The sequence below is a fragment of the Melospiza melodia genome, assembly GCF_035770615.1.
Source record: "Melospiza melodia melodia isolate bMelMel2 chromosome 3 unlocalized genomic scaffold, bMelMel2.pri SUPER_3_unloc_3, whole genome shotgun sequence".
Lineage (NCBI taxonomy): Eukaryota > Metazoa > Chordata > Aves > Passeriformes > Passerellidae > Melospiza > Melospiza melodia.
In genome coordinates this window covers 1-109,028 of record NW_026948493.1, presented here as the reverse complement: position 1 = coordinate 109,028, position 109,028 = coordinate 1, and the positions used below count along the sequence as shown (strand labels likewise).

Genomic DNA, 109,028 nt, shown 5'->3' with positions numbered 1-109,028 from the left:
TGGTGAAAATCTTGGGAAAAAATCAGGAAAAATCTGGGAAAAATAATAAAAAAAAACCCCTTAAAAATAATTAAAAAATCAGGAGAAATTAAAAAAAAAATCCCTTAAAAATAAAAAAAAAATCAGGAAAAATCAGGGAAAAAATCAGGAAAAGTCAGGGAAAAATTTAAAAAAATCTCTTAAAAATAATTAAAAAATCAGGAGAAATTTTAAAAAAATCCTTTAAAAATAAAAAAAAAATCGGGAAAAATCCGGGAAATATCCAGGAAAAAGCCTTAAAAAAAACGGGAAAAAACCTGAAAAAATCCGGGAAAAATAAATTTAAAAATCCCCAAAAATAAAAAAAAAAATCCGGGAAAAGAATGAGGAAAAATCCGAGAAAAAAATTTTAAAAGTGTCATTAAAAAAAAAAGAAAAAAAATCCGGGAAAATAAAAAATAAATAAATGGCCCTAAATAAAAAAATCCTGGAAAAATCCCCCTAAAAAATCTCCCAAAATATCGTGGAAAAAAAAAATCCCCCCAAAATCCTAAAAAAAACCTGGGAAAATCCCCAAAAATCCTGAAAAAAATCCCCAAAAAATAAAAAAAAATCCCCCAAAGAATCCCCAAAAAATCCCCCCAAAACCCCCAAAAAATCTCCAAAAATCCCAAAAAAATCCCCAAATAATCCCCCCAAAATGTCCAAAAATCCCCAAAAAATCCCCAAAAAATCCCCAAAAATCCTGGAAAAAATTCCAAAAAGTCCCACAAAAAATCCCCAAAAAATTAAAAAAAATCCCCAAAAATCCCCAAAAATCCTGGAAAAAAATCCCCAAAAATCCCAAAAAAATCCCAAAAAAATCCTGGAAAAAATCCCAAAAAATCCCCCCAAAATCCCCCAATATTCCCAAAAAATGTCCAAAAATCCCCAAAATAATCCCCAAAAATCCCCAAAAAGTCCCCCCAAAAATCCTGGAAAAAAAACCCAAAAATCCCCAAAAAGTCCCAAAAATCCCCAAAAATCCTGGAAAAAATCCCAAAAAAATCTCCAAAAGGTCCCCAAAAATCCCTAAAAAATCCCAAAAAATCCCCCCAAAAAATCTCAAAAAATATCCAAAAAATCTCCATAAAAATCCCAAAGTAATAAAAAAAATCCCCAAAAATCCCCAAAAAATCCTGGAAAAATCCTGGAAAAAAATCCCCAAAAATCAAAAAAAATCCCCCCAAAATCCTGGAAAAAATCCCAAAAAATATCCAAAAAATCTCCAAAAAGTCCCCCAAAAATCCCCAAAAAATCTCCAAAAAATCCCCCCCAGAAAAAAAAAATCCCCCCAAATCCCCAAAAAATCCTGGGAAAAAAATCCCCAAAAATCCCCCAAAAATCCCCAAAAAATCCCCCAAAAATCCCCCAATATCCCCAAAAAAATCTCCAAAAATCCCAAAAATCCCCCAAAATCCCCCAAAAGTCCCCAAAAATCCCTAAAAAATCCCCCAAAAATCCCCCCAAAAATCTTCAGAAAATCCCCCAAAAAATCCCAAAAAAATTCCCCAAAAATCCCGAAAAATCAAAAAAAATCCCCAAAAAATCCCCCCAAAATCCCCAAAAAATCAAAAAAAAATCTCCAAAAATTGCCCAAAAATCCTGGAAAAAATGCCCCAAAAATCCCCCAAAAAATCCTGGAAAAAATCCCCAAAAATCCACAAAAAATCCCAAAAAACATCCCAAAAAAATCCCCAAAAAATCCCCCAAAAAATCTCAAAAAAATCCCCCAAAAAATCTCCAAAGAAATGCCCCAAAATCCCCCAAAAAATATCCAAAAAAATCCCCAAAAAATAAAAAAAATCCCCAAAAAATCTCCAAAAAATCCCCAAAAATCCCCAAAAAAATCCCCCAAAAAAATCTCCAAAAAATCCCCAAAAAATCCTGGAAAAAATCCCCAAAAATCCCCCAAAAAATCCCAAAAAATATCCAAAAAATCTCCAAAAAGTCCCCCAAAAATCCCCCAAAAATCTCCAAAATTCCCAAAAAATCCCAAAAGAATAAAAAACATCCCCAAAAATCCCAAAAAAATCCTGGGGAAAAAAAATCTGCAAAAAATGCCCCAAAAAATCCCCCAAAAATCCCAAAAAATCCCCCAAAAAATCCCCAAAAAATCCTGGAAAAAATCCCCAAAAATCCACAAAAAATCCCAAAAAACATCCCAAAAAATCCACAAAAAATCCCCCAAAAAATCCCCAAAAAAATCCCCCAAAAAATCTCCAAAAAAATCCCCCAAAATCCCCCAAAAATATCCAAAAAATCTCCAAAAAAATCCCCAAAAAATAAAAAAAATCCCCAAAAAATGCCCCAAAAAATCCCCCAAAAATCCCAAAAATCCCCAAAAAAATCCCCAAAAATCCCCAAAAATCCCCCAAAAATCCCGGAACAGAATTTTTAAAAATCCAGGAAAAATCCATTATTAATTGATTATTAGGGTGCTAATTTTAATCGATTAAAATAATTCTATCTAAATTCTAATAAATTTATTGAAATAGATCATATTATATGAAATTAATTACTATATTATTTTTATAACATCTTAAATTCATCATTTTGTGCTTTGAAATATATTTAAATTAATAAATTATTATTTTTTAATTAATTAAATGCATTAATGATGTATTTAATATATTAGATTCGCTGCTGCCATGTTGATGTATATTAAGTTTATGTAATGATTAATTATTATTTATTCTAATTATAAATAATTATTATTTATTATTCTTATTAATATAAGATTATTAATAGACATTAATTTTATTAATATAATTTTAATAAATTTGATTCATTACTTCCATATTGATGTATATTAAGTTTATGTAATGATTAATTATTTATTCTAATTATAAGGGATTATTATTTATTATTCTTGTTAATATAAGATTATTAATAGCTATTAATTTTATTAATAGAATTTTAATATATTAGATTCATTACTACCATATTGATGTATATTAGGTTCATGTAATAATTAATTATTATTTATTCGAATTATAAATAATTCTGATTTATTATCCTTATTATTAGATATTAATTTTATTAATATAATTTTAATATATTTAATTAATTATTAGTATATTTAATATATTCGATTCATTACTACCATTTTTATGTATATTAAGATAATCTAATAATTAATCATTATTTATTCTAAATATAAATAATTATTATTTATTATTCTTAGTAATATCAGATTATTAATAGATATTAACTTTATTAATATAATTTTAATATATTTAATTAATTATTAGTATAATTAATATATTCGATTCATTACTACCATATTTATGTATATTAAGATAATCTAATAATTAATCAGTATTTATTATAATTAAATATCATTATTATTTACAGATATTTATTTTATTAATTTGATTAATATGTAATTATTTATTAATAATTATTATTTATTATTGTCATTAATATAAGATTATTAATATATATTAATTTTATTAATATAATTTTAATATATTCCATTCATTACTACCATTTTTATGTATATTAAGATAATCTAATAATTAATCAGTATTTATTATAATTAAATATCATTATTATTTATGAATATTAATTTCATTAATTCTATTAAGATATCATTATTAATTAATATATTAATTATTAATGGATTTCATATATTAGATTCATTATTTCTGTATTTATTTTTCATAAAAGTAATTCATTAATTTATTTTTAATTATTCATTTTTAACGTCTTTAATTCTAATGTAATTAATTAATTAATCTTTATTATCACATTTCTCTGTAATTTATTAATTTCGTTCTTATTCCACATGTATTTAATGTACGAATGAATTAATTAATTAATACCAAAAGTATTTGAACTCCATCAATTCATTCTTCAATTACTCAGCAGCCATTATGTAATTGTTCCTTCGTTAATTACATAACCTTCATTAATTATTCATCAATCCTTCCCTCCACGATTGCCCGGCCTGTCCTTGGCAATTTCCTGCCCTAATTACGGAACCTTCATTAGTGCTTCATTAATGAATTAGTTCTTGATTTGCTATTATTTTTCATTCTCAATTATTAATTAGTAATTAGCAATTAGGAATTAATTTTTCCCGGCCTCTTCATGGGAATTTCCTGCCCTAATTATGGAACCTTAATTTGTGCTTCATTAATGAATTATTTATTTATTTGGTATTATTTTTATTCTCAATTATTAATTAGTAATTATTAATTAGGAATTAATGACTCCCAGCAGGATTGCCCGGCCTGTCCTTGGGAATTTCCTGCCCTAATTACGGAACCTTCATTAGTGCTTCATTAATGAATTATTTATTTATTTGCTATTATTTTTAATTCTCAATTATTAATTAGTAATTAGCAATTAGGAATTAATTTTTCCCGGCCTCTCCATGGGAATTTCCTGCCCTAATTACGGAACCTTCATTAGTGCTTCATTAATGAATTAGTTATTGATTTGCTATTATTTTTCATTCTCAATTATTAATTAGTAATTAGAAATTAATGATTCCCAGCAGGATTTCCCGGCCTGTCCTTGGGAATTTCCTGCCCTAATTACGGAACCTTAATTAGTGCTTCATTAATGAATTATTTCTTGATTTGCTATTATTTTTCATTCTCAATTATTAATTAGTAATTAGAAATTAATGATTCCCAGCAGGATTTCCCGGCCTCTCCATGGGAATTTCCTGCCCTAATTACAGAACCTTAATTAGTGCTTCATTAATGAATTAGTTATTTATTTGCTATTATTTTTAATTCTCAATTATTAATTAGTAATTAGAAATTAATGATTCCCCGCAGGATTTCCTGGCCTCTGCATGGGAATTTCCCTTCTCTAATTAGAGAACCCTAATTAATGCTTCATTAATGCAAGAATTAATTATTATTTACTATGTATTAATTATTTTTTATTTTTATTAATTGTTAATTATTAATTATTAATCAGTAATTATTAATCATTAATTAATTATTCCCAGCAGGATTTCCTTCTCTAATTACATGACCTTAACTAATGCTTAATTAATGCAGGAATGAATTATTTCTCTATTTATTAATTATTAATAATTAATATTATTTATTTATTTATTTATTATTTAGTTTTTATTAACTGGTAATTATTAATTATTAATTATTAATTATTATCCAGGAATTATTAATCATTAATTAATTATTCCCAGCAGGATTTCCCGGCCTCTCCATGGGAATTTTCCTTCCCTAATTGCAAAACCTTAATTAATGCATCATTAATGCTTGAATTAATGATTATTTACTCTTTCCTATTTACTCATTACTATTTATTGTGTACTATTTCTTAATTATTAATTATTAATTATAATATATTATCATTTATTATTGTTATTATTGTTATTATTGTTATTATTATTGCTATTATTATTATTATTATTATTATTATTATTATTATTATTATTATTATTATTATTATTATTATTATTATTATTATTTATTCCCAGCAGGATTTCCCGATTGCATCACCTTTATTAATGCTTCATTAATGCTTGAATTAATGATTATTTACTCTTTGCTATTTATTATTCACTATTTATTACTTATTAATGATCAATTATTAATTATTTGTTAATTGTTGTTAATTATTACTTATTAGTTATTAATTAATGATTAATAAGTAATAATTATTAATTGCTATTTGTTATTTATTTTTTATTATTTATCATTTATTATTTCTTACCAACTAATAATTACGAATTATTAATTATTAATTAATTGTTAATTATTAATTATTAGTTAATTATTAATTAATCATTATTATTAATTATTACTTCTTCAATATTAATTAATAATTAATAAGTATTAATTATGAATTGCTGTTTTTATTTATTTTTTATTATTTATTAATTATTATTGTTTATCAACTACTAATTACTGATTATTAATTAGTAATTATTAAATATCAATTAATTATTATTACTTATTAATTATTAATTATTAATTACTAATTATTAGTTGTCAATTATTAATTATTAATGAATCCCCGCAGGATTTCCCGGCCTCTCCATGGGAATTTTCTCCCTCTGGGTTTTGCTCCTGATGCTGCAGCCGGGTGAGAAATTCCACAAAATTCCCCAAAAATTCCCCCAAAAATTCCCCCAAAATTCCCCCCAAAATCTCCCCAAATTCCCGCAAAAATCTCCCAAAATTCCCTCAAAATTCCCACCAAAAATTCCCCCAGAAATAAAAAAAAATCCCCAAAAATTCCCCCAAAAACTCTCGAAATTTCCCCAAAAATTCCCCCAAAATTCCCCCAAAAATCCCCCAAATTCCCTCAAAATTCCCATCAAAAATTCCCCCAGAAATAAAAAAAAATCCCCCAAAACTTCTCAAAAAACTCCCGAAATTCCCCCAAAAATTCCCCTCGAAATTCCCCCAAAAACTCTCAAAATTCCCCCAAAAATTTCCCCAAAAAACTCCCAAAATTCCCACTAAAAATTCCCCCAGAAATAAAAAAAAAATCCCCCAAAATTTCCCCAAAAATTCCCCCCAAAAATCTCCCAAAATTCCCTCAAAATTCCCACCAAAAATTCCCCCAGAAATAAAAAAAAAATCCCAAAAAATTCCCCCAAAAACTCCCGAAATTCCCCCAAAAATCTCCCAAAATTCCCCCAAAAATCCCCAAAAATATCCCCAAAAATCTCCCACATTTCCCCCAGAAGTAAAAAAAAAATCCCCAAAATTTCCCCAGAAACTCCCGAAATTCCCATCAAATCGCCCCCAAAATCGCCCCCAAAAATTCCCCAAATTTCCCCAAAAAATTCCAAAAAAATTCGAAAAAATTTCCTCAGGAAAAAAAAAAAAGTTGTCACCAAAAATTTCCCTTAAATTGCCCCAAAATGACCCCAAAAATCTCACGAATTTCCCCCCAAAATTCAAACAAAATTCAAACAAAATTCCAAAAAAATGGTCCCCCAAATATCCCCCAAAATTCCCCCAAAAATCTCCCAAATTTCCCCCCAAAATTCCCCCCAAAATTCCCAAAAAATTCCCCCGAGAAATCAAAAGAAATTTCACCAAAATTTTCCCCAAATTACCCCAAAAAATCCCAAAATTCTCCCCAAAATTGCCCCCAAAATTACCCCGAAATTCCCAAAAAAATTCCCCCAGAAATAAAAAAAAATCCCCAAAAATTTCCCCAAAAACTCCCCCAAAATTTCCCCAAAAATCTCCCAAAATTCCCCCAAAAATTCCCCAAAATTTCCCCAAAAACTCCCAAAATTCCCATCAAATCACCCCCAAAAATCGCCCCCAAAATTCCCCAAATTTCCCCCAAAAATCTCCCAAATTCCCTCAAAATTCCCACCAAAATTTCCCTCAGAAATAAAAAAAAATCCCCAAAAATTTCCCCCAAAAACTCCCGAAATTCCCCCAAAAATCTCCCAAAATTCCCTCAAAAATTCCCCAAAAACTTCCCCTCCAAATTCCCCCCAAAATCCCCCAAAATTCCCCCAAAAATCTCCCAAAATTCCCTCAAAATTCCCACCACAATTTCCCCCAGAAATAAAAAAAAGTCCCCAAAAATTTCCCCAAAAACTCCCAAAATTCCCATCAATTCACCCCCAAAAATTTCCCCCAAAAACTCCCGAAATTCCCCCAAAAATCTCCCAAAATTCCCCCAAAAATCCCCCAAATTCCCTCAAAATTCCCACCAAAAATTCCCCCAGAAATAAAAAAAAAATCCCCAAAAATTTCCCCCAAAAACTCCCGAAATTCCCCCAAAAATCTCCCAAAATTCCCCCAAAAATCTCCCAAAATTCCCTCTAAATTCCCACCAAAATTTCCCCCAGAAATAAAAAAAAGTCCCCAAAAATTTCCCCCCAAAACTCCCAAAATTCCCTCAAAAATCTCCCAAAATTCCCCCAAAAATCTCCCAAAATTCCCTCAAAATTCCCACCAAAAATTCCCCCAGAAATAAAAAAAAAATTCCCCAAAAATTTCCCCAAAAACTCCCAAAATTCCCATCAAATCACCCCCAAAAATCGCCCCCAAAATTCCCGAAATTCCCCCAAAAATCTCCCAAAATTCCCCCAAAAATCCCCCAAATTCCCTCAAAATTCCCACCAAAAATTCCCCCAGAAAGAAAAAAAAAAATCCCCAAAAATTTCCCCCAAAAACTCCCGAAATTCCCCCAAAAATCTCCCAAAATTCCCTCAAAAATTCCCCAAAAACTTCCCCTCCAAATTCCCCCCAAAATCCCTCAAAATTCCCCCAAAAATCTCCCAAAATTCCCTCAAAATTCCCACCAAAAATTCCCCCAGAAATAAAAAAAAGTCCCCAAAAATTTCCCCCAAAAATCTCCCAAAATTCCCCCAAAAATCTCCCAAAATTCCCCCAAAAATCTCCCAAAATTCCCTCAAAATTCCCACCAAAAAATCCCCAGGAAATAAAAAAAAAAATTCCCCAAAAATTTCCCCAAAAACTCCCAAAATTCCCATCAAATCACCCCCAAAAATCGCCCCCAAAATTCCCCAAATTTCCCCCAAAAATCTCCCAAAATTCCCCCAAAAATCTCCCAAAATTCCCACCAAAAATTCCCCCAGAAAGAAAAAAAAAATCCCCAAAAATTTCCCCAAAAAACTCCCGAAATTTCCCCAAAAAACTCCCGAAATTTCCCCAAAAATCTCCCAAAATTCCCTCAAAAATTCCCCAAAAACTTCCCCTCCAAATTCCCCCCAAAATCGCCCAAAATTCCCCCAAAAATCTCCCAAAATTCCCCCAAAAATCTCCCAAAATTCCCTCAAAATTCCCACCAAAAATTCCCCCAGAAATAAAAAAAGTCCCCAAAAATTTCCCCCAAAAATCTCCCAAAATTCCCCCAAAAATCTCCCAAAATTCCCTCAAAAATTCCCCAAAAACTTCCCCTCCAAATTCCCCCCAAAATCCCCCAAAATTCCCCCAAAAAACTCCCAAAATTCCCTCAAAATTCCCACCGAAAATTCCCCCAGAAATAAAAAAAAAAATCCCCAAAAATTTCCCCAAAAATTCCCTTCCAAATTCTTCCAAAAATCTCCCAAAATTCCCTCAAAATTCCCACCAAAAATTCCACCAGAAATTAAAAAAAAATCCCCCAAAAATTCCCCCAAAAATTCCCCCAAAAATCTCCCAAAATTCTGGGGTATTTCTGGAATAACTCTGGGATAATTCTGGAATAATTCCTGAATAATTCTGGGATATTTCTGGAATATTTCTGGAATAATTCTGGAATGTTTCTGGAATAATTCCTGAATAATTCTGGGATATTTCTGGAATAATTCTGGGATAATTCTGGAATGTTTCTGGAATAATTTCTGAATAATTCTGGGATATTTCTGGAATAATTCTGGGGTAATTCTGGGATAATTCCTGAATAATTCTGGGATAATTCCTGAATAATTCTGGAATATTTCTGGAATAATTCTGGAATGTTTCTGGGATAATTCTGGAATAATTCCTGAATAATTGTGGGATATTTCTGGAACATTTCTGGGATAATTCTGGGGTAATTCTGGAATAACTCCTGAATAATTCTGGGATAATTCCTGAATATTTCTGGAATATTTCTGGAATAATTCTGGGATAATTCCTGAATATTTCTGGAGTATTTCTGGAATAATTCTGGGATAATTCCTGAATAATTCTGGGATAATTCCTGAATAATTCTGGGATATTTCTGGAATAATTCTGGGTTAATTCTGTGATAATTCCTGAATAATTCTGGGATAATTCCTGAATAATTCTGGGATATTTCTGGAATAATTCTGGAATGTTTCTGGGATAATTCTGGAATCATTCCTGAATAATTGTGGGATATTTCTGGAACATTTCTGGGATAATTCTGGGGTAATTCTGGAATAATTCCTGAATAATTCTGGGATAATTCCTGAATATTTCTGGAGTATTTCTGGAATAATTCTGGGATAACTCCTGAATAATTCTGGGATATTTCTGGGATATTTCTGGAATAATTCCTGAATAATTCTGGGATAATTCCTGAATAATTCTGGGATAATTCCTGAATAATTCTGGGATATTTCTGGAATATTTCTGGAGTATTTCTGGAATAATTCTGGGATAATTCCTGAATAATTCTGGGATATTTCTGGAATATTTCTGGGATATTTCTGGAATATTCCTGGACGGTTTCTGGAACATTCCGGGCCGCGCAGGGCGGTGCCAGCGGCGCAGCCACGCCGAGGACCGGCTCTTCAAGCGCCTCTTCTCGGGCTACAACCGCTGGTCCCGGCCCGTCCCCAACACCTCCGACGTCGTCATCGTGCGCTTCGGCCTCTCCATCGCCCAGCTCATCGACGTGGTGAGGCAGGGCGGAAATTCCCGCGGTTCTGGGGCTGGAATTCCTTGGGATCTGGGGCTGGAATTCCTTGGGATCTGGGGCTGAAATTCCTGGGATTCCGCACTGGAATTTCTGGGGATCTAGGGTTGGAATTTCCGGGATTCCAGTGCGAAAATTTCTGGGATTCTGTGGTCAAAATTCCCGGGATTCTGTGGTGGGAGTTCCTGGGGTTCTGCAGCCGTGATTGCCATCCCTGCACCCACATCCCATATCCCTGGATCCCTTTATTCCTCTATCCCATATCCCACATCCCACATCCCACATCCCATATCCCACATCCCATATCCCACATCCCACATCCCATATCCCACATCCCACATCCCTTATCCCACATCCCACATCCCATATCCCTGGATCCCTTTATTCCTCTGTCCCACATCCCACATCCCACATCCCTTATCCCACATCCCACATCCCACATCCCACATCCCTTATCCCACATCCCACATCCCACATCCCATATCCCACATCCCACATCCCATATCCCACATCCCATATCCCACATCCCACATCCCACATCCCACATCCCACATCCCACATCCCACATCCCACATCCCATATCCCACATCCCACATCCCATATCCCACATCCCACATCCCACATCCCACATCCCACATCCCACATCCCACATCCCACATCCCACATCCCATATCCCACATCCCACATCCCACATTCCACATCCCACATCCCATATCCCACATCCCATATCCCATATCCCACATCCCACATCCCACATCCCACATCCCACATCCCATATCCCATATCCCACATCCCACATCCCATATCTCACATCCCACATCCCACATCCCACATCCCACATCCCACATCCCACATCCCATATCCCACATCCCACATCCCATATCCCACATCCCACATCCCAAATCCCAAATCTGATTCTCCGCCACCCTCCAGCGGCCACAAATCCCAAAATCTCATCCCAAGGAGCCGATCCTGATGGGGGCCGGGAGTTTTGCGATTTCCCGGAACTTTGGGAATTTTGGGATCCCCTGGAATTTTGGGATTCTCTGTAATTCTGGGAACTGTGGGATCCTCGGGAATTTTTGGATCCTCTGGGATTTTCGGATCCCCTGGGATTTTGGGAATTTTGGGATCCCCGGGAAATTTTGGGGCCGTCCCTGAATCCCTCGGGATCTGGCGGCTCATCCCTCGTTCCCACCGCAGGATGAGAAGAACCAGATGATGACCACCAACGTGTGGCTGAAACAGGTGCGGGAACGGGATTGGGGATTTGGGGTTTGGGATTTGGGGTTTGGGATTTGGGATTTGGGGTTTGGAATTGGAGTTTGGGATTTGGGATTTGGGATTTGGGATTGGGATTTGCAGAGCCAGATGATGACCACCAACGTGTGGCTGAAACAGGTGCGGGAACGGGATTGGGGATTGGGATTTGGGATTTGGGGTTTGGGATTTGGGATTTGGGGTTTGGGATTGGAGTTTGGGATTTGGGATTTGGGATTTGGGATTTGGGATTTGCAGAGCCAGATGATGACCACCAACGTGTGGCTGAAACAGGTGCGGGAATGGGATTGGGGATTTGGGGTTTGGGATTTGGGATTTGGGATTTGGGATTTGGGATTGGAGTTTGGGTTTTGGGATTTGGGGTTTGGGATTTGGAATTTGGGATTGGGGATTTGGGGTTTGGGATTTGGGATTTGGGGTTTGGAGATCCAGATGATGACCACCAACGTGTGGCTGAAACAGGTGCGGGAACGGGATTGGGGATTTGGGGTTTGGGATTTGGGGTTTGGGATTTGGGATTTGGGATTTGGGATTGGAGTTTGGGATTTGGGATTTGGGATTTGGGATTTGGGATTGGAATTTGGGATTTGGGATTTGGGATTTGCAGAGCCAGATGATGACCTCCAACGTGTGGCTGAAGCAGGTGCGGGAACGGGATTGGGGATTTGGGGATTGGGGATTTGGGATTGGCGATTTGGGATTTGGGATTTGGAGTTTGGGATTTGGGATTTGGGATTTGGGATTGGGGATTTGGGGTTTGGGATTTGGAGAAGCAGATGATGACCACCAACGTGTGGCTGAAACAGGTGCGGGAACGGGATTGGGGATTTGGGATTTGGGATTTGGGATTTGGGATTTGGGATTTGGGGTTTGGGATTTGGGATTTGGGATTTGGAATTTGGAATTTGGGATTGGGGATTTGGGATTTGGGATTTGGGATTGGAGTTTGGGATTTGGGTTTTGGGATTTGGGATTTGGGGTTTGGGGTTTGGGATTTGGGATTTGGGATTGGAGTTTGGGATTTGGAGAACCAGATGATGACCACCAACGTGTGGCTGAAACAGGTGCGGGAACGGGATTGGGGATTTGGGGTTTGGGATTGGGGATTTGGGATTTGGGATTTGGGATTTGGGATTGGAGTTTGGGATTTGGGATTTGGGATTTGGGATTGGAGTTTGGGATTTGCAGAGCCAGATGATGACCACCAACGTGTGGCTGAAACAGGTGCGGGAACGGGATTGGGGATTTGGGGTTTGGGATTGGGGATTTGGGATTTGGGATTTGGGATTTGGGATTGGAGTTTGGGATTTGGGATTTGGGATTTGGGATTTGGGATTGGGATTTGGAGAAGCAGATGATGACCACCAACGTGTGGCTGAAACAGGTGCGGGATTGGGGATTGGGATTTGGGATTTGGGATTTGGGATTTGGGATTGGGGATTGGGGATTGGGATTTGGGATTTGGGATTTGGGGTTTGGGATTTGGTATTGGGGATTTGGAGAAGCAGATGATGACCACCAACGTGTGGCTGAAACAGGTGCGGGAACGGGATTTGGGATTTGGGATTGGGGATTTGGGATTTGGGATTTGGGATTGGGGATTGGAGATTTGGGATTTGGGGTTTGGGGATTTGGGATTTGGGATTTGGGATTTGGGATTTGGGATTCGGGGTTTGGGATTTGGGGTTTGGGATTTGGAGAAGCAGATGATGACCACCAACGTGTGGCTGAAACAGGTGTGGGAACGGGATTGGGGATTTGGGATTGGGGATTTGGGATTTGGGATTTGGGATTGGGGATTGGGGATTTGGGATTTGGGATTTGGGGTTTGGGGATTTGGGATTTGGGGTTTGGATTTGGGGTTTGGGATTTGGGATTGGGATTTGCAGAGCCAGATGATGACCACCAACGTGTGGCTGACGCAGGTACAGGAACAGGATTGGGCATTTGGGGTTTGGGATTTGGGGTTTGGGATTTGGGATTTGGGATTTGGGATTTGGGGTTTGGGATTGGAGTTTGGGATTTGGGATTTGGGATTTGGGATTGGGATTTGCAGAGCCAGATGATGACCACCAACGTGTGGCTGACGCAGGTACAGGAACAGGATTGGGCATTTGGGGTTTGGGATTTGGGGTTTGGGATTTGGGATTTGGGATTTGGGATTTGGGGTTTGGGATTGGAGTTTGGGATTTGGGATTTGGGATTTGGGATTGGGATTTGCAGAGCCAGATGATGACCACCAACGTGTGGCTGAAACAGGTGCGGGAACAGGATTTGGGATTTGGGATTGGGGATTTGGGATTTGGGATTTGGGATTGGGGATTTGGGATTTGGGATTTGGGATTTGGGATTGGGGATTTGGGATTGGGATTTGGGATTTGGGATTTGGGATTCGGGATTTGGCATTGGGATTGGGATTTGGGATTTGGGATTTGGGATTGCAGTTTGGGATTTGGGATTTGGGATTTGGGATTTGCAGAGCCAGATGATGACCTCCAACGTGTGGCTGAAGCAGGTGTGGGAACGGGATTGGGGATTTGGGGTTTGGGATTTGGGATTGGAATTTGGGATTTGGGATTGGGATTTGGGATTTGGGGTTTGGGATTTGGGATTGGAGTTTGGGATTGGGGATTTGGGATTGGGGATTTGGGATTGGAGTTTGGGATTTGGGATTTGGGATTTGGGATTTGCAGAGCCAGATGATGACCACCAACGTGTGGCTGAAACAGGTGCGGGAATGGGATTTGGGATTTGGGATTTGGGATTTGGGATTTGGGATTGGGGATTTGGGATTGGGGATTTGGGATTGGAGTTTGGGATTTGGGATTTGGGATTTGGGATTTGGGGTTTGGGGTTTGGGGTTTGGGATTTGGGATTGGAGTTTGGGATTTGGGATTTGGGATTTGGGATTTGGGATTTGGGATTTGGGGTTTGGGATTGGAGTTTGGGATTTGGGATTTGGGATTTGGGATTTGGGATTTGGGGTTTGGGATTTGGGATTTGGGATTGGAGTTTGGGATTTGGGATTTGGGATTTGGGATTTGGGATTTGGAGTTTGGGGTTTGGGATTTGGGATTTGGGATTTGGGATTTGGAGTTTGGGATTTGGGATTTGGGATTTGGGATTGGAGTTTGGGATTTGGGATTTGGGATTTGGGATTTGGGATTTGAGTTTGGGATTTGGGATTTGGGATTTGGGGTTTGGGATTTGGAGAGCCAGATGATGACCACCAACGTGTGGCTGAAACAGGTGCGGGAACAGGATTGGGGATTTGGGATTTGGGATTTGGGATTTGGGATTTGGGGTTTGGGGTTTGGGATTTGGGATTTGGGGATTGGAGTTTGGGATTTGGGATTTGGGATTTGGGATTTGGAGAACCAGATGATGACCACCAACGTGTGGCTGAAGCAGGTGCGGGAACGGGATTGGGGATTTGGGGTTTGGGATTTGGGATTTGGGATTTGGGGTTTGGGGTTTGGGATTTGGGGTTTGGGATTGGAGTTTGGGATTTGGGTTTTGGGATTTGGGATTTGGAGAACCAGATGATGACCACCAACGTGTGGCTGAAGCAGGTGCGGGAACGGGATTGGGGATTTGGGGTTTGGGATTGGGGATTTGGGATTTGGGGTTTGGGATTTGAGGAATGGGATTGGGGATTGGGGATTTGAGGATTTGGGATTTGGGATTTGGGATTTGGGATTTGGGGATTTGGGATTTGGGGTTTGGATTTGGGGTTTGGGATTTGGATTTGGGATTGGGATTTGCAGAGCCAGATGATGACCACCAACGTGTGGCTGAAGCAGGTACAGGAACAGGATTGGGGATTTGGGATTGGGCATTTGGGATTTGGAGTTTGGGATTTGGGATTGGAGTTTGGGATTTGGGATTTGGGGTTTGGGATTTGGAATTTGGGGTTTGGAGATCCAGATGATGACCACCAACGTGTGGCTGAAACAGGTGCGGGAACAGGACTGGGGATTTGGGGTTTGGGATTTGGGATTTGGGATTTGGGGTTTGGGATTTGGGATTTGGGATTCGGGATTGGAGTTTGGGATTTGGGATTTGGGATTTGGGATTTGGGGTTTGGGATTTGGGATTGGGGATTTGGGGTTTGGGATTTGGGATTTGGGATTGGGATTTGCAGAGCCAGATGATGACCTCCAACGTGTGGCTGAAGCAGGTACAGGAACAGGATTGGGGATTTGGGGTTTGGGATTTGGGATTTGGGATTTGGGATTGGGGATTTGAGATTTGGGATTGGAGTTTGGGATTTGGGATTTGGGATTTGGGATTGGGGATTTGGAGAAGCAGATGATGACCACCAACGTGTGGCTGACATAGGTGCGGAAATGGGATTGGGATTTGGGATTTGGGATTTGGGATTGGCATTTAGGGTTTTGGAAGGGATTTGGGAATGGGATTTGGGATTGGGAGTGGGATTGGGATTTGGAAGTGGGATTTGGGAATAGGATTTGGGATTTGGGATATGGAGTGGAATTTGGGAATGGGATTTGGGATGGGATTTGGGAATGGGATCTGGAGAACCAGATGATGACCACCAGTGTCTGGCTGGAGCAGGAAGGAGGTGCTCCCAAACCGGATTTGGGATTTAGGATTGGGATTGGGATTGGGATTTAGGATTGGGATTTTGGGGTAGGAGTAGGAATAGGATTTGGGATTGGGATTTGGGAATGGGATTTGGGATTTGGGATTTGGGATTTGGGATTGGGAATGGGATTGGGATTTGGAAGTGGGATTTGGGAATACGATTTGGGATTTGGGGTGGGATTTGGGATTGGGATTTGGGAATGCCCATTCCCAGGGTGTTTTGGGGCCGTCCCCGTGGATGTGCCCCACGTGCCCGCGTGTCCCACAGGAGTGGAGCGATTACAAGCTGCGCTGGGACCCGGCCGAGTACGACAACGTCACCTCCATCCGCGTGCCCTCCGAGATGATCTGGATCCCCGACCTCGTCCTCTACAACAAGTGAGGGACGGGCCCGGCACTCCTGGGGAGCTCCTGGGAATTCCCAAAACGCCGTCCCTGCCCGTTATCCCACCCCGTCCCACCTCATCCCATTGTCCCATTATCCCGTTGTCCCATCCCACCTTCATCTCTTCTCCAACCAAGGATCATCCCAAGGTCCATCCCAACCCCATTCCTGACCGTTCCACCATGGCCCAGGCCCACCTGATCTCCTGTCCCATCCCATTGTCCCATTGTCCCATTGTCCCATTATCCCATTATCCCATTATCCCATCCCGTCCCACCTCATCCCATCCCACCTCATCCCATTGTCCCATTATCCCGTTGTCCCATTATCCTGTTATCCCATCCCACCTTCATCCCTTCTCCAGCCAAGGCCCATCCCAAGGTCCATCCCAAAGCCCATCCCAACCCCATTCCTGACCATTCCGCCATGACCCAGGCCCGCCTGATCTCCTGTCCCATCCCATTGTCCCATCCCACCTTCATCTCTTCTCCAGCCAAGGCCCATCCCAAGGCCCATCCCAAGCCCATTCCTGACCATCCCAACCCCATCCCAAAGTCCATCCCAACCCCATTCCTGACCATTCCTGACCATCCCAACTCCGTTCCTGACCATCCCAAGTCCATTCCTGACCGTTCCTGGCCATCTCAATCCCATCCCATTATCCCATCCCACCTTCATCTCTTCTCCAACCAAGGCTCATCCCAAGGTCCATCCCAAGGCCCATCCCAAGGTCCATCCCGAGGTCCATCCCAAGCCCATTCCTGACCATTCCTGACCATCTCAGTCCCATTATCCCATTATCCCATCCCACCTTCAGCTCTTCTCCAACCAAGGCCCATCCCAAGGTCCATCCCAAGGACCATTCCTGACCATCTCAACCCCATTCCTGACCGTTCCTGGCCATCTCAATCCCATCCCATTGTCCCATCCCATTATCCCATCCCACCTTCATCTCTTCTCCAACCAAGGTCCATCCCAAGGCCCATCCCAAGGTCCATCCCAAGAACCATTCCTGGCCATCCCAAGTCCATCCCGTGTTTTCCAGCGCCGACGGCGAGTTCGCGGTGACCCCACATGACCAAGGCCCACCTGATCTCCCACAGCATCTCCATTGCATTGATGCCATCCCACCTTCAACTCTTCTCCAACCAAGGCCCATCCCAAGGTCCATCATCCCAAGGTCCATCCCAAGGTCCATCCCAAGCCCATTCTGACCATCCCAATCCCACCCCGTGTTTTCCAGCGCCGACGGCGAGTTCGCGGTGACGCACATGACCAAGGCCCACCTGATCTCCTGTCCCATCCCATTGTCCCATCGCACCTTCATCCCTTCTCCAACCAAGGTCCATCCCAAGGCCCATCCCAACCCCATCCCAAGGACCATTCCAACCCCATCCCTGACCATTCCACCATGACCCAGGCCCACCTGATCTCCTGTCCCATCCCATTGTCCCATCCCACCTTCATCTCTTCTCCAACCAAGGCCCATCCCAAGGTCCATCCCAACCCCATCCCAAGGTCCATCCCAAGGACCATCCCAAGGTCCATCCCAAGGTCCATCCCAAGGACCATCCCAAGGTCCATCCCAAGGTCCATCCCAAGGTCCATCCCAAGGTCCATCCCAAGCCCATTCCTGACCATCTCAATCCCATCCCATCGTCCTATTATCCCATTCCACCTTCAACTCTTCTCCAACCAAGGCCCATCCCTGACCACCCCAAGGTCCATCCCGATGTCCATCCCAAGGACCATTCCTGACCATCCCAAGTCCATCCCGTGTTTTCCAGCGCCGACGGCGAGTTCGCGGTGACGCACATGACCAAGGCCCACCTTGATTCTCCTGCCCCACCCCATCCCATCTTCATCTCTTCTCCAACCAAGGTCCATCCCAAGGCCCATCCCAACCCCATCCCAAGGACCATCCCAACCCCATCCCTGACCATTCCACCATGACCCAGGCCCACCTGATCTCCTGTCCCATCCCATTGTCCCATCCCATTGTCCCATCCCACCTTCAACTCTTCTCCAACCAAGGCCCATCCCAAGGTCCATCCCAAGGTCCATCCTAAGGCCCATCCTAAGGTCCATCCCAAGGTCCATCCCAAGGTCCATCCCAAGCCCATTCCTGGCCATCTCAACCCCATTCCTGACCGTTCCTGGCCATCTCAATCCCATCCCATCATCCCATTATCCCATCCCACCTTCATCTCTTCTCCAACCAAGGCCCATCCCTGACCACCCCAAGGACCACCCCAAGGCCCATCCCAAGGACCATCCCAACCCCATTCCTGACCATTCCTGACCATCCCAACCCCGTTCCTGACCATCCCAAGTCCATTCCTGACCATCCCAAGCCCATTCCCGACCGTTCCTGACCATCCCAAGTCCATTCCTGACCGTTCCTGGCCATCTCAATCCCATCCCATCGTCCCATTGTCCCATCCCACCTTCATCTCTTCTCCAACCAAGGCCCATCCCAAGGTCCATCCCAAGCCCATTCCTGACCATCCCAACCCCATCCCAAGGTCCATCCCACGCCCATTCCTGACCGTTCCTGACCATCCCAACCCCGTTCTTGACCATCCCAATCCCGTTCCTGACCGTTCCTGGCCATCTCAATCCCATCCCATCATCCCATTATCCCATCCCACCTTCATCTCTTCTCCAGCCAAGGTCCATCCCAACCCCATTCCTGACCATTGATGACCATCCCAACGTCCATCCCAACCCCATTCCTGACCATCCCACCATGACCCAGGCCCACCTGATCTCCTGTCCCATCCCATTGTCCCATTGTCCCATCATCCCATTATCCCATCCCACCTTCATCCCTTCTCCAACCAAGGCCCATCCCAAGGCCCATCCCAAGGCCCATCCCAAGGCCCATCCCAACCCCATTCTGACCATCCCAAGGTCCATCCCGAGGTCCATCCCAAGTCCACCCCATGTTTTCCAGCGCCGACGGCGAGTTCGCGGTGACGCACATGACCAAGGCCCACCTGATCTCCTGCCCCACCCCATCCCATCTTCATCCCTTGTCCAACCAAGGCTCATCCCAAGGCCCATCCCAAGGCCCATCCCAACCCCATCCCAACGCCCATCCCAACCCCATCCCTGACCATTCCACCATGACCCAGGCCCACCTGATCTCCTGTCCCATCCCATTGTCCCATCCCATTGTCCCATCCCACCTTCATCTCTTCTCCAACCAAGGCCCATCCCAAGGCCCATCCCAAGGTCCATCTCAAGGCCCATCCCAAGGTCTGTCCCAACCCCATTCCTGACCATCCCAAGCCCATTCCTGACCATTCCAACCCCGTTCCTGATCGTTCCTGGCCATCTCAATCCCATCCCATCATCCCATTATCCCATCCCACCTTCATCCCTTCTCCAACCAAGGCCCATCCCAAGGTCCATCCCAAGGTCCATCCCAAGGTCCATCCCAACCCCATTCCTGACCATCCCAATCCCACCCCGTGTTTTCCAGTGCCGACGGCGAGTTCGCGGTGGCGCACATGACCAAGGCCCACCTGATCTCCTGCCCCACCCCATCCCATCTTCATCCCTTCTCCAACCAAGGCTCATCCCAAGGTCCATCCCAAGGACCATCCCAACCCCATTCCTGACCATCCCACCATGACCCAGGCCCACCTGATCTCCTGTCCCATCCCATTGTCCCATCCCACCTTCAACTCTTCTCCAACCAAGGCCCATCCCAAGGTCCATCCCAAGGTCCATCCCAAGGTCCATCCCAACCTCATCCCAAGGACCATCCCAAGCTCCATCCCAAGGCCCATCCCAAGGTCCATCCCAACCCCATTCCTGACCATCCCAATCCCACCCCGTGTTTTCCAGCGCCGACGGCGAGTTCGCGGTGACGCACATGACCAAGGCCCACCTGTCGTGGGACGGCACGGTGACCTGGGTGCCGCCGGCCATCTACAAGAGCTCCTGCAGCATCGACGTCACCTTCTTCCCCTTCGACCAGCAGAGCTGCAAGATGAAGTTCGGCTCGTGGACCTACGACAAGGCCAAGATCGACCTGGAGAACATGGACCACCAGGTGGACCTCAAGGACTACTGGGAGAGCGGCGAGTGGGCCATCATCAACGCCGTGGGCACCTACAACTCCAAGAAGTACGACTGCTGCACGGAGATCTACCCCGACATCACCTTCTACTTCGTCATCCGCCGCCTGCCGCTCTTCTACACCATCAACCTCATCATCCCGTGCCTGCTCATCTCCTGCCTCACCGTGCTGGTCTTCTACCTGCCCTCGGACTGCGGCGAGAAGATCACGCTGTGCATCTCCGTGCTGCTGTCCCTCACCGTCTTCCTGCTGCTCATCACCGAGATCATCCCGTCCACCTCGCTGGTCATCCCGCTCATCGGCGAGTACCTGCTCTTCACCATGATCTTCGTCACGCTCTCCATCATCATCACCGTCTTCGTGCTCAACGTGCACCACCGCTCGCCCGGCACGCACGCCATGCCCGCCTGGGTGCGCAGCTTCTTCCTGGGCGCCGTGCCCCGCTGGCTCTCCATGAAGAGGCCGCCGCAGGACGGCGCGCGCGGGCGGCGGCAGCAACAACATGGCCGCCCCGGCGGGGCGCGGCTGAGCACGTCGCGCTGCTGGCTGGAGACCGACGTCGACGACAAGTGGGAGGAGGAAGAGGAGGAAGAGGAAGAAGAAGAAGAAGAAGAGGAGAAGACCTACCCAAGCCACCCCAGGGCAGAGCCCAAGGAAACCAAATTCTGCTGCGGGAAGAAAGCGGCGGCGCCGGGCTCCGAGGGGAAGGACCACGAGGAGGACCACGAGGAGGAGGAGGAGGAGGGGAAGGAGGAAGGCTCGGGGCGGGCGCCGGCGCTGTCGCCCGGGATGGTGAAGGCCCTGGAGGGGGTGCAGTACATCGCCGACCACCTGCGGGCCGAGGACGCCGACTCCTCCGTGAGTGCCGGGGGACGCCAGGAGGGGTGGAGGTCCCGAAATTTGGGAAGTTCCGGGAGACGCCGAGGGGATGGAGACCCCCAAGGTTGGGAAGTTCTGGGATGTGCGGGTGGGGCTGGAGACCCCGAAATTGGGAAGGGAAGTTCTGAGATCCGTGGATGGGGTTGGAGGTCCCAAAACTGGAATGGGAAGATCTGGCATCCATGGTTGGTTCCTGAGATCCCAAAAATTGGGAAGTTCTGGGATGTGCGGATGGGGATGGAGACCCCAAAATTGGGAACCACAGATGGGGCTGGAGATGCCAAAATTGGGAAGGGAAGTTCTGAGATCCGTGGATGGGGATGGAGATCCCAAAGTTGGGAAGGGAAGATCTGAGATCCATGGATGGAGCTGGAGATCCCAAAATTGGGAACCGTGGATGGGGCTGGAGATCCCAAAATTGGGAAGGGAAGTTCTGAGATCCGTGGACGGGGCTGGAGATCCCAAAATTGGGAAGGGCAGATCTGAGATCCATGGATGGGGCTGGAGGTCCCAAAACTGGAATGGGAAGTTCTGGGATCCATGGTTGGTTCCTGAGATCCCAAAAATTGGGAAGTTCTGGGATGTGCGGATGGGGCTGAAGATCCCAGAATTGGGAAGTTCTGGGGTCTGTGGTTGGTTCTTGAGATTCCAAAATCAGGATCCACAGATGGGGCTGGAGATCTCAAAATTGGGACCCAAAGATGGGGCTGGAGGTCCCAAAAATGGAACGGGAAGTTCTGGGATCCATGGATGGGGCTGGAGATCCCAAAATGGGGAGCCACAGATGGGGCTGGAGGTCCCAAAATTGGAATGGGAAGTTCTGGGAGCTGTGGTTGGTTCCTGAGATCCCAAAATTGGGAAGTTCTGGAATTTGTGGAAGGGGCTGGAGGTCCCAAAATTGGGAACCACGGATGGGGCTGGAGATCCCAAAATTGGAGTGGGAAGATCTGGGATCCATGGATGGGGTTGGAGGTCCCAAAACTGGAATGGGAAGATCTGGCATCCATGGTTGGTTCCTGAGATCCCAAAATTTGGGAAGTTCTGGGATGTGCGGATGGGGATGGAGACCCCAAAATTGGGAACCACAGATGGGGCTGGAGATGCCAAAATTGAGAAGGGAAGTTCTGAGATCCATGGATGGGGCTGGAGATGCCAAAATTGGGAAGGGAAGATCTGGGATCCATGGATGGGGCTGGAGATCCCAGAATTGGGAAGGGCAGATCTGGGATCCGTGGATGGGGTTGGAGGTCCCAAAACTGGAATGGGAAGGTCTGGGATCCATGGTTGGTTCTTGAGATCCCAAAATTTGGAGGGGAAGTTCTGCGATGTGTGGATGGGGGTGGAGGTCCCGAAATTTGGGAAGTTCTGGGAGACGCCGAGGGGATGGAGGCCCCCAAGGTTGGGAAGTTCTGGGATGTGCGGGTGGGGCTGGAGACCCCGAAATTGGGAACCGTGGATGCAGCTGGAGACCCCAAAATTGGGAAGGGAAGTTCTGAGATCCGTGGATGGGGATGGAGATCCCAGAATTGAGAAGGGAAGTTCTGAGGTCCGTGGATGGGGCTGGAGATCCCAAAATTGCGAAGGGCAGATCTGAGATCCGTGGATGGGGTTGGAGGTCCCAAAACTGGAATGGGAAGTTCTGGGATCCATGGTTGGTTCTTGAGATCCCAAAAGTTGGGAAGTTCTGGGGTCTGCAGATGGGGCTGGAGGTCCCAGAATTGGGAAGTTCTGGGATCCATGGATGGGGCTGGAGGTCCCAAAATGGGGAACGGCAGATCTGGGACCCACAGATGGGGCTGGAGATCCCAAAATTGGAGTGGGAAGTTCTGGGATCTGTGGATGGGGCTGGAGATGCCAAAATGGAACGGAAGTTCTGGGATCCATGGATGGAGCTGGAGATCCCAAAACCTTGGGAGGAGAAGTTCTGGGATGTGTGGGTGGAGCTGGAGATCTCAAAAACGGAACCCATGGATGGGGCTGGAGATCCCAGAATTGGGAGGAGCAGATGTGGGACCTGAACGTGGAGCTGCAGGTCTCAAAAGCTGAATGGGAAGTTCTGGGATCCATGGTTGCCTCCTGAGATCCCAAAATTGGGAAGTTCTGGGGTCCCCGGATGGGGCTGGAGATCCAAAAAATTGGAATGGGAGGTTCCGGGACCCGTGGTGGTTGGTTCTGGAGATCCCAAAAATGAGGAGGACAATTCCAGGATCCGTGGCTGCTTCCCAAGCACCCAAACCCAGGGAGAAGATCCACGGTCCATCTCCCACCCTTGGTCCCATTCCCACTCTTCCCAAAGTGGGTTTGGAGAACCCCAGGTCCAAGATGGACACCTCCATGTCCCACCTCAGAAAATTCCAGAATTTTCCATGGATTGTGGAGTCCCCTCACCACGAGGAGACTCCCAGGAAGCTCTGGGTGCTCTCCTGACCTCTCCCACCCCATTCCCGCTCTTCCCAAAGTGGGTTTGGAGAACCCCAGGTCCAAGATGGACACCTCCATGTCCCACCTCAGAAAATTCCAGAATTTCCCATGGATTGTGGAGTCCCCTCATCCTGAGGAGATTCCCAGAAGTTCTGGGTGCTCTCCTGACCTCTCCCATTTCCAATCTTCCCAAAGTGGGTTTGGAGAACCCCAGGTCCAAGATGGACACCTCCGTGTCCCACCTCAGAAAATTCCAGAATTTTCCATGAACTGTGGAGTCCCCTCACCACGAGGAGATTCCCAGGAAGTTCAGGGCGGTCTCCAGACCCCCGTGAGATCCCCGGGATGGAATTCCAGAAGGTTCCACCACCGTTCTCCCCCCTCCCCGGCAGGTGAAGGAGGACTGGAAGTACGTGGCCATGGTGATCGACCGCATCTTCCTGTGGATGTTCATCATGGTCTGCCTGCTGGGCACCGCGGGGCTCTTCCTGCCGCCCTACCTGGCCGGCATGATCTAGGGTGGTGGGAAGGGTGGTGGGAATGGTGGGAAGGGTGGTGGGAATGGTGGGAATGGTGGGAATGGTGGTGGGAATGGTGGGAAGGGTGGTGGGAATGGTGGTGGGAATGGTGGGAATGGGGGGATTATGGTGGGAATGGTGGGAATGGTGGGAATGGTGGTGGGGATGGTGGGAATGGTGGGAATGGTGGTGGGAATGGTGGGAATGGTGGTGGGAATGGTGGGAATGGTGGTGGGAATGGTGGTGGGAATGGGGGTGGGAATGGTGGGAATGGTGGTGGGAATGGTGGGAATGGTGGTGGGAATATGGTGGGAATGGTGGTGGGAATGGTGGGAATGGTGGTGGGAATATGGTGGGAATGGTGGTGGGAATGGTGGTGGGAATGGTGGGAATATGGTGGTGGGAATGGTGGGAATGGTGGTGGGAATGGTGGTGGGAATGGTGGGAATGGTGGGAATGGTGGGAATGGTGGTGGGAATGGTGGTGGGAATGGTGGGAATGGTGGGAATATGGTGCTGGGAATGGTGGGAATATGGTGGCAATGGTGGTGGGAACGGTGGTGGGAATGGTGGGAATGGTGCTGGAAACGGTGGTGGGAATGGTGGGAATATGGTGGGAATGGTGGTGGGAATATGGTGAGAATGGTGCTGGGAATGGTGGTGGCAATGGTGGTGGGAATGGCGGAGGGAATGGTGGGAATGGTGGTGGGAATGGTGGTGGGAACGGTGGTGGGAATGGTGCTGGGAACGGTTGGAATGTAGTGGGAATGGTGATGGGAATAGTGGAAATATGGTGGGAATGGTGGGAATGGTGGGAATGCCGGTGGGAATGGTGGTGGGAACGGTGGTGGTCATGTGTGGGACCTCAGCACCTCAGGACTGATGTGCCGAGTCACCCAGACCACCCTCGGGGGGCTCGGAGCTCCCGGGACGTTGCCAGCAGTGTCTGGTGGCTGGACTTTGATCCTGCAGGAGACGACACCTGTGTGAGGATGGGAGGATCTCACTGGGTGGATGGTGGAGGGATGGGTTAATCAGAGTGTGACACACAGGGTTGGGGATTTCTGTACAGGGGGGGCTGGAGAAGCAAGATGGAGGAATCGGGGCGTGTCCTGTCCTTCTTCTTCTTCTTCTTCTTCTTCTTGGCCTCCATCTCCTGTGGTGGTGGTGGCACTTTGGGATTGGTTATTGCTAAAAGTGCACGGGTCAATGAGGGTGAAAGGCACCGGGGGAAATTGATAAATATTGGACACGTAATTTTGGGTATAAAGATCGGTGACCGCCCCGGGGGCTCTCAGTGTGCTCATGGCTGGCTGCTGGGCAGACTCTGTCGGGCCGGGGGAAAATCTTGTAGATAAACAATTAATAAACACCGAGAGCGAGAAAAGATCTGAAGCCTCTTCTCGTCCTTCGGAGCGCGGGCTGTCCAAGGCCACCCCGGGCCTTTCCAGGTCACCCAAACAGCCGAGAAACCGACAGGAATGGTGGTGGGAATATGGTGGTGGGAATGGTGGTGGGAATGGTGCTGGGAATATGGTGGGAATGGTGGTGGGAATGGTGGGAATATGATGGTGGGAATATGGTGGGAATGGTGGTGGAAATATGGTGGGAATGGTGCTGCGAATGGTGGGAACGGTGGTGGGAATGATGCTGGGAACCGTTGGAGTGTGGTGGGAATGGTGGTGGGAGTGGTGGGAACGGTGGTGGAAATGGTGGTGGGAGTGGTGGGAATGGTGGGAATGCTGGTGGGAATGGTGGTGGGAATGGTGGTGGTCATGTGTGGGACCTCAGCACCTCAGCCCTGATGTGCCGAGTCACCCAGACCACCCTCGGGGGGCTCGGAGCTCCCGGGACGTTGCCAGCAGTGTCTGGTGGCTGGACTTTGATCCTGCAGGAGACGACACCTGTGTGAGGATGGGAGGATCTCACTGGGTGGATGGTGGAGGGATGGGTTAATCAGAGTGTGACACACAGGGTTGGGGATTTCTGTACAGGGGGGGCTGGAGAAGCGAGATGGAGGAATTGGGGCGTGTCCTGTCCTCCTTCTTCTTCTTCTTCTTCTTCTTCTTGGCCTCCATCTCCTGCGGTGGTGGTGGCACTTTGGGATTGGTTATTGCTAAAGGTGCACGGGTCAATGAGGGTGAAAGGCATTGGGGGAAATTGATAAATATTGGACACGTAATTTTGGGTATAAAGATCGGTGACCGCCCCGGGGGCTCTCAGTGTGCTCATGGCTGGCTGCTGGGCAGACTCTGTCGGGCCGGGGGAAAATCTTGTAGATAAACAATTAATAAACACCGAGAGCGAGAAAAGATCTGAAGCCTCTTCTCGTCCTTTGGAGCGCGGGCTGTCCAAGGCCACCCCGGGCCTTTCCAGGCCACCCAAACAGCCGAGAAACCGACAGGAATGGTGGTGGGAATATGGTGGGGGGAATGGTGGTGGGAATGGTGGTGGGAATGGTGGGAATATGGTGGGAATGGTGGTGGGAATGGTGGGAACGGTGGTGGGAATGGTGGGAATGGTGGGAACGGTGGTGGGAATGGTGGGAATATGGTGGGAATGGTGGTGGGAATATGGTGGGAATATGGTGGCAGTGGTGGGAATGGTGGGAATGGGGATGAGAATGGTGATGGGAACGGTGGTGGGAATGGTGGTGGGAATGGTGGTGGGAATATGGTGGTGGGAATGGTGGGAATGGTGGTGGGAATGGTGGTGGGAATATGGTGGGAATGGTGGGAATATGGTGGGAATGGTGGTGGGAATGGTGCGAATGGTGGTGGGAATATGGTGGGAATGGTGGTGGAAATGGTGGTAATATGGTGGGAATTGTTATAGGAATGGTGGGAATGGGGTGGGAATATGGTGGAAATGGTGGGAATGGTGGGAATGGTGGTGGGAATGGTGGGAATGGTAGGAATATGGTGGGAATGGTGGTGGGAATGGTGGAGGGGATGGTGGGAATGGTGGGAATGGTGCTGGAAGTGGTGGGAATGGTGGTGGGAATGGTGGTGGGAATGGTGCTGGGAATGGTGGGAATGGTGGGATTATGGTGGGAATGGCGGTGGGAATGGTGGTGGGAATGGTGGTGGAAATATGGTGGGAATATGGTGGGAATGGTGGGAATGGTGGGAATGTTGGGAATGGTGGTGGGAATGGTGGGGGGAATGGTGCTGGGAACGGTGCTGGGAATTGTGGTGGGAATGGTGGTGGGAACGGTGGTGGGAACGGTGGTGGTCACGTGTGGGATCTCAGCACCTCAGCCCTGATGTGCCGAGTCACCCAGACCACCCTCGGGGGGCTCGGAGCTCCCGGGACGTTGCCAGCAGTGTCTGGTGGCTGGACTTTGATCCTGCAGGAGAGGACACCTGTGTGAGGATGGGAGGATCTCACTGGGTGGATGGTGGAGGGATGGGTTAATCAGAGTGTGACACACAGGGTTGGGGATTTCTGTACAGGGGGGGCTGGAGAAGCGAGATGGAGGAATTGGGGCGTGTCCTGTCCTCCTCCTTCTTCTTCTTCTTCTTGGCCTCCATCTCCTGTGGTGGTGGTGGCACTTTGGGATTGGTTATTGCTAAAAGTGCACGGGTCAATGAGGGTGAAAGGCATTGGGGGAAATTGATAAATATTGGATACGTAATTTTGGGTATAAAGATCGGTGACCGCCCCGGGGGCTCTCAGTGTGCCCATGGCTGGCTGCTGTGCTGACTCTGTTGGGCCGGGGGAAAATCTTGTAGATAAACAATGAATAAACACCGAGAGCGAGGAAAGATCTGAAGCCTCTTCTCGTCCTTTGGAGCGCGGGCTGTCCAAGGCCACCCCGGGCCTTTCCAGGACACCCAAACAGCCGAGAAACCGACAGAAATGGTGGTGGGAATATGGTGGTGGGAATGGTGGGAATGGTGGTGGGAATGGTGGTGGGAATGGTGGTGGGAATGGTGGTGGGAATGGTGGGAATATGGTGGGAATGGTGGGAATGGTGCTGGAAAGGGTGGTGGGAATGGTGGGAATATGGTGGGAATGGTGGCAATGGTGGTGGGAATGGTGGTGGGAATGGTGGAGGGAATGGTGGGAATATGGTGGGAATGGTGGTGGGAATGGTGGTGGGAATGGTGGTGGGAATGGTGGTGGGAATGGTGGTGGGAAGGGTGGTGGGAACAGTGGTGGGAATGGTGGGAATGGTGGGAATGGTGGTGGGAATGGTGGTGAGAATGGTTGAGAATATGGTGGGAATGGTGGTGGGAACGGTGGTGGGAATGGTGGTGGGAATGGTGGTGGTCATGTGTGGGACCTCAGCACCTCAGTCCTGATGTGCCGAGTCACCCAGACCACCCTCGGGGGGCTCGGAGCTCCCGGGACGTTGCCAGCAGTGTCTGGTGGCTGGACTTTGATCCTGCAGGAGACGACACCTGTGTGAGGATGGGAGGATCTCACTGGGTGGATGGTGGAGGGATGGGTTAATCAGAGTGTGACACACAGGGTTGGGGATTTCTGTACAGGGGGGGCTGGAGAAGCGAGATGGAGGAATCGGGGCGTGTCCTGTCCTCCTTCTTCTTCTTCTTCTTCTTGGCCTCCATCTCCTGTGGTGGTGGTGGCACTTTGGGATTGGTTATTGCTAAAAGTGCACGGGTCAATGAGGGTGAAAGGCACTGGGGGAAATTGATAAATATTGTACACGTAATTTTGGGTATAAAGATCGGTGACCGCCCCGGGGGCTCTCAGTGTGCTCATGGCTGGCTGCTGTGCAGACTCTGTCGGGCCGGGGGAAAATCTTGTAGATAAACAATGAATAAACACCGAGAGCGAGAAAAGATCTGAAGCCTCTTCTCGTCCTTTGCAGCGCGGGCTGTCCAAGGCCACCCCGGGCCTTTCCAGGCCACCCAAACAGCCGAGAAACCGACAGGAATGGTGGTGGGAATATGGTGGTGGGAATGGTGGGAATGGTGGTGGGAATGGTGGGAATGGGGTGGGAATGGTGGTGGGAATGGTGGGAATGCTGGTGGGAATGGTGGTGGGAATGGTGGTGGGAATGGTGGTGGGAATGGTGGTGGGAATGGTGGGAATGGTGGTGGGAATGGTTGTGGGAATGGTGGGAATGGTGGTGGGAATATGGTGGTGGGAATGGTGGTGGGAATGGTGGTGGGAATGGTGGTGGGGATGGTGGGAATGGTGCTGGGAATGGTGCTGGGAATGGTGGGAATGGTGGGAATGGTGGTGGGAATGGTGCTCAGAATATGGTGGGAATGGTGGTGGGAATATGGTGGTAGAAATATGGTGGGAATGGTGGTGGGAATGGTGGTGGGAATGGTGCGAATGGTGGCAGAAATATTGTGGGAATGGTGGGAATATGGTGGTGGGAATGGTGGGAATGGTGGTGGGAACGGTGGTGGGAATGGTGGGAATGGTGGGAATGGTGGGAATATGGTGCTGGGAATGGTGGGAATATGGTGGCAATGGTGGTGGGAACGGTGGTGGGAATGGTGGGAATGGTGCTGGAAACGGTGGTGGGAATGGTGGGAATATGGTGGGAATGGTGGTGGGAATATGGTGAGAATGGTGCTGGGAATGGTGGTGGCAATGGTGGTGGGAATGGCGGAGGGAATGGTGGGAATGGTGGTGGGAATGGTGGTGGGAACGGTGGTGGGAATGGTGCTGGGAACGGTTGGAATGTGGTGGGAATGGTGATGGGAATAGTGGAAATATGGTGGGAATGGTGGGAATGGTGGGAATGGTGGTGGGAATGGTGGTGGGAATATGGTGGGAATGGTGGTGGGAATGGTGGTGGGAATGGTGGGAATGGGGGGAACGGTGGGAATGGTGGTGGGAATGGTGGGAATGGTGGGAATAGTGAGAATGGTGGTGGGAATGGTGGGAATGGTGGGAACGGTGGTGGGAATGGTGGTGGGAACGGTGGTGGTCATGTGTGGGATCTCAGCACCTCAGCCCTGATGTGCCGAGTCACCGGGACCACCCTCGGGGGGCTCGGAGCTCCCGGGACGTTGCCAGCAGTGTCTGGTGGCTGGACTTTGATCCTGCAGGAGACGACACCTGTGTGAGGATGGGAGGATCTCACTGGGTGGATGGTGGAGGGATGGGTTAATCAGAGTGTGACACACAGGGTTGGGGATTTCTGTACAGGGGGGGCTGGAGAAGCAAGATGGAGGAATTGGGGCGTGTCCTGTCCTTCTTCTTCTTCTTCTTCTTCTTCTTGGCCTCCATCTCCTGCGGTGATGGTGGCACTTTGGGATTGGTTATTGCTAAAAGTGCACGGGTCAATGAGGGTGAAAGGCATTGGGGGAAATTGATAAATATTGGACACGTAATTTTGGGTATAAAGATCGGTGACCGCCCCGGGGGCTCTCAGTGTGCTCATGGCTGGCTGCTGTGCAGACTCTGTCGGGCCGAGGGAAAATCTTTTAGATAAACAATTAATAAACACCGAGAGCGAGGAAAGATCTGAAGCCTCTTCTCGTCCTTTGGAGCGCGCGCTGTCCAAGGCCACCCCGGGCCTTTCCAGGCCACCCAAACAGCCGAGAAACCGACAGGAATGGTGGTGGGAATATGGTGGTGGGAATGGTGGTGGGAATGGTGGGAATGGTGGTGGGAATGGTGGTGGGAATGGCGGTGGGAATGGTGGTGGGAATATGGTGGGCATGGTGGGAACGGTGGTGAGAATGGTGGGAATGGTGGTGGCAATGGTGGGAATAGTGGTGGGAATGGTGGTGGGAATGGTGGGAATGGTGGTGGGAATGGTGGTGGGAATGGTGGGAATGGCGGTGGGAATGGTGCTGGAAAGGGTGGTGGGAATGGTGGGAATGGTGGTGGGAATGGTGGTGGGAATGGTGGGAATGGTGGGAATATGGTGGGAATGGTGGGAATGGTGGTGAGAATGGTGGTGGGAATGGTGGTGGGAATGGTGGAGGGAATGGTGGGAATATGGTGGGAATGGTGGTGGGAATGGTGGGAATGGTGGTGGGAATGGTGGTGGGAATATGGTGGGAATGGTGGGAATGGTGGTGGGAATGGTGGGAATGGTGGTGGGAACGGTGGTGGTCATGTGTGGGACCTCAGCACCTCAGCCCTGATGTGCCGAGTCACCCGGACCACCCTCGGGGGGCTCGGAGCTCCCGGGACGTTGCCAGCAGTGTCTGGTGGCTGGACTTTGATCCTGCAGGAGACGACACCTGTGTGAGGATGGGAGGATCTCACTGGGTGGATGGTGCAGGGATGGGTTAATCAGAGTGTGACACACAGGGTCGGGGATTTCTGTACAGGGGGGGCTGGAGAAGCGACATGGAGGAATTGGGGCGTGTCCTGTCCTCCTCCTTCTTCTTCTTCTTCTTCTTGGCCTCCATCTCCTGCGGTGGTGGTGGCACTTTGGGATTGGTTATTGCTAAAAGTGCACGGGTCAATGAGGGTGAAAGGCATTGGGGGAAATTGATAAATATTGTACACGTAATTTTGGGTATAAAGATCGGTGACCGCCCCGGGGGCTCTCAGTGTGCTCATGGCTGGCTGCTGGGCAGACTCTGTCGGGCCGGGGGAAAATCTTGTAGATAAACAATCAATAAACACCGAGAGCGAGAAAAGATCTGAAGCCTCTCCTCGTCCTTTGCAGCGCGGGCTGTCCAAGGCCACCCCGGGCCTTCCCAGGCCATAAAACAGCCGAGAAACCGACAGGAATGGTGGTGGGAATATGGTGGGGGCAATGGTGGTGGGAATGGTGGTGGGAATGGTGGGAATGGTGGTGGAAATATGGTGGGAATGGTGGGAATGGTGGTGGGAATGGTGGTGGGAATGGTGGGAACGGTGGTGGGAATGGTGGGAATGGTGGGAATGGTGGTGGGAATGGTGGGAATGGTGGTGGGAGTGGTGGTGGGAATGGGGGTGGGAATGGTGGGAATATGGTGGTGGGAATGGTGGGAATGGTGGTGGGAACGGTGGTGGGAATGGTGGGAATGGTGGGAATGGTGGGAATATGGTGCTGGGAATGGTGGGAATATGGTGGCAATGGTGGTGGGAACGGTGGTGGCAATGGTGGTGGGAATGGTGGTGGGAATGGTGGGAATGGTGCTGGAAACGGTGGTGGGAATGGTGGGAATATGGTGGGAATGGTGGTGGGAATGGTGGTGGCAATGGTGGTGGGAATGGCGGAGGGAATGGTGGGAATGGTGGTGGGAATGGTGCTGGGAATGGTGCTGGGAACGGTTGGAATGTGGTGGGAATGGTGATGGGAATAGTGGAAATATGGTGGGAATGGTGGGAATGCTGGTGGGAATGGTGGTGGGAACGGTGGTGGTCATGTGTGGGACCTCAGCACCTCAGCCCTGATGTGCCGAGTCACCCAGACCACCCTCGGGGGGCTCGGAGCTCCCGGGACGTTGCCAGCAGTGTCTGGTGGCTGGACTTTGATCCTGCACGGGAGACGACACCTGTGTGAGGATGGGAGGATCTCACTGGGTGGATGGTGGAGGGATGGGTTAATCAGAGTGTGACACACAGGGTCGGGGATTTCTGTACAGGGGGGGCTGGAGAAGCGAGATGGAGGAATCGGGGCGTGTCCTGTCCTCCTCCTTCTTCTTCTTCTTCTTCTTCTTGGCCTCCATCTCCTGCGGTGGGGGTGGCACTTTGGGATTGGTTATTGCTAAAAGTGCACGGGTCAATGAGGGTGAAAGGCATTGGGGGAAATTGATAAATATTGTACACGTAATTTTGGGTATAAAGATCGGTGACCGCCCCGGGGGCTCTCAGTGTGCTCATGGCTGGCTGCTGGGCAGACTCTGTCGGGCCGGGGGAAAATCTTTTAGATAAACAATTAATAAACACCGAGAGCGAGAAAAGATCTGAAGCCTCTTCTCGTCCTTTGGAGCGCGGGGCTGTCCAAGGCCACCCCGGGCCTTCCCAGGCCACCCAAACAGCCGAGAAACCGACAGGAATGGTGGTGGGAATATGGTGGGGGGAATGGTGGGAATGGTGGTGGGAGTGGTGGGAATGGTGGGAACGGTGGGAATGGTTGTGGGAATGGTGGGAATGGTGGGAATGGTGGTGGGAATGGTGGTGGGAATGGTGGGAATGGTGGTGGGAATGGTGGGAATGGTGGGAATGCTGGTGGGAATGGTGGTGGGAACGGTGGTGGTCACGTGTGGGACCTCAGCACCTCAGCCCTGATGTGCCGAGTCACCCAGACCACCCTTGGGGGGCTCGGAGCTCCCGGGACGTTGCCAGCAGTGTCTGGTGGCTGGACTTTGATCCTGCAGGAGACGACACCTGTGTGAGGATGGGAGGATCTCACTGGGTGGATGGTGGAGGGATGGGTTAATCAGAGTGTGACACACAGGGTTGGGGATTTCTGTACAGGGGGGGCTGGAGAAGCGACATGGAGGAATTGGGGCGTGTCCTGTCCTCCTTCTTCTTCTTCTTCTTCTTCTTCTTGGCCTCCATCTCCTGCGGTGGTGGTGGCACTTTGGGATTGGTTATTGCTAAAAGTGCACGGGTCAATGAGGGTGAAAGGCATTGGGGGAAATTGATAAATATTGTACACGTAATTTTGGGTATAAAGATCGGTGACCGCCCCGGGGGCTCTCAGTGTGCTCATGGCTGGCTGCTGGGCAGACTCTGTCGGGCCGGGGGAAAATCTTGTAGATAAACAATTAATAAACACCGAGAGCGAGAAAAGATCTGAAGCCTCTTCTCGTCCTTCAGAGCGCCGGCTGTCCAAGGCCACCCCGGGCCTTCCCAGGCCACCCAAACAGCCGAGAAACCGACAGTTCTTGGCGTCTGCCCCATGGGCGCCTCCTCTCCACATAAAAACCCCAAAAAACTTCCATCTTTTCCAAATAAAAACCCCAAAACCATCAATTTTCTCAAGGGGAAACCCAAAAATCCTCATTTTTTTCTCCAAGGAAAACCCCAAAACCTCCCTTTTTTCCAAGGAATCTCCCTTTTTTCCCAAGGAAAACTACCCCAAAAAAACCTCATGTCTTCCAAATAAAACCTCAAAACATTTTTTTTCCAAGGAAAACCCCAAAAACCTCATTTTTTTCCCCAACTAAAAACCCAACCACTTCAAAGTTTTTCACATAATCCCTCAAAACCTCCCTTTTTCCCCAAAAATTTCTCATTTTTCCAAGGGAAACCCCAAAAATCCTCATTTTTTTTTTCCATGGAAAAACCCCCAAACCTCCCTTTTTTCCAAGGAATCTCCCCTTTTTTCCAAGGACATCCCCAAAAAAAATCTCATGTCTTCCAAATAAAACCTCAAAACATTTTTTTTCCAAGGAAAACTCCCAAAACCTCATTTTTTTCCCCAACTAAAAACCCAACCACTTCAAAGTTTTTCACATAATGCCTCAAAACCTCCCCTTTTCCCCAAAAAATTTCTCATTTTTCCAAGGGAAACCCCAAAAAACCTCATTTTTTTTTTCCAAGGAAAACCCCAAAACCTCCCTTTTTTTCCAAGGAATCTCCTTTTTTTCCCAAGGAAAACCCCCCCCAAAAAAACCTCATGTCTTCCAAATAAAACCTCAAAACATTTTTTTTCCAAGGAAAACCCCGAAAACTTCCATTTTTTCCCCAAATAAAAACCCAACAACTTCAATTTTTTCCACATAATTCCCCAAAACCTCCCTTTTTTTCCCCAAAACTTCTCATTTTTCCAAGCAAAACCCCAAAAACTTTCATTTTTCCAGTCAAAACCCCACCAAACCCTCCAATATCTCCGAGGAGAACCCCACCAGACCCTTCCATCCTTCAAAGAGCGACGCTCGGCAAGACACGAGGATGAGGAGGAGCGGGAAGAAGAGCAGAAAAACGAATAAACCACGGCATCGAGAATCGGCATTTCCCTCCCGTTTCTGGAACTTTCCATCCCGATTTCCGCCTCTTCAGGTCCGCGGTCGCCGTTCAGAACCCCCCAAAACTTCCATTTTTTCCATGGAAAAACCCTAAAACCTCCCTTTTTTCAAAGAACCTCATTTTCTTTTCCAAGTAAAACCGCAAAAACCTCCATTTTCTCAAGGAGAAACTCCAAAACCTCCCTTTTTTTTTCCAAGGAAAACCCCAAAAACTTTCATTTTTCCATTCAAAACCCCCACCAAACCCTCCAATTTCTCCAAATCAAACCCCATCAGACACCTCCAGTCTTCCAAATCGCGACGCTTGGCAAGACACGAGGATGAGGAGGAGCTCGAAGAAGAGCAGAAAAACGAATAAACCACAGCAAAAATCCGCATTTCCCTCCCGTTTCCGGAACTTTCCATCCCATCGGTCACTCGAGGTGGGGTCGGGTGCGGAGCCGGGCCTGGTCCACGGCGTCCAGGAGGTTCTTGGTGTCATCTGCCCCATCGGCGCCTCCTCTCCACACAAAAACCCCAAAAATCTTCCATCTTTTCCAAATAAAAACACCAAAACCATCAATTTTCTCAAGGGGAAACTCCAAAAAACCTCATTTTTTTTTTCCAAGGAAAACCCCAAAACCTCCCTTTCTTCCAAGGACATCCCCAAAACCCCTCATGTTCTCCAAGGAAAAGATCCAAAACCTCCCCTTTTTTCCAAGGGAAACCCCAAAACATTTTTTCCAAGGAAAGCCCCATAAACGCCATTTTTTCCAAACAAAAACCCAAACTTCGATTTTTTTCCAAATAAAACCCCAAAACTTCCATTTCTCCAAATCAAACCCCATCAGACACCTCCAGTCTTCCAAATCGTGACGCTCGGCAAGACACGAAGAGGGCGAGGAATGGCGGGAAGAAGGAGAAGAAGAGCAGAAAAACGAATAAACCACGGCAAAAATCCGCATTTCCCTCCCGTTTCCGGAACTTTCCATCCCCTCGGTCACTCGGGGTGGGCTCGGGCGCGGAGCCGGGCCTGGTCCACGGCGTCCAGGAGGTTCTTGGCGTCCACGGTCGCCGTTCAGAACCCCCCAAAACTTCCATTTTTTCCATGGAAAAACCCCCAAACCTCCCTTTTTCCAAGGAATCTCCTTTTTTTCCCAAGGAAAACCTCCCCCAAAAAAGCTCACGTCTTCCAAATAAAACCTCAAAACATTTTTTTTCCAAGGAAAACCACAAGAACCTCATTTTTTTTCCCCAAATAAAAACCAAACAACCTCAATTTTTTCCACGTAATCCCCCAAAACTTCCCTTTTTTTCCCAAAAAACTTGTCATTTTTCCAAGGGAAACCCCAACAACTTTCATTTTTCCATTCAAAACCCCAAACCCTCCAATTTCTCCGAGGAGAACCCCACCAGACCCTTCCGTCCTTCAAAGAGCGACGCTCGGCAAGACACGAAGAGGGCAAGGAATGGCGGGAAGAAGAAGAAGAAGAGCAGAGAAACGAATAAACCACGGCAAAAATCCGCATTTCCCTCCCGTTTCCGGAACTTTCCATCCCCTCGGTCACTCGGGGTGGGGTCGGGCGCGGAGCCGGGCCTGGTCCACGGCGTCCAGGAGGTTCTTGGCGTCGACGGCGAGGGCGTGGGCGGCGGCGAGCATCTGCCGGCGGCACTCGGCGCCCAGCGAGGAGCCGCGGTTCTGCTGCGCCAGCCGCAGCTTCGCGATCAGCGCCGCCAGCTCCTTGTTCAGCCCCCGCTGCGTCCCCTCGATCTGCCACAGGAAAGGGTCCGGAACGTTCCGGGGTTTTCGCGGGAAAATCCCAGAAATTTCTCCCCAAGAAATTTCCGGAATTTCCCCGTAAATCTCCGGCGTTTTTCCGGAAAATTCTGGAATTTTCCCGGATTTTTTTCCCAGGGAATTACTTAATTTTCCTCATAAAATTCCATATTTTCCCCAGAAAATTTTCCCGGAAAATTGCAGGATTTTCCCAGCCAATTTTTACAAAAAGTTATGGATTTTCCCCACAGAAAATTCAATTTTTTTTACAGAAAATCCCAGGGTTTTTCCATAACTTTTCCAGAAAATTCCAGTGTTTTTTTTTTTCCCCACAAAATTCTGGGATTTTCCCAGGAAGTTAAAAAAATTTTCCAAAAAAATCCAGAATTTTCCCAGGAAAATTGCAGGTTTTTTTTTTTTTTAATTACAGATTTTCCCCCAGAAAATTCAAGATTTATTTTGAGGAAATTCTGGAATTTTTCCAGAAAATTCTGGAATCTTCCCAGAAATTTTTTCCCAGTGAATTACTGAAATTTTCCTCACAAAATTCCATGATTTTTCCAGAAAATTTTCCCGGAGCATTACAGGATTTTCCCAGCCAATTTTTACAAAAAGTTATGGGTTTTCCCCCCAGAAAATTCAAGATTTAGTTTTTTATTCCCCACAAAATTCTGGGATTTTCCCAGGAAGTTTAAAAATTTTTCCAAAAAAAATCCAGAATTTTTCACGGAAATTTCAGAATTTTCCCAGGAAAGTTTCAGAATTTAAAAAAAAAAAAATTGCAGATTTTTCCCCAGAAAATTCAAGATTTTTTTTTTTTAATGAAATGCCGGAATTTTTCCAGAAAAATTCTGGAATTTTCCCAGGAAAACCTTGGGGGTTTTCCCTGGAAAATTCTGGATTTTTTTCTCCCCAGAAATTTCCAGATTTTTTCCCAGGAAATTCTGGATTTTTTTTCAGGAAATCCCAGGATTTTTCTATAAATTTTCCGGAAAATTCCATCATTTCCCCAGAAAATTCCAGCATTTTTTTTTTCCCCACAAAAGTCTGGGATTTTCCCAGGAAGTTAAAAAAATTTTCCAAAAAAGTCCAGAATTTTCCACGGAAATTTCAGAATTTTCCCAGGAAAATTGCAGATTTTTTTTTTTAATTACAGATTTTCCCCCAGAAAATTCAAGATTTATTTTGAGGAAATTCTGGAATTTTTCCAGAAAATTATGGAATTTTCCCAGAATTTTTTTCCAAGAAATTACCGAATTCTCTCACAAAATTCCATGATTTTTCCAGAAAATTTTCCCAGAGAATTACAGGATTTTCCCAGCCAATTTTTACAAAAAGTTATGGATTTCCCCCCCAGAAAATTCAAGATTTATTTTGAGGAAATTCTGGAATTTTTCCAGAAAATTATGGAATCTTCCCAGAAATTTTTTTCCCAGGGAATTACCGAATTCTCTCACAAAATTCCATAATTTTTCCCAGAGAATTACAGAATTTTCCCAGCCAATTTTTCCCAAAAAGTTATGGGTTTTCCCCTCTAGAAAAGTCAAGATTATTTTTTCAGGAAATCCCGGTATTTTTCCGTAACTTTTCTGGAAAATTCCATCATTTCCCCAGAAAATTCCAGCATTTTGCCACAAAATTCTGGGATTTTTTCCAGGAAATTCCAGAATTTTTCCAGGAATTTCCGTCATTTTCTGAGAAAAATCTGGAATTTTTCTAGGAAATTTTAGAGTTTTTCCAGAAATTTTGAGAATTTTCCCAGAAAATGTCATATTTTTATCCAGAAATAGCCAGATTTTCCCCAGGAAATTCCAGATTTTTTTCCCAGAAAATTCCATAATTTTTTCCAGAAAATTCCGTAACTTCCCCAGGAAATCCCAGATTTTTTTTCCCAGAGAATTCCCGGATTTTTGGGAATGTCCCCCACCCGTTCCCGGCGTCGCGGTGTCCGTACCTCGGCGCGGGACGAGGGCGGCAGCTCGGGCAGGACGGCGTCCACGCTGCCGATCAACTTCCGCAGGGACAGCCCGATGTTCTGCGGGGCGGAGAACGTCGGGATGGAGACCACCACGATGGGATGGGTCCCACCAGGGATGGGTCCCACCAGGATGGGATGGATGGAGCCCACCAGGGATGGGTCCCACCAGGGATGGGTCCCACCAGGGATGGAGCCCACCAGGATGGGATGGAGCCCACCAGGGATGGGTCCCACCAGGATGGGTCCTACCAGGATGGGATGGATGGAGTCCACCAGGGATGGGATGGATGGGATGGGTCCCACCAGGATGGGATGGAGCCCACCATGGATGGAGCCCACCAGGGATGGGATGGATGGGATGGATGGGTCCCACCAGGATGGGATGGACGGGTCCCACCAGGGATGGATCCCACCAAGATGGATCCCAGGGGTGGAACCAGGAGTGGGAGAGTCTCCAACCATGGAGAACTTGGGCAAGGGCTGGAGGGGCAGGAGGCAGGGAATGGCTTCCGGTGGGAAAGGGGAGCTTGGGATGGTGGGATCTTGGGAAGGGATTCCTGGCTGGGCTGGGATTCCCAGAGAATCCCTGGCAGTGTCCCAGGGTGGGTTTGGAGCACCCTGGGATGGTGGGAAGTGTCCCTGGGATGGGATTGAAGGTCCAGGGATCCCATCCCAAACCATCCCGGGATTCTGGGATCAAGGACACTCAGGATCCACTCTGAGGGATTTTTATGGAATTCAGGGATGGAAAAGGGAAGGGAGACCCTTCCTGGAGTCCTGAATTCCCAGAGAATTCCCAGAGAATCCCTGGCAGTGTCCCAGGGGTGGATTTGGATCACCCTGGGATGGTGGGAATTGGGATTGAAGGTCCATGGATCCCATGCCAAACCATTCCGGGATTTTCTGGGATCAAGGACAGTGAGGATCCACTCTGAGGGATTTTTATGGAATTGAGGGATGGAAAAAGGGACGGGAAACCCTTCCTGGAGTCCCCAATTCCCAGAGAATTCCCAGAGAATCCCTGGGAGCAGCCAGGGGTGGATTTGGAGCACCCTGGGACGGTGGGAATTGGGATTGAAGGTCCAGGGATCCCATCCCAAACCATTCCGGGATTCTGGGACAGTGAGGATCCATCCTGAGGGATTTTTATGGGATTTGGGGATGGGAAAGGGAAGGGAGACCCTTCCTGGAGTCCTGAATTCCCAGAGAATTCCCAGAGAATCCCTGGCAGTGTCCCGGGGTGGGTTTGGAGCACCCTGGGATGGTGGGAAGTGTCCCTGGGATGGGATTGAAGGTCCATGGATCCCATCCCAAACCATCCCGGGATTTTCTGGGATCAAGGACACTCAGGATCCATCCCGAGGGATTTTTATGGAATTCGGGGTTGGGGCTTGGAGCAAGCTGGGATTCCGGGAATCGGGGCCCACCTTGACGGCCAGGACGTGTCCGTCGGGCGGCGCGCGGGCGACGTCGTCCTTGAGCTGCAGCACGGCGCGCACCAGCTCCGTCACGCCGCCGTACACCGCGTCCCCCGAGCGGTCCAGCCGCGCCGTCGGCTGCGGGGAGAAAAAAACCGGGATAACGGGAACGCCGGGATAACGGGAATGTTGGGGTAACGGGGATAACGGGGTCAGGAATTCCAGAGTAACGGGGATAACGGGATCGGGAATTCCGTCACGCCGCTGCACACCACGTCCCCCGAGCGGTCCAGGCGCGCCATCGGCTGGGGGGAGGAAAAAACCGGGAGAAACCGGGGTAGCGGGAACGCCGGGATAACGGGAATGTTGGGGTAACAACAGGGTCAGGAATTCCGGGATAACGGGGATAACAGGGATAATGGGTTCAGGAATTCTGGGATAACAGGATCAGAAATTCCAGGATAACAGGGATAACAGGATCAGGAATTCCAGGATAACGGGGATAACGGGGATAATGGGTTCAGGAATTCTGGGATAACAGGATCAGAAATTCCAGGATAACAGGGATAACGGGATTGGGAATTCCAGGATAACAGGGATAACAGGATCGGGAATTCCAGGATAACGGGGATAACGGGGATAACGGGGATAATGGGGTCAGGAATTCCGGGATAACGGGGATAACAGGATCGGGAATTCCAGGGTAACGGGGATAACGGGGTCAGGAATTCCAGGGTAACGGGGATAACGGGATCAGGAATTCCATGACACCACCGTACACCGCGTCCCCCGAGCGGTCCAGGCGCGCCGTCGGCTGGGGGTGGGAAAAAAACCGGGATAACGGGAACGCCGGGATAATGGGGATAGCGGGAATGTCGGGGTGACAACGGGGTCAGGAATTCCAGGAAAACGGGGATAACGGGATTGGGAATTCCAGGATAACAGGGATAACAGGGATAATGGGTTCAGGAATTCTGGGATAACAGGATCAGGAATTCCAGGATAACAGGGATAACGGGATCGGGAATTCTGGGATAATGAGGATAACAGGGATCGGGAATCCCAGGATAACAGGGATAACGGGGATAATGGGGATAACGGGGTCAAGAATTCCGGGATATCGGGGATAACGGGGTCAGGAATTCCAGGGTAACGGGGATAACGGGATCGGGAATTCCGTGACGCCGCCGCACGCCGCGTCCCCCGAGCGGTCCAGGCGCGCCATCGGCTGGGGGCGGGAAAAACCGGGAGAAACCGGGGTAGCGGGAACGCCGGGATAACGGGGGTAAAGGGAATGTCGGGGTGACAATGGGGTCAGGAATTCTGGGATAACGGGGATAACAGGGATAATGGGTTCAGGAATTCTGGGATAACAGGATCAGAAATTCCAGGATAACAGGGATAACGGGATCAGGAATTCCAGGATAACAGGGATAACAGGATCAGGAATTCCAGGATAACGGGGATAACGGGGATAACGGGGATAACGGGGTCAGGAATTCCGGGATAACGGGGATAACGGGATCAGGAATTCCAGGATAACGGGGATAACAGGATCAGGAATTCCAGGATAACGGGGATAACGGGGATAACGGGGATAACGGGGTCAGGAATTCCGGGATAACGGGGATAACGGGATCAGGAATTCCAGGATAACGGGGATAACAGGATCAGGAATTCCAGGATAACGGGGATAACGGGGATAACGGGGATAACGGGGTCAGGAATTCCGGGATAACGGGGATAACAGGATCGGGAATTCCAGGGTAACGGGGATAACGGGGTCAGGAATTCCAGGATAACGGGGATAACGGGATCAGGAATTCCGTGACACCGCCGTGCACCGCGTCCCCCGAGCGGTCCAGGCGCGCCGTCGGCTGGGAGCGGGAAAAACCGGGATAACGGGAACGCCGGGATAATGGGGATAGCGGGAATGTCGGGGTAACAACGGGGTCAGGAATTCCGGGATAACAGGGATAACGGGATCGGGAATTCCAGGATAACGAGGATAACAGGGATAATGAGTTCAGGAATTCTGGGATAACAGGATCAGGAATTCCAGGATAACAGGGATAACGGGATCGGGAATTCTGGGATAATGAGGATAACAGGGATCGGGAATCCCAGGATAACAGGGATAACGGGGATAATGGGGATAACGGGGTCAAGAATTCCGGGATATCGGGGATAACGGGGTCAGGAATTCCGTGACGCCGCCGTACACCGCGTCCCCCGAGCGGTCCAGCCGCGCCGTCGGCTGGGGGGAGGAAAAAAACCGGGATAACGGGAATGCCGGGATAACGGGGATAAAGGGAATGTCGGGGTAACAACGGGGTCAGGGATTCCAGGATAACGGGGATAACGGGATTGGGAATTCCAGGATAACAGGGATAACAGGGATAATGGGTTCAGGAATTCTGGGATAACAGGATCAGGAATTCCAGGATAACAGGGATAACGGGATTGGGAATTCCAGGATAACAGGATCGGGAATCCCAGGATAACGGGGATAACGGGGATAACGGGGTCAGGAATTCCGGGATAACGGGGATAACAGGATCGGGAATTCCAGGGTAACGGGGATAACGGGGTCAGGAATTCTGGGATATCGGGGATAACGGGATCAGGAATTCCGTGACACCGCCGCACACCGCGTCCCCCGAGCGGTCCAGCCGCGCCGTCGGCTGGGGGAGAAAAAAACCGGGATAACGGGAACGCCGGGATAATGGGGATAAAGGGAATGTCGGGGTAACAACGGGGTCAGGAATTCCAGGATAACGGGGATAACGGGATTGGGAATTCCAGGATAACAGGGATAACAGGGATAATGAGTTCAGGAATTCTGGGATAACAGGATCAGGAATTCCAGGATAACAGGGATAACGGGATTGGGAATTCCAGGATAACAGGGATAACGGGGATAACGGGGTCAGGAATTCCAGGATAACAGGGATAACGGGATCAGGAATTCTGGGATAACGAGGATAACAGGGATCAGGAATTCCAGGATAACAGGATCAGGAGTCCCAGGATAATGGGGATAACGGGATCAGGAATCCCAGGATAACGGGGATGACGAGATCAGGAATTCCGGGATAACGGGATCAGGAATTCCAGGATAACGGGGATAACAGGGATAATGGGTTCAGGAATTCTGGGATAAGGGGATCAGGAATTCCAGGATAACAGGGATAACAGGATCGGGAATCCCAGGATAACAGGGATGACGGGGTCGGGAACCCCGGGAAAAATGGGATAACAGGATCGGGATAACAGGGATAACAGGGATGACGGGATCGGGAATTCTGGGATAACGAGGATAACGGGATCAGGAATTCCAGGATAACAGGATTGGGAATCCCAGGATAACAGGGATAACAGGATCGGGAATTCCAGGATAACAGGGATAACGGGAATAACGGGGTCAGGAATTCCAGGATAACAGGGATAACGGGATTGGGAATCCCGGGATAACGGGGTAAATGGGATCAGGAATTCCACAGTAACAGGGATAACGGGATCAGGAATCCCGGGAAAAACGGGAAAAATCCACATCTGTCCACAGGGTTTATGGTGGTGCCATCCCTGGGAAAGTTCGGGATGGGGATCGGAGGAACCTGGAATTCCGAGCCCATGGGATGGGGTGGGGTTGGAGGTCCATGGACCCCATCCCAAACCATCCCGGGATTCTGGGATCAAGGACACTCAGGATCCATCCCGAGGGATTTTTATGGAATTCGGGGATGGGAAAGGGAAGGGAGACCCTTCCTGGAGTCCCGAATTCCCAGGGAATTTCCTGGATCCCAAAATTCCTTCTCGAGGAGGAGTCGGGATGGGGATGGATCCAACCCAGAGGGATTTGGGAAAAGGGCCTGGAATGGCAGCACAGGGAGTGGCTCCCACCATGGCCAGAGGGTCGGGGATTTGGGGAATTTGGGAATTTTGGGATTTTGGGATCTTGGGAAGGGATTCCCGGATCCAGAAAATCCCTGGGAGTGTCCAAGGAAAAGTTGGATCACCCTGGGATGACGGGAGGTGATTCCCTGGAATGATCCTGAAGGTCCCTTCCCACCCAAACCATCCTGGGAATTTTTTTTGGGATTTCCCGGTGGGATCCCAATCCCAGCCCTGATCCCGATCCCGATCCGTGCCGGGTCTTACCTGAGCCCCGAGTCTCGGAGGCTTCTGGGGCGGCCCCGTGAATTGCGCTGGGAAAAAGGAGGGAAAATCATTCCGGAAAATTCCGGGGAAAAAAACGCGGGAATGCCACGAAAGCCCGGGATCCCAATCCCAAAACTTTCCAGCTTTGGGGAAAAATGGGAATTTTGCTCGTTGGGGAAAACATTCCCGGGGAAAATTCCGGGTGGGAATCGGGAGCAACTCACTGTAATCCGTCTCCTTCTCCGGGAGGAGCTGAAAGGGGGAAAAATCGGGAATTAGAAACACCAAAATTTGGGGAAAAGGGAGGAAACGCCCCAAAAATAGGGAAAAGGGAGGAAACACCACAAAATTTGGGATGGAGGGAGGAAACACCACAAAATTTGGGATGGAGGGAGGAAACGCCCAAAAATTTGGGAAAATGGGGGGAATTTCCACAAAATTTGGGATGGAGGAAAGAGGAGCCCCAAAATTTGGGATGGAGTGAGGAAATGCCCCAAAATTTGGGGTGGAGGGTGGAAATGCCCCAAAATTTGGGAAAAAGGGAGGAAATTCCATAAAATTTGGGATGGAGGGAGGAGGAGCCCCAAAATTTGGGAAAAAGGGAGGAAACACCCCAAAATTTGGGAAAAAGGGAGGAAATGCCACAGAATTTGGGATGGAGGGTGGAAATGCCCCAAAAGTTGGGAAAAAGGGGGAGAAAATGCCCCAAAATTTGGGACGGAGGGAGGAGGAGCCCCAAAATTCTGGATGCAGGGAGGAAACACCCCAAATTTTTGGATGCAGGGAGGAGGAGCCACAAAATTTGGGAAAAAGGGAGGAAATTCCACAAAATTTGGGATGGAGGGAGGAGGAGCCCCAAAATTTGGGATGGAGGGAGGAAACACCCCAAAATTTGGGATGGAGGGAGGAAATGTCCCAAAATTTGGGATGGAGGGTGGAAATGCCCCAAAATTTGGGATGGAGGGTGGAAATGCCCCAAAATTTGGGATGGAGGAAGGAAATGCCCAAAAATTTGGGAAAAAGGGAGGAAATGTCCCATAATTTGGGAAAAAGGGAGGAAATTCCAAAAAATTTGGGATGGAGGGTGGAAATGGCCCAAAATTTGGGATAGAAGGAAGAAATGCCCCAAAATTTGGGATAATGGGAGGAAATTCCTGCTGGAATGTTGGGAAGGATCCTGGGATCCGATTTTCTTGGGGTTTCCCATTTTCCGGATAATTTTTTCCCAAATAAATGAACAAATCAATGAACGTTGATTGGGAAGGGATATTTCAGATATTCCCAAAAAAATCCCCCCAAAAATTCGGGATTTTCCAGGGATTTTCCAGGGATTACTCACGGGGGGAACGTTGTTGTTCAGGAACACCTTGGGATCCTGGAAAAAATGGGAAAAAGGTGGTGTGAGGTGGGGGGAAAATCGGGAAAAATGTGGGAAAATTGGGAAAAATTGGGGAAAATTGGGGAAAATTGGGGAAAAATTGTGGAAAAGAGGGAAAACGGGGAGGAAATGGGCGAAGGGGGGAAAATCTCTTATTCGAAATATTAAAAATAATGATAATAAAGTGGAACTGGAAACGCTTTGAAGTGGCCCAAAATTCCAAATGTTTCTTTGGATTGTGGAGCCCCTGGATCCCGAAATTCCTTCTCGAGGGGGAGTCGGGGTGGGGATGGATCCAATGGCAGGCTGGGAGAGCTGGGAATGTGCAGCTGGATCAGGGCAGGATCCAGGGAATCCTTGGGGCCTTTTCCAGAGGGAAATTTGGGATTCCAGAGCTGGAATTTGGGATTTGGGATGAAGGCTGGAGGGGCAGGAGGCAGGGAATGGCTTCCAGTGGGAAAGGGGAGCTGGGGATGGTGGGATCTTGGGAAGGGATTCCTGGCTGGGCTGGAATTCCCAGAGAATCCCTGGCAGTGTCCCAGGGTGGGTTTGGAGCACCCTGGGATGGTGGGAAGTGTCCCTGGGATGGGATTGAAGGTCCAGGGATCCCATCCCAAACCATCCCGGGATTCTGGGATCAAGGACACTCAGGATCCATCCCGAGGGATTTTTATGGAATTCAGGGATGGGAAAGGGAAGGGAGACCCTCCCTGGAGTCCTGAATTCCCAGGGAATTTCCTGGATCTCGAAATTCCCTCTCGAGGAGGAGTCGGGATGGGGCTGGATCCAGTGCCAGGCTGGGAATGGAGGGGATTCCCTGGGAAAGGGGAGATTGGGGTGGGATTTGGGAAGGAAAGCTCAGGATCCATCCCAAAGGCTCGGAATCCATCCAAGTCCCAATCCCAAGGATTCAGGACCATTCCCAAGGTTCCAAACCCATCCCAAACCCAATCCCAAGCTCAGCAACCACCCCAAAGGCTCAGGATCCATTCCCAACCCAATCCCATGCTGAGGATCCATCCCAGACCAAATCCCAGGCTCAGGATTGATCCCAAAGGATGAGGACCCATCCCAAACCCAATCCAAACCCAATCCCAGGCTCAGACTCCATCCCAAACCCAATCCCAGAGCTCAGGATCCAACCTAAACACAATCTCAAGCTCAGGATCCACCCCAAAGGCTCAGGATCCATCCCAAACCAAATCCCCGGTTCAGGACCCATCCCAAACCCAATCCAAACCCAATCCCAGGCTCAGAGTCCATCCCAATCCCAATCCCAAAGGTTCAGGATCCATTCCCAAGGTTCCAAACCCATCCCAAACCCAATCCCAGAGCTCAGGATCCATCCCAAAGCCAATCCAAACCCAATCCCAAAGGTTCAGGACCCATCCCAAAGGCTGAGGATCCATCCCAATCCTAATTCCAGAGTTCAGGATCCATCCCTAAGGCTCAGGATCCATCCCAAACCAAATCCAAACCTAATCCCAGGCTCAGAGTCCATCCCAAAGACTTGGGATCCATCCCAAACCCAATCCCAAAGGCTCAGGATCCATCCCAAGGCTCAGGATCCATCCCAAAGCCAATCCCAAAGGTTCAGGATCCATCCCAAAGGCTCAGGATCCACCCCAATCCTAATTCCAGAGTTCAGAATCCATCCCAAAGGCACAGGATCCATCCCAATCCTAATTTCAGAGCTCAGGATCCACCCCAAAGGATCAGGATCCATCCCAGCACCAATCCCAGAGCTCAGGATCCACCCCAAACACAATCTCAAACTCAGGATCCATCCCAAAGCCAATCCCAAAGGTTCAGGATCCATTCCAGACCCAATCCCAGGGCTCAGAGTCCATCCCAAAGGCTGAGGCTCCATCCCCATCCTAATTCCAGAGCTCAGGATCCACCCCAAAGACTCGGGATCCATCCCAAACCAAATCCCAGGCTCAGGGTCCATCCCCAAGGCTCGGGACCCATCCCAAACCCAATCCCAGGGATCAGGAACATCCCCAAGGCTCAGGATCCAGCCCAGACCCAATCCCAATCCCAAAGGTTCAGGGTTCATTCCAAACCCAATCCCAGGGATCAGGAACATCCCCAGAGCTCAGGATCCATCCCAACCCCAATCCCAACCCCAACCCCAATCCCAATCCTGACCCCAATCCCAATCCCAATCCCAACCCAGATCCCAATCCTAATCCCAGTCCCAATCCCAATCCCAATCCCAATCCCAATCTCAGGGATCAGGAACATCCCCAGGGCTCGGGATCCATCCCAAACCCAATCCAATCCCAATCCCAGGCTCAGAGTCCATCCCAAACCCAATCCCAAAGCTTCAGGACCATTCCCAAGGTTCCAAACCCATCCCAAAGCCAATCCCAGAGCTCAGGATCCACCCCAAATGCAATGTCACACTCGGGATCCACCCCAAAGGCTCAGGACCCATCCCAAACCCAATCCCTGGTTCCGGACCCATCCCAAACGCAATCCAAACCCGATCCCAGGCTCAGAGTCCATCGCAATCCCCATCCCAGGCTCTGGATCCATCCCAAACCCAATCCCAAAGGTTCAGGACCATTCCCAAAGGTTCCAAACCCATCCCAAACCCAATCCCAGGCTCAAGATCCATCCCAAGGACTCGGGATTCATCCCAATCCCAATCCCAAAGGTTCAGGACCCATCCCAAACCCAATCCCAGGGATCAGGAACATCCCCAAGGCTCAGGATCCATCCCAATCCCAATCCCAACCCAGATCCCAGTCCCAATCCCAATCCCAATCCCAATCCCGATCCCAATCCCAATCCCAATCCCAATCCCAATCCCGATCCCAATCCCAATCCCGATCCCAATCCCAATCCCAATCCCAATCCCAATCCCGATCCCAATCTCAGGGATCAGGAACATCCCCAAGGCTCGGGATCCATCCCAATCCCAATCCCAGAGCTCAGGATCCATCCCAAAGGTTCAGGATCCATCCCAATCCCAATCCCAGGGATCAGGAACATCCCCAGACCTCAGGATCCATCCCAACCCCAATCCCAATCCCAATCCCAATCCCGATCCCAATCCCAACCCCAATCCCAATCCCAACCCCAACCCCAACCCCAACCCCAATCCCAATCCCAATGATCCCCATCCCAATCCCAATCCCAGTCCCGATCCCAACCCCAATCCGATCCCAATCCCAATCCGATCCCAATCCCAACCCCATCCCAATCCCGATCCCGATCCCAGTCCCAATCCCAGGCAGGAATTCCCGTCTGGGCTGGAGTTCCCAGAGGGTCCCCGGGCTGGTGGGATTGGGACGGGATGGGATTGAAGGTCCACGGATCCCACCCCAAACCACGCCGGGATCCTCCAGGAACCGTGAGCCACCGGGACGGGAACCGTGGTGAGATCCCATCCCACGAGGGGCCAATTCCCAATGGATTTTTGGGAGTTTTGGGGAAATTTCAGGAATTTTTGGGAATTTTTGGGAATTTTTTTTGGGGTGTCTGACCAGGCTCTGGACCTCCTGCTGGAGCCACCGCTGGTCCTCCAGCATCTCCTTTGAGGTCCCTCCCCACCCAACCCATCCTGGAATGGTCCAGGAACCCTGGAGGAACCATGGTGAGATCCCATCCCAGGAGGGGCAATTCCCGATGGATTTTGGGGAATTTTTGGGAAATTTTGGGGAAATTTTTTTTTGGGATGTCTGACCAGGCTCTGGACCTCCTGCTGGAGCCACCGCTGGTCCTCCAGCATCTCCTTTGAGGTCCCTCCCCACCCAATTGTTCAGGAACCCCCAAGGAACTGTGAACCACCGGGATTGGAACCATGGTGAGATCCCATCCCAGGAGGGCCAATTCCCAATGGATTTTCTGGGATTTTTGGTAATTTTGGGGAATTTTTGGGAATTTTTGGGGTGTCTGAGCAGGCTCTGCACCTCCTGCTGGAGCCACCGGTGATCCTTGAGGTCTCTTCCCACCCAACCCATCCTGGGATTCTCCAGGAACCCTGGAGGAACCGCGAACCATCGGGATGGGAACCATGGTGAGATCCCATCCCAGGAGGGCCAATTCCCAATGGATTTTTGGGAATTTTTGGGAATTTTGGGGAATTTTTGGGAATTTTTGGGAATTTTTGGGAATTTTTGGGAATTTGGGGGAATTTTTGGGGAATTTTTTTTTTGGGGTGTCTGAGCAGGCTCTGGACCTCCTGCTGGAGCCACCGCTGGTCCTTGATGTCCCTCCCCACCCAACCCATCCTGGGATTCTCCAGGAACCCTGGAGGAACCATGACGTGATCCCATCCCAGGAGGGGCCATTCCCAATGGATTTTTTGGGATTTTTTTGGGGAATTTTTTGGGAATTTTTTTTGGGGTGTCTGAGCAGGCTCTGCACCTCCTGCTGGAGCCACCGCTGGTCCTCCAGCATCTCCTTTGAGGTCTCTCCCCACCCAATTGTTCAGGAACCCTGGAGGAACCGCGAACCACCGGGATTGGAACCATGGTGAGATCCCATCCCAGGAGGGGCAATTTCCGATGGATTTTTTGGGATTTTTGGTAATTTTGGTAATTTTTGGGAATTTTTGGGATGTCTGAGCAGGCTCTGCACCTCCTGCTGGAGCCACCGGTGATCCTTGAGGTCCCTCCCCACCCAACCCATCCTGGGATTCTCCAGGAACCCTGGAGGAACCATGGCGAGATCCCATCCCAGGAGGGGCCAATTCCCGATGGATTTTTTTGAAATTTTGGGAATTTTGGGGAAATTTTTTTGGGAATTTTTTTTTTGGGGTGTCTGACCAGGCTCTGGACCTGCTGCTGGAGCCACCGCTGGTCCTCCAGCATCTCCTTTGAGGTCCCTCCCCAAACAATTGTTCAGGAACCCCCAAGGAACCGTGAACCACCGGGATTGGAACCATGGTGAGATCCCATCCCACGAGGGGCCAAATCCCAATGGATTTTGGGAATTTTTGGGAATTTTGGGGAATTTTTGGGAATTTTTGGGAATTTTTGGGAATTTGGGGGAATTTTGGGGAATTTTTGGGATGTCTGACCAGGCTCTGGACCTCCTGCTGGAGCCACCGCTGGTCCTCCAGCATCTCCTTTGAGGTCCCTCCCCACCCAATTGTTCAGGAACCCTGGAGGAACCGCGAACCATCGGGATTGGAACCATGGTGAGATTCCATCCCAGGAGGGCCAATTCCCAATGGATTTTTGGGAATTTTTGGGAATTTTGGGGAATTTTTGGGAATTTTTGGGAATTTGGGGGAATTTTTGGGATGTCTGACCAGGCTCTGGACCTCCTGCTGGAGCCACCGCTGGTCCTCCAGCATCTCCTTTGAGGTCCCTCCCCACCCAATTGTTCAGGAACCCTGGAGGAACCGCGAACCATCGGGATGGGAACCATGGTGAGATCCCATCCCAGGAGGGGCCAATTCCCGATGGATTTTTGGGAATTTTGGGGAACTTTTGGGGAATTTTTGGGAATTTTTGGGATGTCTGAGCAGGCTCTGGACCTCCTGCTGGAGCCACTGGTGATCCTTGAGGTCCCTCCCCACCCAACCCATCCTGGGATTCTCCAGGAACCCTGGAGGAACCATGGTGAGATCCCATCCCAGGAGGGGCCAATTCCCGATGGATTTTGGGAATTTTTGGGGAATTTTTGGGAATTTTTGGGAATTTTTGGGAATTTGGGGGAATTTTTGGGAATTTTTGGGATGTCTGACCAGGCTCTGGACCTCCTGCTGGAGCCACCGCTGGTCCTTGATGTCCCTCCCCACCCAACCCACCCTGGGATTCTCCAGGAACCCTGGAGGAACCATGGTGAGATCCCATCCCAGGAGGGGCCAATTCCCTATGGATTTTGGGAATTTTTTGGGAATTTTTGGGAATTTTGGGAATTTTTTGGGAATTTTTGGGAATTTTTGGGAATTTGGGGGAATTTTTGGGAATTTTTGGGATGTCTGAGCAGGCTCTGGACCTCCTGCTGGAGCCACCGGTGATCCTTGAGGTCCCTCCCCACCCAACCCATCCTGGGATTCTCCAGGAACCCTGGAGGAACCATGGTGAGATCCCATCCCACGAGGGGCAATTCCCGATGGAGTTTGGGGAATTTTTGGGAATTTTTGGGGAATTTTGGGGATTTTTTGGGAATTTTTGGGAAATTTTTTTTGGGGTGTCTGAGCAGGCTCTGGACCTCCTGCTGGAGCCACCGCTGGTCCTCCAGCATCTCCTTTGAGGTCCCTCCCCACCCAATTGTTCAGGAACCCCCAAGGAACTGTGAACCACCGGGATTGGAACCATGGTGAGATCCCATCCCAGGAGGGGCCAATTCCCAATGGATTTTTGGGAATTTTTGGGAATTTTGGGGAATTTTTGGGAATTTTTGGTAATTTTTGGGGTGTCTGAGCAGGCTCTGCACCTCCTGCTGGAGCCACCGGTGATCCTTGAGGTCTCTTCCCACCCAACCCATCCTGGGACTCTCCAGGAACCCTGGAGGAACCATGAACTGTCCAGATTGGAACCATGGTGAGATCCCATCCCCTGAGGGCCAATTCCCGATGAATTTTTGGGAGTTTTGGGAAACTTTTGGGAAATTTTTGGGGAATTTTTTTTTGGGGTGTCTGACCAGGCTCTGCACCTCCTGCTGGAGCCACCGCTGGTCCTCCAGCATCTCCTTTGAGGTCCCTCCCCACCCAATTGTTCAGGAACCCTGGAGGAACCGCGAACCATCGGGATGGGAACCATGGTGAGATCCCATCCCAGGAGGGGCCAATTCCCAATGGATTTTTTGGGGAATTTTGGGGAAATTTTTTGGGATTTTTTTTTGGGGTGTCTGAGCAGGCTCGGGACCTCCTGCTGGAGCCACCGGTGATCCTTGAGGTCCCTCCCCACCCAACCCACCCTGGGATTCTCCAGGAACCCTGGAGGAACCATGGTGAGATCCCATCCCAGGAGGGGCCATTCCCAATGGATTTTTTGGGAACTTTTTGGGAATTTTTGGGAAATTTTTGGGAATTTTTTTTTGGGGTGTCTGAGCAGGCTCTGGACCTCCTGCTGGAGCCACCGCTGGTCCTCCAGCATCTCCTTGGAGGTCCCTCCCGACCCAATTGTTCAGGAACCCTGGAGGAAGCGCGAACCATCGGGATGGGAACCATGGTGAGATCCCATCCCAGCAGGGGCCAATTCTCGATGGATTTTTGGGAATTTTGGGGAACTTTTGGGGAATTTTTTTTTTGGGGTGTCTGAGCAGGCTCTGGACCTCCTGCTGGAGCCACCGCTGGTCCTTGATGTCCCTCCCCACCCAACCCATCCTGGGACTCTCCAGGAACCCTGGAGGAACCGCAAACCACCGGGATTGGAACCATGGTGAGATCCCATCCCAGGAGGGGCCAATTCTCAATGAATTTTTGGGAATTTTGGGGAACTTTTGGGGAAATTTTTTTTTGGGGGTGTCTGACCAGGCTCTGGACCTCCTGCTGGAGCCACCGCTGGTCCTCCAGCATCTCCCTCTGCTGCCTCTCCATGGCCTGCTCCACGCGCAGCCGCTCCAGCTCCAGCAGCTGCTGCGCCTCCTCCCGGCTCGAGGGCCGCTGGAAATCCTCCTCCTGCCAAAATCGGCGATTTTGGGGTTTCCGGGGGGAAAAAAAAAATAAAAAATTGGGATGGGAATGGTGGGGAATGGTGGGCGGGTAATTAGGGGTAATGAAGGGAATGATTGAGTTAATTAATTAAGGGTTGAGGGATTGATTGATTGATTTGCAGCGAGGGGATCCCAGTGTGGTCGTGGAGAGGGGGGAGGGGAAGGGGGAGAGGTTGTGGGGGAAAAAAGGGGAGAAATGGGAAAAATGGGAAAAAGGGGGAAAAAAGGGGGGAAAATGGGAAAAAGGGGAAAATGGGGAAAAAGGGGAAAAGGGGAGAAAATTGGGAAAAAGGGGGGAAAAAGGGGGGAAAAGGGGGGAAAAAGGGGGGAAAAGAGGAAAAGGGGGAAAATGGGAAAAAGGAGAAAAAGGGGAAATGGGGAAAAATAGAAAAGGGGGGAAATGGGGAAAAGAGGGGAAAATTGGGAAAAAGGGGGAAAAAAGGGGGAAAAGAGGGAAAAGGGGGGAAAGGAGAAAAAAGGGGGGAAAAGGGGGAAAATGGGAAAAATGGGGAAAAGGGGAAATGGGGAAAAGAGGGGAAAATTGGGAAAAAGGGGGGAAAAAGGGGGGGGAAAAGGGGGAAATGGGGAAAAAGGGGGAAAAAGGGGGGAAAAGGGGGAAAAAAGGGGGAAAAGGGAAAAGGGGGGAAAATTGGGAAAAAGGGGGGAAAAAGGGGGGAAATGGGAAAAGGGGGAAAAAGGGGGGAAAAAGGGGGAAAAAGGGGGAAAAAGGGGGAAAAGGGAAAAGGGGGGAAATGGGGAAAAGGAGAAAAAAGGGGGAAAATGGGAAAAAGGGGAAATGGGGGAAAATTGGGAAAAAGGGGAAAAAAAGGGGGAAAAGGGGAAAATGGGAAAAAGGGGAAATGGGGAAAAGAGGGAAAAGGGGAAAAAAGGGGAAAAAGGGGAAAAAGGGGAAATGGGGAAATGGGGAAAGGGGGGGGAAATTGGGAAAAAGGGGGAAAGGGGGAAATGGGGAAAAGAGGGGAAAATTGAGAAAAATTGGGAAAAAGGGGGAAAAAGGGGGAAAAGGGGGGGGAAAAGGGGGAAAATGGGAAAAAGGGGGAAAAGGGGAAATGGGGAAAAGGGGGAAAATTGGGAAAAAGGGGGGAAAAGGGAGGAAAAGGGGAAAAGGGGAAAAGGGGGAAATGGGGAAAAAAGGGGGAAAAAGGGGGGAAATGGGGAAAAGGGGGAAAAGGAGAAAAAAGGGGAATAAGGGAAAAAAGGGGGAGATAAAAGGAGAAAAATGGGGAAAAAAGGGGAAAATGGGAAAAAGGGGGAAAATGGGGAAAAGGGAAAAAAATAGAAAATGGGAAAACGGGAAGAAAAGGGAGAATAAGGAGAAAAATGGGAAAAGGGGAGAAAAGGGGAAATAAGGGGGAAAAAGGGGGAAAAGGGGAAATAAGGGATAAAGGAGGAAAAATGGGGGAAATGGGGAAAAAAGGGAGGAAAAGGGGAAAAGGGGGAAAGGGAAAAGGAGAAAAAAGGAGAAACAGGAAAAAAAGAATCAAAAATGGGAGAATACAGAGAAAAATGGGAAAAGGGGAAAAAGGTGGAAAAGGAGAAAAGTACAAGGGGGAAATGGGGGGAAAGGGGGAAAGAGGGGGGAAGGGGAAAAGAGGAAAAATTGGGAAAAATGGGAAAAGGAGAATAAAGGGGAAATGGGGATAAAGAGAGATAAAAAGGGAAAAGATGAGAAAAGATGAAAAAATGGGAAAGGGAAAAGGGAAAAGGAGAAAAAAGGGGGGAAATGGGATAAAGTGGGAAATGGTGAGAAAAGGGAGAAAAACGGGAAAAGGGGAAAAGGAGAACAGCAAGAAAAATGGGGAAAGGGGAAAAGGCGGAAAAGGAGGAAAAATGGGGGAAAATGAAAAAGGGGAAAAAATGGGGAAAGGAGGAAAAATGGGGGAAAATGAAAAAGGGGAAAAAATGGGGAAAGGAGGAAAAATGGGGGAAAATGAAAAAGGGGAAAAAATGGGGAAAGGAGGAAAAATGGGGGAAAATGAAAAAGGGGAAAAATGGGAAAAGGAGGAAAAATGGGGGAAAATGAAAAAGGGGAAAAATTGGGGAAAAGAAGGAAAAATGGGGGAAAATGAAAAAGGGGAAAAATGGGAAAAGGAGGAAAAATGGGGGAAAATGAAAAAGGGGAAAAATGGGAAAAGGAGGAAAAATGGGGGAAAATGAAAAAGGGGGAAAATTGGGGAAAAGAAGGAAAAATGGGGGAAAATGAAAAAGGGGAAAAGGGGGATAAAGGAGGAAAAATGGGGGAAAATGAAAAAGGGGAAAAATGGGAAAGGGGCGAAAGGGAAAAAGGAGAAAAAAGGGGAAATGGGGACAAAGGGAAAGGAACAAGGGGAAAAAAGATAAAAGGGGGGAAAATTTGGGCTAAAGAAGGAAAAAGGAGGAGAAAAAGAGGAAAGGGAGAAGGGTGGGGAAAAAAGGAGGAAAAAGGAGGAGAAAATGGGAAAAAGGGGAGGAAGGGGAAAAATGGGGAAAAGGAAAATTGGGAAGAAAGGAGAAAAAAAGGAGGAAAGCGGGAAAAAGAGGTTAAAGAGGGAATAGGGTGGGAAATGGGGGAAAATGGGGAAATGGGGACAAAATGGGGGAAAGGGGGAAAAATAAGGGGAAAAGGAGGGAAAAATAGGGGAAAAATGGGGGGAAACGAGGGAAAAGGAGGGGAGAAAAATTGGGAAAAACAGGGGAAAAATGAGGGAAAATGGGAAAAAAGAAGGAAATTCCAACAAGGAGAGGCAAGCACGGCACTCCCAGCACAGCAGCTCCGAGCGTCCCAACTCCCGGCAGAAATTCTGGGATCGCAACCAGCTGGAAAAATCCCCCTCGGGAATTCCGGATTTTTAGGATTGGGAAGGCATCCGGATCCCAAATCCCAACGGGAAGCAGATCCCAAAAACTGAATTGTTTTTGATGACTGGGAAGGTTTGAGGATCCCAAATCCCAACGGGAAGCAGATCCCAAAAATGGGATGGATTTCAAGGATTGGGAAGGTTTCGGGATCCCAAATCCCAAAAATGGGATGGATTTTTAGGATTGGGAAGGTTTTGGGATCCCAAATCCCAAAAATGAGATGGATTTTGAGGATTGGGAAGGCATCCAGATCCCAAATCCCAACAGGAAGCAAATCCCAAAAACTGAATTGTTTTTGATGATTGGGAAGGTTTCAGGATCCCAAATCCCAATGGGAAGCAAATCCCAAAAATGGGATGGATTTCGAGGATTGGGAAGGCATCCGGATCCCAAATCCCAAAAATGGGATGGATTTTTAGGATTGGGAATTCCTCCAGATCCCAAATCCCAACGGGAAGCAGATCCCAAAAACTGAATTGTTTTTGATAATTGGGAAGGTTTCAGGATCCCAAATCCCAATGGGAAGAAGATCCTAACAATGGGATGGATTTCAAGGATTGGGAAGGTTTCGGGATCCCAAATCCCAAAAATGGGATGGATTTTTAGGATTGGGAAGGTTTCAGGATCCCAAATCCCAACAATGGGATGGATTTCAAGGATTGGGAAGGTTTCGGGATCCCAAATCCCAAAAATGGGATGGATTTTTAGGATTGGGAAGGCATCCAGATCCCAAATCCCAATGGGAAGCAAATCCCAAAAACTGAATTGTTTTTGATAATTGGGAAGGTTTCGGGATCCCAAATCCCAATGGGAAGCAGATCCCAAAAATGGGATGGATTTTTAGGATTGGGAATTCCTCCAGATCCCAAATCCCAACAGGAAGCCAATCCCAAAAATTGAATTGTTTTTGATGATTGGGAAGGTTTCAGGATCCCAAATCCCAACGGGAAGAAGATCTCAACAATGGGATGGATTTCGAGGATTGGGAGGCATCCAGATCCCAAATCCCAAAAATGGGATGGATTTTTAGGATTGGGAAGGCATCCGGATCCCAAATCCCAACAATGGGATGGATTTTTAGGATTGGGAAGGCATCCAGATCCCAAATCCCAACGGGAAGCAAATCCCAAAAATTGAATTGTTTTTGATGATTGGGAAGGTTTCAAGATCCCAAATCCCAATGGGAAGCAGATCCCAAAAATGGGATGGATTTTTAGGATTGGGAATTCCTCCAGATCCCAAATCCCAACGGGAAGCAAATCCCAAAGATGGGATGGATTTCGAGGATTGGGAAGGTTTCGGGATCCCAAATCCCAAAAATGGGATGGATTTTTAGGATTGGGAAGGCATCCAGATCCCAAATCCCAAAAATGGGATGGATTTTTAGGATTGGGAAGGCATCCAGATCCCAAATCCCAATGGGAAGCAGATCCCAAAAATTGAATTGTTTTTGATGACTGGGAAGGTTTCAGGATCCCAAATCCCAACGGGAAGCAGATCCCAAAAATGGGATGGATTTTTAGGATTGGGAAGGCACCCAGATCCCAAATCCCAAAAATGAGATGGATTTTTAGGATTGGGAAGGCATCCAGATCCCAAATCCCAATGGGAAGCAGATCCCAAAAATGGGATGGATTTCGAGGATTGGGAAGGCATCCGGATCCCAAATCCCAAAAATGAGATGGATTTTTAGGATTGGGAAGGCATCCAGATCCCAAATCCCAATGGGAAGCAGATCCCAAAAATGGGATGGATTTCGAGGATTGGGAAGGCATCCAGATCCCAAATCCCAACGGGAAGCAAATCCCAAAAATTGAATTGTTTTTGATGATTGGGAAGGTTTCAGGATCCCAAATCCCAACGGGAAGCAGATCCCAAAAATGGGATGGATTTTGAGGATTGGGAAGGCACCCAGATCCCAAATCCCAAAAATGGGATGGATTTTTAGGATTGGGAAGGCATCCGGATCCCAAATCCCAAAAATGGGAGGGATTTTTAGGATTGGGAATTCCTCCAGATCCCAAATCCCAACGGGAAGCAGATCCCAAAAATTGAATTGTTTTTGATGATTGGGAAGGTTTCAGGATCCCAAATCCCAACGGGAAGCAGATCCCAAAAATGGGATGGATTTCAAGGATTGGGAAGGCATCCGGATCCCAAATCCCAAAAATGAGATGGATTTTGAGGATTGGGAAGGTTTCAGGATCCCAAATCCCAAAAATGGGATGGATTTTTAGGATTGGGAAGGCATCCAGATCCCAAATCCCAACGGGAAGCAGATCCCAAAAACTGAATTGTTTTTGATGACTGGGAAGGTTTCAGGATCCCCACCAGGGAACGATCTCTGAGGGGTTTTTGAGGCTCAGGAATTCCTCCAGCTCCCGAATGCCACCAGGACAATTTTGGAAGGATTTTTGAGGATCGGGAATTCCTCTGGATGCCAAATCCCAGTTGGAAGCAGCAGATCCCAAAAATGGAAGGATTTTTTGAGGATCGGGAATTCCTCCAGATCCCAAATCCCAGTGGGAAGAGGATCCCAAAAATGGAAGAATATTTTAGGATCGGGAATTCCTCCAGATCCCAAATCCCAGTGGGAAGAGGATCCCAAAAATGGAAGGATATTTTAGGAGCGGGAATTCCTCCACATGGCAAATCGCAGCGGGAAGCGGGTCCCAATGGATCCCAAAAAATGGGAAAATTTTTGAAGACTGGGAATTCCTCCGGACACCAAATCCCACCGGGACGATCTCCGAGCGATTTTGGAGGCCTGAGAATTCCTCTGCATGCAGAATCCCCAACGGGGAATGATCTCCGAGTGATTTTGGAGGCTCGGGGATTCCTCCACATGCCGGGGGACGATCCCTGAGCGATTTTGGAGGCTCGGGAATTCCTCGGCATGGAGGATCCCACCGGGGGACGATCCCTGAGTGATTTTGGAGGCTCAGGAATTGCTCCGCATGCAGAATCCCACCAGGGAATGATCTCTGAGGGATTTTTGAGGCCCGGGAATTGCTCTGCATGGAGGATCCCACCGGGGGACGATCCCTGAGTGATTTTGGAGGCTCAGGAATTGCTCCGCATGCAGAATCCCACTGGGTGGGGGACAATCTCCGAGCAATTTTCGAGGTTTGGGAATTGCTCTGCATGGAGGATCCCACCAGGGAATGATCTCCGAGCAATTTTCGAGGCTCGGGAATTGCTCGGTATGGAGGATCCCACCGGGGGACGATCTCCGAGTGGTTTTCGAGGCTCAAGAATTCCTCCGCATGCCGGGGGACGGTCTCCGAGTGATTTTGGAGGCTTGGGAATTGCTCCTCCAGCCACCAAATCCCACCGGGAGAATTTGCGAAGGATTTTGGAGGCTCGGGAATTGCTTGGCATGGAGGATCCCACCAGGAGACAATCTCTGAGTGATTTTGGAGGCTCGGGAATTGCTCTGCATGGAGGATCCCCAATGGGGAACGATCTCCGAGTGATTTTCGAGGCTCGGGAATTGCTCCTCCAGCCACCAAATCCCACCGGGAGAATTTGCGAAGGATTTTCGAGGCTTGGGAATTGCTCTGCATGCGGGATCCCACCAGGAGACAATCTCTGAGTGATTTTCGAGGCTCGGGAATTGCTCTGCATGGAGGATCCCCAATGGGGGACGATCTCCGAGTGATTTTGGAGGCTTGGGAATTGCTCCTCCAGCCACCAAATCCCACCGGGAGAATTTGTGAAGGATTTTCGAGGCTCAGGAATTGCTTGGCATGCCAGGGGACGATCCCTGAACGATTTTGGAGGCTCGGGAATTGCTCTGCATGCAGGATCCCAATCCCGGGAGACGATCTCTGAGTGATTTTCGAGGTTTGGGAATTGCTCTGCATGCAGGATCCCCACCGGGGGACGATCCCTGAGGGATTTTGGAGGCTCGGGAATTGCTCCACATGAAGGATCCCCAATGTGGGACGATCTCCGAGCGATTTTGGAGGCTGGGGAATTGCTCTGCATGCAGAACCCCACCGGGGAACGATCTCTGAGGGATTTTTGAGGCCCGGGAATTCCTTGGCATGGAGGATCCCCAAGGGGAGGACGATCTCTGAGTGATTTTCGAGGCTGGGGAATTCCTCTGCATGCAGAATCCCACTGGGGAATGATCTCTGAGCGATTTTCGAGGCCCGGGAATTGCTCTGCATGCAGGATCCCACCGGGGGACGATCTCTGAGGGATTTTCGAGGCTCGGGAATTGCTCCTCCAGCCACCAAATCCCACCGGGAGAATTTGTGAAGGATTTTGGAGGCCCGGGGATTCCTCCGCATGCAGGATCCCCACCGGGGAATGATCTCTGAGGGATTTTGGAGGCTCGGGAATTGCTCCGCATGCCAGGGGACGATCTCCGAGTGGTTTTCAAGGCTCGGGAATTGCTCTGCATGGAGGATCCCCAATGGGGGGACAATCTCCGAGCGATTTTGGAGGATCGGGAATTCCTCCGCATGCAGAATCCCCACTGGGGGATGATCTCTGAGTGATTTTGGAGGCTCGGGAATTGCTCGGCATGCAGGATCCCACTGGGGAATGATCTCCGAGCGATTTTGGAGGCTCAGGAATTCCTCCTCCAGCCACCAAATCCCACCGGGAGAATTTGTGAAGGATTTTCGAGGCTCGGGAATTGCTTGGCATGCCAGGGGACGATCCCTGAACGATTTTGGAGGCTCGGGAATTGCTCTGCATGCAGGATCCCAATCCCGGGAGACGATCTCTGAGTGATTTTCGAGGTTTGGGAATTGCTCTGCATGGAGGATCCCACCGGGGAACGATCTCTGAGGGATTTTGGAGGCTCAGGAATTGCTCCACATGAAGGATCCCCAATGTGGGACGATCTCCGAGCGATTTTGGAGGCTCAGGAATTGCTCTGCATGCAGAATTCCCACCGGGGAATGATCTCTGAGGGATTTTTAAGGCTCGGGAATTGCTCGGCATGGAAGATCCCAACAGGGGGACGATCTCTGAGGGATTTTCGAGGCTGGGGAATTCCTCTGCATGCAGAATCCCACCAGGGAATGATCTCTGAGTGATTTTCGAGGCCCGGGAATTGCTCTGCATGGAGGATCCCCAATGGGGGACGATCTCCGAGCGATTTTCGAGGCTCGGGAATTGCTCTGCATGGAGGATCCCCAATGGGGGACGATCTCTGAGGGATTTTCGAGGCTCGGGAATTGCTCCTCCAGCCACCAAATCCCACCAGGAGAATTTGTGAAGGATTTTGGAGGCCCGGGGATTCCTCCGCATGCAGGATCCCCACCGGGGAATGATCTCTGAGCGATTTTGGAGGATCGGGAATTGCTCCGCATGCCGGGGGACGATCTCTGAGTGATTTTTGAGGCTCAGGAATTGCTCTGCATGCACAATCCCCACCGGGGGACGATCTCTGAGGGATTTTGGAGGCCCGGGAATTCCTCTGCATGCCGGGGAATGATCTCTGAGCGGTTTTCAAGGCTCGGGAATTGCTCTGCATGCAGAATCCCCACCGGGGAATGATCTCTGAGGGATTTTGGAGGCTCAGGAATTCCTCTGCATGCAGGATCCCCACCGGGGAACGATCTCTGAGCGATTTTGGAGGCTCAGGAATTGCTCTGCATGCACAATTCCCACCGGGGGACAATCTCCGAGCGATTTTCGAGGATCGGGAATTGCTCTGCATGCAGGATCCCCACCGGGGAACGATCTCTGAGTGATTTTGGAGGCTCAGGAATTCCTCGGCATGCAGAATCCCATCGAGGAACGATCTCCGAGCGGTTTTGGAGGCCCAGGGATTCGTCCGCATGCAGGATCCCCACCGGGGAATGATCTCTGAGCGATTTTGGAGGATCGGGAATTGCTCCGCATGCCGGGGGACGATCTCTGAGTGATTTTTGAGGCTCAGGAATTGCTCGGGATGGAGGATCCCACCGGGGGACGATCTCCGAGCGGTTTTGGAGGCTCGGGAATCGCTCCCGGATCCCGGTGTCCGTTGGGTGCCGCCGCGGTTGCCACGCGTGCGCTTACCCTGACGCTGTGCCGCTGGAAGGCGCCGTGGCGGGCGGGGGGCGGCGTGCGCCGGGACAGCAGCGCCGCGCTCGGCACCTCGGCGGGGCTGGCCAGGGACGGAGAGCTGGCACACAGACCCTCGGGGAGCTGGCACGGCACGGAGCGGCCAGGGACGGGAACAACGGCAACGGGAATGGCGGGTTAGCGCGGACGGACGCACGGACGGACAGGCGGATGGACACATGGAGGGACACATGGATGGACAAATGGATGGAGACACGGATGGACACATGGATGGATGTGTGGATGGACACATGGATGGACACGCGGATGGACACATGGATGGACACACGGATGGACACATGGATGGACACACGGATGGATGTGTGGATGGACACGCGGAGGGACATGCGGAGGCACATGCGGAGGGACACGTGGATGGACACATGGATGGACACACGGATGGATGCAAGCATGCACACGTGGATGGAGACATGGATGGATGTGTGAATGGACACATGGATGGACACACGGATGGACACATGGATGGACACACGGATGGATACATGGATGGACACACGGATGGATGCACGGATGGACACGTGGATGGACACAAGGATGGACACACGGATGGACACACGGATGGACGCACGGATGGACACGTGGATGGACACATGGATGGACACACGGATGGACACACGGATGGACACGTGGATGGACACACGGATGGACACATGGATGGACACACGGATGGACACGTGGATGGACACACGGATGGATGCACGGATGGATTCATGGATGGACACACGGATGGACACACAGACGGATGCGCGGACGGACACATGGATGGACGTGTGGATGGACGTGTGGATGGACACGCAGAGGGACACGCAGAGGGACACGTGGATGGACACACGGATGGACACATGGATGGATGTGCAGATGGACACACGGATGGACACACGGATGGACACATGGATGGACACACGGATGGACACACGGATGGGCACGCGGATGGACACATGGATGGACACACGGATGGACACACGGATGGACACGTGGATGGACACACAGATGGACGCACGGATGGATTCATGGATGGACACACGGATGGACACATGGATGGACACGTGGATGGACACACAGATGGACGCACGGATGGATTCATGGATGGACACACGGATGGACACACAGACGGATGCGCGGACGGACACATGGATGGATGTGTGGATGGACGTGTGGATGGACACGCAGAGGGACATGCGGAGGGACACGTGGATGGACACACGGATGGACACATGGATGGATGTGCAGATGGACACGCAGATGGACACATGGATGGACACACGGATGGATGCAAGCATGCACACGTGGATGGAGGCATGGATGGACACAGGGATGGACACAACGATGGATGTGTGGATGGACACACGGATGGACATGCAGATGGACATGCAGATGGACACATGGATGGACAAATGGATGGAGACATGGATGGACACATGGATGGATGTGTGGATGGACACACGGGTGGACACACGGATGGATGCAAGCATGCACACGTGGATGGAGACATGGATGGATGTGTGGATGGACACAACGATGGATGGATGGATGGACACATGGATGGACACATGGATGGACACACGGATGGATGCAAGCATGCACACATGGATGGATACATGGATGGACACATGGATGGACACATGGATGGACACAGGGATGGACACATGGACGGACACACGGATGGACACATGGATGGATACATGGATGGACATGTGGATGGGTATGTGGGTGGACACGCAGATGGACGCACGGATGGACGCACGGATGGATGCAAGCATGCACACGTGGATGGATACATGGATGGACACAGGGATGGACACACGGATGGACACGTGGGTGGACACGCGGATGGACACACGGATGGATGCAAGCATGCACACGTGGATGGAGGCATGGATGGACACACGGATGAAACATGGATGGACACATGGATGGACACATGGATGGACACGTGGACGGACAGACACACGGATGGACACATGGATGGACACATGTGTGGACACACGGATGGACACATGGATGGACACACGGACGGACGGACACACGGATGGACACACGGATGGACACATGGATGGACACACGGACGGACGGACACACGGATGGACACACGGATGGACACACGGATGGAAACGTGGATGGACACACGGATGGATACATGGATGGATACACGGATGGACACACGGATGGACACACGGATGGAACATGGATGGACATGTGGATGGGTATGTGGGTGGACACATGGATGGACACACGGATGGATGCAAGCATGCACACGTGGATGGAGGCACGGATGGACACACGGACAGACACACGGATGGAACATGGATGGATGTGTGGATGGACATGCAGATGGACACACGGACGGATGTGTGAATGGACACACGGATGGACACACGGATGGACACGTGGATGGACACACGGATGGATACATGGATGGACACGTGGATGGACACACGGATGGACATGCAGATGGACACACGGATGGACACACGGATGGACACATGGATGGACATGCAGATGGACATGCAGATGGACACACGGATGGACACACGGATGGACACGTGGGTGGACACACGGACGGACACGTGGACAGAGCAGGAGTGCAAGAAGAGCGGGAACGGCACCGGGAGCCGAGCCTGGGGTGGGGATGGGGCTGGAAGTGGCCTTGGGACATTCTGGGACATTCTGGGAAATTTTGGGAAATTTTGGGAAATTTTGGGACATTTTGGGATATTTTGGAATGCTTTGGGAATTTTTGAAATATTCTGGGATATTTGGGAATATTCTGGGGTATTTTTGGATATTCTGGGATATTTTGGAATGTTTGGGGGTATTTTGGGATAATCTGGGATACTTTGGGGTATTCTGGGATATTGTGGAATGTTTTGGAATATTTTGGGATAATCTGGAATATTTTGGGGTATTTTGGGATAGTTTGGAATGTTTTGGAATATTTCAGGGTATTTTGGGATAATCTAGGATATTTTTGGATATTCTGGGTTATTTTGGAATGTTCTGGAATATTTTGGAATATTTTGGGTATTCTGGGGTATTCTGGGACTGTTTTGGAATATTTTGGGATATTTTGGGGTATTCTGGAATATTTTGGGGTATTTTTGGGTATTCTGGGATATTTTGGAATGTTTTGGAATATTTGGGGGTATTTTGGAATATTCTGGGATATTTTGGGATATTTGGGGGTATTTTGGAATATTTTGGAATATTTTGGGGTATTTTGGGATATTCTGTGTTATTTTGGGTATTCTGGGATATTTTGGAATTTTTTGAAATATTTTGGAGTACTTTGGAATATTTTGGGGTATTTTTGGATATTCTGGAATATTCTGGAATATTTTGGAATATTTTGGGAATTTTTGGAATATTTGGGGGTATTTTGGGATATTTTTGGACATTCTGGGGTATTTTGGAATGTTTTGGAATATTTTGAAATATTCTGGGATATTTTGCGATATTTGGGAATTTTCTGGGGTATTTTTGGATATTCTGGGATATTTTGGAATATTTTGGGGTATTTTGGAATATTTTGGGGTATTTTGGGATATTCTGGGATATTTGGGAATGTTTTGGAATATTTTGGGATATTTTGGGGTATTTTGGAATATTCTGGGATATTTTTGGGTATTCTGGGATATTTTGGAATGTTTTGGAATGTTTTGGGGTATTTTGGATTATTCTGGGGTATTTTGGAATATTTTGGGGTATTCCGGAATATTTTGGGGTATTTTGGGATATTCTGGGATATTTTGGGATATTTTGGGGTATTTTGGGATATTCTGGGATATTTTTGTGTATTCTGGGATATTTTGGGATGTTTTGGAATATTCTGGGGTATTTTTGGATATTCTGGGATATTTTGGGATATTTGGGAATATTCTGGGATATTTTTGGATATTCTGGGACATTTTGGGATATTTTGGGGTATTCTGGGATATTTTGGGGTATTTTGGGATATTCTGGGGTGTTTTGGAATGCTTTGGGAATTTCTGAAATATTCTGGGATATTTTGGGATATTTGGGAATATTCTGGGGTATTCTGGGATATTTTGGGATATTTTGGGGTATTCTGGGATATTTTGGGGTATTTCGGGATATTCTGGGGTATTTTGGGATATTCTGGGGTATTTTGGGATGTTCTGGGTTGTTTTGGAATATTTTGGGATATTTTGGGGTATTTTTGGATATTCTGGGATATTTTGGAATATTTTGGAATATTTTGGGGGTATTTTTTGGTATTCTGGGATATTTTGGGGTATTTTGGAATATTTTGGGGTATTTTTGGATATTCTGGGACATTTTGGGATATTTTGGGGTATTCTGGGATATTTTGGGATATTTTGGGATATTTTTGGGTATTCTGGGATATTGTGGAATGTTTTGGAATATTCTGGGGTATTTTGGATTATTTTGGGTTATTTTGGGATATTGTGGGATATTTTTGGGTATTCTGGGATATTTCGGGATATTTGGGAATATTCTGGGGTATTCTGGGATATTCTGGGATATTTTGGGATATTTTGGAATATTTTGGGGTATTTTGGAATATTTTGGAATATTTTGGGGTATTTTGGGATATTCTGGGGTATTTTTGGGTATTCTGGGATATTTTGGAATATTTTGGGGTATTTTGGGATATTCTGGGGTATTTTGGGAATACTTTGGGGTATTTGGGGATATTTAGGAATATTTTGGGGTATTCTGGAGTATTCTGGGGTATTTTTGGATATTCTGGGATATTTTGGAATATTTTGGGAATACTTTGGGATATTCTGGAATATTCTGGGGTATTCTGGAATATTCTGGGGTATTTTTGGATATTCTGGGATATTTTGGAATGTTTTGGAATATTTTGGGATATTTTGGGATATTTTTTGGTATTCTGGGATATTTTGGGATATTCTGGGATATTTTTGGATATTCTGGGATATTTTGGAATATTTTGGGGTATTTTGGGATATTCTGGGATATTTTTGGGTATTCTGGGATATTTTGGAATGTTTTGGAATATTTTGGGGTATTTTGGGATATTCTGGGATATTTTTGGGTATTCTGGGATATTCTGGAATATTTGGGGATATTCTGGGGTATTTTTGGATATTCTGGGATATTTTGGAATATTTTGGGGTATTTTGGAATATGTTGGGGTCTTTTGAGACATTCTGGGATATTTTTGGATATTCTGGGATTTTTTGGAATATTTTGGGATATTCTGGGATATTTTGGGATATTCTGGGGTATTTCGGGATATTCTGGGATATTTTTGGGCACTCTGGGATATTTTGGCCTATCGTGAGTAACCCCACCATGCAGAACCCACCGAGCCCCGGACGCTGTGGATTATTCCCCAGAATTCCCGGCTGGATCCAAATCCCGTCGGATTTTGGGGGGCTTGGGATCGTTCACCCCCCAAATTCCCCACGACCTTCCCCCAACCTCGACCCCTCCAAACCCCCGGAACCCCCAGGATTTCCCCCAAATCCCCGAATTCCTCACCTGGAACTGCAGCCTGGGCGCCAGGAGATTATTCTGGGGCGGCGCCTTGTGCGCGGGCCTGCTGGGCTGTGGGAACGGGGGGGATAAAAAAATGGGAATTGTTCTGGATTCCATCCGGGAAATCCCGAATTTCCGCATCTCCCGGCCCCGATCCCGACCTTGGGCGGCGGCTCCGGGAACGGCGGCTCCAGGATCCGGGGCGGGCGGTGGCGGCCGCTGCGCTCCTGCTCCTGGGCCAGCTCCTTCTCCATCAGGTAAATGTCGCTGCGGGGAGGGGACGCCCAGGTGAAAATCGCGGGAATTTCTGGACTCGGGGAACCCTCGGAGGGTTTGGGTTCTTTTTCCGTGGAAAATTCCCCAATCCCCGCGCTTTTCACAGATTTTTCCTCCTCATTCCCAACCCTCCATGGATCCTCCAGAATTACGGCTCTAAATCCAAAATCTTCCATGAAAAAATTCCCAAATCCAAAGTTTTTCCTGGATTTTTCCCCCACATTCCCACCAATCCATCCCTCCATGGATCCTCCAGAATTCCCTTTGGAATTGGAGGGTTTCAATTCTGAGGAACGGCTCTGAATCCAAAATTTTCCGTGAAAATTCCCAATCCTGCACTTTTCCCAGATTTTTCCTCCTCATTCCCAACCCTCCATGGATCCTCCAGAATTACGGCTCTAAATCCAAAATCTTCCATGAAAAAATTCCCAAATCCAAAGTTTTTCCCAAATTTTTCATCCACATTCCCAACCCTCCATCCCTCCATGGATCCTCCAGAATTCCCTTTGGGGTTGGAGGGTTTCAATTCTGAGGAACGGCTCTGAATCCAAAATTTTCCGTGAAAATTCCCAATCCTGCACTTTTCCCAGATTTTTCCTCCTCATTCCCAACCCTCCATGGATCCTCCAGAATTACGGCTCTAAATCCAAAATTTTCCATGAAAAATTTCCCAATTCCAAAGTTTTTCCTGGATTTTTCCCCCACATTCCCACCAATCCATCCCTCCATGGATCCTCCAGAATTCCCTTTGGGGTTGGTGGGTTTCAATTCTGAGGAACGGCTCTGAACCCAAAATTTTCCATGAAAATTCCCAAATCCAAAGTTTTTCCCAGATTTTTCCCCCTCAAAATTCCCACCTCTCCATCCCACTCCAGAATTCCCGGCCTCGGGGAACCCTTGGAGGGTTTGGGTTCCTTTCCCGTGAAAATTCCCCAATCCCCGCGCTTTTCACAGATTTTTCCTCCTCATTCCCAACCCTCCATGGATCCTCCAGAATTACGGCTCTAAATCCAAAGTCTTCCATGAAAAAATTCCCAAATCCAAAGTTTTTCCCAAATTTTTCATCCACATTCCCAACCCTCCATCTCTCCATGGATCCTCCAGAACTCCCTTTGGAGTTGGAGGGTTTCAATTCTGAGGAACGGCTCTGAACCCAAAATTTTCCATAAAAAAATTCCCAAATCCAAAGTTTTTCCCAGATTTTTCCCCCTCAACATTCCCACCTCTCCACCCCACTCACTCCAGAACTCCCAGCCTTGGAAACCCCTTGAAGGGTTTGGATGCCCAAGAAAGGCTCTGAACCCAAACTTTTCCAATAAAATTCCCAATTCCAAAGTTTTTCCCAGTTTTTTTCCTCCACCATTCCCACCTCACCATCCCACTCCAGAATCCCCAGCCTTGGAGACCCTTCGGAGACCCAGGAAATCTTCTGAACCCAAAAGTTTCCACAAAAACTCACAATCCCAAATTTTCACCCACCATTCCCAACCCTCCATCCCTCCATGGATCCTCCAGAATTCCCTTTGGGGTTGGAGCGTTTCAGTTCTGAGGAACGGCTCTAAACCCAAAATTTTCCATGAAAAAATTCCCAAATCCAAAGTTTTTCCCAAATTTTTCATCCTCATTCCCAACCCTCCATCCCTCCATGGATCCTCCAGAATTCCCTTTGGGGTTGGAGGGTTTCAGTTCTGAGGAACGGCTCTAAACCCAAAATTTTCCATGAAAAAATTCCCAATTCCAAAGTTTTTCCCAAATTTTTCATCCACATTCCCACCTCTCCATCCCCCTCCAGAATCCCCAGCCTTGGAGACCCTTCGGAGGGTTTGCGTTCCCAGGAAAGGCTCTGAACCCAAAAGTTTCCACAAAAACTCACAATCCCAAATTTTCACCCACCATTCCCAACCCTCCATCCCTCCATGGATCCTCCAGAATTCCCTTTGGAGTTGGAGGGTTTCAATTCTGGGGAACGGCTCTGAACCCAAAATTTTCCATGAAAAAATTCCCAATTCCAACGTTTTTCCCAGATTTTTCCTCCACATTCCCACCTCTCCATCCCACTCCAGAATCCCCAGCCTTGGAGACCCCTTGGAGGGTTTGGATGCCCAAGAAAGGCTCTGAACCCAAACTTTTCCATGAAAATTCCCAATTCCAAAGTTTTTCCCAGTTTTTTTCCTCCACCATTCCCACCTCACCACCCCACTCCAGAATCCCCAGCCTTGGAGACCCTTCGGAGGGTTTGCGTTCCCAGGAAAGGCTCTGAACCCAAAAGTTTCCACAAAAACTCACAATCCCAAATTTTCACCCACCATTCCCAACCCTCCATCCCTCCATGGATCCTCCAGAATTCCCTTTGGGGTTGGAGGGTTTCAATTCTGAGGAACGGCTCTGAACCCAAAATTTTCCATGAAAAAATTCCCAATTCCAACGTTTTTCCCAGATTTTTCCTCCACATTCCCACCTCTCCATCCCACTCCAGAATCCCCACCCTTGGAGACCCTTTGGAGCTGGAACATTTCGCTTCCCAAGAAAGGCTCCGAAACCCCAAAACTTTTCCACAAAACCTCTCGACTTGAAGTTTTTCCCAAATTTTTCATCCACATTCCCACCTCTCCATCCCACTCCAGAACTCCCACCCTTGGAGACCCTTTGGAGCCGGAACGTTTCGCCTCCCGGGAAAGCCTCCGATACCCAAAACTTTTCCACCAAACCCCTCAATTTGAAGTTCCTCCCCCTTTTTTTTTCCCCTCCACCAACATTCCCACCCCTTTCCCACGCTTCCCCCACCATCGCGGGCCCCACCTGAGGCTGCAGACGAGCTCCTGGAAGCGCGGCCGCTCGGCGGGGTCGTAGTCCCAGCAGCGCGTCAGCAGCGTGTAGAGCACGGGCGGGCACGGCTCGGGCTTGGGCAGGCGGTCGCCCCGCTCCAGCACGGCGATCACGTCCTTGTTCTCCAGCCAGAAGAACGGCTGCTTGCCGAAGCTCAGCATCTCCCACACGCACACGGCTGCGGGGAACGGCAGCGCCGGGAATGCGCCGGAATGCCCGGGAATATACCACGCTCCCCCGCGGGGCGTGGTTTATCGGGGGTTCGGCATGGATGGAGGTTGGGGGTTTGTTAAACAATACCAAAATTTTCCCCAAAATCGCTGGATTTTGAGGAGAACCTAAGGATGGGGAGCTGGTGGTGGTTTGGTGGAAATTGGGGTTTTTTAAGCAATCCCAAGTTTGACGGAAATTGGGGTTTTTTAAGCAATCCCAAAATTTCACCAAAATCCCTGGATTTGGAGGGAGAACCTAGAGATGGTGAGCTGGTGGTGGTTTGATGGAAATTGGGGTTTTTTAAGCAATCCCAAAATCCCTGGATTTTGAGGAGAACCTAAGGATGGGGATCCAGTGGTGGGTTGATGGAAATTGGGGTTTTCAAATCAATCCCCAAATTTCCCTAAAATCCCTGGATTTGGAGGGAGAACCTAGAGATGGTGAGCTGGTGGTGGTTTGATGGAAATTGGGGTTTTTTAAGCAATCCCAAGTTTGACGGAAATTGGGGTTTTTTAAACAATCCCGAAATTTCCCCAAAATCCCTGGATTTTGAGGAGAATCTAAGGATGGGGATCCGGTGGTGGTTTGATGGAAATTGGGATTTTTTAAGCAATCCCAACTTTGATGGAATTTAGGGATTTTTAAAGCAATACCAAAATTTCCCCAAAATCCCTGGATTTGGAGGAGAACCTAGAGATGGTGAGCTGGTGGTGGTTTGATGGAAATTGGGGTTTTCAAATCAATCCCAAAATTTCCCTAAAATCCCTGGATTTGGAGGGAGAACCTAAGGATGTGGATCCGGTGGTGGCTTGATGGAAATTGGGGTTTTTAAAGCAATCCCAAAATTTCCCCGAAATCCCTGGATTTTGAGGAGAACCTAAGGATGTGGATCCGGTGGTGGTTTGATGGAAATTGGGGTTTTTCAAGCAATCCCAAAATTTCCCCAAAATCCCTGGATTTCGAGGGAGAACCTAAGGATGGGGATCTGGTGGTGGTTTGATGGAAATTGGGGTTTTTTAAGCAATCCCAAAATCCCTGGATTTTGAGGAGAACCTAAGGATGGGGATCTGCTGGTGGTTTGACAGAAATTGGGGTTTTTCAAGCAATCCCAAAATCCCAGGATTTTGAGGAGGCACCTAAGGATGGGGATCTGGTGGTGGTTTGATGGAAATTGGGGTTTTTTAAGCAATCCCAAAATTTCCACAAAATCCCTGGATTTCGAGGTAGAACCTAAGGATGGGGATCCGGTGGTGCTTTGATGGAAATTGGGGTTTTTTAGCCAATCCCAAAATTTTCCCAAAATCCCTGGATTTTGAGGGAGAACCCAAGGATGGGGATCCAGTGGTGGGTTGATGGAAATTGGGGTTTTTTAAACAATCCCAAAATTTCCCCAAAATCCCTGGATTTGGAGGGAGAACCTAGAGATGGTGAGCTGGTGGTGGTTTGATGGAAATTGGGGTTTTTTAAGCAATCCCAGAATTTCCCCAAAATCCCTGGATTTTGAGTACAACCTAAGGATGTGGATCTGGTGGTGGTTTGGTGGAAATGGGGGTTTTCAAGCAATCCCAAAATTTCCCTAAAATCCCTGGATTTTGAGGAGAACGTAAGGATGGGGATCCGGTGGTGGTTTGATGGAAATTGGGGTTTTTTAAGCAATACCAAAATTTCCACAAAATCCCTGGATTTTGAGGAGGAACCTAAGGATGGGGATCCGGTGGTGGTTTGATGGAAATTGGGATTTTTTAAGCAATCCCAACTTTGATGGAATTTAGGGATTTTTTAAGCAATCCCAAAATTTCCCCAAAATCCCTGGATTTGGAGGGAGAACCTAGAGATGGTGAGCTGGTGGTGGTTTGATGGAAATTGGGGTTTTTTAAGCAATCCCAAAATTTCCCCAAAATCCCTGGATTTTGAGGGAGAACTTAAGGATGGGGATCCGGAGGTAGTTTGACGGAAATTGGGGTTCTCAAATCAATCCCAAAATTTCCCCAAAATCCCTGGATTTTGAGGAGGCACCTAAGGATGGGGATCTGGTGGTGGTTTGATGGAAATTGGGGTTTTTTAAGCAATCCCAAAATTTCCCCAAAATCCCTGGATTTTGAGGAGAACGTAAGGATGGGGATCCGGTGGCGGTTTGATGGAAATTGGGGTTTTTCAAGCAATCCCAAAATTTCCCCAAAATCCCTGGATTTTGAGGAGAACCTAAGGATGTGGATCCGGTGGTGGCTTGATGGAAATTGGGGTTTTTTAAGCAATCCCAAAATTTCCCCAAAATCCCTGGATTTTGAGGGAGAACCTAAGAATGGTGAGCTGGTGGTGGTTTGATGGAAATTGGGGTTTTTTAGGCAATCCCAAAATTTCCCCAAAATCCCTGGATTTTGAGGAGGCACCTAAGGATGGGGAGCTGGTGGTGGTTTGATGGAAATTGGGGTTTTTTAAGCAATCCCAAGTTTGACGGAAATTGGGGTTTTTAAGCAATCCCAAAATCCCTGGATTTTGAGGGAGAACCTGAGGACGGGGATCTGGTGGTGGTTTGATGGAAATTGGGGTTTTTTAACCAATCCCAAAATTTCCCCAAAATCCCTGGATTTCGAGGGAGAACCCAAGGATGGGGATCCGGTGGCGGTTTGATGGAAATTGGGGTTTTTTAAACAATCCCAAAATTTCCCCAAAATCCCTGGATTTTGAGGAGAACCTAAGGATGGGGATCTGATGGTGTTTTGATGGAAATTGGGGTTTTTTAAGCAATCCCAAAATTTTCCCAAAATCCCTGGATTTTGAGGAGAACCTAAGGATGGGGATCCGGTGTTGGTTTGATGGAAATTGGGGTTTTTTAAACAATCCCAAAATCCCTGGATTTTGAGGAGAACATAAGGATGGGGATCTGGTGGTGTTTTGATGGAAATTGGGGTTTTTTAAGCAATCCCAAAATTTTCCCAAAATCCCTGGATTTTGAGGAGAACCTAAGGATGGGGATCCGGTGTTGGTTTGATGGAAATTGGGGTTTTTTAAGCAATCCCAAAATCCCTGGATTTTGAGGAGAACATAAGGATGGGGGTCTGGTGGTGTTTTGATGGAAATTGGGGTTTTTTAAGCAATCCCAAAATTTTCCCAAAATCCCTGGATTTTGATGGAGAACCTAACGATGGGGATCTGGTGGTGGTTTGATGGAAATTGGGGTTTTTTAAGCAATCCCAAAATCCCTGAATTTCGAGGAGGAACCTAAGGATGGGGATCCAGTGGTGGTTTGATGGAAATTGGGGTTTTTTTAAGCAATCCCAAAATTTCCCCAAAATACCTGGATTTTCAGGAGAACCTAGAGATGGTGAGCTGGTGGTGGTTTGATGGAAATTGGGGTTTTTTAAGTAATCCCAAAATCGCTGGATTTTGAGGAGAACATAAGGATGGGGATCTGGTGGTGGTTTGATGGAAATTGGGGTTTTTTAAGCAATCCCAAGTTTGACGGAAATTGGGGTTTTTTAAGCAATCCCAAAATTTCCCCAAAATCCCTGGATTTTGAGGGAGAACCCAAGGATGGGGATCTGGTGGTGGTTTGATGAAAATTGGGGTTTTTTAAGCAATCCCAAAATCCCTGGATTTTGAGGAGGAACCTAAGGATGGGGATCTGGTGGTGGTTTGATGGAAATTGGGGTTTTTTTAAGCAATCCCAAAATTTCCCTAAAATCCCTGGATTTGGAGGGAGAACCTAGAGATGGTGAGCTGGTGGTGGTTTGATGGAAATTGGGGTTTTTTAAGCAATCCCAAAATTTCCCTAAAATCCCTGGATTTTGAGGAGAACTTAAGGATGGGGATCCGGAGGTGGTTTGACGGAAATTGGGGTTCTCAAATCAATCCCAAAATTTCCCCAAAATCCCTGGATTTTGAGGAGGAACATAAGGATGGGGATCTGGTGGTGGTTTGATGGAAATTGGGGTTTTTTAAGCAATCCCAAGTTTGACGGAAATTGGGGGTTTTTAAGCAATCCCAAAATTTCCCCAAAATCCCTGGATTTTGAGGAGGCACCTAAGGATGGGGATCTGGTGGTGCTTTGATGGAAATTGGGGTTTTTTAAGCAATCCCAAAATCCCTGGATTTTGAGGAGGAACCTGAGGATGGGGATCCGGTGGTGGTTTGATGGAAATTGGGGTTTTTTTAAGCAATCCCAAAATTTCCCCAAAATCCCTGGATTTTGAGGAGGCACCTAAGGATGGGTGAATGGAAGCTCTTCCCTAGGATGGGTTCTCCCAAGGGGAAAAATTTGGGATAATTCGGAGCTGGAAAAAAAGTTTTGGAATTCCGGAGTGGGATTTGGGCCTGTGTGTGCCGTGGGAAAGGGATCGGTCCTGGGATTTCTCTTCCGTTGCATGGGAATCAAGGGAATCCCAGAATCCCAGACCTCGGTGATGAATCCCAGAATCCCCCAATTCTGAACCCCCGGATCCCCAAATTCTGAATCCCAGGATCCCCCAATTCTGAATCCCGGGATCCCCCAGTTCTGAACCCAGGATCCCCCAATTCTGAATCCCAGGATCCCCCAGTTCTGAACCCCAGAATCCCCCAATTCTGAATTCCGGGATCCCAAAATTCTGAATCCCAGAATCCCCAAATTCTGAACCCCATAAGCCCAAATTATGAACCCCAGAATCCCCCAATTCTGAATCCCAAAATCCACCAATTCTGAACCCAGAATCCCCCAATTCTGAATCCCGGGATCCCCCAGTTCTGAACCCCAGAATCCCCCAATTCTGAATCCCGGGATCCCCAAATTCTGAATCCCGGGATCCCCAAATTCTGAATCCCAGAATCCTGAATTCTGAATCACGGGATCCCCCAATTCTGAATCCCAGAATCCCCCAATTCTGAACACCAGAATCCCCAAATTCTGAATCCCAGAATCCCCCAATTCTGAACCCCAGGATTCCACAACTCTGAATCCCGGAATCTCCCAATTCTGAATCCCAGAATCCCCCAATTCTGAACCCCAGGATCCCCAAACTCTGAACCCCAGGATCCCCCAGTTCTGAACCCCAGAATCCCCCAATTCTGAATCCCGGGATCCCAAAATCTGAATCCCAGAATCCCCCAATTCTGAACCCCAGGATCCCAAATTCTGAACCCCAGGATTCCCCAATTCTGAACCCCGGATCCCAAATTCTGAACCCCAGGATCCCCAATTCTGAACCCCATAATCCCAAATTCTGAATCCCAGAATCCCCCAATTCTGAACCCCAGGATCCCCCAATTCTGAATCCTGGGATCCCACGATTCTGAACCCCAGAATCCCCCAATTCTGAATCCCAGGATCCCCCAATTCTGAACCCCAGGATCCCAAATTCTGAACCCCAGGATCACCCAATTCTGAACTCCAGGATCCCCCAATTCTGAATCCCAGAATCCCCCAACTCTGAATCCCAGAATCCCCCAAATCTGAACCCCAGAATCCCCCAAATCTGAACCCCAAGATCCCCCAATTCTGAATCCTTGAATCCCCCAATTCTGAACCCCAGGATCCCCCAATTCTGAATCCCAGAATCCCCCAATTCTGAACCCCAGAATCTCCCAATTCTGAATCCCAGAGTCCCCCAATTCTGAACCCCAGAATCCCCCAATTCTGAATCCTGGGATCCCACGATTCTGAACCCCAGAATTCCCCAATTCTGAATCCCAGAATTCTGAATCCCAGAATCCCCCAATTCTGAACCCCAGGATCCCCCAATTCTGAACCCCAGGATCCCCCAATTCTGAACCTCGGAATTCCACAATTCTGAATCCCGGAATTCTGAATCCCAGGATCCCACCCCAAACCCCAATACCCCCCGATTCTGAATCCCGATATCCCGCTATCCCGTTCCCGCCGCTCACCGAACATCCAGACGTCGCTGGCCGTGGTGAAGCGCCGGAAGTTGATGGACTCCGGCGCCATCCACTTGATGGGGAGGCGGGAGATGGAGGCTGGAAGGAGCCGGGAATGATCCCGATCCCACATTTCCCCCGTCCCCGGCCATCCCCAGGGATCCCCGGGATCCCAGGTCCCGCGGGGCGGGTCCCACCTTTGTAGTACTCCTCATCCTCGATGTAGCGCGAGAGGCCGAAGTCGCCGAGCTTGACGCACTCCGGGGAGGCCACCAGGATGTTCCGCACGGCGATGTCCCTGCGGTTCGGGATTTGGGATTTGGGATTTGGGATCGCTGGGATTTGGGATTATGAGAATTGGGATAAGGGATTTGGGATAAGGGATTTGGGATATGGGATAATGGTTTTTGGGATATGGGATAATGGGATAATGGAGGAGCCACCAGGATGTTCCGCACGGCGATGTCCCTGCGGTTCGGGATTTGGGATTTCGGATCCATGGGATATGGGATATGGGATTTGGGATATGGGGTCCATGGTTTTTGGGATATGGGATATGGGATCCATGGGATAATGGGATAATGGAAGAGCCACCAGGATGTTCCGCACGGCGATGTCCCTGAGATTCGGGATTTGGGATCCATTGGGATCCATTGGGATCCATGGGATTTGGGATCCATTGGGATTTGGGATTATGAGAATTGGGATATGGGATAATGGTTTTTGGGATATGGGATAATGGGATAATGGAGGAGCCACCAGGATGTTCCGCACGGCGATGTCCCTGCGGTTCGGGATTTGGGATTTCGGATTTGGGATCCATTGGGATATGGGATCCATGGGATTTGGGATATGGGATAATGGTTTTTGGGATATGGGATAATGGGATAATGGGATAATGGAAGAGCCACCAGGATGTTCCACGCGGCGATGTCCCTGAGATTCGGGATTTGGGATTTGGGATCCATTGGGATTTGGGATTATGAGAATTGGGATATGGGATTTGGGATATGGGATAATGGTTTTTGGGATATGGGATAATGGGATAATGGAAGAGCCACCAGGATGTTCTGCACGGCGATGTCCCTGCGGTTCGGGATTTGGGATTTGGGATTTGGGATTTGGGATCCATTGGGATTTGGGATTATGAGAATTGGGATAAGGGATTTGGGATGTGGGATAATGGTTTTTGGGATATGGGATAATGGGATAATGGAGGAGCCACCAGAATGTTCCGCACGGCGATGTCCCTGCGGTTCGGGATTTGGCATCCATGGGATTTGGGACCCGTGGGATTTGGGATCCATTGGGATTTGGGATTATGAGAATTGGGATATGGGATTTGGGTTGTGGAGAGGAGAGGCCACCAGGATGTTCCGGACAGCGATGTCCCTGCGATTCGGGATTTGGGATCCGTGGGATTTGGGATCCATGGGAAAATGGGATATCGGATATGGGATATGAGTTGTGGGATATGGGACGTGGGATATTGGGATTTGGGATCCATGGGAAAATGGCATAATGGGATTTGGGATATGAGTTGTGGGATGTGGGATATGGGATTTGGGATTTGGGATCCATGGGAAAATGGGATAATGGGATTTGGGATCTGGGATCCATGTGATAATGGGATATCGGATATGGGATAGGGGATAATGGGATATGGGATATTGGGATTTGGGATCCATGGGATAATGGGATAATGGGATAATGAGATATGGGATATGGGATATGGGATAATGGGATTTGGGATCCATGGGATAATGGGATATCGGATATGGGATAGGGGATAATGGGATATGGGATATTGGGATTTGGGATCCATGGGATAATGGGATAATGGGATAATGGGATAATGGGATAATGGGATTTGGGATATGAGTTGTGGGATACGGGATATTGGGATATTGGGATTTGGGATCCATGGGAAAATGGGATAATGTGATAATGACATATGGGATATGGGATATGGGATATTGGGATTTGGGATCCATCGGATAATGGGATAATGGGATTTGGGATATGAGTTGTGGGATATGGGATATTGGGATATTGGGATTTGGGAGCAATGGGAAAATGGGATTTGGGATATGAGTTGTGGGATATGGGATAATGGGATCTGGGATCCATGGGATAATGGGATATCGGATATGGGATAATGGGATAATGGAATATAGGATTTGGGATCTGGGATCCATGGGATAATGGGATAATGGGATATGGGACATGGGATATTGGGATTTGGGATCCATGGGAAAATGGGATAATGGGATTTGGGATATGAGTTGTGGGATATGGGATATTGGGATTTGGGATCCATGGGATAATGGGATATCGGATATGGGATAGGGGATAATGGGATATGGGATTTGGGATCTGGGATCCATGGGATAATGGGATAAGGGGATGTGGGATCCACGGGATATGGGATTATGGGATATGGGATACAGGATATGGGATTTGGGAGCCATGGAATAAGGGAATGAGGGGATTTGGGATGTGGGATAATGGAATATCCAATGGGACGCTGGAGCAATGGGATAACGGCATGTGGGGTATCAGGGCAATGGGATAAGGAGATAAGGAGATAAGGGGATAAGGAGATAAGGAGATAAGGGGATAAGGAGATAAGGGGATATGGGGTATGGGGTATGGGGTATGGGAGAATGGGATATGGGATGTGGAATTTGGGATAATGGAATTTGGGATATGTTTTGTTGGACGGGATAATGGGATATGGGATATTTGGATAATGGGATATTTGGGTAATGGGATAATGGGATATTGGGATAATTAGATAATGGGATGGGATGGGATGGGATGGATGGGATGGGATGGGATGGGATGGGATGGGATGGGATGGGATGGGATGGGATGGGATGGGATGGGGTGGGATGGGATGGGATGGGATGGGATGGGATGGGATGGGATGGGATGGGATGGGATGGGATGGGATGGGGTGGGATGGGATGGGGTGGGATGGGATGGGATGGGCTGGGATGGGATGGGATGGGGTGGGATGGGGTGGGATGATGGGATGGGATGGGGTGGGATGGGATGGGATGGGGTGGGATGGGATGGGATGGGGTGGGATGGGATGGGATGGGATGGGGTGGGATGGGATGGGGTGGGATGGGATGGGATGGGGTGGGATGGGGTGGGATGATGGGATGGGATGGGATGGGATGGGATGGGATGGATGCACATGGGACGGAGCAGAGCCCTCACCCTGCCCATGCAGCTCCCAAAGCCTCCACCCCCTTCTCATCCCTGCCCCCACTCCCATCTTCCACCATCCCCCCCATCCATGACCCCGCCTTCCCCCGCCCATCCCGGAACTCCACGTGGCTCCGGCCCCATCCCAAATCCCAAACCCCAAACCCCAAACCCTGAATCCCAAATCCCAAATCCCAAATCCCAAACCCCGAATCCCAAATCCCGAATCCCGAATCCCAAACCTAAATCCCAAATCCCAAATCCCAAACCCCAAATCCCAAACCTAAATCCCGGATCCCAAATCCCGAATCCCAAATCTCAAATCCTGAATCCCAAATCCCAAGTCCCGAATCCCGAATCCCAAATCCCAAACCTAAATCCCAAACCGCAAACCCCAAATCCCAAATGCCAAGTCCCAAATTCCAAGTCCCAAATCCCAAATCCCAAATCCCAAACCCCAAATCCCGAACCCCAAAACCCAAATCCCAAACCCCGAATCCCGAATCCCAAACCTAAATCCCAAATCCCAGATTCCAAGTCCCGAATCCCAAATCCCGTATCTCGAATCCCAAATCCCAAATCCCAAATCCCAGATCCCAAATCCCAAATCCCGAATCCCGAACCCCAAACCCCAAATCCCAAATCCCAAACCCCAAACCCCAAATCCCGAACCCCAAAACCCAAATCCCAAATCCCAAACCCCAAATCCCAAATCCCAAACCCCAAATCCCAGATCCCAAATCCCAAATCCCAAATCCAAAATCCGGAACCCCAAATCCTGAATCCCGAATCCCAAATCCCAAATCCTGTATCCCAAATCCCAAACCCCAAATCCCAAATCCCAGATCCTAAATCCCAAATGCCAAACCCCAAACCCAAACCCCAAATCCCAAACCCCGAATCCCAAATCCCAAATCCCAAATCCCAAACCCCAAATCCCGAATCCCAAATCCAAAATCCCAAACCCCAAACCCCAAATCCCGAACCCCAAATGCCAAATCCCGAATCCGTGACCCTGAATCCCGAATCCCGGCTCTCGCCCACCTGTGGACGCAGCTGAGGGCCTCCAGGTAGGCCAGGGCCTTGCAGAGCTGCAGCGCGAACAGCACCAGCGTGGGCACGGCCACGACCGCCCGGTTCTGCTCCAGGTACCGACCCAGCTGCAACGGAACCGCGTCCCAATGGTGTCACACCGGGAACGGCGGCACGCGGCACTCACCGGGATCATCCACGGATCCTGGTCTCACCACCCACGAGGATCCATGGATCCTGGTGTCACCATCCATGAGGGTCCATGGATCCTGGTGTCACCATCCATGAGGGTCCATGGATCCTGGTGTCACCATCCATGAGGGTCCATGGATCCTGTCCTCTCCATCATTCCCACCAGGATCCATGAGGATCCTTGGATCCTGTCCTCTCCATCCATGGGGATCCATGGATCCTGTCCTCTCCATCCATGAGGATCCATGGATCCTGTCCTCTCCATCCATGAGGATCCATGGATCCTGTCCTCTCCATCCATGGGGATCCATGGATCCTGTCCTCTCCATCCACGAGGATCCATGGATCCTGGTCTCACCACCCATGAGGATCCATGAAGATCCATGAGCATCCATGGATTCTGTCCTCTCCACCCATGAGGATCCATGGATCCTGTCCTCACCAGCCACGAGGATCCATGGATCCTGGTCTCACCACCCAGGAGGATCCATGGATCCTGTCCTCTCCATCATTCCCACCAGGATCCATGAGGATCCTTGGATCCTGTCCTCTCCATCCATGGGGATCCATGGATCCTGTCCTCTCCATCCATGAGGATCCATGGATCCTGGTCTCACCACCCAGGAGGATCCATGGATCCTGTCCTCTCCATCCATGAAGATCCATGAGGATCCATGGTGATCCACGGATCCTGCCCTGTCCATCATTCCCACAAGGATCCATGGATCCTGTCCTCTCCACCCATGAGGATCCATGAAGATCCATGAGCATCCATGGATTCTGTCCTCTCCACCCACGAGGATCCATGGATCCTGGTCTCACCACCCATGAGGATCCACGGATCCTGTCCTCTCCATCCATGAGGATCCATGGATCCTGGTCTCACCACCCATGAGGATCCATGAGGATCCATGGACTCTGTCCTCACCACCCATGAGCATCCATGGATCCTGGTCTCACCACCCATGACAATCCATGGATCCTGGTGTCACCATCCATGAGGATCCACGGATCCTGTCCTCTCCATCATTCCCACCAGGATCCATGGAGATCCATGAGGATCCATGGATCCTGGTCTCACCACCCACGAGGATCCATGGATTCTGTCCTCTCCATCCATGAGGATCCATGGATCCTGCTCTCTCCAAAACTCCCACCAGAATCCATGGATTCTGTCCTCTCCATCCATGAGGATCCATGAGTCTCCACAGATCCTGTCCTCTCCATCATTCCCACCAGGATCCATGAGGATCCATGGATCCTGCCCTCTCCATCCATGACAATCCATGATGATCCACGAGTCTCCATGGATCCTGTCCTCTCCATCATTCTCACCAGGATCCACAAGGATCCATGGACTCTGTCCTCTCCATCCATGAGTCTCCATGGATCCTGGTCTCACCATCCATGAGTCTCCATGGATCCTGTCCTCTCCATCATTCCCACCAGGATCCATGGACTCTGTCCTCTCCATCCATGAGGATCCATGGATTCTGTCCTCTCCATCATTCCCACCAGGATCCATGGATCCTGTCCTCTCCACCCATGAGGATCCATGGATCCTGTCCTCTCCATCCATGAGGATCCACGGATCCTGTCCTCTCCATCATTCCCACCAGGATCCATGAGGATCCTTGGATCCTGTCCTCTCCATCCATGGGGATCCATGGATCCTGGTCTCACCACCCATGAGGATCCATGGATCCTGGTCTCACCACCCATGAGGATCCATGGATCCTGTCCTCTCCATCCATGAAGATCCATGAGGATCCATGATGATCCATGGATCCTGCCCTGTCCATCATTCCCACAAGGATCCATGGATCCTGTCCTCTCCACCCATGAGGATCCATGGATCCTGTCCTCTCCATCCATGAGTCTCCATGGATCCTGGTCTCACCACCCATGAGGATCCATGGATCCTGTCCTCTCCATCATTCCCACCAGGATCCAGGAGGATCCATGGATTCTGTCCTCTCCATCATTCCCACCAGGATCCATGGACTCTGTCCTCTCCATCCATGAGGATCCATGGATCCTGTCCTCTCCATCCATGGGGATCCATGGATCCTGTCCTCTCCATCCATGAGGATCCATGGATCCTGTCCTCTCCACCCACGAGGATCCATGGATCCTGGTCTCACCACCCATGAGGATCCATGGATCCTGTCCTCTCCATCATTCCCACCAGGATCCATGAGGATCCATGGATCCTGTTCTCACCACCCACGAGGAGCCATGGATCCTGGTCTCACCACCCACAAGGATCCATGGATCCTGGTCTCACCACCCATGAGGATCCACGGATTCTGTCCTCTCCATCCATGAGGATCCATGGATCCTGGTCTCACCATCCATGAGGAGCCATGGATCCTGTCCTCTCCATCATTCCCACCAGGATCCATGGATCCTGGTCTCACCACCCACGAGGAGCCATGGATCCTGGTCTCACCATCCATGAGGATCCATGGATCCTGGTCTCACCACCCATGAGGAGCCATGGATCCTGTCCTCTCCATCATTCCCACCAGGGTCCAATGGGATCCATGGATCCTGGTCTCACCACCCACGAGGATCCATGGACTCTGTCCTCTCCATCATTCCCACCAGGATCCATGGATCCTGTCCTCTCCACCCATGAGGATCCATGAAGATCCATGAGCATCCATGGGTCCTACTCTGTCCATCCATGAGGATCCATGAAGATCCATGAAGATCCATGAAGATCCATGAAGATTCATGAAGATCCATGGATGCTGCCCTCTCCATCCTTGACAATCCATGAGTCTCCACGGATCCTGTCCTCTGCATCATTCCCACCAGGATCCAGGAGGATCCATGGATCCTGTCCTCTCCATCCAGGAGGATCCATGGATCCTGGTCTCACCACCCACGAGGATCCATGGATCCTGTCCTCTCCATCCATGAGGATCCATGGATCCTGTCCTCTCCATCCATGACGATCCATGGATCCTGACCTCTCCATCATTCCCACCAGGATCCATGAGGATCCTTGAACCTGTCCTCTCCATCCATGAGGATCCATGGATCCTGGTCTCACCACCCATGAGGATCCATGGATCCTGTCCTCTCCATCCATGAAGATCCATGAGGATCCATGATGATCCATGGATCCTGCCCTGTCCATCATTCCCACAAGGATCCATGGATCCTGTCCTCTCCACCCATGAGGATCCATGAAGATCCATGAGCATCCATGGATTCTGTCCTCTCCACCCATGAGGATCCATGGATCTTGTCCTCACCACCCACGAGGATCCATGGATCCTGTCCTCTCCGTCCATGAGGATCCATGGATCCTGTCCTCTCCATCCATGAGGATCCATGGATCCTGTCCTCTCCATCATTCCCACCAGGATCCATGGATCCTGTCCTCTCCACCCATGAGGATCCATGGATCCTGGTCTCACCACCCAGGAGGATCCATGGATCCTGTCCTCTCCGTCCATGAGGATCCATGGATCCTGTCCTCTCCATCCATGAGGATCCATGGATCCTGTCCTCTCCATCATTCCCACCAGGATCCATGGATCCTGTCCTCACCACCCATGGGGATCCATGGATCCTGCCCTGTCCATCCATGAGGATCCATGAGGATCCATGAGGATCCATGAAGATCCATGAAGATCCATGAAGATTCATGAAGATCCATGGATGCTGCCCTCTCCATCCTTGACAATCCATGAGTCTCCATGGATCCTGTCCTCTCCACCCATGAGGATCCATGGATCCTGGTCTCTCCATCATTCCCACCAGGATCCATGGATCCTGTCCTCTCCATCATTCCCACCAGGATCCATGGATCCTGCCCTCTCCACCCATGAGGATCCATGAAGATCCATGAGCATCCATGGATCCTGTCCTCTCCACCCATGAGGATCCATGAAGATCCATGAGCATCCATGGATCCTACTCTGTCCATCCATGAGGATCCATGAGTCTCCATGGATCCTGTCCTCTCCATCCATGAGGATCCATGGATCCTGTCCTCTCCATCATTCCCACCAGGATCCATGGATCTTGTCCTCTCCATCCATGAGGATCCATGGAGATCCACGAGGGTCCATGGATCCTACTCTGTCCATCCATGAAGATCCATGAAGATCCATGAAGATTCATGAAGATCCATGGACTCTGTCCTCTCCACCCAAGAGGATCCGTGGATCCTGTCCTCTCCACCCATGAGGATCCACGAAGATCCATGAGCATCCATGGGTCCTACTCTGTCCATCCATGAGGATCCATGAGGATCCATGAAGATCCATGAAGATCCATGAAGATCCATGGACCCTGCCCTCTCCACCCATGAGAACGGGATCAGGACCAGGTTTGGGATCAGGAACGGGGTCTCCATGGAGGTCCCACCTCTCCGTAGGGGTAGAGCTCCATGATGATCCAGGTGGGCTCGTCCTCGGCGATGCCGATGAGCTTCACGATGTGCGGGTGGTCCAGCTTCTTCATCAGCACTGCGGGGACGGCGGGATCCCCAAAAACAATCTCCATCAGGACCATCAGAATCCCCAAAAAAACCCACCAGGACTCTCAGGATCCCCCAAAAACCCCAAAAGGACCAAAGGAACCTTCAGGATCCCCAAAAAATCTCAGCTGAACCATCAAGATCTCCAAAGAACCCGTCAGGACTTTCAGGATACCAAAAAAAACCTCGGCAGGACCTTCAGGATCTCCCCAAAAACCCAAAAGGACCTTCGGGACCCCAAAAAACTCCACCAGGACCTTCAGGATTCCCAAAAAAACCCCAAAAGGACCCTGAGGAGCCCCAAACCCCCCCGAGATGACGGCCCTGGTGGGTACCGGCTTCGCTGAGGAACTTCTCGCGGTTCTCGGGGCTGCAGTCCTTCTTGCAGGTCTTCACGGCCACCTCGATCTTCTCCCCCTTCTGCCGGGACGGGGACACCGGGAATTGGGGAGGTCGGGATTTGGGGGCGCGGACAAGGGAAGGGTGGTGGGATCTCAGCAGGGTTTGTGAGAAGGGAAGGGTGGTGGGATCTCACCAGGGTTTGTGAGAAGGGAAGGGTGGTGGGATCTCAGTGGGGTTTGTGAGAATGGAAGGGTGGTGGGATCTCAATGGGGTTTGTGAGAAGAGAAGGGAAGGGTGGTGGGATCTCAATGGGGTTCAGAAGGGAAGGGTGGTGGGATCTCACCGGGGTTCAGAAGGGAAGGGTGGTGGGATCTCACTGGGGTGGAGAAGGGAAGGGTGGTGGGATCTCACCGGGGTTTGTGAGAAGAGAAGGGAAGGGTGGTGGGATCTCACCAGGGTTCAGAATGGAAGGGTGGTGGGATCTCACCGGGTTAGAGAAGGGAAGGGTGGTGGGATCTCACCAGGGTTCAGAATGGAAGGGTGGTGGGATCTCACCAGGGTTCAGAAGGGAAGGGACGGGTGGTGGGATCTCACCGGGTTGGAGAATGGAAGGGTGGTGGGATCTCACCGGGGTTTGTGAGAAGGGAAGGGTGGTGGGATCTCAGTGGGGTTTGTGAGAAGGGAAGGGACAGGTGATGGGATCTCACCAGGGTTTGTGAGAAGGGAAGGGTGGTGGGATCTCACCGGGGTTCAGAAGGGAAGGGTGGTGGGATCTCAGTGGGGTTTGTGAGAAGGGAAGGGTGGTGGGATCTCAGCGGGGTGGAGAAGGGAAGGGTGGTGGGATCTCACCGGGTTGGAGAACGGAAGGGAAGGGTGGGGGGATCTCACCCAGGTTCAGAAGGGAAGGGAAGGGTGGTGGGATCTCACCGGTGTTCAGAAGGGAAGGGTGGTGGGATCTCACCCAGGTTCAGAAGGGAAGGGAAGGGTGGTGGGATCTCACCAGGGTGGTGTGAGAATGGAAGGGAAGGATGGTGGGATCTCACCAGGGTTGAGAAGAGAAGGGACAGGTGGTGGGATCTCAATGGGGTTCAGAAGGTAAGGGAAGGGTGGTGGGATCTCAATGGGGTTCAGAAGGGAAGGGTGGTGGGATCTCACCAGGGTTCAGAAGGGAAGGGTGGTGGGATCTCAGTGGGGTTTGTGAGAAGAGAAGGGAAGGGTGGTGGGATCTCAGTGGGGTTTGTGAGAAGGGAAGGGTGGTGGGATCTCACCGGGGTTTGTGAGAATGGAAGGGTGGTGGGATCTCACCGGGGTGGTGTGAGAAGGGAAGGGTGGTGGGATCTCACCGGGGTTCAGAAGGGACGGGTGGTGGGATCTCACCGGGGTTCAGAAGGGAAGGGTGGTGGGATCTCACCGGGGTGGAGAAGGGAAGGGTGGTGGGATCTCACCGGGGTTTGTGAGAAGAGAAGGGACGGGTGGTGGCATCTCACCGGGGTGGTGTAGGTGCCCTCGTAGACCTCTCCGAAGAAGCCTTCGCCCAGGATCCGGCCCAGCGTGACGGCGTCGCGGCTGATCCCGAAGTGCTGGACTGGAACGGGAATGGGGAGGAGATTCCATGATGGTGGAGATCCACCAGGAATGGGCACCTGTGGGTGTCCATGGCCACCGAGGCTCTCGGGCCACGAGGGTCCAGGAGGATCCGTGATGATCCATGGATGCTGCCCTCTCCAAAACTCCCAGGAGGACCCATCCATCCTGCCCTCTCCAAAACTCCTACAAGGATCCATCCATCCTGCCCTCTCCATCCGTGAAGGTCCATGAGGATCCATGGATCCTGTCCTCTCCATCCATGAAGGTCCATGAGGATCCATGGATCCTGTCCTCTCCATCCATGAAGGTCCATGAGGATCCATGGATCCTGCTCTCTCCATCCATGAAGGTCCATGAGGATCCAAGATGATCCATGGATCCTGCCCTTTCCATCCATGAAGATCCATGAGGATCCAAGAGGATCCATCCATCCTGCCCTCTCCATCCATGAAGATCCATGGGGATCCAAGAGGATCCATCGATCCTGCTCTCTCCATCCATGAAAATCCATGGATCTTCGTATCTCCAAAACTCCTGCATGGATCCATGGATCCTCCCATCTCCATCCATGAAGGTCCATGAGGATCCATGGATCCTCCCATCTCCACCCATGACGATCCATGAGGATCCATGAGGATCCATGGATCCTGCTCTCTCCATCCATGAAGATCCATGGATCTTCGTATCTCCAGAACTCCTACATGGATCCATGGTTCCTCCCATCTCCATCCATGAAGGTCCATGAGGATCCATGGATCCTCCCATCTCCACCCATGACGATCCATGAGGATCCATGGATCCTGCTCTCTCCATCCATGAAGATCCATGGATCTTCATATCTCCAAAAGTCCTACATGGATCCATGGTTCCTCCCATCTCCATCCATGAAGACCCATGAGGACCCACGGATCCTCCCATCTCCACCCATGAAGATCCATGAGGACCCATGGATCCTCCCATCTCCATCCATGAAGACCCATGAGGATCCAAGAGGATCCATGGATCCTGCTCTCTCCATCCATGAGGACCCACGGATCCTCCCATCTCCATCCATGAAGATCCACGAGGATCCGTGAAGATCTGTGGCTCCACGCATCTCCATCCATGACGATCCACGAGGATCTGTGATGATCCGTGGATCCTGCCTTCTCCATCTATGAGGATCCATGGATCCTCCCATCTCCATCCATGACGATCCATGAGGATCTGTGATGATCCGTGGATCCCGCCTTCTCCATCCATGAAGATCCATGGATCTTCGTATCTCCAAAACTTCTACATGAACCCATTGTTCCTCCCATCTCCATCCATGAAGATCCATGAGGATCCATGGATCCTCCCATCTCCATCCATGAAGATCCACGAGGATCCGTGAAGATCTGTGGTTCCAAGCATCTCCATCCATGACAATCCATGAGGATCCAGGAGGATCCGTGATGATCTGTGGATCCTGCCTTCTCCATCTATGAGGATCCACAGATCCTCCCATCTCCTACATGGATCCACGGTTCCTCCCATCTCCATCCATGAAGATCCATGAGGATCCATGGATCCTCCCATCTCCATCCATTAGGATCCATGAGGATCCATGAGGATCCGTGGATCCTGCCTTCTCCATCTATGAGGACCCGTGGATCCTCCCATCTCCATCCATGATGATCCATGAGGATCTGTGATGATCCGTGGATCCTGCCTTCTCCATCTATGAGGATCCACGGATCCTCCCATCTCCTACATGGATCCATGGTTCCTCCCATCTCCATCCATGAAGACCCATGAGGATCCAAGAGGATCCATGGATCCTGCTCTCTCCATCCATGAGGACCCATGGATCCTCCCATCTCCATCCATGAAGATCCACGAGGATCCGTGAAGATCTGTGGCTCCACGCATCTCCATCCATGACGATCCATGAGGATCCGTGATGATCCGTGGATCTTGCCTTCTCCATCCATGAAGATCCATGGATCTTCGTATCTCCAAAACTTCTACATGAACCCATTGTTCCTCCCATCTCCATCCATGAAGATCCACGAGGATCCGTGAAGATCTGTGGTTCCAAGCATCTCCATCCATGACGATCCATGAGGATCCAGGAGGATCCGTGAAGATCTGTGGATCCTGCCTTCTCCATCTATGAGGATCCACGGATCCTCCCATCTCCTACATGGATCCATGGTTCCTCCCATCTCCATCCATGAAGAACCACGAGGACCCATGGATCCTCCCATCTCCATCCATGAAGATCCATGGATCTTCGTATCTCCAAAACTCCTGCATGGATCCATGGATCCTCCCATCTCCATCCATGAAGATCCATGAGGACCCATGGATCCTCCCATCTCCACCCATGACGATCCATGAGGATCCATGAGGATCCGTGGATCCTGCCTTCTCCATCGATGAGGATCCACGGATCCTCCCATCTCCTGCATGGATCCATGGTTCCTCCCATCTCCATCCATGAAGACCCATGAGGATCCATGGATCCTCCCATCTCCATCCATGAAGATCCACGAGGATCCGTGACAATCCATGGATGCTGCCCTCTCCAACCATGAGGATCTGTAAGAATCCATGGATCCTCCCATCTCCATCCATGAAGATCCATGAGGACCCGTGAAGATCTGTGGCTCCACACATCTCCATCCATGATGATCCATGAAGGTCCATGAGGATCCATCGATCCTGCCTTCTCCATCTATGAGGATCCACGGATCCTCCCATCTCCTACATGGATCCATGGATCCTCCCATCTCCATCCATGAAGATCCATGAGGATCCGTGAAGATCTGTGGCTCCATGCATCTCCATCCATGAAGATCCATGAGGACCCGTGGATCCTGCCATCTCCATCCATGACGATCCATGAGGATCCGTGGTGATCCGTGGATCCTGCCTTCTCCATCCATGAGGATCCACGGATCCTCCCACCTCCATCATCCCGAGCATCCATGGATCCTGCCCTCTCCATCATCCCAGCTCCTCCTCCAGGACCTCCTGAGCGCTTTGGTGAGCCTGGGACGGGAATTTGGGATGGGCAGGAGGAGCTGCTGGAGAACCCCCGTGGGAGTCACCTACTTCCAGATCTCGGCCGCGAGGACTCGTCCAGGATTTCCGCGTAGATTTCCGAATCTGGGGGGAAAAAACGGGACACGGGAATGGGATCAGGAAGCTTGGTGGTCCTCCAGCATCTCCAGAGGGTCCGGTGCTCCCTCAGGATGCTTGGATGCATGCCGACCCTCTGGAGAAGATCTGGGGGTGCCCAGAACTCCTGAATCCCGCACGGAACGTGTCCCGGACCGGGATGGTGGGGACGGGGAGGGACTCACCGCCGCTGACGCTGTGGGACAGCGTGGAGAACCTCTCGCCGAGATTCCTGAGGGTGGGAACGGGGTCAGGGAGCGGGATGGAGATCGGGGATGGAGATCGGGGATGGGGACGGGGGTGGGGAGCGGGGTCCCGACCCCGTCACGGGAACAGGAATCCCGGGAAAAGGGGCGGGGTCACTCACGGGGCCGGGATCTGCGGGAGGCTGATCCTCTTCTCACGGTCTGCGGGGAGGACGGGGAAAGGTCCCATCCCACCCCAACCACAGCCCAATCCCATCACAACCACATCCCAATCCCATCCCATGGATCCCATCCCAATCCCATCCCAATCCCATCCCATCCCAATCCCATCCCATCCCATCCCATCCCAATCCCATCCCAATCCCATCCCAATCCCATCCCAATCCCATCCCAATCCCATCCCATCCCAATCCCAATCCCATCCCATCCCAATCCCATCGCATCCCATTCCCATCCCAATCCCATCTCATTCCCATCCCATCCCATCCCATCCCATCCCATTCCATTCCCATCCCATCTCAATCCCATCACAATCCCATCACCATCTCATCACATTCCCATCCCATTCCCATCCCAATCCCATCCCATTCCAATCCCATCCCAATCCCATCCCATCCCAATCCCACCCCAATCCTAATCCCAATCCCATCCCATTCCCATCCCAATCCCATCCCATCCCAATCCCACCCCAATCCCATCCCAATCCCATCCCAACCACATCCCAATCCCATCCCATCCCAATCCCATCCCAATCCTAATCCCAATCCTAATCCCAATCCCATCCCATTCCCATCCCATTCCCATCCCAATCCCATCCCAATCCCATCCCAACCACATCCCATTCCAATCCCAATCCCATCCCAATCCCATCCCAATCCCATCCCATTCCCATCCCAATCCCATCCCATTCCCATCCCAATCCCATCCCATCCCAATCCCATCCCATTCCCATCCCAATCCCAATCCCATCCCAATCCCATCACAATCTCATTCCCATCCCAATCCCATCCCTTCCCATCTCATCCCATGATCCCATTATCCCATTATCCCATCCCTCCCATGCCAATCCCATTCCATCGCATGGATTCCATCCCATGCATCCCATCCCATCCCATTAACTTCACCTCATCCCATGGATCCCATTCCAATCCCATCCCATTGATCCCATCCCATTAACTCCATGTCAGCCCATGGATCCCATCCCCTGGATACCATCCCATCCCGTTATCCCATCATCCCATCCCATCCCATCCCATGGATCCCATCCCATGGATCCCATCCCATGGATCCCATCCCATGGATTCCATGCCATCCCATTATCCCATCGATCCCATCCCAATCCCATCCCATGGATCTCATCCCATGGATCCCATCCAATGGATCGCACCCCATCCTGTCTCATCCCATTTCAATCCCATCCCATGGATCCCATCCCATTCCCTTATCCCGTTATCCCATTCCATCCCAATCCCATCCCATGGATCCCACCCCATTATCCCAATCAATTGATTCCATCCCATTGATCTCATCCCATTCCATGCCATGGATCCCATCCCCTGGATCTCATCCCATCTGATGGACCTTATCTCATCCCATCCCATCCCATCCCATCCCATCTCCTGGATCCCATCCCATCCTGTCCCATGAACCCCATCCCATCCCATCCCCCCATGGATCCCACCCCATTATCCCATCTCCTTGATCCCATCCTATTGATCCCATTATCCCATTATCCCATTACCCCATTATCCCATCATCCCATTACCCCATTATCCCATCATCCCGTTATCCCATTATTCCACCCCATCTCCATCCTTTCTCTTCATCCAATTATCCCATTATCCAATCCCCTGGATGCCACCCCATGGATCCCATCCCATTATCCCATTATCCCATTACCCCATTATCCCACGGATCGCACCCCGCCCCATTCCCACCTTTCCTGGGGAAGGCGATGAGCGACGTCTCGGTGCCCCCCTGGAGCCGGCAGTACCCGTCGATGAGGTCGGCCATGTTCTCCGCCTCGGCCAGCGACGACGTCCGGATCGACAGCGACTGGGAATGCCGGGATGGGAACACGGGATCGGGGTCACCCCTTCTCCCCAGTGCCATCCCACCCATCCCATGGATCAGGGTCATCCCTTCTGCCCGATCCCATCCCATGGATCGGGGTCACCCCTTCTGCCCGATCCCACCCATCCCATGGATAGGGGTCACCCCTTCTGCCCGATCCCATCCATCCCATCCCATGGATCGGGGCCACCCCTTCTGCCCCATCCCATCCCGCCCATCCCATGGATCGGGGTCACCCCTTCACCCCGATCCCATCCCACCCATCCCATGGATCGGGGTCACCCCTTCACCCCGATCCAATCCCATGGATTGGGGTCACCCCTTCACCCCGATCCCATCCCATCCCATGGATCGGGGTCACCCCTTCTGCCCCATCCATCCCATGGATCGGGGTCACCCCTTCTCCCCAATCCCATCCCATCCATACCATCCCATGGATCGGGGTCACCCCTTCTCCCAAATCCCATCCCATGGGTCAGGGTCTCCGCTTCTCCCCAGTCCCAATTTTCCATAACCACCCCTCCCAGAATTCCATGATCCCCAAGATAACACCCAAGATATGGGATATGAGAATATGGGATAGGGAATATGGGATGTGGGATATGGGATAGGGGATATGGGATATGGGATAGGGGCTATGGGATGTGGGATGTGGGATATGGGATGTGGGATGTGGGATATGGGATAGGGGACATGGGATATGGGATATGGGATGTGGGATATGGGATGTGGGATGTGGGATGTGGGATGTGGGATATGGGATATGGATGTGGGATGTGGGATATGGGATGTGGGATGTGGGATGTGGGATGTGGGATATGGATGTGGGATGTGGGATATGGGATAGGGGATATGGGATATGGGATTTGGGATATGGGATGTGGGATATGGGATGTGGGATATGGGATTTGGGATATGGGATGTGGGATATGGGATGTGGGATATGGGATATGGGATGTGGGATGTGGGATATGGGATTTGGGATATGGGATGTGGGATATGGGATGTGGGATATGGGATATGGGATGTGGAATATGGGATATGGGATGTGGGATATGGGATGTGGGATGTGGGATGTGGGATATGGGATGTGGGATATGGGATGTGGGATGTGGGATATGGGATGTGGGATATGGGATAGGGGATGTGGGATATGGGATGTGGGATGTGGGATGTGGGATATGGGATAGGGGATATGGGATGTGGGATATGGGATAGGGGACAGGGAACGTGGGATATGGGATGTGGGATATGGGATATGGGCTGTGGGATATGGGATGTGGGATATGGGATAGAGGACAGGGAATGTGGGATATGGAATATGGGCTGTGGCATTCCCAGGAATTCTCTCCCAGCTCCTCACCTGGGGGGTCCCGCTCAGCCCCAGCTGCAGCAGGGCCTGCCCGTCCTCTGTGGTGGAGCACCGGATGGATTTGATATCCCGGAATTCTGCCAGGCAGGTGGGCTGGGAAGGGGGTAATTAGTCAGGAATTCCATCCGTGGGAGGTTTCACCCCTGACCCTGAGGGGGCAGTTCCCAATTCCCAGCTGGAATTCCCACCTTGGTGTCCGTGCTGGTCACCTGGCGGATGCCCTTGGGGCCGATCACCAGGTCCACGGTGATATTCCATCCTTGCTGGGGGCAGCAGGAGCCGGGACAGGGATTTGGGATGAGTGGCATTTCCAAAGGTCAGGTCACATCCCATCCCATCCTGTCCCATCCCATCCCATCCCATCCCATCCCATCCCATCCCATCCCATCCCATCCCATCCCATCCCATCCCATCCCATCCCATCCCATCCCATCCCATCCCATATGCCATCCCATTTCAGCCCATTCTATCTTATATCCCATTCCCACCTAAGTCCCCCCCATATCCCCTATCCCATATCCCACATCCCATATCCCATATCCCACATCCCACATCCCACATCCCATATCCCACATCCCACATCCCATCTCCCACATCCCACATCCCATATCCCATACCCCATATCCCATATCCCAAATCCCGTATCCCGTTTCCGGTCACTCACGACGAGCTGGCATCGGAAGTTCTCCTGGTCAATGGGGGCAAAGGTGCTCAGGGTGTGCAGGAATTTCAGGATGCACTCCTCCTCCCGCAGCAGCGCATACTGCTGGAACGTCTGCTGGATCATCTTCCGCAGCTGCCGTGGCTGACGGGACAACACCGGGATGGACAACGTGTTGGGAACGGGAACGGGAACGCCGGGATTGGGGTGGGATATGGGAACGGGGCATTGCATACAGGAATGGTGGGATGGACACGGTGTTGGGTTTGGGAACACTGGGATGGAGGCGGCGTTGGATACGGATACAGGAATTTGGGAACAGTGGGATGGACACAGTGCTGGGTTTGGGAACGCTGGGATGGAGGCGGTGTGGGGTACGGGAATGCCTGGATGGACACAGTGTTGGGTTTGGGAACGCTGGGATGGACATGATGTGGGGTTTGGGAACTCCGGGATGGACACAGTGTTGGATATGGGAAAGGTGGGATGGACACGATGTGGGGTTTGGGAACTCTGGGATGGACACAGTGTTGGATATGGGAACAGGGCATTGGGTTTAGGAACAGCAGGATGGACACGGTGTTGGATATGGGAACAGGGCATTGGGTTTAGAACAGCAGGATGGACACGGTGTTGGATATGGGAACAGGGCATTGGGTTTGGGAACTCTGGGATGGACACGGTGTTGGATATGGGAACAGTGCATTGGGTTTGGGAACTCTGGGATGGACACGGTGTTGGATATGGGAACAGTGCATTGGGTTTGGGAACTCTGGGATGGACACGGTGTTGGATATGGGAACAGGGCATTGGGTTTAGGAACAGCAGGATGGACACGGTGTTGGGTTTAGGAACACTGGGATGGGGCCAGTGTGGGATACGGGACCACTGGGATTGGGGTGGTGTTGGGATATGGGAATGGGGCATTGGATATGGAAATAGTGGGATGGACGACACAGTGTTGGGTTTGGGAATGCCACGACTGGGGTAGGGTGGGGTATGGGAAAGCTGGGATTGAGGCGGAGTTGGGATATGGGAACAGGGTGTTGGATTTGGGAATAGCGGGATGGACACAGTGTTGGGTTTGGGAACGCCACAGTAGAGGTGGTGTGGGGTAGGGAAACAGGGTATTGGATACGGGAATGGTGGGATGGACACGGTGTTGGATATGGGAACACTGGGATTGGAGCGGTATGGGATAAGGGAACACCGGGATGGGCGCTGCTGGAACATCTGCTGGATCATCTTCCGCAGCTGCCACGGCTGACGGGACAACACCGGGACACCAGGACTTGGAATGGGAAAGGGAACAACAGGATTGGGGTGGGATATGGGAACGGGATATTGGATATGGGAACGGCAGGATGGACACGGTGTTGGGTTTGGAAACGCTGGCATGGAGGCGGTGTCGGGTACAGGAAATCTGGGATGGGTCCAGTGATGGATTTGGGAACGGCAGGATGGACACGGTGTTGGGTTTGGGACCACCAGGATAGGGGTGGAGTGGGGCATGGGAACACCAGGATAGGTGTTCGGGAATAGTGGGATGGGCACGGTGTTGGATATGGGAATGGGCCATTGGATATGGGAACAGTGGGATGGACACGGTGTTGGGTTTGGGAACACTGAGATGGAGGCGGTGTTGGATATGGGAACGGGGCATTGGACATGAGAACGGCAGGATGGACACGGTGTTGGGTTTGGGAATGCTGGGATTGGGGTGCTGTGGGGTACGGGAACACCAGGATCGGGGTGGGGTACGGGAATATCGAGATGGACACGGTGTTGGATATGGGATCACCAGAATTGGGGTGGGGTGGGGTATGGGAATATCGAGATGGACACGGTGTTGGATATGGGAGCACCAGAATTGGGGTGGGGTGGGGCACGGGATCACTGGGATGGGGGCGGTGTGGATATGAGAATAGAGGGTTGGGTATGGGAACGGTGGGAGGGACATGGTGCTGGGATTGGGAACACCGGGATCAGAGCAGATTAGGGTATGGGAACACCGGGATGGGGATGGGGTGGGATATGGGAACGGGGCGTTGGATATGGGAACGGTGGGATGGACACGGTGTTAGGTTTGGGAATGCCGGGATAGACACAGTGTTGGATATAGGAACGGTGGGATGGACACGGTGCTGGGATTGGGAATGCCGGAATCAGAGCAGATTAGGGTATGGGAACACCAGGACGGGGATGGGGTGGGATACGGGAATGGGACGTTGGATATGGGAACGGTGGGATGGATACGGTGTTGGGTTTGGGAATGCCGGGATAGACACAGTGTTGGATACGGGAACACCAGGATGGGGGCGGTGTGGGCTACAGGAACACCGGGATCAGGGCAGATGAGGGTATGGGAACACCGGGATGGGGATGGGGTGGGATATGGGAACGGGACGTTGGGTATGGGAACAGCGGGATGGACACGGTGTTGGGTTTGGGAATGCCGGGATAGACACAGTGTTGGATACGGGAACACCAGGATGGGGGTGGTGTGGGCTACAGGAACATCGGGATCAGGGCAGCAGAGGGTACGGGAACACTGGGATGGAGGTGGGGTGGAGTATGGGAATGCCGGGGTGGGGGTGGCGTTGGATATGGGAACAGCAGGATGGACACAGTGTCGGGTTTGGGAACACTGGGATCAAGGCAGGGTGGGGCACGGGAACACCGGGATGGAGGTGGGGCATGGTACAGGAACAGGGTGTTGGATTTGGGAACAGCAGGATGGACACGGTGTCGGACATAGAAACACCAGGATGAGGGCGGTGTGGGATATGGGAACACCAGGATGGGGACGAGGTGGTCTATGGGAACACCGGGATGGGGACAGTGTCAGATATGGGAACACCAGGATGGGGACGATGTGGTCTATGGGAACACCGGGATGGGGACAGTGTCAGATATGGGAACACCGGGATGGGGACAGTGTCAGATATGGGAACACCGGGATGGGGACAGTGCCACATATGGGAACACCAGGATGGGGACAGTGTCAGATATGGGAACACCAGGATGGGGACAGTGTCAGATATGGGAATGCCGGGATGGGGACAGTGTCAGATATGGGAACACTGGGATGGGGACAGTGTCAGATATGGGAATGCCGGGATGGGGACAGTGTCAGATATGGGAACACCAGGATGGGGACGATGTGGTCTATGGGAACACCGGGATGGGGACAGTGTCAGATATGGGAACACCAGGATGGGGACGATGTGGTCTATGGGAACACCGGGATGGGGACAGTGTCAGATATGGGAACACTGGGATGGGGACAGTGTCAGATATGGGAACACCAGGATGGGGACGAGGTGGTCTATGGGAACACCGGGATGGGGACAGTGTCAGATATGGGAACACCGGGATGGGGACAGTGTCAGATATGGGAACACCGGGATGGGGACAGTGCCACATATGGGAACACCAGGATGGGGACAGTGTCAGATATGGGAACACCAGGATGGGGACAGTGTCAGATATGGGAATGCCGGGATGGGGACAGTGTCAGATATGGGAACACTGGGATGGGGACAGTGTCAGATATGGGAACACCAGGATGGGGACAGTGTCAGATATAGGAACGCCGGGATGGGGACAGTGTCAGATATGGGAACACCGGGATGGGACAGTGTCAGATATGGGAACACCGGGATGGGGACAGTGTCAGATATGGGAACACCAGGATGGGGACAGTGTCAGATATGGGAACACCGGGATGGGGACGATGTGGTCTATGGGAACACCGGGATGGGGACAGTGTCAGATATGGGAACACCAGGATGGGGACAGTGTCAGATATGGGAACACCGGGATGGGGACAGTGTCAGATATGGGAACACCAGGATGGGGACAGTGTCAGATATGGGAACACCGGGATGGGGACGATGTGGTCTATGGGAACACCGGGATGGGGACTGTGTCAGATATGGGAACACTGGGATGGGGACAGTGTCAGATATGGGAACACCAGGATGGGGACAGTGTCAGATATGGGAACACCGGGATGGGGACAGTGTCAGATATGGGAACACCGGGATGGGGACAGTGTCAGATATGGGAACACCGGGATGGGGACAGTGTCAGATATGGGAACACCAGGATGGGGACGGTGTCAGATATGGGAACGCCGGGATGGGGACAGTGTCAGATATGGGAACACCGGGATGGGACAGTGTCAGATATGGGAACACCGGGATGGGGACAGTGTCAGATATGGGAACACCAGGATGGGACAGTGTCAGATATGGGAACACCAGGGTGGAGGTGGGGCGGGGTACAGGAACAGGGTGTTGGATTTGGGAACAGCAGGATGGACACGGTGTTGGACACAGGGACACCAGGATGAGGGCGGAGTGGGATATGGAAACAGTGGGATATGGAAACACAGGGACATACACGGACACACACTGACATACACGGACACACAAGGACACACATGGACACACAGACACAGGGACACACAGAGGGACACAGACACACAGTGACACACACGGACACATACAGGGACACACAAGGACACACAGACACACACGGAAACACGGACACAGGTACACGGACACATGGATACACAGGGACACACATGGACACGGACACACGGACACACAGGGACACACACACACATGGAGACTCACATGGACACACGGACACTTGGACACCTGGACACGCAGGGGCGTGGTCACACACGGTCACACGGACACACAGGGACACACACACACACACGGAGACTCACATGGACACTTGGGCACTTGGACATGCAGGGGCGTGGTCACACACGGACACACGGACACACAGGGACACACACACACGGAGACTCACATGGACACACGGACACTTGGACACGCAGGGGCGTGGTCACACACGGACACACGGACACACAGGGACACACACACACATGGAGACTCACATGGACACCTGGACACCTGGACACCTGGACACACAGGGGCATGGTCACACCCGGACACACAGGGACACACACACACGGAGACTCACATGGACACATGGACACCTGGACACACGGACACCTGGACACCTGGACACGCAGGGGCGTGGTCACACGCGTCCCAGGTGTCACAGCCGTGCCCCACCCAGGTGTCCCTCACCTTGAGGTTCTCCAGCATCTGGCTGGGGAAGAAGAGGTCCAGCCCCACCTCCTTCCTGCGGGGGACAGAGAATGGCGGTGGGAATGTCAGCGGGAACTGCCAGAACAGCCGGGAGGGGAGGGGGGATGAGGAGAATGAGGAGCATCAGGAGGATGAGGAGAATGAGGAAGCTGACGAGGATGAGGAGCTGCAGGAGGATGATGAAGATGTGGAGGACGAAGAGTAGCAGGAGACTGAGGAGGATGAGGAGGATGAGGAAGATGAGGAAGCTGACGAGGATGAGGAATAGCAGGAGGATGAGGAGGATGAGGAGCATCAGGAGGATGAGGGGTAGGAGGAGAATGACGAGGAAGATAAGGAACGTGAGGAGGATGATGAAGATGAGGAGGATGAGGAGTAACAGGAGGAGGATGAGGAGGATGAGGAGATGAGCGAGGATGAGGAGCATCAGGAGGATGAGGAGAATGAGGAAGATGACGAGGATGAGGAGCTGCAGGAGGATGATGAAGATGCGGAGGATGAAGAGTAGCAGGAGACTGAGGAGGATGAGGAGGATGAGGAGGATGAGGAAGATGAGGAGGATGAGGAGGATGAGGAGGATGAGGAATAGCAGGAGGATGAGGAGGATGAGGAGACAAGGGAGGATGAGGAGGATGAGGAGCATCAGGAGGATGAGGGGTAGGAGGAGAATGACGAGGAAGATAAGGAACGTGAGGAGGATGATGAAGATGAGGAGGATGAGGAGTAACAGGAGGAGGATGAGGAGGATGAGGAGATGAGCGAGGATGAGGAGGATGAGGAGCATCAGGAGGATGAGGAGAATGAGGAAGATGAGGAGGATGAGGAGCTGCAGGAGGATGATGAAGATGCGGAGGATGAAGAGTAGCAGGAGACTGAGGAGGATGAGGAGGATGAGGAGGATGAGGAAGATGAGGAGGATGAGGAGGATGAGGAATAGCAGGAGGATGAGGAGGATGAGGAGACAAGGGAGGATGAGGAGGATGAGGAGCATCGGGAGGATGAGGGGTAGGAGGAGAATGAGGAGGAAGATAAGGAACATGAGGAGGATGGTGAAGATGAGGAGGATGAGGAGTAACAGGAGGAGGATGAGGAGGATGAGGAAGATGAGGAGGATGAGGAGGATGAGGAAGATGAGGGAGGATGAGGAAAATGAGGAGCGTCGGGAGGATGAGGGGTAGGAGGAGAATGAGGAGGAAGATAAGGAACGTGTGGAGGATGATGAAGATGAGGAGGATGAGGAGTAACAGGAGGATGAGGAGCATCAGGAGGATGAGGAGGATGAGGAGTAGCAGGAGGAGGATGAGGAGGAAGATAAAGAAGATGAGGAGGATGAGGAGGATGAGGAGAATGAGGAGTAGCAGGAGGAAGATGAGGAGGATGAGGAGGATGAGGAGCAGCAGGAGAATGAGGAGGATGAAGAGGATGAGGAGCATCAGGAGCACCAGGAGCATCAGGAGGATGGTGAAGATGAGGAGGATGAGGAGGATGAGGAGGATGAGGAGATGCAGTAGGACGAGGAGGAAGATAAGGAAGATGAGGATGAGGAACTGCAGGATGACAAAGATGAGGAGGAAGAGGAGGATGAGGAGGATGAGGAATTGCAGGATGAGGAGTGAGGAGTAGCGGGAGGATGACGAGGATGATGAAGATGAGGAGGATGAGGAGGATGAGAAGGATGATGAAGAAGAGAAGGATGATGAAGATTAGGAGGATGATGAAGATGATGAAGATGATGAGGATGGTGAAGATGAGGATGATGAGGAGGATGAGGAGGATGAGGAGATTGAGGAGGATGATGATGATGAGAAGGATGAGGAATTGCAGGAGGATGCTGAAGATGATGAGGATGATGAGGATGAGGAGGGTGATGAAGATGATGAGGATGAGGAGGGTGATGAAGATGATGAGGATGAGGAAGGTGAGGATGATGAGGAGGATGAGGAGATTGAGGAGGATGATGAAGATGAGAAGGATGAGGAATTGCAGGAGGATGCTGAAGATGATGAAGATGATGAGGATGAGGAGGGTGATGAAGATGATGAGGATGAGGAAGGTGAGGATGATGAGGAGGATGAGGAGATTGAGGAGGATGATGAAGATGAGAAGGATGAGGAATTGCAGGAGGATGCTGAAGATGATGAGGATGATGAGGATGAGGAGGGTGATGAAGATGATGAGGATGAGGAGGGTGAGGAAGGCCCTGAGCTTGTCCCCAGCCCCAGGGTCGGGCGGTGGCTCCGGGCTGGACTCACTCCAGGAACTCGAAGTTGGATTTCTTGTCCAGCGCGTTCTGGGGCATGTCCTTGTAGAACCTCCTGGGGACAGGGACAGGGACACAGCCTGTGACACATGGCACCATGGCATGATGGCACCATGTCCCCATGTCCCCATGTCCTTGTAGAACCTCCTGGGGACAGGGGACACAGCCTGTGACACACGGCACCGTGTCCCCATGTCCCCATGTCCCTTCATGTCCTCATGTCCCCATGTCCCCATGTCCTTGTAGAACCTCCTGGGGACAGGGACAGGGGACACAGCCTGTGACACACGGCACCGTGTCCCCATGTCCCCATGTCCCTTCATGTCCTCATGTCCCCATGTCCCCATGTCCTTGTAGAACCTCCTGGGAACAGGGGACACAGCCCGCGACACATGTCCCCATGTCCCCATGTCCCCATGTCCCCATGTCCTTGTAGAACCTCCTGGGGACAGGGACACAGCCCGTGACACATGGCACCATGGCATGATGGCACCATGTCCTCATGTCCCCATGTCCTTGTAGAACCTCCTGGGGACAGGGACAGGGACACAGCCTGTGACACATGGCCCCATGTCCCCATGTCCCCATGTCCCCCATGTCCCTTCATGTCCCCATGTCCCCATAACCCCATGTCCTTGTAGAACCTCCTGGGGACAGGGACACAGCCTGTGACACATGGCACCATGTCCCCATGTCCCCATGTCCTTGTAGAACCTCCTGGGGACAGGGACAGGGACACAGCCTGTGACACATGGCACCATGTCCCCATGTCCCCATGTCCCCGTGTCCCCATGTCCCCATGTCCTTGTAGAACCTCCTGGGGACAGGGACACAGCCTGTGACACACAGCACCGTGTCCCCATGTCCCCATGGCCCCATGTCCCCATGTCCTTGTAGAACCTCCTGGGGACAGGGACACAGCCCGTGACACATGGCACCGTGTCCCCATGTCCCCATGTCCTCATGTCCCCATGTCCCCCATGTCCCCATGTTTGCCATGTCCCCATGTCCCTCCATGTCCTCCATGTCCTTACATTCCTGTGTCCCTTCATGACCCCCATGTCCCCATGTCCCCATGTCCCTCCATTTCCCCCCATGTCCCCCCATGTCCCCCCATGTCCCCATGTCCCTCCACGTCTCCATGTCCCCACCATGTGCCCCACTTCTCCATGTCCCCCATGTCCCCACATCCTCCATGTCCCTCGTGTCCCCCATGTCCCTTCATGACCCTCATGTCCCCATGTCCTCCATGTCCCCATGTCCCCCATGTCCCTCCACATCCTTCCATGTCCCCCCATGTCCCTCCACATCCTTCCATGTCCCCCCATGTCCCCATGTCCCTCCATGTCCCCCCATGTCCCCCATGTCCTCCATGTCCCCATGTCCCCCATGTCCCTCCACATCCTTCCATGTCCCCCCACGTCCCTCCACATCCTTCCATGTCCCCCCATGTCCCCATGTCCCTCCATGTCCCCCCATGTCCCCATGTCCCTCCATGTCCCTCCATGTCCCCACCATGTGCCCCACCTCTCCATGTCCCCCATGTCTCCATGTCTTTTCATGTCCCTCATGTCCCCCATGTCCCTCCATGTCCCTCATGTCCCCATGACCTCCTTGCCTCCGTGTCCCCAGGTCCCCCATGTCCCTGCATGTCCCCATATCCCTCATCCCTCCTTGTCCCCACATCCCTCCATGTACCCCTGTCCCCACATCCCCCATGTCCCCGTGTCCCTCCATGTCTCCATGTCCCCACCACGGGCCCTACTTCTCCATGTCCCCATGTCCCTCCATGTCCCTCCAGGTCCCTCCATGTCCCTCCATGTCCCAATGTCCCCCATGTTCCCATGTCCCCCATGTCCCCACGTCCCCATGTCCCCCACGTCCCCATGTCCCCCATGTCCCTCTATGTCCCCCATGTCCCCCCATGTCCCCCATGTCTCCATGTTTGACATGTCCCCCATGTCCCTCCATGTCTCCATGTCCTCCATGTGCCCCCCGTCCCAATGTCCCTCCATGTCCCCCATCTCCTTCTATGTCCCCATGTCCCCATGTCCCCATGTCCCTCCGTGTCCCCATGTCCCCCACGTCCCCATGTCCCCCATGTCCCTCCATGTCTCCATGTCCTCCATGTGCCCCCGTCCCAATGTCCCTCCATGTCCCCCATCTCCTTCTATGTCCCCATGTCCCCATGTCCCCATGTCCCTCCATGTCCCCACGTCCCTCCATGTCCTTCCATGTCCCTCCATGTCTCCATGTTCCTCATGTCCCCATGTCCCTCCATGTCCCTCCATGTCCCCGTGTCCCTCCATGTCTCCGTGTCCCCACCACGTGCCCCACCTCTCCATGCCCTCCATGTTCTCCACGTCCCCAATGCCCTTCCATCTTCCCACATCCCTCCATGTCCCCATGTCCCCGTGTCCCTCCATGTCTCCATGTCCCCACCACGTGCCCCACCTCTCCATGCCCTCCATGTTCTCCATGTCCCCCATGCCCTTCCATCTTCCCACATCCCCCATGTCCCCATGTCCCTCCGTGTCCCCACGTCCCTCCATGTCCTTCCATGTTCTCCATGTCTCCGTGTCCCTCCATGTCTCCATGTCCCTCCATGTCTCCATGTCCCCACCACGTGCCCCACCTCTCCATGCCCTCCATGTTCTCCACGTCCCCCATGCCCTTCCATCTTCCCACATCCCCCATGTCCCCATGTCCATGTCCCCATGTCCCTCCGTGTCCCCACGTCCCTCCATGTCCTTCCATGTTCCCCATGTCTCCGTGTCCCTCCATGTCCCTCCATGTCCCCACGTCCCTCCATGTCCTTCCATGTTCTCCATGTGCCCCATGTCCCTCCATGTCCCTTCATGTCCCCTGTCCCTCCATGTCTCCATGTCCCCACCACGTGCCCCACCTCTCCATGCCCTCCATGTTCTCCACGTCCCCAATGCCCTTCCATCTTCCCACATCCCTCCATGTCCCCATGTCCCCGTGTCCCTCCGTGTCCCCATGTCCCCCCATGTCCCCCAGGTCCTCCTGCCACCCCCAAAGGAGCTGGAACTGCCCTCCCCAAACCCACAAGGACAGAATGACACAGGGACACACGGGGACAGGGGACACGGGGACAGGGGACACGGGGACAAAAGGACACAGGGACAGAGGGACACATGGGGACAGGGGGACACCAGGCCAGGGGACACATGGGGACACAGAGGACACTGGGCCAGGGGACACATGGGGACAAGGGGACACAGGGGACACATGGGGACAAGGGGACACAAAGACACAGGGATAAACAGGGGGACACAAGGACAGACGGACACAGGGACAGCGGGACACATGGGGACACCAGGACAGGGGACACATGGGGACACAAGGACACAAGACAGAGGTTCACAGGGACAGCGGGACACATGGGGACACGGGGACACCAGGACAGGGGACACATGGGGACACAAGGACACAAGACAGAGGTTCACAGGGACAGAGGGGACACACGGGGTCAAGGGGACACAGGGACAAAAAGACAGAGGGACACGCAGAGGGACAAAAAGGACAGAAGGACACGGGTTCACAGGGACATGTGGGGACACAAGGCCAGGGGACACACGGGGACAAGAGGACACAGGGACACAAAGGGGGACACGAGGGGAAACAAAGGGACACCAGGGGACACAGGGGAACACAGGGGGACACAGGGGAACACAGGGGGACACAAAGGGGGACACCAGGGGAAACGAAGGGACACCAGGGGACACAGGGGGACACAGGGGGACACAAAGGGACACCAAGGGACACCAAGGGACACAGGGAGACACAGGGGGACACAAAGGGACACCAAGGGACACAGGGGGACACAGGGGGACACAAAGGGACACCAAGGGACACCAGGGGACACAGGGGGACACAGGGGGACACAGGGGAACACCAGGGGACACAAAGGGACACCAAGGGACACAGGGGGACACAGGGGGACACAGGGGGACACAAAGGGACACCAGGGGACACAAAGGGACACCAGGGGACACAGGGGAACACAGGGGGACACAGAGGGACATGAGGGGACAGTACCTGAGCTGGGACAGCCCGGCTGCAGCGCCAGGGACACAAAGGGACAAAGTGACACAGTGACACAAGGGACAGGGAACACCAGGGGACAGGAGGGGACATGAGGGAACAGGAGGGGACACCAGGGCACACCAGGGGACACAAAGGGACACCAGGGGACATGAGGGGACAGGAGGGGACACCAGGGCACACCAGGGGACACAAAGGGACACCAGGGGACATGAGGGGACACAGGTGACACCGTACCTGAGCTGGGGACAGCCCGGCTGCAGCGCCAGGGACACCAGGGTGACAAAGGGACAAAGTGACACAGGGACACAAGGGGCAGGGAATAGCAGGGGCCATGAGGGGACACCAGGGGACACCAGGGGACACGGGTGACAGCAGGTGACAGCAGGTGACACGGTACCTGAGCTCGAGGCAGCCCAGCTGCAGCGCCAGGGACACAAGGGGACAAAGGGACAGAGTGACACAGGGACACAAAGACACCAAGGGACACCAAGGGACACCAGGGGACACCAGGGACACGGGTGACAGCAGGTGACAGCAGGTGACACGGTACCTGAGCTCGAGGCAGCCCAGCTGCAGCGCCATGCCCCTCGCTGACCTTGCTGGCGTAGCTCTGCATGTACTCGCTGCGGAGCTGGGGACAGCGCGGACAGTGGGGACACCGGGGACACCCAGGGGACACCCAGGGACAGCGGGGACAGTGGGGACAACCGGGGACACCCAGGGGACACCCAGGGACAGCGGGGACAGTGGGGACACCCGGGGACAGTGGGGACAGTGGGGACAGTGGGGACAGTGGGGACAGTGGGGACAGTGGGGACAGCAGGGGACAGTGGGGACACCCAGGGGACACCCAGGGACAGTGGGGACAGTGGGGACACCCGGGGACAGTGGGGACACCCAGGGGACACCCAGGGACAGTGGGGACAGTGGGGACACCCGGGGACAGTGGGGACAGTGGGGACAGTGGGGACACCCGGGGACAGTGGGGACAGCAGGGGACAGTGGGGACACCCGGGGACAGCGGGGACAGTGGGGACACCCAGGGACACGCAGGGACACCCGGGGACAAGTGGGGACAATGGGGACACCCAGGGGACACCCAGGGACACTGGGGACACCCAGGGACAGCGGGGACAGTGGGGACACCGGGGACACCCAGGGGACACCCAGGGACAGCGGGGACAGTGGGGACACCCAGAGACAGTGGGGACATCTGGGGACACCCGGGGACAGTGGGGACAGTGGGGACACCCGGGGACAGTGGGGACAGTGGGGACACGCGGGGACAGTGGGGACACCCAGGGACACCCAGGGACACCCAGGGACAGTGGGGACACCCGGGGACAGTGGGGACAGTGGGGACACGCGGGGACAGTGGGGACAGTGGGGACACCGGGGACACCCAGGGACAGTGGGGACAGCGGGGACAGTGGGGACAATGGGGACACTCGGGGGACACCCAGGGACACCCAGGGACACGCAGGGACAGTGGGGACAATGAGGACACCCAGGGACACTCAGGGGACAGTGGGGACACCCAGGGACGTGTCACCGCAGGGACACCATGGGGACACCAGGGCAGTGGGAGACACTGGGGACACCCGGGGGACACCCGGGGACACCCAGGGACACCGGGGACACCCAGGGACAGTGGGGACAATGAGGACACCCAGGGACACTCAGGGGACAGTGGGGACACCCAGGGACGTGTCACCGCAGGGACACCATGGGGACACCAGGGACAGTGGGAGACACTGGGGACACCCGGGGGACACCCAGGGACATTCAGGGACAGTAGGGACACCCAGGGGACACCCAGGGACACTGGGGGACAGGGCATCACCATGGGGACAATGGGGACAGTGGGGACACCCAGGGACACCCAGGGACAGTGGGGACACCCAGGGACACCCAGGGACACCCAGGGACAGTGGGGACAA

At 50.7% G+C, this 109,028-nt stretch overlaps 2 protein-coding genes across 2 annotated transcripts; one reads left to right on the top strand and one right to left on the bottom strand.

Annotated features, from left to right (window-relative positions):
• Window positions 1–5,992: 5,992 nt before the first annotated feature.
• LOC134432650 (neuronal acetylcholine receptor subunit alpha-2-like) lies at window positions 5,993–24,532 on the top strand. The gene is made up of 6 exons (XM_063181548.1): window positions 5,993–6,090; window positions 10,187–10,332; window positions 11,554–11,598; window positions 16,508–16,617; window positions 20,480–21,572; window positions 24,407–24,532. Exons 1-6 carry the CDS (start codon window positions 6,045–6,047, stop codon window positions 24,530–24,532), a joined length of 1,566 nt encoding a protein of 521 aa, XP_063037618.1. The 5' UTR covers window positions 5,993–6,044.
• Window positions 24,533–35,046: 10,514 nt separating this feature from the next.
• Window positions 35,047–107,713, bottom strand: LOC134432651 (protein-tyrosine kinase 2-beta-like). Its single transcript, XM_063181549.1, is given in 27 exon segments — window positions 35,047–37,131; window positions 39,092–39,172; window positions 40,543–40,680; window positions 44,695–44,741; window positions 44,919–44,946; window positions 46,034–46,069; window positions 53,511–53,657; window positions 68,135–68,200; window positions 68,293–68,398; window positions 71,207–71,411; window positions 77,309–77,398; window positions 77,497–77,597; window positions 81,560–81,675; window positions 86,126–86,226; window positions 86,573–86,657; window positions 88,067–88,164; window positions 91,248–91,301; window positions 91,499–91,545; window positions 91,681–91,720; window positions 93,457–93,574; window positions 94,956–95,057; window positions 95,153–95,227; window positions 95,629–95,769; window positions 100,737–100,791; window positions 103,010–103,072; window positions 107,639–107,673; window positions 107,675–107,713. Coding segments are annotated over 27 exon segments (2,412 nt in total). The 5' UTR covers window positions 107,705–107,713; the 3' UTR covers window positions 35,047–36,924.
• Window positions 107,714–109,028: the final 1,315 nt, after the last annotated feature.

Bases quoted from the DNA above. Each gene is read 5' to 3' on its own strand.
- LOC134432650 (XM_063181548.1), top strand. From the start codon at position 6,045: ATGGGAATTTTCTCCCTCTGGGTTTTGCTCCTGATGCTGCAGCCGG. The intron at 6,091-10,186 runs GTGAGAAATTCC...CGGGCCGCGCAG, and splicing joins GCTCCTGATGCTGCAGCCGG to GGCGGTGCCAGCGGCGCAGC. The intron at 21,573-24,406 runs GTGAGTGCCGGG...CCTCCCCGGCAG, and splicing joins CCGAGGACGCCGACTCCTCC to GTGAAGGAGGACTGGAAGTA.